The sequence below is a fragment of the Selaginella moellendorffii genome, unplaced genomic scaffold (genome assembly GCF_000143415.4).
Source record: "Selaginella moellendorffii unplaced genomic scaffold, v1.0 SELMOscaffold_1, whole genome shotgun sequence".
Taxonomy (NCBI): Eukaryota; Viridiplantae; Streptophyta; class Lycopodiopsida; order Selaginellales; family Selaginellaceae; genus Selaginella; species Selaginella moellendorffii.
This window is the reverse complement of record NW_003314262.1, coordinates 5,618,419-5,729,535: the sequence shown is the minus strand read 5'-3', so window position 1 is coordinate 5,729,535 and position 111,117 is coordinate 5,618,419. Positions and strand designations below refer to the sequence as shown.

Genomic DNA, 111,117 nt, shown 5'->3' with positions numbered 1-111,117 from the left:
ATAAGACGGGACACGCTCCAAGTATCCCGAGGGTGATTGAAGAACCTGTAAGGCGACCAAATAAAAATGTGAAAATAAAGAGCAACCGAACAGCTTACCACTTCTTCTGCAGCTTCGATAGTCCGAGTGGGATCTTCATCTTCTTCTATGTCAATATCTGCTTCTTCTGCTTCGTTAGGCCGAGTGGCATCTTCCACTTCTGCTTCGATCGCGGTAGTCCGACTGGGATCTTCATTCCTTGCAAGACAATCATCTGCAATAAGAGGCAGGACTTAGAAGTCTACAGAAAAAGAAGAGCGCACGCACAACTAATCTTTCGAAATGCTGCGAATGGAAACGTGGGGCTCCTCTCTAGCCACGGCCTGGAGTGTGTAACACAGAAGTAGACCGCGATGGGAGAGGAAGATGGAATGAGGTGGCCGACGCGTCACCAGGTGGAGCAGGAGCTTACTTTCCTGCAAAGTGGAGAGAAGCTCCTTGAATTCGGTGTTTGTGACATGACGCCACTGCCATGCGCTAGGCTCTCGCTCCGCGTCCGCTTCCAAATCCTCGGGTCCAGTCTATTTCACCGACCCCGGTATAGACAATGACGGCGCCGAGGCTGCTCCGGTAATCCTTTTCCCAATCCGCTGCCTCAACTGGAACGTAGCCTTCTTTGTAGAGTTTGGTCGCCTCGCATTCCACAGCCTCTAGATGATCGGCCTCCTTGATCCTGCTCCGGAGGGTGGCCAGCGAGGTGGCACAGCTCGGCCCATCCGCATAACGTTTCGGTGGTGAGAGAAAATAAGTGCTTCGAATGACTTTGTCGATGATGGTGCGAGGCTTGCGACAAAACAAGGTAGATTTAGTAGAATCCTCGCAGTACCTTTGCCTGGTGGCGATGCTTTATCTGTCATCGGTGCTCAAGGACAACGCTGCCGAACTCAGTGCCTGCGCATCCTCGGCAAGCAGGAAAGAACTTTCAGCTGGAATGGCTTTGGTGGTCTCGGTGGTCACGAGTTCACGCAAGAGAAGGCTAGCATGAAACTCTTCTGGTATGACGAGGAGCGGCGGCTATTCCATATCCTCTGCCCGTATCTGCGATCGCAAGGCGAGCTCTACATCATGGAGCACTTCGAGAAGTTATAAAGCGGGCTGGAGTTTCCAGATATCCAGAAATGGGCCGGAGCTGTCCGGCTCGACTGCAAGCGTGACCGGGGGCCGATAAGCCGATCGGATGGAACGTAGAGGAGCTGGTCATAAGCATGGTACGCTTCCACAAGCGGCTTCTCGGCTACGATCTCAAGCATTGCCGCACACGGGCATGAGAGGATGTGGTTGCGAGTCTCAACGCTCAGCAGCTCTTCGAGGGCGTTCTTCTCGGCCCTGCGTCTTTGAGTGAAGGCAGCACTGGATCTTGTCCTGCTCAAGCTCGAGGAAGATGGCACGCTGAGGATTCTGGCGGTGGAGAACGCAGTCGCTGGCTGGAAGAGAAAACGGAGAATTGGAAGAATGAAGTACTTTCAAAATGGATTCTTTATGCTTTCATAGTGGCAAATATGCCTTTTTCAGGAAACTCAGGGACATACACAGTTAGATTATGTGATGCAATGGGATCACTCAACAGTACAAAACGTGATACAATTGGAGGGAATCAACCATGAGATCGGGAATCAACTGTGCAAAATCAAATCTAGAAAGTACTAACCCACCATGGAGATTTGATCGTTGAAGTGAGATTCGAAACGTTTTTCTAGGATTGAGCAGCAGACTATGAAAAAGTGAAGATAGGTAAATTACACATAAAACATGGAATACTAAATCTTGATCTTTGACGTTCCACTTGCTCGTTACTGATCAACTTCAAAGGTTTGGAGCAGCAGAGAAAGTCTCCACGAACCTCTTGGTGGCCACTGATAAGTATGGTTCTTGATCTTGGAGGTTCCAAGTCCTGATCGTTGACGCCTTTACTCTTGCAAGGACTTCTTCACGCGAAAAGCCCAACTGGAACGTCAAAGATTAAGACTCTTGTACGCATCGCTCTTCTGCAAGAACAATCGTAAAACTCGTCTCAAAACTCTAGAGCTCGTATACCTGACGAATCGAAAAGCTTGTGATCTTGGCCAGCGTGTTGTCTATCACTCGCAGCGTGCTACTCAGCTCGCAAAATGACATCGTCACGTAGTAGTAGCTCAGACCATCGTACTGCGCAGACTCCACCAGGTGAGACGTAAACTTGCAACACGGCATGACATAGACGAGGATCTTGAGCTCCTTGCCTGCAGCTCGAAACAATGCTTCCGCCTTCTCAAGCGTACCATGGTGACGTGACTCTCCATTCCGAGCAACCAAGACCTGGAACGCTACGATCGCGGTACGTACACGCCTGGTTGCAAACGGGCCGAGATCTCTCCCCGGAAAAGCTAAAACGAAGGCACCCCGGCCCTCACGCTGAGACCACTCCCATAGCGGATGTCGAGTTTTTTAAACTTGAGCGCTAGAAGCACGGCCACCTCCGCATTCCAGCCGATTCGTATCGTGTTGTGATCCTCGGCCACCTCCTCGAAAAGGTCGTGTGCTCGACCAACGTCGTGCTCCTCTATCACAGCCGCCATCTGTTTGGAGCAGAACGACCGCAGCTCGTCCGTGATGCATTCCAGCGTTACCATCCTCACCGACATACAAATACTTGCTGTCCACAACATGGTTAAATGGTAGGAGCTTTCTCACCCCTGCTAGATCTTCCACTAGACTGTCGTTTCCGGTGCTCGTGTTTGAGAGGTTTCTAGCAAAAAACTTGGTAACCTCGGCCTCCAACGTTGTACAAGAGTAGCAACTTCGGATTTGTCCCAGGCCTGGATAAGTCCCCCTTTGTCAAGTCGATCTTGAATAATTTACAAAACGTATTCATTCTAGAAAGAGAGCTCGATCATACCTTGCATGAGAACTCAATCACACACATACCTTGAGACCCTACGATCATGAAGTTGTGAATTTTATGATGCCGGATTACGTTCATCCAGTCGCTAGACAAGGAAGCGCAGTAAACAAGCGCGCATGTAGGCACCAAACTGGCCAGGAAATACGCAGTGTCGCTTGAAGCGGAGATGTTCTCGCCATCGTCCACCACATAGTATACCGCAGACGAGACTCTCGTAGAAACGAGTCCAAGACTTGAGAAGAGCCAGCTCCTCGGAATCCCCATCGCGATCACAGGCTGCTTGGATAGCCGCGGCTACAGCCCTCTACGGGTTTGCCATCGCTCGACACAAACGCAATGCGCCTTGTCACTGGCTTCTCGGCCGCGTACGTAGCAACTGGACAAGAACTTGGCGGCCACGAACACGCTTGTAGATTTTCCCGGGAGGCCCGACTATGAAGCGAATACCGTGAAATCCCACTTCATCCAAGAGTGTAGTTCCCTCTGGGGGATCGCCGAAAATACATTCCACCAGGATTGGCACTTTGACGTCTATGAAATCCACGATCTTGGCGGTGAGGGATCGTCCAATGTGAAGCACTCCCTAGACAAACTTTCATCAGCCTCCATAAACCCTAAACCCTTGGTATACTTTTAAAATCTCTTTAAACCCTTTACGTGAGGTTTTTCCACTGGCGCGCTTCTTGCGGAAGAACCTCTTGGTTCTCGAGAACCACGGCCTGGGCGACTTTGCTTCCCAGCCACGCGTGGTATACCAGGCCCCTGGAACCAAGCCCTCCAAAAATCCACAAGCGAGGAGGCCGGCATTTGCCATTCCTTGCTGGTGACTCCAAAGTTCTCACATCACCATCCAGGCTTCCAACCAAAGGGATCGCTCCCAGATCACCATATCGCGGTGGCAACGCTCGGATGCCTTCTCGCAAGCCAGTTACTTCCCACTGTGAGATGCCGGGATAAAGCTGCCTGGCTTTCTGGTAAAGCTCTTCCAGGGCTGACAAATCTTGTGCTCTTGGCGATGGGGAGATGAAGGCCTCTTTCGTGGCTCCAAGCAGCAGCCTTCTCTTTCCCTGGAATGCCAACCATGATCGGGACAAAACACTAGGTGCCGTGCCATTGAACTGTTCACTGACAAAGCAAAGGTGTTCTTCAGTATGGTCGACGAGAAAAAAGTGCTTTTTTTTTCACCTCCTTTTCTCTGGCAGCTCCATTTGTGCTACGACTCCTCGGCACGGCGTAAGTGGTAACTTTCCCTGGAGTTCTGGTAGCAATGGAGCTTGAGCGCCCAGGCAAAGTACCACAGCGTCGTAATCTTCGAGAAAAAAGAGATGTTCCTGTTAGAATCGACCGAAGCTACTGTTACTTCCTACCTGAGAGATCGCAGATACTGGCGATGCGACGCTTGTGAAGTGATGCTTTCGTTCCAGGGCAGCCTGACATTCGCGCGGAGTTTGCGAACGAGAGGCATGCTTTCCACAGTGCCTGTGAGATTCGAAACTTTGCTCTGTAGTTCTAAGGAGAAACGAAGGTAACTTACTTCCAGGTAGCGCTTTGGATCGATGTTTATTCCCGCGCGGATGTGCAACGCAAGGAGATCGTCTTGCATGAAAAGCCCTGGAAGTAGTTCTTTGGCCTCTCTTGCGGTGAGAATTCTTGGCGCTCCAGCGCTACCATTGCTGCAATCCACATTCTAGTGAAAACAAATCGACCAAGTGATAGAAAAAAAATAAAAATTCTTGAGGAACTTTAGCCAACCTTTCGGAAGTTCCGGGTGTGCTTCTCGCAAAGAGCAGGTCTTAAGATCCCCCTATAGACGCGCAAACTTTCAGAGAAGTTTCATACGAACAAAGAAATAATTGTTCTAACCTTTTCCATGAGATTGGCTCATCGTCTTCTGGGACCATCGACTCGGCAACAGCCACCAAATCCAGCGATGCTCGAAATCCTTCGGCACCTTTCCAGAGTAATTTTCCTGGCAAGAGAGCAGCAAATCTTCAGGACAAAACACGAAAGAAACTCTCAAACCTGTTGGAGAAAATGGATGGAGCAATCCTCCGGACGCACCGGACGCTCCAGCGGCAATGCCTCTCTCATCAAAGAGCTCAACACTGACTGACACGGATGGATTCGTGAACTGCGCGAAAGTAAAAACCAAAAAGAAAACCTCTACGGAAACGCGTGATCGATCAACGATCATTGCCGAGAAAAAGAACCTGTAAGAGATGCCAGGCCACGGAAACACCAGCAAATCCTGCTCCAGCCACAGCATACCTGAAAAAAAAAGTTTTAAAAATCGCATCTTTTCGCCGAGCATTTGCCTCACCTGCGCATTCTCGGCTGCGCATTGATGGATTTCGTCTCCGCCATAGCCTCCATCAATCCATCAATCCGCTAGGATTTTCACTCGTTACTTAGCGAATTAAGCATTCTTAATTCCACAGCTTAGCGCCTGTAGCTCAGCGGATAGAGCGTCTGTTTCCTAAGCAGAAAGTCGCAGGTCCGATCCCTGCCTGGCGCGCATGTCCTTCCTTTTGTTTTTCCTTTTGGTAGTTTCTATCATTAACTAATAATTTAAATTTACGCCTGTTATCTTAAACTTTTTAAATTTTGACACTTTAAAAGATAATAATAGCTTTTTCCTTTTCGTATATTACTAATTAATAATATAAAATCAAATGGAAATCCTGAGCAGAGCGTACATTGATCTTGGATCAGATGGACTACTGACTTCGAGATCAGACCAAAGTTGTTTCTTTTTTACCGCTGGGGGCGTAATTTTATAAGAGATTCACTTCATTTAGGCTTGCACCCACCTTGCATTTGCCATGTGGTTTAAAGTCAACTTTTGTGCCAAGAACATGAGGTCTGATTTGATGCCCCTGCATGTGCACACTTTGATTCTCCTTCAGGCCTCAGGTTAGAAAACTCACCTGCCTTTTGTAAATTGCAAGCAAGTAGATATTGCAGAGTTTAGTAGACCAAATTGCAGGATCAGAGCAACCCCTCCCCCCAACTTATCAAATCCTAATCCTTGTGGTGTCAATGAGTGACTTGCAGTTCTCTCTTGTACGGAATGATCGTTCTTCACACAACATCGGCCACCTTTTCTTAAATTTCTTTTGTTTCCTACCATGCTTGTTTCTACTGCCCCCCCTATGCTATGTGGTGTGGTATGCAAATGCAGCGACTCTCATAAAGTTTTTTTGCTCCTCTCTGGCAGTACTGAGCATTGCTGAACAAACTTTGGCAATCTTTGGCATTGTAAAGAAATAAAACTAGGAATTCACCTATAGTTGTGTCAGCGTATGAGCAAAGCTTTGAAACTTAGCGGCTGGTAAACATTAGAAAAGATTTTAAAGCTCCGCAAAGCATCAAAACGTGTTAAGTTGTCACAACCCAAGAGTTGTTACCCACCGTGCCATGTCGTTTGTGTTGAGTTTGTGGTTTCTTTTCTAAGACCAGTGGAAGTTCGAGAGATTCGATTGATATATACCGAGAGAGAGGGTTTCGAAGTGTTTTCAAGGGTTGGCCACCGTTGGAACGTCAAAATTATCACGCAACAATACGCTCAAGGTCTCAAGTACGTATGAGAGAGAGAGAGAGAGAGAGAGAGATTCTGGAAATTTGGCGGTGGGAAGTCGCAAGTCGAGACTTTGGAAAGTTGTGTTCTTCGACCAAACGCTCTGAAATGTCTCCTCCAGTGGTTTCTCCACTGAAAAGGAGGAGGTTCCGGGAATTTTAAGGCATCCCTGGCGGCATCTTTTATTTTTACTAAGCCAGACCCGCCCGCCAGCCAGCCAGCAAATGGATGGAGCAACGCTACTTGTCATGGGATGGCTGTCGAGCACCTAACTTCTTATAGTAAAATGTTAGAAAAAAACACACACATAAAAAAAAAAAACAAGTAAAAGCCACACTCCCGGACATTCTGATGCCCGGCCACATTCCGCCCCGGAATGTCCACCGCGAGGTGCGGCGGCGGTGTGCGGTGGTGGTCAGTCACGTTCGCGGCACGTTGGGGCGGCTGTCCGACCGGCCGACACGGCGGTGAAGGCATCCCCACCGTCGGATTGTCCACGTGTCGGGGATCCGGCGACGCGGGAATCTCCGTCGGCTGGAAGCGAGAAAGTGGCTGGCACTGCGCGCCAGACCACGTTAGCTCTAAAAGAAACAAAAAGAAAAAATTTAGAAAAGGGGGAAAATAAAGCCAGGAAAATAGAAAAGAAAGAGGATAAAAAAAAGGTGGAGGTGGAGGAGGAATTCCTTTAATTTTTGCGCTAACATAACAAGATCTCTGTTCCCACCTGTCATGCCTTAAAAGGAAGAATTGTTGGGCTGTTATGCTAAACAGTTACAGGATCACCGCGGAGAAATGGACGAAAAAATCAAGCAAAGAAAGAATTTTTGGAGAGAAGGCGAGAGGTTCTTAGCGGCGAATGATCGATCAAGCTAGCGTTAAGTAGTTTAAAAATCTCACCAAAAAAATTCCAAAAAAAAGCTTTAGTGCTTTTTTTTTCTCGCTCTCCAGGCTAGAGTGTAGCTAATAAGCGTAACAGCTTCTTTGTGTCAGTGGTGGTAGTGTAGTAGTAGTGCCCAAAGCCTTTTTTTTCCCTAAAATCACACAAGGGAGAGAATGGAGGAGGAGAGGCGAGAGTAGAAAGAGCTTTCTTTCTTTCCTTTGTTTCTATCATCTTTGTGGAGGAAGCGTGAGCTTTAAGCTCACAGAAAGGAGGAATCGATCAATCGAGAGGAGCAAGAGAACCAACAAAGCGTAGAGAAGAAAGAAGAAGAAGAAGAAGAAGAAAGAAGAAGAAGTGGTTTTTGGGGGTTTTGGGAGGAGATTAGCGTTGTCCGGGAGCTACTTGTCAGCTTGCTGCTCGAGCTCGCTTCATTGGGTCTCTCCCTTCTTATATTCTTTTCCTCGCTCGCTATACTTGCCAATCGATTCCATCGATTTGCGAGGAGCCACTGTTGTGGGCGGCTCCAATTCGGGCGCCTCGCCTTGTGGGCGGCTCTCGATTCGGCGCCTCTTGGATTGGATGAGCTGCATTCCTGTGCCCAGCTGCGAATTCCAGCCGCAGGCCATCGCCCACCAATCGATCGAGGAGATATTCCCCTTCGTCCTTCTCTTCTCTCTCTTCTCTCATCGTCACCACCACCACCACCACCACGCGCTGGGACGCGCGACTTCGTCAAAGCCAGTCGCTGAAAATTTCTATGCCGTGGTGGAGTGACTCTTCGCCTCGATCGTCTCCCATCGCCGTGTCCCCTTGATCGAAACAAATCGAGCGTGAGTGAGCGTGTGCGTGTGTGTGTGAGAGACAGAGAGAGCTCTAGCGAGAACTTCTTCTTCCTTACCTAACAAGGTTTCTTCCGTGTGAGCGAATTCCATCGCCCAATTCCTTGCCGAATTGGGCGCCTGGGAATTCGAGAGAGGAAAGGAGCGCTAGCGGTGGGGGAGAGCGCGCGGCGCTCGGGTTTTGCGGGGTTTATCGCGGTCGCCATAGCGAAGCTTTGGAGGTAAATGGAGGTACTGAGCAGCAGGCACGCCAATTTCATCGATCTCGACTGTAGCTTCAAGCTCGGGGTGGAGGTTTTCCGCGTGGACGATCTCCTCGACTTCACCAACGAGGAGATTTCCGGCCCCATTGCCAACTTTAGCAGCAGCAAGAACGCTTCCACTGTTACCGCTTCCTCGGCCGCCATCGCCAAAAGCTCCACCACCATCGCCAAGGTGGAAGAAGGCGATGAAGAAGAGGATGGTCTGGTCAATGCCGCGGCGGCGGCGGCGGAGGAAGGAGGCGATCGGCAGCACAAGGAGGAGGAGGAGGAGGAGGAGCTCGATCCGGGGGAATTAGAAATCGCGGACTTGGACGTCGGGAGCAAGGAGGAGCTGGAGCTCATCGGCATGCATGTAAGTCTCTCCTTTTTTTTCTCTTGCTTTTCTTCCTCTTTTCTCTCTCGCCCAGCTCCATCTCCATCGCTCGCTCCTTTTCATTCATTCGCTCGCTCGTTGCGCGCTCCCCATTCATTCAATTCCCGGGTCATTCACTCATTCACTCACTCACTCACTCACTCACACCACTCGCTCGTTTGGTTTCGCGTTGGTTTGTTTGTGAATCGTGGTCTTCTCTTCTTCGTTTCTGGTGGTGTTCTTGGTGGTGGCGTTTCGTTTCATTCGTTTTGCTCCTATCCGGATTGGTTCTCTGGACCGGCAGTGGAAAAAGAGAGCGAGAGAGAAATGGTGTGCTTGCTTGACTGTTTGTGTGCGATATAACAAGAGAGTGGTGTGAGTAGTGTGTGAGTTTGTGTGTGAGTGTGAGAGAGTGGTGTAACATACATGACATCTTTCGTTACTGGAGCCATTTAAAGCCACCTCTCCTGGCCGAAAATTTATTGCTCTTGTTGAAGCCATGCCATGCCTTCACTCTTTCCACTTTTCTTCTTTCTTTTTTCTCCTGGAGTTTTTCTTTTTAAGCATTTTTTTTTTCCCATTCTTTTTTCTGCTGCTATGATAAAATACGAAAGCTAACTTAATTTCTTGTTCTTCCAGTGTGACGAGATCCCGGAGCTTGGATGGCTCACGAACTTTGTGGACGACTCGTCGTCGATCGAGGACGCGGTCCACGCCGCCGCCGCGGAGGAGGCCAAGTTCTCGCCATCGCCGGCGTCCACTTATCCGTTCAAGAGCTCGCTGCGCGACCACCACCACCACAGTTCTTACGTGATCCCGGCCTCGTCCGAGCCGGCGCAGCTCGAGTCGAGCTCCACCACCGCGTCTTGGATCACCGATGATCACAACAAAGCTTCTTATAACGCCGGGATTGCGCACCACCGCCGCCACCTTGAGCAGCAGCAGGATCGTCAGCCTCGCTCCAAGCGATCGAGGACTAAGGCTTGGGCGACGACCACGTCCTCGGTGCCTCCTCGAGCTCCAAGCAGCTCGAATTGTACCACGGCGAGCGAGGATGAGGAGGAGGAGGAGGAAGAGGAGGAAGAAGAGGAGGAGGAGGAGGAGGAGGACGATGACAACAACTCAAACTTCTCCACCGACGATGAGCTCGACGGCTCGTCGTCGCTGCTGGACGACGAGACGACGACGAGCAACAACCGGAAGAAGATCCACTGCTGCTCCTCGTCCTTCTCGGCGGACAGCGGCCGCTTCTACAGCCTCCACGACGACGACTACGAGCTGGAGCTCAAGAACTCGCGCCGCCCGCCAAAGAAGAAGTCCAAGACCAACAACAGCAACAGCGCCGCCACCACCTCGGGCAAGAACAGTGGCATTACCGGGACTTCCAAGAACTTTGGAGGGGGTGGCGGCGGGAGCGCGGCGGCCAAGAGGGGCCTTCCGGATCCAAACCAGCCACTCCAAAAGTGCCTCCACTGTGGGAGCCAGAAGACCCCGCAGTGGAGGACGGGGCCACTGGGACCAAAGACGCTGTGCAATGCGTGTGGCGTGAGGTTTAAGTCCGGGAGATTGTTCCCGGAGTATAGGCCGGCGGCGAGCCCGAGCTTCGTGCCGCAAAAGCACTCCAATTCTCACAAGAAGGTGCTGGAGATGCGCCGCCAAAGGGAGCCAACCGCGACCGCTACCACGACTGGTACCGCGACTGTTACCGCGACTGCTACCACGACTACGGATGATGACGAAGAGGAAGAAGGCCGACGATTTTGAGAGCGAGCGAGTTTGCTTCTTTGCAAGGTATCTCTTTGTTTCTTTGTTTCTTTAGAGCTGGAGAGATCTTAGTAGTTTTCTAGAGTTCATTGGAGCTTTTAGTTCTCTTATTGGAGGGAGGAGAGAGTGAGAGGGTGTTAGGCCAGTTTTGGGATCTTTTGTGTCATTCGTTTTCATTCATTCATTCGTTTCTTGGTGGGAAGTCTCTTGTACGGAATGATTATGCCGCAAGATATTCCCGCGATTTAAAATGTCGGAATCGGAGATTTTGTGGACAGGAGAACGAACAGTTGGGTAGGCCAGCACTGTATAATTTCATCTCTCACATTTTTCGAAGTGTTTTTTTTATCACCACTGGTTGCGCGTACGAGCACAGCATAGTTTGGTAGAGATTGATCTTCACAAACATTTTTTTAGATTTGTTGCAACACATCTTTCCGGCACACAGGAATCAACATCTGATTTGATTCCACAAAGAAAGGTGGCTCATCAGTCCCTGACCAAGAAGGAAAAAAAGGAAGAAAACGTTCAAAGCTTTCACACTCTTAAACATACTTTGCGTTCTCTCTTGTGGCTGGCTGCTGGGACGCAATTCAATCGCCTTGACTTGGAAGCCTTTTGGAAAAAAAAGCTAGGAAAGATTAAAAATGTATCATATCACAAGAGACAACAGCGCGAGCTACTTGCACGAAAAGGAAAGAAAAACTGGAAACAAAAGCCACAAACCTCCAACCCAGGCTGAATCACATGTTGGATTTGGACTGAAGTTGAGCCGCGATTCGCTGGCCGAGGGACTTATCGCACTGCACGCGTTAAGCAGAAAGACAATTAGCATGCCGTCCACTATCGAGACGGTCGAAGGATAAAAAAGAAAGGATAAGAAAACAAGCTACGTACCTGGGACCAATACGAAATCCACACACTGCGTATTTCATGAGTAACGCGTGAATCGGATAGAGCGTCCACCCAATTCTCAATGAACCTCTCTTGCCTGCCAAGCAAAGACAGTCAGTGTAACACAAAAGTTAGGAAACTTTGCTTTGCACGACCACCAGATCCTCAAGCGAGTGAGAGAGAGAAAGAGAGAGAAAGAGCGAGAGAAGGAAGGAAAAAAAAAAGAAAAATGGAAGAAAAACATGGGCAGAAGTTTTTGCACGACATTGCTCGCTCACCTGTCAGCTGGCCATGATCTGTACCTCACGCCAGGTTGTGCGAAATTGTTCTCTTTTTCCAGCATCACCTGTGCACGCACCGGTCAAGACTTTGAAGCTGGCATCCAGGCTTAAACAAGCCAAAGCTTTTCTCTACCTTTTCTCGGCGGCCACTCACAGGACGTGAGGGAATCGGGACTTGCTCGGCGTGGCGAACTGCGTCGAATCGTGATGGAAAATAGTTCACCTGTGTTTGACAGTTCACGACGAGTGGTTAGAAAAATCAAAAGACAGAACGAGTACAAATCATTAAAAAAAGCTCAAACAAAGAAAAAACTGGAGAACATTCCACCACCATACCTCCTCATCCCTGTGCATGAAGTTCATAAAGCCTTCGTGATGATTATTGTGATGTGCGCACTTGGGTGCATTTGCAGGCAGCATGAGATAGTTCGGTCCAAGTCGGTGCCGCTGCGTGTCGGCGTATGAGAAGATTCTAGTCTGGAGCATCTTGTCGTCGGTATAGTAGACGCCAGGGACGATGAGCGCCGGACAAAACGCAAGCTGCTCGTTCTCCGCGAAGAAGTTGTCAATGTTTTTGTTGAGCACCATGCGGCCAACCGGTTGGAGCGGGAACATTTCCTCCGGCCAAGTCTTCGTAACGTCGAGCGGATCAAAGTCGAACATCTCCTCGTTGGAGGGGTTCATAGTCTGAATGAACAGCTTCCACTCTGGATAGTTTCCGGCCGCGATGGAGTCGTAGAGATCCTTGGTTGCATGGCTGTGATTAGAGCCGCCGACGACCACAGCCTCTTGCTTGCTCAGATACTTTAGTCCGCAAGTTGGCTTCCAGTGGAACTTGACATACGTACACTTGCCGGCGCGATTGACCAGAGTGAACGTGTGTACCCCGAAGCCTTCCATGTGACGGTAATTGAGAGGAATTCCGTGGTCGTCGAAGAGAAAAGTAAACATGTGACAGCTCTCCGGATGATGCGAGAAGTGGTCCATAATGCGCCAAGGCTCTTGAACATGCGTCTTTGGGTTTGGCTTGAGAGCGTGGATCATGTCAGGGAACTTGATGCCATCACGTACGAAGAACACGGGAATGTTGTTTCCAACCAGATCGAAGTTTCCCTGCTCGCAAACAAAGCGAAAAAAGTCAAAGATGGAATTTCGTGTCCAACTTAGCAACATCACCAGATAGTTTACTCACCTCCCGCGTGTAGAATTTGACGGCAAAGCCTCTGGGATCACGGAGTGTCTCGGGGCTTCCACGTTCGTGAATGACGGTGGAGAACCTCACAATCAGCGGTGTCTGGACTCCAGGTGCACGCAGGAAATCCGCGCAGGTGAGGTTTGAGATGTCGTGGGTGACTTCAAAGTAACCCTTTGCACTTGCTCCACGCGCATGGACGACGCGCTCGGGAATGCGTTCCCTGTCAAACTGAGCAAGCTTCTCGATCAAGTGATAATCTTCCAGCAGAATAGGCCCTGATAAAACACCATGTGAGAGATCGTTGAGAAAAAAAAAATTAAACGCTTACAAGAAAGAAAGAACACTATCATAACGTACCTCGTGACCCAACTGTCAAAGAGGAATTGTTGTTCCAGACGGGAGTGCCAGAGTTTGTGGTGAAAAAAGAAGAATTGAAAGCGCTTGATGGAGTGTGCTGGAAAGACGAAGAAGATTAGAGCACTAAACGTGGGGGGAAAAAAAAAGAAAAAAAAAGGAGAACTAATACCTTGTAAGGATCCATAGCTTTGCTATCAAGAAAATAAAGAAGGAATCATCAAGAACAGCTAAACGGACATGTACCTCAAGGAAAGAAAGCGAAGCCTCCACACTGCCAAGCCAAGGAACCCTCAAAAAATTATACTTATGTCCCGGCTCTCCACGTGTTGCCTCCGGAGTCGAGTTTTCCCATTTGGGACCCTGCCATCCTTCTCCTTATCTGATTAAGTTGGCTGAGCGAGAAAAAATGTAAAAAAAGGAGTCAGTGTTGATTGAACACGATTAACTTCTCCACAGAAAGATTTTGCCACCGGCAGTGCCACCGGCCAGAACTCCAGGTAAAAGAGGATGCCGTGCCAGTCTCGAAGGTATGGAAGTCATTTCCTCGCTTCGAAGCGATGCAACCAGTTTGTTCTCGCGAGTGGATATCACATCGATGGCTCTGCTCATGTTTGCAATGTAGACGTAGTTGTCACTCCAGCTCCAAATTGCCCTGCAACGCAATTTAAATCCGCATTTCGAGATTTTTACTCAAAAGGTTTCCCACCTGAACGTCGCAATCCAGCGGTTTGTCTGATTGTTGTGGCTGATCATGACGGGATCGTCATTGTGCTTTCCACTCCAGAGGCCTACGTGATCGTCATAACTGCGGGGATCGAGTAACTCAGCCATAAAGGCAACTTTAAAACGTTTTGAGTATTTACCTGGTCGAAGCCAGTTGATCTCCCGATGGTGAGAAGTATGCCGAGTGCACGGCTTTTCCGTGGGTCATGGTTGCCAGGTTCCTCTTTGTGACGCGGACGTCCCACAGGGAGACTGTTCCATCTCCGGAACTTGTAGCAACCTGGTGAGGCCGCTGCGGCGTAGAGTCTATGGAGTGAATGCGTCTCTCGTGCAGCTTCCAGTGTGACGCTACCGTGGAGCTTCTTGCATCCACTAGTTTCATATCTCCTTCGTAGTCACCAATGGAAATAACGTGCGTGCTCTCTGCGAGATAGCTCATGGCACTTAAGGACTCGTCAGATAAAAACACTCTGCTGAAAGCCGCTTTGTCAATGTCCATGAGGAGGACAGAACCATCACAGCTGCAAGTCGCAATCTACAAAGGCAAAGGCGCTGTTAGAAAAAAAAAGGGGGGGGGGGGGGGGGGGGGGGGGGGGGAGGGGGGAGTAAAATAATGTATTCCATAACTCACCTGTGTAAAGCTCGCAGGTGCGCTTGCTATTGCTGTAACAGGTATCCTGTGAGGCCGATAAATGTGGACAACACTTTCGTCACTCTCCTCGTTGTAATCAGCATCCCAGAGGCCGATATTTCCCGCTCTGTCCCCGGCAGCCACCACCAGCTTTGAACTCAGAGGAAGGAGAATCAGGCTGAGAATTTTCTCCGGCACAATCCTCACGACGTCCTTCTCAGCGAGTTTCAAAGATAGCGGCTCAAAGTCGTCCTTTGGTCGCTGGTCCTCCGAGTTTACCAAACACTCGCCTTTTACTGCCTCGCCAATGCGAGCACGCACTGAATCATCTGAGAGCTCGTCGTTGACACGAACGTCAGAGAAGGAAACAGGCTTCTCCCAGTTAAGTTTGTCAAGCTTCTCTGGCTCTGGCACCACTTTGGCATCGGAAAGTTCGTCCTTGAGAGGCCCGACCTCTGGAGAGATTCCTCGAGTACGCAGTGACCTCCGAATTACAAGCGGCTGTTCATCTCTGGGCCTCTTCTTCTCAGATTTATACCCTTTGGGTTTTCTCTTTTGCTGCTCCCTGGAAACAGCATGCGTCGAGTGAATATAGAATCAAACAAGAAAAAAAATCCTGTCTTTTGGAAGAAAATCTTAAACAAACAACACAAATGCGGCAGACAAGCAAGAAAATGCTCGTGGAGTGAATATGGAATCAAAAAAGAAGAAATCCTCTTTTTTACTTTAGCTATCTTTTGGAAACAAAAAATGAAATCTCAAACGAACAACACAAATGCGGCAGAAGAGATCAAAGCACAAGGATTCAAGAAAATGCTCCCCATGCGTCGCGTGAATATAGAATCCAAAAAGAAAATATCCTTTTTTTTGCTTTCGCTATCTTTTGGAAACAAAAGAATGAAACTCTCAAACAAACAACACAAATGCCGCAGAAAAGACCAAAGCACAAGGATTCAAGAAAACCACGCGACAGCATTGCGATCGCTGAAGGAAAATTTCTAAATCTCCACTCATCGGCTAGAGAACTAGGGTAAGACGAAAGAACCTGATTGGAATCTGGAGAAACTTGGCCGCCTCATGGATCCCCAGCTCCGCGAGCTTCTCGGCGTTCCTCGCCATGTTCTCGGCCCTCTTGCGCGCATAGTCGGACATTCTTGGATCAGCCATAGCCACCGCCGCTAGGGCTCAAGAAGCAATTTAAACTTGGCGCCAAACTTCCCGCCAATGAAAACGCTCCATTTGTGTGGCCCTAAATGATGGCTCACCCGCTATCGTCAGCGATGTGCTTGCAATCATATCTTCCTTTCCAGAAGGAGCTCGACAATGGATCGCCATTTCCACTGGTTCTAACGCCGGCGAATGGATCGCCCAAGGGCGCTGGAGCTCTCGCCAGCGCCCTGCGAATCCAGGAGCAGCGATCGCAGCTGGAGGAGTGGCTGATCAGGAGCGGCGCGATTTTGCTGCGAGGATTCGACGTAGGGACGGGGCAGGAGTTTGATTCGATCATCGATGCCCTGGGATGGGAGGAGTACAACTACTTGGAGCTCGGTGGACTGGCCAATCGAAAGAGGGTCCATGGAAAGGTTCTCACCGCCAATGATCTTCCCCTGGATTGGTACGTTGGTTACCACAACGAGGCAGCCTACGTAAGCTAGTTCATCTCTTTGTTTGTTCTTGGATCTCAAATAGCGCTTTGTTTGTGTTCTTAGCTCACGAAATTCCCTTCAAAGCTTGCATTTTTCGCTGCGAAGCCTCCGGAGCCTGGGACTGGAGGAGCCACTCCGATCGTTCCAGGGTACGTCGTGTACAAGCGAGTTCTTGAGAGAAAACACTTGGCCGAGCAACTTCTCGACAAAGGCCCTGTTGTAACTCGCTCCTATCTCAGCGACAAAGCTTTGAGAACCCAGGGCAGGCAAACCGTCGAGACCAGGCAAGCAAATTCTTTCTCAACTTTCCACAAGATTGCGATACTTTAATGCCCTGCGAGGTCTGACTTTCTTGTTCTAGAGCCATGAAGCAGAACATGACTCTAACTTGGCTCCCCGAAGGCGGCGCGATTCTCGAGAGCAAGCCCTTGCAGCCATTGTTTAAAAAAGATAGTGCTGGAAGGATGGCGATCTTCACCAGCATCGGATCGTACGTAGAGTTCCGCAAGATGAAGGAGGACTTTCCGAAGATGACGATCAGGTTTGAGGATGGAACGGTGCTCCCTGATGAAACCGCCGACGAACTGGTGGAGATAATGCTCGAGGAAGAGGTGGCGTTTCCATGGGAGAAAGGTGACATTCTTCTGGTGGACAACTCTGCTGTTCTACACTCGAGGCAGAAATGCACGTCTGAGGAGCGAGAAATTCTTGTTGCTCTTGTTCAATAAGTGGCATAAGTCGTTTGAAAAGAATTTAAGAAAATCAAGAGCAGTGCACCATACCTTACATTTTGTTTGCACGTCTTTTCAGAAAAGTTAAAACCTTTCGACTCAAACGAGTAAGATTATTGAGCAAGAGAAACAAGAATTTCTCGCTCCTTAGACGTGCTTTTCTGCCTCGAGTGTAACACAGCAGAATTGTCCACCAGAAGAATGTCACCTTTCTCCCATGGAAACGCCACCTCTTCCTCCAGCATTATCTCCGCGAGTTCTTCGCCAGCTTGATCTTCGAGCAGCGTTCCATCTTCAAACTCAAGCGCTGTTCTTGGCGAATCCTTATGCGTCTTGCGAAACTCCACGAAAAACCCAAGGCTCGAGAAATATGCCATCCTTCCAGCAGTATCCTTTCGGAACAAGGGACCCAGTAGTTTGCTGTCGAGAATCATTCCTCCGTCGGGAAGCCAGGTTAAAACCAATTGCTTTTTCACGGCGCTGGATCATCGAGAGAAGAGTTTTGAGCCCAAAAAACTCGAAGAAAGGAAGTTTCTTACTTGGTCTCGGCGGATTGCTTGTCCTCGGCTGAAAGTCGCGACTTCCAGGCGTTCTCGTCTAGAAACGCGCGGTAAACAACACGGCCTTTGTCGAGAAGTTGCTTTGCTAGATGGGTTTTCTCAAGAACTCGCTTGTAAACGACGTGACCTGGGACAATTGGAGTGGCACCCCCAGTTCCAGGCTCTGGAGCTTTCTCCGCAAAAAATGCGATCTTTGCCGGTGGTTTCTCGAGCTAGAACACGAAGAGGAAACAAAGAAATAGAAAGCGAATCGCTCTAGAAAAAAGAGAAAAGAACGAGTAAAACTTACATAAGCTGCCTCGTTGTGGTAGCCAATGTTATATTGACGTGGTAAGTCATTGGAGGTGAAAACTTTCCCAAACATTTGCTTTCGATTGGTCGATCCACCCATCTCCAAGTAAGGGTACTCCTCCCATCCCAGCGCATCGATAATGGAGTCAAGCTCCTGCGCTGTCCATACCTCGAATCCTCGCAGCAAAATCGCGCCACTCTTGGTTAGCCACTCCTCCAGCCGCAATCGCTGCTCCTCAATTCGCAGCGCGCTGGCGAGCGCTCCCGAGTCCTTGAGAGAACCGTTGGCCGGAACAAGGACCAGCGGGAATGGAGATCCATCCTCGAGCTTCTTCTGGAAAGAGAGGGATATTTGTGAGAAGGAAGCCATGATCGAGCGTTTCTTAAAACGCACGAGATCACAACCACTATACCACTATTGATTCAAAAAATTCATTATCAGAGGGAGTGCATGATTCTGGCCATGGATGGCCACAGATCTGATGAGAAAGGAACGCACCAACAACAGCATACCTAACAATATCTTTAACATTGATTTTAAACACGTGCAGAATAAACTGTTGTCCAAATGTAATTCTTCTAGAAAAGTTATTCTTTCTTCGTGCAAGGAGCTGTAGGGATTGCCGCAGAAAGTTGGATTGTCAGTCAGCATAACATTCAATCTGCATCAGGAAAGATTAAAAACTTTAGCTAATTTGAAATTTAAATATTATATAAGTCATACTACGATATATTGGTTTCCAGAAGTGAGACTGAATGTTACACTAAATAATTTTGTCATTTGTGATTAATATCCTCTTGGTTGTGATGTAACACCACCACCACTACAATTTGGTTCGACTCCTCACCAGTGCCACTGCATCATTCAACTGATTCGTACGACCGTAGAGATTAACCATGCACGAGTAGTGCTAAATGCATGGAGAAACACTGAAGAAATGCTTCCCTTTGTCTATCAGTCCAGCATGGCTGCAAGCGCTCACGATCGATGAAGATGGAACGCTGCTCGAAGATCAAGCTGCGGACGAACTCGTGGAGATAATGCTCACGGAAGAGGTGGCGTTTTCATGGGAGAAAGGTGTGGTGGACAACTCTGCTGTGTTCTCGTCCAGGCACTTCATGATATGAATCCTCCATGTATGGTGAAAAAAGCTTTTAGTTAGACAAAGCTTTCTTGTAGTTAGTAAAAGGAAATTAACTCGTTTCTAACTATACATAAATCACATAAAACTACTAACTAGTGGGACAAAAGGACAGGGCACTTATCCTGGCCATCAAAACCGATATTCGTTGCAGTAGTGTCACCAAACTGTGGAAGAACCATAGTCAATCCACACAAAACCCTGGCATCCATTGTACCCTGACTAATCCCCCACGATAACCAGTGAGCACGGGCGTGGATTGCCGCAGAGAGTGGCACACTCCCAGATCCAATGTCTGCCCTCAGCTGCTCCAAGTGTTCCATTGGAAGACTCGTCTCATTCACCATGACGCTCCGCTTCACAGGCACAACACCGTTCTTTGGGAGCACAAAGCTATGAAAGTCAAACTGCTGGCCTGTAAGATCCACCCCGCGGTAACTAACGCCCACGTCGAATTCTGTGAACTTGACCTTTATCACGTTCTCGAAGTTGCGGTGCTTGGAGTTCAGGCACTGGAACTGGAAGTCGAGCTTGGATAAGAGACCCGACGTGGTGTTCGAAGGGAGCTTGATGTACGAGACCTTCACGTCCTGGAACTCGCACCATGGCTCGTGGAGATGGACGCGCCATGCGAGCCATGAGATCACGAAGACACCCGCTACAAACAATAACACAACGCCCAAGGCGAGACAAGCCCCTATCGTTTCCGCCAGCGGACCCAGCCAGGCCCTCTTCCATCGATTCATCTACCTTGATTAGGGTTTTGGACGAAGTTTAGACTTATATAGAAGTGTTTACAGTCTGAGATAGACAGGCTGACCAATCACTTGCATGGCTATTCCCATACTGTGGGAGAACCATGCTCAAGTCGCAAACAAGCTTGGCCTCCGTCGTACCCTGATTGTAACCATTCGACATCCAGTGAGCACGAACGTGAATCGCTGCCGAGAGTGGGACTTTTCCCGATCCGACATCCGCCTCGAATTCTCCCACTGGAAGATTAGTCGTGTTCACCTGAATGCTCTGCTTCACAACGCCGTTCTTGGGAAGCACAAAAGTGTGGAAGAAGAACTCTTCGCCGGCGAGATGCACTTGGAATTCAGGCACTGGAACTGGAAGTCGAGCTTGGACATCAGTCCCTGACTGGAGTTTGAAGGGAGCCTGATGTACAACACCTTCACGGCACCATGGCTCTTGCAAACTCGTGTACCAACTCACCCCAAGGCAAGCCCACTGCACAACGCCCAAGAAGACACATGTACCATCTATGATAGAAGATTAGCAAAGTTGACGAAGAGCTAAAAATTTTGATATTTAGACTTGTGATGCTCCCCCGCCATTTTGCACGCGATGACGATCGTCGTCCACACGAACTTGTCTGCTTTCCCGCAAGGCAAGCTCCACGCAAGCGCAATGGTGTGATCCAGCTCGTACGCGTGGCACAGGAGATCCACAAGGCAAGTCCAGTGCTCAATCTGTGGAGACACCTCATACTTGGTTTGCATTGTCTAGAGTTTGAGCGTTTGGACGAAGAGCTTCCACCGTTCTCATCCACGAGAACTCCTCCAGAGCTTGCCCAGCCTCGCCGTTCTCTGCGTACCCAAAGATGAGGGCCATCCATGACACCACCAATCACTGCTGCTGAAGATCTCGCAGGAGTTCTCCATGCTTCCACACTTTGCATACATGTCCACCAGCGTGCTCGCGACATAGCTCTTTGACTCGTGGCCAAGTTCCACAGCCTTGATGTGAATTGGCTTCCCGATCTTCACTGATAATTAAGTCTCTAAGATATCATTGTCTATAACTTTGATAATATCCATCTATTGATCTTTGACTTTGGGCCAGTATAGGCAGACTAGCTTCGGCACTTCATGTGCATGGTGAAATCTCCAGTCATGGGGTAGCTACTGTCGACTGGTCACATCACCTACCTCTCTGTCGATGTTCCTTATTCTGTTGAAAGGGCATGACTGTGTAAATAACTCTAACTACCTATTTATAGTAGTCTATGTAAACTTTACTGACGGGTTTGGTTTCTTTGCTCATGAGGGTTGGGGCCTCTAGCTTTTCTCTCTATGTCCTTGCGGGTAAGGGCATATCACACTTTTGTAAGTTGAATGATACCCAGAGCAGCAAGGGTGGCTAACGTTTCCTTGTCAGCGACGGCCAGAAGGTGTCTGAGCTAGTAGCGCATCCGCGTTAGACAAAGAGGTTGCCTCCTAACTCATTTAAGTCCATGCATTTCTCACATAGTGTGATCACTATGAACTTTTTCTGGAGTTGTTTCCTTGGCAGTGGTTTAGACTCGAGTATGCATCGACGGGACGTTGATTTTCCCTAGGGGGAGAGTGTCGTGAATGTGACTTCGGGTATTAAAAGATACTTGTCGGCCATTCCTTACAGACACTCTTTTCTTACTGCCATGACGGCAGGAGGTTGGTACTGCTGGTTTCCATCATTAGCCCCTCTTGTCCAAGTGTTAGTAAACTGGGCTTAGCATCTGTACTTAGCCAGATGGACATAAGGTAGGAACTCCTATGTGTTTCTAGTTAAGCATTCTTAGCCTAGCTTTTAGTTCTTTTTTGCTCTGTTTTGCATTGGTTTAGCAAGAACCCTCACATATTGAGACTAATCCCTCAATATCGCCGGATGATAGCTTACTATGTCTACCAAACACCTTTGTTATTATGCCCTTTGTGCTAGTTTCATTTCGGTCCCAAATGTTATTTATGGAAAGTGTCTAGATTTTCTCATTTGGCATATCTAAAGATCGGCTTGAACATAATGGTGTTCATCCCATGTCCAAATTTGCAATCTAAGGCCATTCCATATTTAGTAAGTTTTGAGTTTGTCCCAGAGACTAACTCTTGATACTATGGGAGGTTTACTATGGGATAGTCTAGCTCCCGCTTGCGTGCCTGTCCTTGTTTTGCATTCGGCTTGGGTCTAAGCCCAAGTTCCATTCCATGCTAGCTAGTGGAGTACCCATATCCTCGCGTTAAGCCATTCCATTCCATGCTAGCTAGTGGAGTACCCATATCTTCACGTTAAGCCACTGGTATGCCGAAATAATGTCTGACTCTATTTGGCTCCATTTTGCATGTTAGTCCTAGCATTAGGATGTTGGTTGCTCTAGCACTGTTCTAAGTCGCTCCGGGCTCCTGTCCCTTCGTTCCTTGGGCTGTATGCTCAGGAGTCGTTTCGTGCTCCATTGCCATTGCTCTTTGGGCTCCATGCTTGGGAGTTTGGCACTGTTCCTTCATTCAGTGACCCAAGGCCTTGAACCTCGTTCCACACTATAAGCTCCTAAGTTTGGACTTCCCGGGAGGTCACCCAGCCCAGTACTATTCAAACCCAAGGACGCTTAACCCCAAATATCCCAAGACCCACCACGCTTTCCTGCAAGTTCACACCCTCATGAACGGAAGCTGAGAGCCGCAGCTCTCCCGAGAGCCCCGCTCTCTTGACACCCTACCCCTCGGGTCGAGCCCAGCGAGAGCAAACTGGACCAGCCAGATGTCAATCAACATGTGGTGCGATTCCCTTAGCCAACCAACAGAGTCGGACCCGAGACCTCTTTGATACCAAATATAAGCTCCTAAGTTTGGACTTCCCAGGAGGTCACCCAACCCAGTACTATTCAAACCCAAGGACGCTTAACCCCAAATATCCTAAGACCCTTAACCGATTGGAAAAGGAAGTGCACTCTTATTCATGGGCCCTTTCCCTCTATATTTGAACCCCTATGGATCATCTCTTAAGTCGTTCCCTTTGGTTGCTTACACACACCATTGTCCTTTGGACACGTGGCATATGACACGTGGCATGTGTCACATGGCATAAAGAGGGTTTAGGTTCCGCTTCATGGTGTTATTCTATGGTAAATCATTATAGGATAAAGGGTCAAAACCACGTGCGCTACAATTAAGTGTCATTGGGTTTGAATAGTACTGGGTTGGATGACCTCTTAGGAAGTCCAAATTTAGGAGTTTACAGTAGAATTTAAATGCTCTTATATAAATAAAAAAGACAAAAAAAAAAAAACCAAGAGAAAAAAAAATTCACAACTCCAAGTCTAAAGAAAAAAGTTTGGATACCTACAAAGTATGTATGAGAATTTAATAAAATAAATGACTTTGAGCATTCCCTTTTGGAGCTGGGATTGGGCAATGCTTGTGCTAGCGGTGAGTTCTTCCTTCGATGGTCGTTTCAAAGATCCAACTTTTATTGGTAAAGACCCCATTATAGCGTCTCTGGCAATATTGAAATTGGTGGAACTTTTATCGAAACTCTATAATGCTCACTTGAAAAATTACTAGGCTCTCTTTTACTAGATCTTGCTACGGATCAACAAGAAAAGTGGAGAAAATTCAATTGCAAGCTCTATGAGTATGTTAACACAGGAAAAAATCTAGGCTTTTGCAAACAAATGGGCAATGGTAGTGCTACTCTTCTAGTTTGGACAATATTTGCTTATTTCTTCTTCGAGACTTGGAACTTTCATTACCAACCTCCAAAATATTTAAAACAAGGACTTAAAGCTTGCATGGAAGTGAAATATACTCCTAATCCATGGAAGTAGATCAAGTTCAATACTTTTTGCAAGCTTCACTTAGTCTTTCTTTTCATTTTGCAAATGCATTCCATATCTAAACATCAATCTAGAGATGAACTACTGGCTAGTTGAAGTTTGATGGTTGGTTGATTTGTGATGATTCACATTATATTTAACTTTCTAGGTTGCTGGATCCAGCCAATGGCAGTCGTCTGATAGGGGGTAACTGTAAAAGGGTTATTTCTTTAACCATATCTTAGCAAATATTTGTGTTAATGTTTGCTTTCAGCCAATGGGAGGCGGCCAATTGCCTATTGCAACACATGTCACATACAAAGTGCTTACTGGCATTGACACTCAACTTTTTGCTATGGAAACCCTCTAAAATCAAGAGGGTAAGTTTTAAGGTTTAGTGGAGAGTGTTTGCAATGATAGTAGGTTTAACTATTGACAGCTTCATATTGTGATTCAAGATCATATTTGATCTCTTTCCCTCGATTTCAAGTTTTGTGAGTGATGGCACATGATCTTGCCAATCCCTAGCAATGGTGCCTCACATTCATTGCAAATGCACAACTTCCTGCACAACACCCTTTTTTTCTCGTTGTGGCTGTTGATCTATTGCCTATTTTGGGAATTTGTGACGCCACTAGAGCCGCTGTTGTAAATGAATTTTCTTGTAGTGAGATTGCATTTTCTCAAACTTCTTATCAGGTCACTAATGATGGAAAGATTTTGAGAGAGTCACTGAGATGGTAGATATGTTTTTTTTTCTCTCTTCTTCATTTTTATTCCATTTTGTTTTGTTTATTTGGATTCAAGGCAAAGCTGTTTCGATAATATAGTGGTGTGATGCCTCTAGCAACATATCTAAACCACAACAAGCAATCAATAAAGTAAGCTATTCTCCTTTCAATGGAAGTTTGAGAGTTTTTATATGTTCTTTAGGTGGTGGCACAAGCTCTAGAGAATGCAAAAGTGAATAAGTCAAAATTTGCAATAGTAACTATGACAATTAGTCTTAGCTTGAGTTTATGCTTGGATAATAACATTCTTTGTGATATTTCTTAGGCTTATTGTTGTGCCCAATGCTGGGAGGATTATGTTAGGCATCACATTGAAGAATTGCTTGGCATGGCATGTAGTTTCTTGGCACCAGAGGAGGGGCCAGCTCACATACTTCTCATTGTGGCAGATCTGCATAGTCATCAGGATGGTAAGATTTTTACTTTCTTTACCAAGTGAATTCATGGATGTAGAGAAGGATATTGGGTAGTGGCCAAACTCTAATAGTAGGTTTTATCTCTTGCTAATTGTGTTGCCATAGTGATGGAAGTGTGGTATTAAAAGATTTTGGGTTATAATACACAATGCTCTTGCTAATTTAACCAATGACAAGTTGTACCTATGAGGTGATAGATTATGTATGTCTTTGGTGGCATCACCATATCAAAATCCAAAACTGGCAAAAATTTGAATTCTGTTTAATGGGTTACCTCAAAAGAGTGATTTTTTTATGTGAATAACTTTATTTTTAATGATTTATAAATAAAATAATCCTTATTCTGTTTTATAAATTATTATAATCTTTGAATATTTTAGGTCAAAATTAACTTTTATAATTTAGTTTAACAGTATTTACAAAAATAATAAGAAATTTATATTTTGTAGAGATAGCCTGTCTAAATATCACTAAAACATATAAAACCTAAAACCATGTGATGGTATATCAAATGTGAGTTGACTTAGTTTTATCAATGTGTAACAAAGTTTCAAGTGTTAATAGAAAAATATGATAATAAATTTAACAATAAGAGTATATATTATATTTTTATATGTAGCCTTAGCTATTTACAATCTAACTCATTATCCAAAAAACTAAAATAATATATGCCAGTATTTTATTAAAAATTAATATTTTAAATTCTTTTTCCTAACTGCAATATAGTTTATTAGTACATAATACTATGGAATATAAGATTTGAATTTATAGTTTTTATAACATATATATTTAAAAAAGTATTATCTTCTTGACTGGATCTAGGTAGTAATACTTAAAAACTTATTGTTTTATATTCTAAGTAATTAAATTTACATATAACATATTATTAATAATAGAAAATTCATTTTTAATTTTTTCTGGGTTAGATATTTTTAAAATATATTCGTATTTCCAAATAATAATTTTTATGTAATAATTTTATTAATGAATATTTATTCTTATTTAAGGAATATATTTTGTTCTAAATATTTATATTATCAATATTATTTTGGTACTATTCCAATTTAGTTTTTAATATATGCTAACTGTGCAGCATATGCTAGGTAATATCTAGTACCATGAGCAAGTGAGTACCACTACATATCACATGATTTGGTTCGAATAGCATGTTCCTCACCAGTGCCACTGCATCATTCAACTGATTCGTACGACCGTATGCACGAGTAGTGCTAAACCTCGAGTATAACACAGCAGAATTACCCACCAGAAGAATGTCACCTTTCTCCCATGGAAACGCCACCTTTTCCTCCTGCATAGAGAAACACTGAAGAAATGCTTCCCTTTGTCGATCAGTCCAGCATGGCTGCAAGCGCTCAGGATCAATGAAGATGGAACGCTGCTCGAAGATCAAGCTGCGGATGAACTCGTGGAGATAATGCTCACGGAAGAGGTGGCGTTTTCATGGGAGAGACAACTCTGCTGTGTTACACTCGAGGCAGAAATGCTCGTCCAGGCAATCCTCCATGTATAAATATTTCTTCGTGTGATTTACAAAAAAAGCTTATAGTTAGACAAAGCGTTCTTGTAGTTAGTAAAAGGAAATTAACTCGTTTCTAGCTATACTGGATAAATCACATAAAACTAATAACTAGTAAGACAAAAGGACAGGGCACTTATCCTGGCCATCAAAACCGATATTTGTTGCGGTAGTGTCACCAAACTGTGGAAGAACCATAGTCAATCCACACAAAACCCTGGCATCCATGGTACCCTGACTAATCCCCCAGGAAGCACGGGCATGGATTGCCGCAGAGAGTGGCACACTCCCAGATCCAATGTCTGCCCTCAGCTGCTCCAAGTGTTCCATTGGAAGACTCGTCTCATTCACCATGACGCTCCGCTTCACAGGCACAACACCGTTCTTTGGGAGCACAAAGCTATGAAAGTCAAACTGCTGGCCTGTAAGATCCACCCCGCGGTAACTAACGCCCACGTCGAATTCTGTGAACTTGACCTTTATCACGTTCTCGAAGTTGCGGTGCTTGGAGTTCAGGCACTGGAACTGGAAGTCGAGCTTGGATAAGAGACCCGACGTGGTGTTCGAAGGGAGCTTGATGTACGAGACCTTCACGTCCTGGAACTCGCACCATGGCTCGTGGAGATGGACGCGCCATGCAAGCCATGAGATCACGAAGACACCTACTACAAACAATAGCACAACGCCCAAGGTGACACAAGCCCTTATCGTTTCCGCCAGCGGACCCTTCCGTCGATTCATCTACCTTGATTAGGGTTTTGGACGAAGTTAGCCTTATATTGTTTACAGTCCACTTAAGGAACCTCCTGGAAAGATAGACAGGCTAGAAGATTAGGGTTCTTGGACAAAGTTGACGAAGAGCTAAAAATTTTGATATTTAGACTTGTGATGCTTCCCCGCCATTTTGCACGCGTTAACGATCGTCGTCCACACGAACTCGTCTGCTTTCCCGCAAGGCAAGCTCCGCGCGAGCGCAATGGCGTGATCCAGCTCGTACGCGCGGCACAGGAGATCCACAAGGCAAGTCCAGTGCTCGATCTGTGGAGACACCCCATACTTGGTTTGCATTGCCTGGAAGAACTCCATTCCCTTGGCGACGAGCCCGGCGTGGCTGCAAGCCGTGAGGAGGCACACAAACGTAGCGCCGACGGGTGGAATCCCGCGGCCCAGCATCTCCCCAAAGAGATCAAACGCCATCTTCCAATCGCCCACTCGGCTAAACCCCGCGATGACCGTGTTCCATGCCACCGAGTCGGGAAACTCGGTCGAGTCGAGCACACGCTGCGCCGCCGCGAGATCTCCACACTTGGAGTACATGTCCATGAGGCAGTTCGCGAGGATGCTCTCGCAATCGTGTCCAAATCGGCAGGCTTCGGCGTGGACGGCTCGTCCCAGCTCCAGAGCCACAGCGCTACTGCACGCGCTGAGCGCGGTCGCTAGAGTTTGAGCGTTTGGACGAAGAGCTTCCACCGTTCTCATCCGCGAGAACTCCTCCAGAGCTTGCGCGGCCTCGCCGTTCTCCGCGTACCCAAAGATGAGGGCCGTCCATGACACCACCGATCGCTGCTGCTGCTGACTCCGGTAGAAGATCTCGTGGGAGTTCTCCATGCTTCCACACTTTGCGTACATGTCCACCAGCGTGCTCGCGACGTAGCTGTTTGATTCGTGGCCGAGTTCCACAGCCTTGATGTGAATCGCCTTCCCGATCTCCAGAGACTTAGTCTTGACGAGCTTGCCTTCCAAAACTCGGCCTTCTTCTCTTGCTGCCAGGCCAGTGCAAGCCTTGAGCGCTGCTACGATGGCTTGCGCGTCGGGAACACAGCACTGCTCCATCGAGAAGAACAAATCCAGCGCAAACTCTGCGTCCCCGTTTTCGGTGGATCCTAGTATCATACTCGTCCAAGTCACTGCTGTTGAGGATCCCATCGCCTGGAAGACGAGCCATGCACGTACCGGAGTGCCGCACTTCATGTAAAAATCTATCAGCGTGTTCCCGACTAGAGTTCCACTCTCGAATCCACGCTGCGTAGCTTGCGAGTGGACAGACTTTCCTTTCGAAAGTGACGATGCTTTGATCTTCCTTCCTTCTGGACATACCTCCTTCAGAGCCAGATTTATGCAAGCTTTCAGCACCGCGACAAACGTAAGTTCTTCTGTAGTGCTGTGTTCGTTGTCTCGAAGCAAGCCAGCGAATAAGTTTAGAGCCCGTTCTTCGTCATCGTTCTCTGCGTAGCCGAGAAGAAGTACGTTCCAAGTCACTAGAGTTTGAGTCCCCGGAAACCTGTCGAAAACTCTCTTGGCATCAACCATGCTGCCACATCTCGCAAAAGCATTCACCAGCGCGCTCGAGATGTAAACATCTCGATCGAATCCCTGTTTTTCACATTCGCAGTCGATGGCCCTGGCCTTTTCGAGTGACAAAACTTTACCGAGCTTGTCATCGACGTCGTCTCTGGTTGCCAAGTTCGCACAAGCTTTCAGAGCTGCCAAGAAAGTCACAGCGTCGGGTGGCGGTATCATGCGTTCGAAGAGTTCCAGAGCCTGTTCTTCCAGTCCATTTTCTACGTAGGCTCGTACCATAGCGTTCCAAACACCTGTGTGACTTGATCCCCCCCGAAAAACTTCCTTCGCATCCTCGACGCTCCCACACCTAGCGTAGAAACTCACCAACGCGCTCGCAACGTAAGTGTCCGATCCAAAACCGGAGTTCGCTGCTCGTTCGTGGATAGCCTTCCCCTGTGCCAAAGCCACCACCTTAACAATCCTTCCATCGACCAGCAAATCTCCTTGTTCCTTCGCAGCTAGACTCGTCCAAGCTTTCAGAGCAGCGCAAAACGTCACCCCGTTTGGTTCACAGTCCATGCGGCCGAAAAGCTCCAGTGCCACCTCTGGTTGATTCTCCGCGTATCCATTCATCAAAACATTCCAGCAAACCAGCAGCCGAGTACTAGTCTCCATCCTGTCAAAAATCCGCCGAGCATCAAGCAAACTTCCACACTGTGCGTACATACTCACCAAGTTGGAAGCCACGAGAATGTTTGTGTCGAGACCGCTGCTAGCAGCTTGCGAGTGGACAGCCCTCCCTTTGATCAACCCCAGCTTCGATCGAGCACCAGCATTCCTTCGAGACTTTCCCAGCTTGGCGCAGGCCTTCAATCCGGCAACAAAGGTGAAAGCGTCGGGAAGCAGCCCCTCAAGCCTCATTCCTACAAAGAGCTCCAGCGCGAGTTCTTCCTCTCCGTTGGTAGCATAGCCCAGTAGCAACACATTCCACGAAACCACCGTGTGATAAGCCATCGCTTCGAAGAGCCTGCTCGCGTTGGCCATGGCGCCACACTGCGCGTACATGTTGATGAGCGTATTCGCGACGTATACGTCCGATTCCTGGCCCCTCTCGATCGCATCCGCGTGGAGCTTCTTCCCCTTGCCAAGATTCTTGGAGCTCCCACACGATTTCAGCCCCGCAAGAAGAGCCGATTTGAAGGAGCTCCTTTCTTCCTTGGAAATCTCGGGACTGCGAAGAACAGCAGCCTGTTTAGAAGAGCTATCCATGCCCGATGCCAGAGCTAGATCCAAGATTCTAAGCAGCTAGATCGCAATGCGGCGATGGCGCGGTAGCCATCGCCGCTCCTTCCCTCCAAGAACCCTAAAATATTGGAGAAGAAAATACCAAGGAAATGTTAATATGGATCGCAGCCTCTCTTTGGAGCTTCTCCAGTCATGCAAAAGTCTGTTGATCGCAAGGAGAATCGATGCAAACATCCGGGAATCTCTTCGTCCGGACGACACCTTCTTACAAAACAAGCTCGTGGAGATGTACGGAAGGTGTGCGAGCGTGAGCGACGCCGTACGGGCTTTCGAGTCCGTGAATCCAAAGAACACATTCACCTGGGTGACTATGATCTCGGTATATTCCCGCAATGGGAATCTAGCGGATGCCAAGCGCCTGTTTGATTCCATGCCGGAAGAGCATCGAGGGATTCTCTCCTGGAATGCGATGCTTTCGGCATATACCAAGGACGGGAATCACGTCAAGGCCAGAGAGATCTTTGACAGGATGCCGGAGTGGGATCTGGTCTCGCAAACTTCCATGCTAACGGCATATGCCCAATGCGGGCATATTGACAAGGCAAAGGACCTCTTTGAGAATATGCTCTTCAAGAACCAGGTGGCGTGGTGCGCCATGTTGACTACGTGCCTCCGTGCAAGTGATTATAAACTAGCAGAATATTTTTTTGAGAATATGCCAAGGTGGGATTCGGTCTGCTGCACGGCAATGCTGACGGCATATGCCCAAACAGGGCATATGTGCGAATCTCTACGAGTGTTTAACGGGATGCTTGAGAGGGATTTGGTGACGTGGAATGTGCTGTTGTCGTCGTATGCCCACGTAGGAAACGTGGAAGCGTCGGAGCATCTCTTCTATCACATTCCGCAGAGGAGCCACGTGACGTGGAATTCTATGCTAGCAGCATATGCCTGCTCTGGGCACTTGGAGGAGGCCAAGAGAGTCTTTGAAAGCATGCCAGAGTGGGAGCTAATGACGTGGAATTCTATGCTGGCGGCGTTGCTCCGTGGAGGTCTTTCCACACAAGCGTGGAGGCTTTTTAGAAGCATGCCTCAACGAAACCAAGTTTCTTGGAACACAATGCTGGCTGCCGAGGCCCAGAAGCTAGATCACTTGGAAGAATGTCGAGCTCTCTTCAATTCCATGCCAGAGCACGACACAATCTCTTGGAACTCCGTGTTGTCAGCGTGTGTTTTAAACGGGTGTTTAGAGCTTGTCAAGAGTCTCTTCGCAAACATGCCATGTAGAGATCAAATGTCATGGAACATAGTTTTAGAGGCAGTTTCTCAAAGCGGGAGATTGAGTGAATTAGAGACGCTTTTCAGCAATATGCCGCAGTGGGATAGTGTGTCATGGAACACACGACTTGCAGCAAACGCCGTAAGTGGGCATCCTGAGGAAACGAAGAGCATCTTTGACAACATGCCTTGTCAAGACCAAATTTCTTGGAACAGCCTCTTGACCGCCTATGCCAAGTTTGGAGACATTGAAAGTGCGGAGAAACTTTTCTTTAAACTTATGAAGGAACGGGATGTTATCTCCTGTAACATTATGATCTATGCATATGCTCAAAATGGTTTGTTTGAGAAAGCCAAGCAGATAAATCGATGTATGCTCCAAGGGAATCAGATTTCTTTTAACTCTATAATTTCTGTGTATGCTTTGGAATGCAATGTTGATGGAGCAAGGAGCGTTTTTGATACGATGCCCGAAAAAGACTTGGTATCCTGGACAGCCATGCTTGTCGCATATGCCCACAATGGGCATGTGGAGGAAGCCGAGAGGATATTTTGGAATATGAATACCCAGCGGAACCAGGTTTTGTGGAATGCCTTTCTATCAGCATACGCTCAGAATGGTCAAGTCTCGAAAGCAAAGAAAGTTTTTGACACAATGCCAACCCAAAACATGGTTTCTTGGTCAGCAATTCTGAGTGCTTATGCCTGTAGTGCTAGATTCAGGGAAACATTCCATGTATTTGAGATGTTTCCACTGTATTACAATGCAGATGGTACATGCTTTGTGCCTGCTCTTGTTGCTTGCAATCATGTTTCTTCCTTAGATAGAGTCAGATGCTATTTCTTGTCTATGGGTGTTGATTATGGGCTGGTTCCAACAAAGCAACACTTTTGCTGTGTGATTTATACCTTGGGAAGAACAGGCCACATCAGAGCTGCTGAAGAACTTCTGGAGACCATGCCATACGTACCAGAAAGTGTTGATTTCAAGTGTTTTATCTCTTCATGTGTTTATTACCAAAAGAAACAAGGAAACTTTTGTAACATTAAGCTCATGGATGCATCAAGCTATATCTTGGCATCAAAGAGCTCATGTCTTTCCAATTCGATGGTAGACATCGAAACTTTTATCTGATAGAGGAGATTGACATTGACTTTGTGAATCCTCAAACTGAGCTCACCCCTGTCTTCAGACCGGCGGAGCTCGCTTGCCACGTTCGGCTCGCTTACTTCCTGCTGCTCCAAGTCCACACCCGGCCTCAGCTTGTACGAAAGATGGCGTAGCTTTTCCGGCATTTGCCGCTTGGGCTGCCAGCACTCTTTGTCCCGTTTGGAATGTGGAACGGAGACAATCATGCTGGTGGAATAAGCGGCGCCGCTGTCCATTAGGTTTAATCATGGTGACCTCTTGCTTGTCAAGGAGTAAGTCTCACCAGCAATTGGATCCTCATCTTGGTTTTCCAATACTAGTGTAGCGATCTTCCCAACGTTGCACTCGCTGGCAAGCTCATGCTGCAAGAGAGAATCTATGGATTGAGTTTCCATTTTGCGGCGTACGCAGAGAGTAGTGCGTTCCATGAGACTTGATCGTGCTCGGGCAAGGAATCAACAATTAGCTTGGCCTCTTCCACATGCCTGTTTTGGGCATGTCAAACATATTCCAGGTTTCCCCGCAGAGAAAATGCGGCAATCATGGCCGTCCACAAGACGTGATTCTGGCAAGGCCGTATGCCCGTACTGGCTTTATCCCGAAAGCACGAGCTTTCGTCGCGTATGCCCGTTTGAAGCTTTGACCGGATGGGCAATGAGTGGCTTGAAGCTGGCTGTTCGCCTCACCATGTCCTGAGGAGCAGAGGAAAGTAGCACTGCGAATTGCGAGCGAGTTGAGGCCGGGTGTGAACTTGGAGCATCTGCTGCTGAGCGAGCCGAACGTAACAAGCGAGTTCCGCCTGCTTGAGAACAGAGGTTGCGAGGACTCAAAAGTCAATAATGCTATAATACAACTAGAAAGTCGTGGCACAATCATGGCTTCCTTCTCGCAAGTATCCCTCCCTTTCCAGAAGAAGCTCGAGGATGGATCGCCATTCCCGCTGGTCCTCGCTCCCGCCCATGAATCTCCCAAGGACGCTGGAGCGCTCGCTGGCGCGCTGCGAATTGAGGAGCAGCGATCGCGGCTGGAGGAATGGCTAGTCAAGAGTGGCGCGGTTTTGCTGCGAGGATTTGAGGTATGGACAGCGCAGGAGCTTGACTCCATAATCGATGCGCTGGGGTGGGAGGAGTACCCTTACTTGGAGATGGGGGGAGGGGCTTATCGAAAGAAAGTCTTTGGAAAGGTTTTCACTGCCAATGATTTCCCGCTGGATTGGTACCTTGGCTACCACAACGAGGCAGCTTATGTAAGATCTTTCTTTCTTTTTTTCTACCATCTCCACTTTTTCTTCGTGTTCCAGCTTGAGAAACCACCGGCAAAGGTCATATTTTTTGCGGAGAAACCTCCAGACGCTGGAACTGGAGGAGCCACTCCGATTGTTCCAGGTCACGTCGTTTACAAGCGAATTCTTGAGAGAGATCACTTAGCAAAGCAACTTCTCGACAAAGGACGCATTGTTCACTGCTCTTTCTTAAGCGAGAACGCCTGGAAGTCACGACTTTCAGCCGGTGACAAGCAATCTGCCGAGATCAAGTAAGAAACGTCCTCTGTTCAAGTTTAATCCGTGGGGCTCACTCATCAAAGCTTTCTTTCGATGATACAGGGCCGCGGAAAAGAACATTGGTCTGACTTGGCTTCCGGACGGAGGAGTGTTTCTCGAGAGAAAACCAGTGGCTCCCTTGTTTAGAAAGGACACGGCTGGAAGGATGGCATTCTTCTCGGCCCTTGGTTTCTTCGTGGAGGTCCGCAAGAAGCACAAAGATTTGCCAGCAACAACGCTCAAATTTGAAGATGGAACGCTGCTCGAAGATCAAGCTGCCAATGAACTCGTGGAGATAATGCTTGAGGAAGAGGTGGCGTTTCCATGGGAGAAAGGTGACATCCTTTTAGTGGACAACTCTGCTGTTCTACACTCAAGGGAGAAATGCTTGTCCAGGGAGCGACAAATTCTTATTTCTCTTGCTTCATGAGTATCAATATTTCTTGGTGTAATTGGTCCTCTTGCTTCATGAATATAAATATTTATTGGTGTAATTGGTCTTTGAGTTGTTGATTCTTTCATAAAATGGTTAAACAATTCTAATTATTGTATCTATATAGGAATTTTTTATGACAAACTAATGGATTAAATCATGGGATAAAAGGAAAAATGTTTATTAAAAGATTTTTTAAAATATTTAATATTTAATTATGTAACCTTAAATAAATTTTTAATAATCTAGATAATTTCTTTTGGTTTTTATGTTTAAATCAAGTACCAAAATATAACATAAAGTAATTTAGTGATTTGGGATTTATTCCATACCTGAAGTCGAGCAGAAAATCAAAGAAATATCCTGAATTATTGAAAACATTTTTGAAGTCACATTCTTTTAACATTAAAATAAAATAATGTTAATATTAATATTTTTTAAAAAACCTTGTGCTTAAAAAAAAATATTAATTGTGAAATTTAAATTTAATAAATTATATATATAGCATTATATTTATTTGCAATTAAATATTTTGCAATATAAAACTATGATTTATTAGCTCCCTTTTGCATATCAGATTGCACGTTTTCTGCATTCTCATGGACATTTATTAATAGAAAAGTGTCAAATAACAAAGAAGCATGGAAATTCTTCATTATTTATTGAACTATTAGATCTTGTCTCAAGCAATGACTGACAGAGGGGAATTGAAGTGCTTGTCTTCCTAGCACTAGTTGTTCTCAAGCGCACAAGAGGGAATTCGTACCTTGCTCATGATTGACACATTGCTTCTCACTCTCCAGCCAGCACCTTCCAATGCTTGTGCTACCTTGTACTTTGTTACGTTGAAGTATTGCTTTGCAAAAGCATTGCTGCACTCGCATGGCTGCAGAGAAACAGTTCTAGGGTACTAATTCTGCACGCTTGCGACCTTGAAACAGCTGCTTTTTGGAGCAGCTGTTGTAGTAGTGGCGATGATTTTGCAGTTGTAATTGTTCGTGGTGGTGTTCCAGGCCAAGAAGCAAGCAAGTGAGACGCTCCATTTTGGCCTGGTTGATCACTACCCCGTCGAAGAAGCTGAAATTGGAAAAGGTTTATGGAGGAGTCTTATAGAAGAATGTACTCTGACTATAGCTTGGAGTAAATATTAGCTAGCTGCACAAATGCAGCTCCATGCTTTGGATTCTGGCCAACAACAAACCTAGTTGCATCAATGGCTTGCTTGAGCTCGTTCTTCCCGGGCCTCAAGCAACTCCTTAGAAAACAGATCCATTCATACTCATCAGGCACAAAAGGCATGTTTGTAATGAGGTCCTCACCATCTAAGAGTCTCCCAGACCTGCAAAGAACATCGATCAAGCAACAGTAGTGCTGCTTTGTAGCAGCAACCTTATAGTCCTGTCTCATGGACACGAAGCAATCCTTGGCGCTTGAAACATTCCCGTCGTGTGCGCAAGCGAGCAAGAAGGCCACGAAACAAGTCGAATCCGGAACCTCCACCACCCTCATCACATCAAACACATCAAACGCCTCCTTGGAATGCCCGTTCCGGGCATAAGTGGAGAGCATAGCCGCCCAAGTCATGGTGTTCCTCTTGGGCATTGTGTCAAAGACATGCCTGGCTTTGGAGATGTTTCCATTTTGCGCGTACGCAGACAGTAGCGCGTTCCATGACACTTGATCTTGCTCGGGCAAGGAATCAAACATCACCTTGGCCTCTTCCACATGCCCGTTTTGGGCATACGCTCCCAGCATGGCGGTCCAAAGCACGAGATCCAGCCGTTGAATCTGATCAAACATACATTTCGCCTCTTCCAGGTTTCCCCGCAGGGAAAACGCGGCAATCATGGCCGTCCACGAGACGTGATTCTGACACGGAATCGTGTCGAAGATCTCCCGAGCGGAGGCCGTATGCCCGTACTGGGCATATCCCGAAAGCATCAGCGTGCACGACACCATGTCGTGCTCTCTCATGCCATTCAGCACCATCCTGGCGTCTACTAGGCGGCCAGCGTGGACGAATCCAACCAGCATGGCGTTACACGACACTATATTCCGCTGTGGCATGTCATCAAACACGCGCTTTGCCTCGGTGACGTGTCCGGCGTGCGCGAAGGCCGACAGCATGGAGTTCCACGTCAGCATGTCTCTCTCGGGCATCCCGTGGAAGACACACTCGGCTTTCTCCAGATGCCCTGACGTGGCATACGCTGCCAGCATGGAGTTCCACGTCACTTGGTCGTGAAGAGGCATCGTGTCGAACATACGCTTGGCGTCGTCGCGTTGGCCGTTTTGCGAATACGCAGCTAGCATGGTATTCCAAGTTACATCGTTCCTTTCCGGTATCAAGTTGAAAGTCTTCTTGGCGTCGTGAAGATGCCCGTTTTGGGCATATGCCGCAAGCATTGCGTTCCAAGAAATCTGGTTTTGCAATGGCATCGATTCAAACACTCTCCTCGCTCCAAACACATCCCCGTTTTGTGCAAATGCCGAAAGCATTGCATTCCAAGAGATTAAATCCCGCTCTGGCATCGTTTCAAAGATCTCGCAAGCTTCATCCAGATGCCCAACTTGGGCATATGCAGAGAGGATGCAGTTCCAGGAGGCCTGGTTTTGCTGCGGCATCTGGTCGAAGATGGCTCGCGCGTCTCTGACTCGCCCGCCGTGCACAAACGCCGCCAGCATCGAGAACCACGAGACGAGATCCTTCCCCGGCAGCCGATCAAACACGAGCTTGGCCTCTCTTAATTGCCCCCGCTGGCCGAACGCCGAGAGGAGGAGGTTCCACGAGAAGCCATCGCGCTCGGGCATGGCGTCGAACACCTGCCGGGCATCGTCCAGGCGCCCGTTGGAGGCGTAGGCGCAGAGCATGGCGCCCCAGGAGAAGGTGTTCTTGGCGGGCATGGCGTCGAAGAGCCATCGCGCGCGCTGGGGGCTGCCGCACTTGCCATACGCCTCGATGAGCTTGTTGGCGAGGAAGACATCGCCCTGGAGCTCGCGGCGCGCGCGCTCGTGGATCTGGATCGCGTGAGAGAGGCTCGCGCAGCGCTGGATCGACTCGAGGCACCCGTTGCGGTCCGCAAACCCTGGTCCCATTCATCACTTCGTGTTGACTGGTGGATTTGACTGGGAGTTGACTCTTTCCGGCGGCAATGCGAATTGATGGTTGACTATCTTACGACCGTTGACTAAGATCCAGTCAAACGAAGCACTGCTCTGTTTTCCACGTGGGGGATTTCTGTAGACATTGCGGCCCACTGGGCCAATAATTTCCACCAAATTTCTATTTGGGATTCATCAAATTTTTCTGTGTCTGGACAGAAGTGATCGATCGAATCTGTTCTATCCAGATGTTATTCCGCTACTGTAGTGGCCAGAGCCGCCACTCTCTTGACGAGCTGTTCTCGATTCGCGCCCACAATCCGGCCGATCGCCTCCTCGTCCTTGATGAACACGAATGTGGGCATTGCCTTGACCTCCAATCGAGTGGCAATTTCCTGTGGATTTGATGTTTTTGGTCAGATAGAGCGAGTGTTAGGAGCAACCAACTGGATCATGAGATCATGAATGGTAGAGATGGAGATAGAGAGAGGTCATGAATGGAGATGGAGATAGAGAGAGGAGTGGTAAAAGATCTGGGGGGAAAAAATATCTAGGCTGGGGAGCTTTTCTGGTCTTCACTTACCTTGAGCTCATCCACGTCCACAGTGAGGAAGATGAGCTTGAGGAATCGCGTGGACGCCTCGCGGAATGTGGAGGCCATGTACTTGCAAGGGGCGCACCAATCCGCGGAAAAGTGCGCCACAATCTAAGATACGATCAAACAGAGAAGACGACGAACAGTTAAAACCTCTCGCAAGAGAGAAAGGAAAGGAGCAAAAAGAAAAAAAAGAAAAAAAAGAGGGAGAATCTCAATCTCTATATTCACGAGTGCTAGACAAGGTATTCGCTGGGAAGATCAAAAACAGGGGGAGATCAATCAAAGCGAGGGGGAGAGAAGCCATTTTTGCTTACGATCGCGTCTTGTGACTTGGCTTGCTTGAGAATTCCGTCCCAATCCGAGATAGATTCCACCATCACTACCCGCGACGCCATGGAAACAATGTGAGCAAATGCGCGAGTGGTTGGCTCGTTGAAAACCAGTACTCTTAGGCGCCGTCCCACATGGACCACGGAGGACTTTATAAAAGCACACAAAGTGGATCATTTTGGATGAGACATTCCGTATGAAGAAACGCATCGTCCGTCAATCTCTGGAGCATATTCTGTTTGTGAGGCACATTCCGGCTGCCGTATATTCCTGGCATATTGCCGGGTGGGAGCTTTAGGGTTCTTCGCGAGATGGAGTGTATCTTCGGCTTCGTGGGCGATGGCTTCGTCATTCTTGGCGCCGACACCTCCGTCGTGCAGAGCATCGTCGTGCAGAAGACGACCGAGGACAAGATCTTGCAGCTCGACTCGCACAAGCTCATGGCGACGAGCGGGGAAGCCGGTGATAGGTGAGCTCGATCACTCCATAGATCTAGGGTTAGTGAGAAATTCTTCTACAGGGTCATCTTCTCGGAGTACATCCAGAAGAACATCAACCTGTACAACTTCCGGAACGGGATTCCGCTGTCCACGGCCGCGGCCGCGAGCTTCACTCGGAACGAATTGGCTGTGGCGCTTCGAAAGGTATTTCTTGTGCTAGTTCTTTCCCTGGAGCCTTGAAGATCTTTGTTTCAGAACCCATACTATGTGAACTTGATGCTCGGAGGATTTGACAAGGGCAAGGGGCCATCGCTTTACTTCATGGATTACATCGCCACTCTCCATCAGCTGGAGAAGGGAGCCGTCGGCTATGGTACGTAGAACTCCTTTCTCGTTTTCTTGCTTTCTTCGTTATGATCATGGTTTGTTCTCGCATTTTCTTCGACGCGATCATAGAGTTCTCTTGTTCGTTCTTAGTGGTTTTCACTTTCGTTTGTTCTCGCATTTTCTTCTACGTGATCATAGTTCGTTTGTTCTCTCGACGTGATCATAGAGTTCTCTTGTTCGGTTTTCACTTAAGTTTGTTCTCGCATTTTTTTTCTACGTAGTGGTTTTTTTGCTTGTTTATCTGATTCTATTTCTTGTCCTGGTCAGGAGAATTTTGTATCGCTGCTTTGGTTCTTCCCATCGCTTTTGCTGATGCTCGCTCGTTTCAATCGCAGGAAGTTACTTCGTGTTGTCGGTCATGGACAAGTACTTCCGCAAGGGGATGTCGGTGGAAGAAGGGATGGCTCTCGCTGACAAGTGCATCGCAGAGATCCGCAAGCGATTGATCGCCTCGCCTCACAGCTTCGTGCTCAAGATCGTGGACAAGGACGGCGCTCGAGATCTTGCGTGGAGGAGCCTGGAGCCAGCTCCTTCAGCGGGACCTCCTCCGGTTATCAATCCGGGAGAGGCATCCACATCCATGCAAGTCCAAGGCTGATCCTCCGTTCACTTTGTTCCTCCAAAACACGGTAAGAAAGCGAGCTTCTAAGTTGCTTTGAGTGACTCGTCCTTGATTTTTCTGTAGATTGCGCAGAGCCGCGAAGGTTTGAATACCTGGAGCACACAAAAAAAAAAGTTCTTTTTTTTTCTCCGAGGCCGGGAATTCTCATACCTTGGCTTTAAACATGAAGTTTGGAGGTACATTGATGATCACGTAGTTCTCCTTGTCGTGATGATACTTCTCGAATTCCTAGCCACAAAGAACAAGCTTAGCTATGGCGATATCTCATGCTAGTGAAAGAAATGGTTACCTGGGGCATGCCGTGTGTGGTGCTCGGACTCCATGGCACCGGCTGGAAGAGCTCTCCGAGAAATTCCACGCCGCTGGTCTCCGAAATCCCTGCTTCTTTCGCGACCTGGTCGATGAGGATGAATCCATGAGGCGATCGATCGAGAATTTCGTGCCAGGATCACCTGTTTGCAAAATGCTTCCGAGCTCAAGAGGCTTCGCAGCGCGCTATCCCGCTGGAATCGCACCAATCTCGCGGATTTAGCTTCTCCTAGAGCGAAGGAACCATACCTCGGCGTCGAGCTCCACGGCGCTATCGTAGGATTCGTTGATCTTGAACCCCATCGCCAGGATTCTCGCTCGCCTTGCGTGGATGCACGATTTCTTCCAGGCCGCGCATCGTTGCGAGGACGATGTTGACCTGGCGCTAGCGTCATGGCGATAGAATCGCAGCGTGGATGAGGGAGGAGGGAGAAAGAGAGACGCCATAGCCGCTCGTTAGCCACGAAATATTTCTTTTCAAAGCTCTGGGGGGGCCTTGTCCTCGAGTGGAACGTTTTAGGTCCCACAGAGTAAATGGTATCCACAATCCAGCTCCTGGACCGCATCGCCCCCCATGGCGCGCTGCCGCAGTCCACAATCCTCGTGAGGTTTGGCGCTCCTCGTCCGCGATCGATCGATCGATCCAGGCCGTTTTTAGGGTTCCTGGCGCTGTGAATCGTCGTCCCGATCGCGCTCCAGCGGCGCATTGCTGCTGATCATGCGATTGCCGCGCGCGCGGAGCCAGCTATGGGCGTGCTGTCGAGATTTGTGAAGAGCGGCGAGCGGAATCACGAGGTGTTTGCGACGTGGGTAGCGCTAGGGATTCTCTTCCTCTACTGGTGCCTGGGATTCATTGTTGCGAGCGTCAAGAGGATCTTTGGAAGGAAGGACAGGGCATCCAAAGCGCGATCGTGGTAAATTTATAGCGCTTGTCTCGTTGGTGGTTTTCATTTCTCTTTTCTTTGGCAGTGTTGAAACAAGCGGTTGTCCCGCGACAGCGTTGGAAAGCTTGATAAAGGAATCGGAGCTGCGAAAGCTCCTAGAGGAGCTAGACGAAGTCGATCAAAGCAGTGGTAACTGGAGCGTTGTTCTTGACAAACGCAACGATGGTGTCTCATATTTTGCAAAGCGTCGTGAACCAAAGGTGACAATTCAATCTCTGACACTTCCAACGTTCTAAGTTTTCGATTTTCTTTCATCTTCTCTTTGGTGGGCAGGACGGAGGGCCGACCGAGTATCTCAGCACTACAACCTTTGAGAATTGCACGGCCGAGTTGCTTCGCGATTTTTACATGGACAACGAGTTTCGTTTGCAGTGGGATAGCACGGTTTTGAAGCACGAGCAGCTGACGTTGTGTCTCAAATCCGGAACGGAGGTCGGCCGGACTGTGAAAAAGTTTCCGCTGATGATGGCGAGAGAATACGTTCTCGCGTGGAGGCTTTGGAAAGCTGCGGAAAACACATACTTCTGTGTCATCAAGGTATCCTCTCCGGTTGGGTTTTTGTTTTTGTATCTATGAGCTTTTCTCTCAGGCTTGCGAACATCCTGCTGCTCCAAGGCGACAGGAATTTAAGCGGGTCAAAGAGTACCTATCGGGCTGGAGAATTCAAGCAGGTTAGAGTACTCTGGCTCTCCAGATTTCTCACGTTTTATGGTATGCCTTTTCTCTAGTTCCTGGCAGCAATGCTTGCGAGGTGAAAATGCTTCACAGGGAAGACATTGGCGTCGGGAAAGAGATGGCAAAGATGGCCTTCTCTCGCGGCATCTGGAGCTACGTCAACAAGATGGAACACAACTTACGAGCATACAAGAGCTCCGGCTTGGACAAAAGGCGCAAAGCAAAGCCCGACGCGGTGACTCTTTGCAACGAGGTATGAGACGCAGTGTGTATCTTCCATTGCTTGATTCGTGGTTTTCACAGATACCTTTGGAGCTCCAAAGAAAGGACTTCTCCGCTAGCTCACGCTCGCATAGCCAAAGCTATGGTGGCGGCAGCTTAGATCGAGCAAGCCAGAATCGCAGCGATCGTCACAAACCAGTGAGTTTCCTGATGCAAAGTGTATTTCTTCTAGGCTGGGCGGTGGTGCTCGGCCATGGTTCTAGTTCTATAGGTTCCAAGGTCGCGGCTGCCGTGTTTATGAACAAGGCTGTGCGGCGAAGAAGGCAGCCACCGCGAGGAGGCGGCCAGCAACCATGTCGCTACATTTCCAAGAGCTTTTCGATCCATCGCTAGTGTTTGATCCGACGCTCAAAATCCTGCCACGACTGCGGCTGCTTACGTGGCCCTAATACCAACTAGGCCCTTTTCTTTTACCTTTACATTTCCCACGCTTTCCCTTTAAATTTTATTTAGGGCTCTTAGGCTATGGCGAGGGCTTTGAGGAAGATTGGGTAAACGTCAGCTCCAGCGTTTCTGTTCACTGGAAAAGAAGGAGCCAAGGTACGTTTCTGATCGCGATTCATCCGATTAGAGCCGATGTTCCGGATCATTGAACTCGTCCTCGATCTGCGTGACGAGGATCGACTGAAGATCCTCTGGCGGAGATAGTCCCGGGGGGCAGCTTTGTACGCTACTCCGAGAGAGCTTCCAGAGCCGCCGGGAGTACTTTCAGGATGGAAGGCTGGAGTTCCACAGGAAAGATTGTTCCCGGCACTATGGCTGCCAGCGCTCGAAACAGAGAGGAGATGTTCCGGTCGAGGATGTTTCTATGGATCCCATTTCTGGATCGCCTCTCGAGGAGGCACTTCTCAAGCACGGATTCTAGGTGCCGGCTTTCGGATCCTCCAGAAGAAAAGCTCTTGCAAGAGTTCCCGGAATTGCAGTCGAGAGCAAGCTTGGAGTTCTTGGAAACAATCCAGTTTGTGCGATGATCTCCTATCCTGGTACGTGTGTTTCCTTTCTTTGTTCTTGATTCGTGATTGTTTTGTCTTGCAGTTGTATCGTCGCTAAAGTCGGCTCTTGACAGGAGTGATGCGGATCCCGAAGAGGCAGAGAAACGCTACAAAGATGTGCTCGTGGCTTACGAGTATGTTTTCGAGGAGGAGATCAGCCGTGAAGTGCGAGAGAAAGCAGCCTTGGAAGACGTGACCGGGTCTGCGCTGCGAACCAGCCATGGATTTGCGTATTGGCGTGACGAGAAGAACCAGAACTATGCGAAGAAGATCGTGGCGGCTTTCGGGATTTCAGTGACAGTGATTTCATCTGCAGCGTCGGCAGGGTCGTGGCCTCCAACAACACCATGATAATGATTGCAACTTCACTGTCTTCGCTGCCTGGATCCCGCTAGTAAGTTTCGCAGTTCTTATTTCTTGCACTAGAGACCGATTTTCTTCCTGGCGCGCAGTTTCTTCCGGAGTTCACGGAGTTGACGTTCGTCGGTGTTTGGTCTGGAACGCCGGCTTGTGTCGATGGACATTACAGTCTAGCGACGTCTATAGACCATCCAGGTTTCATGCTCTCGAGTACTTCAGGTATTGACATTGTCATCTGATCGTCTCGCTCATGGGTGCTTTCATGCGCAGGGATGTGATCAACGAGATTCCACTGCCTGATTCGAGCTACTGGCACGATCGCGAGTGTGCTCCTTTCCGGCGCTGGCTTGGACACCATCTTCGCTTGATCGTGTCGAAGTTCCCGGAGGAAACTTGGAGCAAAGCCCGGCGCGCATGGATTGAAGAAGCAAGGGAAGGAAGCTCGATCCATTTTACCACTCGCGGTAAGTTCTTCTTTTTGTTTGACTAGCGAAGAAAATGCGAGAAGTTTATCTGTAGATAGAACTAATTCTAATGCGTTGTTAGCTTATCTAGTTCTCCCTAGGGCGACCGCCTTTTAAGTATCGCGGCAAACAAATGTGACTCGCTCTTTTCTCCTCCCACGCTCGCGATTCTTTTGCCCTGATCGTCCTTATTTCGTTGCCGCCACGCCTAGGTCGGCGATCGCGTCGCCCGGGCGATTCCTTTCCTGCATTGCCGCGACTCGTCGGCTGATCGCGGCGCCCGATCGGTGAGCTTCACGATCACGCAAGCGCCGAGCTTTCTTTCTTTCTCGTTTCTTTCTTGCCTCCTCTCAACAATGGCTGCGCGGTCGCGATATTTGCCCTGATCGGCCGGACCGCTTCCCTCGATCGCGGCCCGATGCAGATTGTATGGGGGAAGAGCATGAGCAAGAGGGAGGATTCCGGGGAGCTCGAGCGGGAGTACGAGTCCGTTCTTCTGGACAGGCAGGAGATTTGCCTCTACGATTTCATCCATCTCAGGTCCCGTGACCCGGAGCTCCCGTTTGTGGGCCTCGTCGTGCGGCTGTGGGAGAATCGCATCACGAAGAAGGGAAATGTGGTCGTTCGGTGGCTCTATCGGCGCGAAGATCTCGACATTGAGGTGGATGCCGGCGACCAGGAGCTCTTCCTGGCGCTCGGCAGTGGGAATGGCGCCGAGGACTCCAACGATCTGGTATGTATGAAAACATTAGTTTTTTTTGCTTCGCCGTTCACGATTCTTGTCCTGCCACCCAGAATGTCGTGGAGGAAAAGTGTGCGGTTAAAGTCTTGTACTGCCCAGAAGGAGTTGCGAACTGGGCGCCCACGAAGGAGGAAATTAGTGGAGCTCGCTACTACGTCTCGAGGTGCTACGATTTCCTTCTCGGAGAAGTTCATTGCAATCTCAGAGAAGCGCTAGAGCGAATTGGAGGTGAGTCGGATAGACAAAGAGTTTATGTATGTTGTTTATAGTTTAAAGCTGCTTTGTGTTGAACGGTGTTTCTTACAACGCAGCTGTGAAGAAATGCCCACGGAGGCCGGCGGATGATCGTCTGGAACGTCCAGTGAAGAAAAAACTGGTTGTGACCCACGAAGCCGCTCCACAGGTGATTTTCAAGTTTTGCTTTCTCATTGACCTTGCAGCAGAAGCCTGTGCCGGTTTCAACGCAGGAAACACGACCAGAGAAGGAGAAGCGTCCGGCGCTCAAGAACGCGTTTAAGAAGCTGGGATGGAACGATAAGCTGGACGAAGCATTCGACAAAGGCAATGTCATCATGCTGATGGGATTTGGCACTGGTTACACCTCTGAAGAGCTGAAGGTACTCTCAGAAATCACGGATGTCTTCTTGCTGAAGTTCTATGCAGGAAGCCTTGGTGTTCCTTTTCAAAGACATTCGAGCGGATGTGGAAGTTGCTGTTGTTCCGCCAAAGTGTTGCAAGTTCGAATCAAAAAGAGGTAAGCGATCCGCAAATAGCTTACTACTACTGATGCAACCGGTGATTCGACCAGGAGAAGCGGTGCTAGCCTTCCGAGATGCCGACAAAGGCAACCGCGTTTTGAAGACTATCCAGGAAAATTGTGTGATCTTATCAGAAGAGGAGGGGTATATTGTTCTCTTTCTTGCTTTCACGCTTTGAATCTACTTTGTGTTGTGTATGCAGGCCTTGTATTGCAACTGCGGTGGAACGACCAAGAGCAAAAAAGTTTCCTGGACATCTTCCTGTTGAGAAGTACTGGCGGGTGCAGACGGAAAAATTTGTAAGCCTTCTTTTAACTCCTCAAGTAAACCAGGCACTTAATCGCGTTTTGCAGAAAGAGGCAGTCTCCACAGCACACTGTTCCCAGCCGAACACCATCGAATACGAGATGGCACTCGAGTGGCGCCTCATGGATGAAGAGCACAAGTTGCAGATACAAACATTGAGGAAGGTAACGCCCGTAGTAGATTTTTGTTTTTTCGCCGATATTTATGTGAAAAACAATGCGCAGCAACAAGAACAAGAGGTGGCGGATCTCAAGGCAAAGCTTAGAATCACCAAAATATCGTAACGAGCGTCACTGAAGGTAAAATCACTTTCCAAAGCTCTTCAATCGTTTCTCATTTTCTCAATGTAGGTGATCGTCCCAATAGCTAGACTTGACTGAGATATAAGTAAATGAGGTTGTAAGTAGTGCAGGGATCTCCAAATGGCCCTCCATTTTTGTTGATAGTGCCGGTAAGAGTTACGCTAAAGGTTTTAACAAATTTTTGCTTATCTCCAGCGCAAGAGAAAACTATGGGAATTTTCATTAAGTATCCGTATTATAAACGTGGCACTACAGCAAACTGCCACACGGCTATAACGCGGTGTCAATCGCGTCCGATGGGATTCCCAGCTGGACGACTGTGAGTTTGCCACGAAAGGGCAAGTATAAAGCGAGGCGCAGTTGGATCAATTTGGTCTGTTAGCGGGTTTTCTTCGCGGGAGGTAAAATTCAGGTATGTCTCTCATGATCCGTGTGGATTCCTATTTCTTGCTGGTGGGTTTGAGAATCCGTGTCCTTGCTATGATGGGCGAATGGGTTCTCTGGACTTGTTTCTCGAAAGGGTTCTAACAAGTCGTTCTTGTGTTCCAGGGCTAGAGCTTTCGGGAGCTGCTACTGTTGAGTCGGTGAGAATTCCAGCTAGGTACACAAGAATGCAGTGGTTCAAAGGGCGTTCGTCGTTCATTATTGGATCGGATAAATGGATGGGAGGTCAGAAGAGTGATAGCATCGCCGCTTTCGAGCGCTCTAACAGTCTGCCTTCTCCGGCACCACCGGAGGGTGTTACAAGAGAAGTGAACGGTATCCCGTCATCAGCAAAAGACGAGGTCGCTCAGTATGATCCGACAACGGGTCTGAAGGTGAGGTCTCCAACGCGTGACGAGAACTTAGACAAAGTTGCGGGAGCGACTTCGAAGCTCTATCCAGATATATATCAGCCTCCTTCTTCCAAGGGTGCAGAGACTAGTGATGCCAAAGAGCCTCCTGTGGTGGAAGCATCTGAGGAAGTGCTGGTAAAGATCCCGGGGTGTCTGGCGCATCTCATCGACGAGCAGGAAAGTGTTATTCTGGCATCTGGCGAGTTCGTCCTGGTGAAGCTGCTGCAAAACGGTACAGACGTGGCGCTGTTCGCCAGAGTCGGTGATGAACTCCAGTGGCCCGTTGTGAACGACTTGCCTGCTACAAAGCTCGATCCATCGCACTACGTGTTCTCGCTGCGTGTGGAAGCCGACGACGACGAGAAGCCGCCCAAGGATTCGAAGGCAACTGAGACTCTCAACTATGGAGTTACGTTCCAAGTTGACGGCAACAAGGAGCTTCTCAGAGAGCTTGACAAGATCTTGGAACAGTACAGCTATTTCTCCGCTCCAACCATGCTCCAGGGCTCGGAGGAAGATGTAAAGAAGGTGGATGGAGGCAAGGTACCTGAGGCGTCTTCGCGAGAGGTGGTGAGCTCGGACCTCCCTGGCAAGCCGGTTCCAACGGACGCTATCACCGAGAAGAAGCCATCCGACGAGGTTTCTACAGCTTACTGGACGACCATTGCTCCCAACGTAGACGACTATAACAGCAGCCTGGCTCGAGCGATTGCCGGCGGAACCGGGCACATAATCAGGGGGATTTTCTGGTGCAGTGAGACGACAGTCGCGAATTTGGAGAGGACTGGACGGCTTGTAAGGCGTGTTTCAGGAGCCTGCGGCAAGCCATCTGAGGTGAGCCCGCGGACAATGAGGAACATTCGCAGGTATGTCTCGTGTTTTTTCTTTCCAAGGTTTTGTTCTTTAGAAAAGCTAACGTTTCTTTGATGATCCATCAGAGCCAAGAGGGTGACTAAGATGTCGGAGAAAGTAGCGAAGGGAGTCCTCACGGGTGTCGTGTCAGTGACTGGATTCTTTACAACCTCGATTGTAAACTCGAGGGCGGGGAAGAAATTCTTCAAGATGTTACCCGGCGAGATTGCTCTCGCGTCTTTGGACGGTTTCGGTACGTGCTTAGTTGACACTGATGTACTTCGTCTAACTGGATGTTCCTTCTGCTTCGCAGGAAAAATCTTCGACGCTGTTGAGGTCGCTGGAACAAACGTTCTTAACACAAGCTCTGTGGTGACAACCGGGGCAATCTCTCACAGGTATGTTTCCTCTCTTCGTGAAATAAGGATGCATTTTCAAGTTGGGCCTGGAAAATGACGAACATCTTCCTCGCAGATTTGGAGACAAGGCTGGCGAGTTTGCGCACGAAGGCCTGGCCACCGCCGGCCATTTAGTCTCCACGGCATGGACCATTTCCAAGCTGCGCAACGCCATCAATCCCAAGAGCGTGATGAAGCCAACGTCTGTGCTCAAGACCGCCGCCAAGGCGGCCTCTCAGGGGATCGAACCCAAGCGCTAGAAAAAAAACCTATGTGGCTTGTGTGCATAATAACAGGACACGATCAAATAGAGAATAGAAATTCAATGGTTAGGAGTTCCATGGTTTGCGCCCAAATATATTCTTTTAATACTACACACAGTTTCTTTTAACACTACACCTAGCCTCCACATGACAAGAGAATGACACTGTACGCTCTTCTTATCCTTGGCTTGTGGGGTCGAATCAAAGAAAAATCGCTTGGCGGGTCCACATGGCACGCGGGCATTGGGTGGGAAGAGACTATCCATGCCAGGAAGGGGCAACAAACACTAATTTTTTCTAAGAAGCAAACTGGATCGCATGGCAGTTTTGAGAGGGATTTGCGGGAGTGGCTTGCTGCTGAGGGATCCAGCGCGTGGGAGCTCCGCTTTCTTGGGGGTCCCGGTTCTAGCGGCTAGATCTCCGCGAGTTTCCAAGGTCCGGGGAGGGGGGATTCGAGCTGTCAAGACCGAGAAGGTGGGAGTAGACTATGTCGAGATTCTGCCGTCGGGTGAGTGGCCCGAGAATTTCTCCATGCTCAACTTTGAGGATCTCTCGCTCCACTTCGCGCCCACGCTCTTCAAGGCCGAGGTATAATTTGCAGAGAGCTTTGTTGGAGCTTTGGAGTTGATGGAGTTTGATCTTGTTCCAGGCTCAACCATCAACTCTCCTCGCGGATGTGATGTCCGGGCTTCGCTTCTCGGCGGCGCAGGACGATCTTCTCGAGGCGATCGAGCACTGCTTTGACGAGGTTTCTGGAGTTCCTGTGCTGGACGAGGAGCGCAAGTGTATTGGAGTGGTGTCTAGAAAGGACCGAGACAAGGCCACCAACGGGGTAATATAAAAACTCTCAAACAGTCTCATCTAAGAAATGTGTGCATCTTTCCAGCTGAAATCGCCAGTCTCTGAGGTGATGAGCTCACCAGCAATCACATTATCTGCCGACAAAACTGTTTCAGGTGAATCAAAAGCTTCATTGAATTTTTTTTTCTTTTTATTGAAGTTCTTTTTCTTTTTTTTCTAAGATGCTGCTGTTATCATGCTTAAGAAGAAGATCCATAGGATCCCTATAGTAAACGATTCCAACGCAGTCATTGGTGAGTAGTAGTTTAGCTTGAAACTTCTTACCGTCTTTGTCTATTGTGCAGGCATGGTCACCAGGACGGACATTTTCACAGCACTGGAGGGAAAACATGAATGATATCTTAGATGTAATTACAGACCTAACTTCTTTAATGAACGTGCATTGGTCAGTCAAGCACAAACTTTCATCTTGGAGGCATTATCTTGGGAGTATTAATATGTGTCAATAAACATGGATTGAGCAGATTATAATCTTTTACAATATTTATGAATCATATTGGGAAAATCACTTTACGCAATTTCGATAATTCCAGACATTGATCATTCATCCTAAAACCATAAAACCAGGGGAACCTCAACAAAAATAAGATATACATTCTGAAAACTATCTAAATATTTTCTCCATAGCCCAGTGTTGTGGATAGCCTCAAGGATCTAGAGCTTCTACAAGTTGTGAACAAGTGATATAATGCCTTAATATTTACTCATAAACCTAAAACTTCATACATTGACTCATCCGAAACTCAAAAGAAAATTGAAGCTTACATTTTGAACGACTTTTGATTTCTCCGTGTGAAAGGCTTGTTGGAGCCCGGATCCAATTCCTTGAGATGCATTCAGCCTTGATACAAGCATCTTGTAAACATTTCCAAAAACCAAAAAGAGAATCAACATGGGTAAGTCAAGCATCTAGAGCTTTAACAGCACTTTTGTCAACCCCTTCCATATCATAGCTTTGATATGGAAGGGGTTGACAAAATGTTGTCATCTAGATCAGGTTGCATTGTTGACTTACTTGATTACAACCCAAAAGAATGCCCATCAGATTTACTAGCCAAATTTATCTGCATGAGATGTGTGTGCACTTATTTATTCTTTTAAAAACTTTGTCCTTGTGCTTCAAAGCTTATCAATATAATTAAAGTCTTTATTACAGTTTTACTGAAAGAAATTCTTCCATGGGAGCAATTGAGTGCCACCACTAGGCATGGATTTCATTATAGTTCGACTCTGTAGACCTAAGATGGTGATAGCTATGGTGCTCAGTGTTACGAACACGGCCGGGATCCCGGCCGTGTTCACCGTGTTTCACGAACACGGCCATGGGTCGTGTTCCCACGGCCGTGTTCGTGAACAGTGGTCCGTGTTACCAACACGGACCACTGTTCAGAATATTCTCGTGCGGAATATTCTGGTTTTAGGGCGCACGGCATCACACGACAATCCAGCCAGGGCGCACCATTTCAGGGCACAGCAGCAGCAATCCAAGGCAAACAAGAGGAAGATGGAGATGATGTCGAAGATCGTGAGGTCGAAGATCATGAGGTTGAAGATGACGATGAGATGCAGGATATTTGAGTAGTTTAAAAGTGTGAAGTAGTTTATGTGATAAAATATAGCATATTCCTATAATAATATAATAAGAAATAGAATATAATTTTTAAATAACATATTCTTAGAATATTCAGTAGAATATTCGTGAGCCATCGTGGCCGTGATCGTGTTCCGTGTTCGGGTTCCTGAAATCTGAGGCTCGTGTTCGTGTTCCGTGTTCGTGTTCGTAACTATGATGGTGCTGGTTTACATCCCACAACATGCATTGACTTTATTAGGTAATATAATACTTGAATTGATGACATAAAAGTTTTGAGATCCAAGTGCTTAGAAAGTAGCCATAGTGACTCCAATAGATATATTCCTTTTTCTTCTAGAAGGAAAAACAGCACTTTTACTTTTGCATCAACAATTTTAAGCTTCCAAGGGTTCAAAATATCTTAGACTTTCATTCTTCTACAGTTTAAGAAACACTTTACTAAATTAATAATTAACACTCAAATTGTATTCAAAAATAAAATAAAATAATTTACCTTAATCTTATTTTGTACATGAAGGATGGTTAAATGTATTTGATGTCCATAAAACATTATTAGGAAATTGAGTTAAATAAATTACTAAGTTACAATCATTTTGAACTGTTAAAAGTACAGATAACATACATAATGGTTGATGTAAACAATATTTATTACTAGCCCATACTACTACCTTTTGAAAATAAAAAACTAAATTTCCATCATTTTGTAACATAAGTTTACAATTTATAGCATCCTTTATAGATGTTTTAGCTTCCCAAATTTTTTTTAATGATGAATATAGAACTATCTTACAGTTAGATTCTATTAGTAAAACATTTTTTTTATTAGGAGAAGTTAAAAATTGACCTTCATAAAGTATTGAGGGATTAATAAGTGTACTTGATAATAAATGGCAATAATAAGAATCATCAAGCTTATTCAATTGGTTTATTAGAAACCATTCTTCCCATTCTTGTACTAATTTATATTCTATAAAATAATTAATGCTTTCATTTTGAAAGTAATCTGAATTATGTTCTAATATATTATTACGATTTTGATTTATAAGATTCTGAAATCCTGCAATTAAAGCTCTTCCAAAAACATTATTTGAAGTACTCTCTATGGAGCATTGATCCTTTCTTTTAAACTTAAGACTAATTAATCCTTTTGAAACTTCAATAATCTCTCCATCCCCATAATTAGCTACATATGGATCATCTCTACTTATTTTGCTGATTAAATTAGTAAATGCACCTAGTATTTTTGCAATATCATTTGGACTTAAGAAATTAAGCTTTCCAAATTTGGGTCTATATAAAGGGGATACTGATCTGGCTACAAGTATGCAAAATAATAAAATACATAAATTCAATTTGATTAAATTCATCATTTCTTATGTAGCTATTATAAATTTTGATGAAAATATGTTGACAGCCTTTTTATATTCCTAAATAGTTGAATACATATTATACAATATATACACTACTCTAAGAGCTTTTAATATATTTAAACTTTCTATAATATTTTTAATATATATATTTTAATATTTTTACTCAGAAAAACATAACAATAGTCTAGTATTTAAAATAAATAAGAGAAAATGATTTAAATATTTCTTTTTTATTAAAAAAACATTTTACTGATAAATTAAAATAGTTATATCCAGCTGGAAAATTGTCTTCATGCTAATAACTAAATCAAATATATAGCTATTTAAAACTTTTAAATTTAAAAAAAAACTATTATCATATTATAGAAATAATTTGAAATATTATGCTGACTTTCTATTCAAGTATTATTGTTAGGAATTATATTATGATATTTGTAAAAAAATTAGTATTTATTTGATTCTTTATCAATCTCCACTCATACTAATTAAAACTTTAATTATGATATATGCATTTAAAAATATGGATTGTTTAAAAAGGAATTTGATTATATACACAGATTATGTATTTTAGTGATGATAAATTTATACACTTACCAATGTTGGAAGCTTTGTATTAAACAATAAATATCACTATATAAATAATAACTGTGAGTGCATGGAATATGGAAAGGGACTACAGAAATGTGCATCCCAATTAACCCAAAAACCCTAGCTTATATACAGGAGCGAGTGGTCCAGATTGAAACCAATCCGACGGCTACCAAAATCCACTACGCTAATATTAGTATACGGCATCGTAGCCGTACACTTGGCCCTCACATCATCCCCTCCTCTCGGAATAATGGAAGGTTGTCAGGGTTCGCTTGTAGATGGGCCGGGATCTGGAGGAACGTCAGGAGGAGGCATCGGTGGATCTGTAGACGGTATTAACTGCTCCTGATCCCTCTGTATGAAGCGTTTTAACCGCTGCACATGCACAATCTCCGGAGGATCAGCCTGCTGAACGTCATGCCGAACCTCATAAACTTGTGGTCCAACTTGCCGCAACACCCGATACGGTCCTTTCCACTGCGCAAGGAGCCCCTTAGATAAACCACGTACCGTAAGATGGGGAAAACGGACTAACACCAAATCATCCACTTTGTACTCCGCTGGTGGACGATGATGGGAATTGTAGCGCCGTTGTTGTCCCACTTGTATGCGGCCTAAGTGTTCAGCAGACTCTGCTCGGACAAGTGGAAGAATGCTTGTCAAATATTGATCCCATGACCTAGCATCAGGAGCTCGTGGCAATCGCGAAGGTAAACCTAGCTCTGTTGGTAATATTGGATCATGACCATATAGAAGTTTATATGGTGAAGCACCAACAGAACTCTGCACCCCTGTGACATAAGCATACCGAAGAGACGGCAAATAACCATCCCAATCCGAATGTTGAAAGTTCACATACTTCGCAATCATCCCTTTGAATGTCCGAACGAGCCGTTCCACCAGACCGTCTGATTGTGGATGATAAGCACTCGTAAAAGTGTGGCGTATCTGGAAAAGGGAGAAAAAGACAAGCTCGAGGATTCAAGCTTAGGAAAGTAAACTTGAGAGGTTCAAGGTTAGGACTGTATTCCTAACCTTGACGTGAGAAGTAGCGACTATAAAAGTAGGACTTAGAATGTTTTTAGACTTATCCCTAATACAAAATACATTGCAATACATCGTCTTTCTGCCTATCTCTTCAGCTCTTCACAGCTATGTCTTACTTACCCACCGCCTTCAAGGGATCAAAGGCGTGGGACTAGCACCTTCAAGCACTTGTTCACAGTCTCAACTTGGCTCGGCACAAGCAGGTAAGTGCATTCTTCTTGTAGTGTAGTTATAGATTTAGGGACTAGATTAGATTTGAAACTCCTAGGAAAATCTCGTGTGGACGTTTCCTCCCAGTCCAGAGATTCCAGGTGTTTTCACTGGCGACCACGGTGGGATGATGGTGACGTGAAGAGCTCATGGAATAGAGCAGACCAAGACACTCATTTCCCCCAAAACTTCAAGGAAAACGGACCAAAGACGCTCAAGAAAATGGCATAGGAAGAAAAAAAAAAAAGCCCCAAAAATCAAGAAAAACAAGACCGTAAAACAAAAACGGTGGAAGAGCATGAAGGAATGAAGAAACAAATGGAGCGTAAGACCAAAAGATGAAGAACACATAAAGATTGAAGCCACCCAAGTCGTGGAAAACTTGGAGCATACGCATAACTGTTTTTGGCGAGATGTTGAAGAAAGTGAATATTCCAAGGATCTGCAAAAAGGAAACGACTAAGGGAAAATTCTAGCGGCTGGAGATGGAGGAAGAATGAAAAAGCACGACTGCCCATTTGGAGACACAAGCTGTACAAGATACGAAGACTGCTTTTTGTGTGGTTTCAGAAATTGTGCAAAACCGTACAAGCAATGCTATCCAAAATGGCGATGTGACACTTGCAAGAAAGCAAAAGCTAGACTCCGAATCAAGGATGAAAATGCCATAGCGGAGGAGAGAAGAAAACGAGAAGAAATAGCCCAAGAAAACGACACTAAAAAGAGAGACGATAGTTTAGAACAAGCAGCGAAACAAAGCTTTAGTTGCTTACAAAAACTTCAAGAAACGATTCTGCGACTCTTCTACAAATTGTCTAGCAGATAGGAAGGATGCAAAAATGAGGAAATGTTGAAAGACAAATATGTTTACTTCGATTTCTTTGCAACTCGAAGAATCCTGACTTGGGTGTATCGCGGACACCTCTTTCAACAAACAATTGTCGAATTCCTAGGCATACACAAACATGAAACGTTTCAACCATTAACGCTTGCTTTCAACACTGATTTGACGAGAGTCATAGCAGCAACAGAGTGTGGTACCTTTGAACCACAAGTTCGTTGGTTTGTGGACACTCTTAGATTTAGAGATTTCGAAGAGAACGCGGAATTACTTTACCGACTTCTTCAAAGTCCTCTTCGTGTAACGCTACCAACAAGCACTCTTATCGAACTATATACTATAGCATATTGGCACCGTTTAGGACGGACGAGAATAGCTAGAGAATTAAGAAATCAAGGACAAGGCTATCAACAAAATCAAATTCGGAATTCGAGATTAAGAAACCGACGGGACCCTGAACTTGAGACAAGTTCAAGTGAACGACTTGGAAACTCGAGGATAACAAGTCGAAGGAGGAGAAATTTAAGACAGGATCACAATAGGCCAAGATTAAATACAGTACCGAACTTCAACTTTGACACTGAGGTTCAATGCCGAAACCCCAGCCTAGAGCAACATATCACTCGCAACCAACAAGGAAGAGTGCGTCCAAGCAGTCTCAACATTTTGAGGAGTATTTTAGGAGATCCTGCATCAAGGATTCAAACTTATAATGCAAGAGTATTAATTGAGACTATCCCTTGGGAAGTTCGTGAAGCGATTGACTCTGATCGTGAAAGAGAACGTGCTATACGACTGAGGGAAGTAGAACACCACCGGCAAGAACAACATCAGGGAAATGCACCATCACAAAATTGATCATAGAGAAAAATTGCGCTGGATAAACCCGCGCACACATAGGCTAAAAGCAGCAAGAATCTGTTGGAAACTATATTGTGACGTGTGAACGTCATTAGAGACTAGAAACATACGAGAATTAGGACATTAAAATACAACTACTGCTGTATTCAGCATTTTCAAATACTACCAATGACTGGGAAACACAAACACTCATAGTGAGAGCTCGCATTCCAGTACGACCAAGATATTGTAAGAGACCAAAACAATTGTTCAAGAATTTAGATAAGATTGGACTCCTAAAGAGAGTTGCAATCGTTTGCATACCTGCTCGATCCCAAACTTGGAGAGCAGCACCAAATATCACTAGCAAACAGCTATATCGATCAATTTATGACACAACCGACCTCCTTCCACAAACAAAATCGTACTTACATACACCACCAGATTTTTCAAATACAAGACCTTTTCTGAGCTAGATACAGGAAAGTGACCTCGAAAAGAAACTCGGGAAGAATCGAGAAAGAAAAACTCGATTGAAGACTCAAGACACAAGAGCTTGACTTCGTATTTATACAACAAAATCACACTTGCAGAAGACTCAAGACACAAGAGCTTGACTTCGTATTTATACAACAAAACCAAACTTGCAACAAAACCAAACTTGCAACTTTTCCCATACACACTTAAGGGAAAAGCACTCGATTGGCATAATACACTCGATGATGCTTTGACCCATGATGAAAAGGTCACACAATTCAAGGAGCAATTCCAGACCGGTGGAACTCCAGAAGAACACTATGAGATCATCAAAAACTTTAAGCAAAAATCACGTGAAGGAATTCAAGATTACACTCGACGATTTAAGTTTCATGCAAAGCGCTGCAAGGATTTGATAACAGATAAAGGAAAGAGCTTATCCTATATCCAAGGACTAAAAGAAATCTATAGAAACATGGTAGCAATTGCTGCTGCAACAGAGAATCCAAATGATGAAAGTGTTGATACACTCTCCAAAGAAATCCTCACATTGGAAAAGAGATTCAAGCAATTTACAAAAGCTATACCTTCACAAACCGATGACAGTTCAGATGATGAAGAAGAGGAAGAAATACGCATTAAGACAAAGAAGAAAACACCAAAAGACCAAGACTTGAAGGATATAATCAGGAAAATCTCACAAACCGAACTCAAAGCAGGAGTGTGGTGTACAAAGTGTAAAAATGAGGGACATACATATTCGAAATGCAAGTTACAACTTCCAAAGTGTCAAATTTGTGAAAGAGAAGGCCATACAGCCAAGAAATGCCGATACAGGAATACAATGGAAGTTTCAAGAATCGAGAATGTTCCTCGACAAGAGCCCAATCCTCAATATCAAGGAAACTGGAATCAAAACGTGCGACCACCACGAAATCAACCTCCAAGATATAACAATTATTATCAACGTGATGATAATTTGTATAATCAAAGACAAAACTATTACCAGCGAGACAATAGCAACTACAATAGAATGCCCCCTCAAGATCAAAGACCAAACAACTATACTGGAAATTATGGAAGAAACTACAATACATATCAGCAACGTGATGGACCTCAGGACAACTATCAACGTCCTCCCCCACGAAATTACAATTATGATCAAGAACCATATCGGAATTATAATCAAAGACCACCCCAAGCTCAAGGTTACAATTACAACCAGCAACCTGCACCGCAGCAAGATAATCGTCCCCGACAACCTTACCAAAATGCAAATCGCGAAAATAACCAAGGAGTAAACAATCAGGCTCCGAGGCCAAGACCACCAGCAGCACGAAATGTTGAGGTGGAAATTGACGACCCACAAACTTTTGAAGAACCAGCAATACGAACTATCACGAGACAACAATCCAAGTATCAGCAACCAGAAAATCTGGAAGAACAAGATTACAATGATGAAGTTGAAGTTATCCCAGAAACCGAATGGAAGAAAAGAAAGAAAATACTTCAAGCAATTCAGGCTGAATTGCAGGAACACGAACCACAGGTCATTGAAGACCATGACAAACCATCCAACGATCAACAAACAACAGGTTTCTCTGAAGAAGAGCACACCTCACTTGCAGAACAAATACTGCAACACGGAATCACATTAACCTTACAACAAATACTTCAAATAGCACCATATCTTAAGAGCCAAATACTTAAGATTTGTTGTCCACAAATTCCTGCTGCTCGCACTCAAGAAAAGCAATTTTCATCTAAAACTGAGAAAGAGGATAACGTAAAAATCCAACCTGGAGATTACGATGATAATGTACCTTGTATTGACCTCAACATAGGCAAGAATCAAATCACTGGAGCAATACTCGATGGAGGCTCGGGTGTGAATATAATCGAGCATGGTATATGTAAAGCAATGGGACTTGGACCCATACAACCTGCTCCCTTCAATGTCCGCATGGCAGACCAACATGTTGTAAGACCAGCTGGCATAATAAGAGATATCACCATTGGAATCAAAGGACACAAGTTCAAGATCAACTTCATGGTATTAAAAATGCCAATTGAAGAATCCTCTTACGAACTCTTGCTTGGAAGACCATGGCTAAACAAAGCAGTTTATGCTCAATATTGGATGGACCATGAAATTTGTATACAATCAGACAAAGGACAAACGAAAATAGCTACAACTACAACCAGGAAAATTCCGAAAAGATTTCAACCAATTCAAGCCCAAGAATACAATTGGCAAGAAGGCTTGGACGACCTTGAAGAAGCCAAACTCCTTGAAGCTTACCCAGAGCTACGAGCTTTTCAAGAAATCGATTTACACCATGTACTACCAGTAGTGGCTCAAGACCAGCACCACAACTTAAACTCGATGGACCAACCACTCTATTCTACAAAGCTACATGCTCAAAATCAACAAAGATTAAAGATCAAACAACAAAACGAGAAGCCAACTCTCAAGCCTGAACAATTACAATCTAAAGAATACAACATTCAGATTGATGATAATCCAGTCCTACAATCTCAAAATAACGACTTTACACTCCGAATTAACCTCAATGAAGAAACTGAAGAACTCAATCTCGGACTTCAAGAAGATCCACACAATATACTTATCGCTGCAAATCTTGACCAAAACTTCAAGATAAAAGCTCAACAATTACTCATCACCTACAAGGACGTTTTCGCATGGTCATACAAAGATCTCAAGGGAATACCCCCTGAACTATGTACACATCGCATAGAGTTACTACCAGGAACTCGACCAATTAAGCAAACAGCTTATCGCATGAATCCAAACTTCGCTGATAAAGTCAAAACAGAACTCAACAAACTACAAGATGCTGGATTCATTTACCCCATCAAGAATGCACAATGGTTGTCACCATTGGTTATCGTCCCGAAAAAGAATGGCAAATTGCGAATTTGTGTCAATTACAAAAAGTTGAACGATGTGACGGAAAAAGACTCTTTTCCTATACCATTCTCAGATGAGATACTCGATGCAGTTGCAGGACATGAGATGTACTCATTCCTCGACGGGTTTTCAGGATATAATCAAGTTCACATAGCACCAGAAGATCAATACAAGACTGCCTTCATAAGTCCATGGGGCGCATATGCATACTCCAGAATGCCATTCGGATTAACGAATGCACCATTTACTTTTCAAAGGATAATTACCGACACATTTCAGGAATACTTGACTGATTTTATGCGCGTCTTCATGGATGACTTCAGCGTTTTTGGAGCAAAAGAAAAACATCTTGAACACTTAGAAAAGTGTTTCATTAAATGTCGACAAAACCAAGTTGCACTTAATCCAGAAAAGTGTATTTTCTTTGTCAAATCAGGAATACTCCTTGGCCATGTCGTTTGTAAAGACGGAATTCTCATTGACAAAGCAAAAACAGAGGTCATTGTCAAAATGACTCCACCCATGGATTTAACGAGTTTGAGAAGATTTCTCGGAAAAATGGGTTACCATAGACGTTTTATTCAAGACTATGCAACGATTGCTAAACCGCTCACGGAGCTACTTAAGAAATCTCAAGTTTACGCATGGACACAAGATTGCCAACTAGCTTTTGACACACTTAAGGATAAGCTTACAAAAGCCCCCATACTGGTTCAACCCGACTGGACACAGGAATTCATTGTACAAGTAGATGCATCTGATTATGCACTTGGAGCTATACTTTGCCAGAGAAAAACTGATAATAGAGACCATCCCATATACTACGCAAGCCGCAGACTCTCCCCACCAGAGATGAACTATACAACCACGGAAAAAGAGGCATTAGGAATGGTCTATGCACTCACCAAATTTCGACATTACCTCCTTTCAAACAAAGTCAAGATCATGGTTGATCACCAAGCACTCTTACACTTACTCAACAAGACAATACTCACTGGAAGAATTGCACGATGGTTTCTTTTACTTCAAGAATTCAACTTTGAGATTATTCACAAGCCAGGCAAACAACATACGCAAGCTGATCATCTTAGTCGACTTATCACGGGAGAACAAGTCACAAAACCCAACGATGACTTACCTGATTCACACCTTTTTAAGGTCACAACTCAAGGAATGCTCCAGGATATTTACAAATTCTTGACGACAACCAAGATCCCAAATCACTACTTCACAAACGATCAAAGGAAACAATTCGTCTTGAGGACACGACGATATTCAGTCGTGGGAGGCAAACTATATAAGCTTGGACATGACAACATTTTGAGAAGATGCATAGAATCACAAGAAGAGATTAAGGATCTACTCGATGAAGCTCATGTAGGAAGATCGGGAGGTCATTTTGCAGAAGAAATTACGGCCAGGAAAGTGTTACAAGCTGGATTATGGTGGCCGACACTCTGGAAAGATGCCACTCAGCATTGTCAAGAATGTGATATATGTCAAAGAACGAAGTTTCCACCGAGGAAACAAACTCAGGAACTCAATCCAACAACAGCATTGGAACCCTTCCAGCGTTGGGGACTTGATTTTGTTGGACCTATAGCAAAAAGTAGCAAAGGAAATCAATACATTTTGGTTGCTACCGACTATATGACAAAATGGGCGGAAGCTCTTCCACTAAAGAAAGCCACAGCGAAAAATACAGCCAAGTTTCTCTATGAAACAATTATAACACGATATGGATTACCACGAGAAATTGTTACAGATCGAGGAACACATTTTCTGAATGAGACCATCGACATTCTCGTTAAAGAATTTATCATCAACCATAAGAAGTCAACACCATATTAAATGGACAAGCAGAATCAACAAACAAAACGCTTAAAAACATACTCAAGAAAATCGTCAAGACAAACCTTAAGGATTGGGATGAAAGGATTTACGATGCTCTTTGGGCTTATAGAACAGCCTACAAAGTTTCAACAAATTCTACACCTTTTAAGCTTGCTTATGGCCTTGAAGCGTTAACACCACTAGAGTACACAGTACCATCCTTGAGAATGGCCATTGAACTTGAAATTAATCAAGAAGAATCGATCAAGAAAAGACTCGCGATGCTTGAGAAACTTGATGAAGAAAGACTAAGTGCAATATGGACAATTGAAGCAATACAAGCTAGAAGAAAAGCTTATCACGATCGCAAACAAGTCAAGAAAAACAAAGCACATTACAAAGTAGGAGATCTTGTATTATGGTATCGTGGCAATGTGGATAAACTTGGAGGAAAACTCGTTCATCAATGGGAAGGACCATTCAAGATTACGAGTATGCAAAACCCAGGAACAACAAAACTTGCAACTTTAGATGATGAAGAATTGCAAGTAGTTAACTTGAACAAATTGAAGATTTACAAGTAACCACAAGTGCTCCACACTATGGTGGAAAGCCAGAAATTTCAAGAGAAAACGTTCAGAGAAATCAACAAAAACACATACCAATGCATGCACGCACTTAGAGAAAATTTGTCTCAACAAGAATGGGACCTAACCCTAATCTTGGCGGCTGTGAGAAGAAAAGAGTTCCGGGATCAGGAAAAAGGGAGCCCACAAGGGGCAAACAGTGATCAAGACTGTAGGGATTCTGGGTCTGGTGAAAGCGCCGTTTCAATGAGGACTAGAGTTGGGTCAAGGGCTTCATGCCGTCCACGGGAGGAGGAAGAACCGATAGAACTCTCCGACGAGGAGAACAAGGTATGCACGGTTTTCCAAGTGGGCAATCCGGTATGGTCTCGCGATGAGACTCTTGATGCATGGCTGCGAAAGCATCAACTCTATGGCTTTTCGGTTTTGATGACAGCTTTGACAAGCACCGACCAGCAGGGAATCGAGAGGAAGATTATCGATTTTGCGCGGGGAAAAATCACGATTGAAGAAGAAGACTTCGCCAAAGCTCTTCAGCTACCAAACAGGGGAAAACGAGTGACAGCTCCGCGAGACAGAGCCATTGATTCGGAGATCATGAAGCGTGCAGCAAATTACAAGACAGCAGCGTCTTTGCAGCTCTCCAACGTGAAGGAAAAATTCCGAGGGATTTTTAAGTTCCTTCTCGCGACATTGGAATTCCGACGCACGGCGACATCAGTGAGCAAGAATGTTGCCTTCATCTACGAGGACCTGAACAATGGAGTCCAGGTCGATTTGGGAGCATACGTTTACACCAAGTTCCATAGGGAACTCTCACAGGTTTACAATGCGCTGGAGAGTAAGAAGAAAATTACAACAACGTTGTTCCCGTATATTGAGGCTTTGTCAGTCAACAATGACAGAGGCAAGCTGGTTTCATCCTTTGTAGCTCTGTAGGAGTAGAGGAAGTAAGTAGTAAAGCAGCAAAACTGAAAGCTGTCCAGGAGAAGTTGTGGCTGTTTCAAGTCGGATGTTTGAAGTTTCGAGAAGAGGCATTTGTGCAACTGATCTCGGGAAGAAGCTGGTCAAATTCAGATCACAAGACTTTGAGGAAGCAGCTCAGACTTATGAAGAGGAGGAAGAGGAGGAGGAGCCACATGAGGGAGCAGCTACCCACGATGCAGCAATGGAGCAGTGACTGCGGGACGCAGCACAAAGCAGTCGTGGGAGAGTGGAAAAGGGAGAAAAAGACAAGCTCGAGGATTCAAGCTTAGGAAAGTAAACTTGAGAGGTTCAAGGTTAGGACTGTATTCCTAACCTTGACGTGAGAAGTAGCGACTATAAAAGTAGGACTTAGAATGTTTTTAGACTTATCCCTAATACAAAATACATTGCAATACATCGTCTTTCTGCCTATCTCTTCAGCTCTTCACAGCTATGTCTTACTTACCCACCGCCTTCAAGGGATCAAAGGCGTGGGACTAGCACCTTCAAGCACTTGTTCACAGTCTCAACTTGGCTCGGCACAAGCAGGTAAGTGCATTCTTCTTGTAGTGTAGTTATAGATTTAGGGACTAGATTAGATTTGAAACTCCTAGGAAAATCTCGTGTGGACGTTTCCTCCCAGTCCAGAGATTCCAAGTGTTTTCACAGGAAAAAGAGGATGAGGAGCAAGACGAACAAGAAGAGGCGCAGGAAAATCAAGTAGAAGATGCGGACGACCAGGAGGAGGTGCAGGAAAAACGTATGGAAGTTCAGGACGAACAAGGAGAATTCCAGAAGGAAACTCCAAAGGAGTAGGGACTTGTGGAGCGTGAGAACACACAGGAGGAACCACTCCATGTCGAAGGAAACCCAGAGGATCACACGCAGGAAATTCCAGCGCCAGAGATACACAATCAAGACGAAAGCACTCAAATTGACAAAGTTGATCCGAAGCAGCTCCCGGCAGCTCAAGTTTGCAGTCTTGAGTCAGCAACACAGGACTGTAACCTTGAGCCCGAAACGGTTGTGATAACCGCAACGGCCAAGGACAACGACAAGGGTTTCGACAAAGCAAGTCACGGGCTCTCACCAAACGACGAAGCTGACGAGATGGACACCCGTGGACAGCAGGATGGAGCAGAGCGACATCTCCACAACCGCCCTCCACGCCGTTACACACCGGAGAAACGAGGTCGTGAGGAGCAGGATCGCAGCAGTCATGGCAACAAGCTCCCCCACAACTTCCTGCAGCAGTATCACGACTCAAAGCTTGCTGTGTACACTCGCGAAGGCATCGAAAGTTTCTACGAAAAGACGTTCATCAAGCTGATGGAGCAGTGCCTTTCCAAGCTTGAGGATGGATTCAAGCAGCTGAACGCCGCCATCAAGAGCATTCGCAGTCATGGAATCCCGACTCCGAAATCATGTAAGGAATCTTTTGATCTTGCGCAGCAGTACGAGCAGGAAAATGCAAGGCTCAACAAGGAGCTGCTCGCAGCAAAAGAAAGAATTCGCGCACTCGAGGAAGCAGCTCAGACTTATGACGAGGAGGAAGAGGAGGAGGAACCGCATGAGGGAGCAGCTACCCACGATGCAGCAATGGAGCAGTGACTGCGGGACGCAGCACAAGGCAGTCGTGGGAGAGTGGAAAAGGGAGAAAAAGACAAGCTCGAGGATTCAAGCTTAGGAAAGTAAACTTGAGAGGTTCAAGGTTAGGACTGTATTCCTAACCTTGACGTGAGAAGTAGCGACTATAAAAGTAGGACTTAGAATGTTTTTAGACTTATCCCTAATACAAAATACATTGCAATACATCGTCTTTCTGCCTATCTCTTCAGCTCTTCACAGCAATGTCTTACTTACCCACCGCCTTCAAGGGATCAAAGGCGTGGGACTAGCACCTTCAAGCACTTGTTCACAGACTCAACTTGGCTCGGCACAAGCAGGTAAGTGCATTCATTTTGTAGTGTTTTTTTTAGATTTAGGGACTAGATTAGATTTGAATCTCCTAGGAAGATCTCGTGTGGACGTTTTCCTCCCAGTCCAGAGAATCCAGGAGTTTTCAGTATCCCCAACCGAGATGTCAAAACATGAAAAACCTCAGCCATAAATGCAGGACCATTATCCGAAAGAATCCGTTCTGGACAAGAATGCTGGAACACCACCCGATTGAGGAGGAAGTATCCAACAGCAGTTGCAGAGGCACTAGCAAGAGCACCAACTTCCACCCAACGAGTCAAGTAGTCAGAAGCAATAATAACATACTCATTGCCAGCAGTCGATCGCGGAAAAGGTCCCATAAGATCAAACGCCACCAACTCAAACGGACGAGAAACTGCAATTGACTCCAACCGTCCTTCCGCAGCACAAGGGGGAGTATTACGAGCTTGGCACCAAACGCAGCTACGCACATACCGGATAATATCACGTCACATCTCTGGCCAATAGAAAGATCTGCGCAACTTCTCGGTGACACGACGGTGTCCCATATGCCCACCTAGAATAGGAGAATCATGGTAGGCATGGAGAAACCGCGGAATAAACAACGAAGGCACCACCAGCTGTAAATGAGCATCAGGATCCGTCCCCACAAAATAAAGAAGGCCATCTTCAAGGCGATATTGAGAATGTAAATGCCGAAAAGGCAAGTCATCAGCAAGTGATGCAGGATTCTCAAACCCATCTCGAAGCCTTCGAATCCACGGCTCAATCTTTTGAGCCTCGCGAACCTCATCCAGAGAAGGTAGATCTTGCTCTACGCCCTGTGGACACTGAACGTCAAGGACAGCAACCGCCGACGGCACAGAATCCTCATCTAGAAAATCCACAGATGCTGGAACAACAGGTTCATCAGAAACATGAGAAGTGAGTGGAGAAGGAAGAGGAGCTCGAGAAAGGGCATCAGCATCAGCCATAGAACTCCCTGGGTGATGAACAACATCGAAATCATATATCTGAAGCTTCAAAGCCCATCGAGCCGTACGACCAACCAGGTTCTTCCGCTTCAATAATGAAGTAACAGCAGCATGGTCACCTTCAAGTAACGTCCGAGAACCATGTAGATAGGCATGAAGTTTCTCGAAACCCCAGACTGCTGCTAAACACTCCTTCTCCGTCGTGGAGTAGTTCATCTCCGCTGGTTGTAATGTACGGTTTATGTATGCAATGGGATGGCGCTGACCAGGCACACTCGAGCTCTCTTGCATCAACACACCTCCAAGACCAATGTCAGAAGCATCCACGCGCAAAATAAAAGGTCGAGTGTAGTCAGGATATGCCAAAACCGGAGGAGTCGTCAATAGCTCTTTGAGATTCACGAACGCCCGCTCACAATCGGGAGACCAGATGAAAGATGACGTTGATGACTTCAGCAACGCTCGCAATGGTAAAGTGCGATCGGAAAGATGATCCACAAAACGACCGAGATACTGCACCTTACCCAAAAAGCGCTGCACATCATTCACACACTTCGGAGTAGGGAACTTTAGAACAGCCACAAGTTTGTCAGGATCAACTTGCAAACCCTCACGAGAAATACGGTACCCAAGATAAGTTGTGTCCTTGGACCCAAACACGCACTTCGACCGCTTCAGCTTTAAACCAACGTCGCGTAGCCGATCCAACACTTTACAAACATCACGAACATGCTCCTCCCACGTCCCCTCCGAGTGGATCAAGACATCATCAATGAAGTCAGCCGTCACCTCTGGCATATCGCAAAGAACCTCGTCCATCATTCGCTGAAAAGTTGCTGGAGCATTGTTCAAACCAAACGGCATCACCAAAAACTCGTACAAACCAAATGGTGTACGAAAAGCAGTCTTAGGAATATCGTCTTCAGCCATCGGTACTTGCCAATACCCAGAAGCAAGATCTAGCTTGGTGAACCAACGACTTCGCCCCAGACGATCCAAGAGATCAGCAGTGTGAGGAAGAGGGTACACGTCCGGGATCGTCACTTCATTTAACGGACGATAGTCGATGCAGAAACGAATACTCCCATCAGGCTTCGTCACAAGATGAGGTTCACATGCCCAAGGACTCCGCGACTTCCGAATAACACCCTTCTCCAACATCTCCTTAACGTTTGCACGTAAAATCTTGATCTCCTTGGGTGACCGACGACGAACAGGAACCTTGATTGGACGAGCATACCCGGTTGGAATGGGATGACGTGTGGCAATCTTGGCCCCAGACGATAGGTCAAATTCAAAGAGATCAGAATACTCCTTCATGAGCTGATCAACAGCTGCAACACAAAGATCATCGGAGGGATCGGAAAAGGGAAGAGCAGAACAAGATGGAAACACAAGAGGAAATAATGGGGGAACAAAAGTAATGGAAGCAGAGGTAGAAGTAGAGGGACGAAGAGGTACAGAAGTGAGAGGAATGGATGAAACATAAGGAAGTATGAGACAAGGGGGAAAAGCCTCAAAGTCACACTTGGCATGATTGTGCTGCAACCAATCCATACCAAGAATGAGGTCAAAAGCTTGACTCGGCACCACCCGCAACGACTGCAACTCAAGCTCGAGATCGCCCACACGCACAACCAGGTCCGCCTCATCTCGTGCACATGCATGTGTACGGCCGTTGCCATAAAGAATGAGAACTGGATCCGCCGCACGACGCAAGTGTAGACGACAACGTGTGGCAACAGGTCGAGCAATAGAAGATAAACTCGAACCTGTATCAACCAACACGGAGAGAAGAATAGGAGACCTCTTGTTATAAAAACGAGCTTGGAAAGTAAACACTGGATGAACCGGTGCCGAGTGAACCCCTTGATGATACTCCCGAAAGAAAGATGGAGGGGTCACTAACTTATTCGCGCAAGGTCCCTCCATTACTCGCGCAACTCCTCGTTTCCCGAATGCACCTCGGTATCCAAACCTTCCACCGCAGCAGCACCAACGGGACGTTGCTGACGCCAAGGTCTCCACCCAGGAAATGGAGGTCGCCAATCCGGAAAGCGCCGACAACGCCGATAAGTATGACCAACTTCATCACACGCCCAGCAACGAATGTCACGGCCACGACCACGTCCTCGCCCTTGTCCTTGGACTCGAGTAGCAGCAGCATCAACCTCCATGGGAACAGGACCATCACTCATAGGAAGTGGAGCTGAAGGACGTGTAGCAAGAAGTGGAAGAGGCGACGTCTCATAACGTTGTGCCAAGCGAAGAGCATCGTCAAGAGTGGCAGGAGCAAGTGCATGCACAAGTCCGACAAGATCTTGACGAAGTGCTGGCCACAGCATTCCTAGCTTGATCCGCTCCAACATATTTGGCTCCGCACGAAGCAAAAGACTTCGGAAACGAACGCCAAATTGCATCACCGACTCAGATGGCCCTTGGCGAAGACGATGCAATTGTTGGAAGGCATCATCACAATTGTCGGCGTGTCCGAAGGCGCGTTTGAAGACGTCCGGAAGAACACTCCAATCGCCACAAGTAGCTGCGCTGAATCCATTGTACCACTGCAATGTCGTCCCTTGAAGACATGTGGGGAACTCACGCAAATGCCGAGCATCATCCCAAGAATGATATGTGGCAATCACCGTGAAGTGATCGAACCAATGGTACACATCATCCCCAGGATTCCCATGAAAGAACTCCGGCCGAACGCGAGGATTGGCACCAAAAGCAGGAGGAGTTGTACCATATGCCGTGAATGCCGCCATCAACTGAGTTTGGTTGTTCAATTGCAGGCGCATAGCATCAAGCAATTGAACCAACTGCTGCTCTAGAGTCAAAGGAAGAGATTGCGGATCGGCCATGAAAATGAATGAGAAAGAAAGAGCAAAAGAAGAGAAATGACAAAAAGCTAGAAAGAAATGGTAGATCTAGACAATGCAAAAAGCTAGATCTAAACCAAAATCCTGAAAGGAAAGAACAAAAGAAAGGAAATGGAAAAAGCTAGATCTAGACAATGCAAAAGCTAGATCTAAACCGAAATCCCAAATCCAAGCACTCCCCAGGGACAATCAAAGGTGCCCCTCACCTCCACCAATGTGAGTGCATGGAATATGGAAAGGGACTACAGAAATGTGCATCCCAATTAACCCAAAAACCCTAGCTTATATACAGGAGCAAGTGGTCCGGATTGAAACCAATCCGACGGCTACCAAAATCCACTACGCTAATATTAGTATACGGCATCGTAGCCGTACACTTGGCCCTCACATAACTATATTTTCTATATTCACACTTATGTATAAGTGTATAATAACTTTATACTTATTTTTATATAGAAATTATTTAAAGTTATTTTTTAAATAGCTTTATATTTATTATTGTAAAGTTCCATAAATATATTTAGCTAAAGTTAATTGGAAATTTATATAGAAATTAAAAAGTGTCATGAACATTGTAATGGTGTTCTTTGTAAGCGGCTAAATTTTCTATTATACTTTAATCATTTAATTACACCTTTATATAATTTAAGGAGTCTTGTTCAAAACCTCTATAAGTCCTCATTTTGATCTTTAGTACTTATTAAATTTTGATAGGTGATTAGAAAACTTCACATTTGGTTTAAGGATTACCCCATAGATCCTTACTATTTGGCTGCTTATACCAGTTTCATAGGTGCATTTGACACATTAGCATGCACATTATTATTATATGCAATCTACTTCCCAATCCTCTCCTTGAGTTTTTCTTCCTTGAGGACATAATTATCCTCTCCTTTATTCTATACCAAATTAGGCACTAAATTTCACATATCATATAATAAAATTTTTTAAAAAGCTTTCTACTTTAGATTTATCCATATCCAACTCTATCATTTTTGTGTAAGCAACCAGTGCAATACTAATTGATAATTGGCATAAGAAATGATTATTATTGTTTTGGCAAGACTTAAACAAAGAGAATCACTTAAGAAATGATCTTATAGGTTTAACTATAGAAGAAAAAGGTTTATGAATAAAAATGTACTCTTTTTTTCAATTAATTAATGGCTTTAGTATATTTGGGTTAAACGTCTTTGGGTTTAAGTAGTACTAGGCTAAATGACCTTTTGGAAAATCCAAATTTAAAACCTTATACTTTAGTGTTCTTACATCTATTTTTCAAAACTAGTTTCATCTACTTAAAATATAACTAATATTCTATAATATTTACTATAATCTTTAGAATTTCTGTACTTAGGGTATTTTTTTATTCTATAGTAAAGACTTTACTTTGGTAAGTTTAGAGGGCATTCACCCCTTAATAAGTCTTATTAACACATACCACCATAGTCCCTATTCACAGCATAATCTCCTAACCCTTTCATAAATATTTTGTGAAGCACAAATCCCTAAACCCCAAAGTAAAGATTGGACTCCGGTGGAATCAGTTTGGACAAAAAAGGCTAGTGTAACCTAAGAAGGTTACATCCATGTGGTGGGTGATGACATAACCACTAGGCTAAAGTGAATATGAACAAACAAATAGGGTAACTTGGTAAATAAAGCATTCATGAAAGTTTTAATTTCACCACTCAAACTAATCTTTTGTCTATGACATTTTTGGATACTTGGCATGGCTTATCAGAATCTCGCTTTAGCCACATAGCTAGGGCACCCAAAGGCAAAAGGTGGGGAGAGTACCTATGAGGCTTGTGTAGAGCCGTAGTGTTTTGAAATATCATCCAAAATCTCGGATTGTGGAAAGAAAAAGGAGCAATCCTTTTGTGTAGTGACTAAGAATATAATCATGTGGTGTGGAAGTGCCAAAGGTCAATAGCATTTGTTATCAGGCTTTCGGGCCTTAACCCAATGGTAGTGTTAGCGAGCACTGCCATGGACGGGGATGGACTTGATGGGGATTGAATTCTCTATGTCTTCAAGCATTCTGTAAGTGATTAATTTTTCTACTCTACTTTAATCACTTAGCCACACCTCCGACCATTTGGAGGAGTTTCACTCACAACCTCCATAAGTCTTATTCTGGACTTAAGGACTTGTTAGCCCCGAGAATGGCATCCATGCCACTCAACCTTTACACTTAGTCCAAGTGCTCCACGTGTCCGATCTTATGACTGACACTCTAAGGTACCACTGACAAATCAGCCCATTACACTAATGCTATGCCCCTTCACCTTGGGTTTGTAGATACGGGTTCTTTTTTGTTCTTTGTTGATTTCGGTTTTAATCAAGTTGCAGCAATGCAATTGCTACCAGAAGTTGTTATCCATCATTCGCTAGGGATTTAGTCCCTTAAGCCTTATCTATTGCCCTCGCAACATTAAACACCACCTCTTGGTGCTCTAGAGTGTTTGGGTGTCCCAATGATGCTGCATCATAGTCTTGTCTTTCAAAGATTGGGCTATCCATCCATGAATGATCATCCTAGATCCACTCTTTAGCATCCATAGGATGCCCACAGAAATGGGGAATAGCTTTCCCCAATATCCTTTTTCTGGTCCCCACCAAGTCCCTTTTTGTCCATGGCCGTGTTCACTAACACTGCCACTGGATCAAGGCCCACAAGCTTGACCATTAAGTCCCACAGTCCTCTAGGACTTCCTCTCTATACGGCTGTATCCTTGATCACTACACCAAAGGATTGCTCCTCTTCCTTTTTATAGTCTAGAACATTAGGACAACATTTTGGAATACTGTGGCCCTATGCGAGCCTCGTGGGTACTCTCCTTGCCTTCCGCCTTTGGGTGCTCTAGCCATGGGCTTAGAGTGAGGTTTCGTTGAGCCACACCAGGTATCCAAGTAGGTAGTGCCGCCCAAACTTGGACTAGGAGCATCGACCATTCAATCTCCCTGGGGAACTAGAGTCGGCTTTTGAACACTTCACTAAGCTACCTCACTTATTAGTCTATATTCACTCTAGTCTTGAACTTCCCAGTGATCAGCTCATCACCCAACACCTAGGTACAACCTTCCTAGGCCAAACTGGCCTTTCCTAGCTAAACTGGCTCCATTGGGCTCCAACCCCCACACTCTCCCTACTATACTTTTTGGAACCCTCTGCAACCCCCCCCCCCCCCCCCCCCCTCCTTGAGGGACGATCGCTTTGGGCTTTCACCCAACAGCCTGTATTAGTATTTGGACTCGGACTTAGTCTAGGTCTCGGTCTCGGTCTCAGATTCGGACTCGGTCTTGGTCTTGGTCTCAGTCTCGGTCTCGGTTCTATCTTGGACTCCATCTCGGGCCCATCTCAGACTCCATCTCGGGCCCATCTCGGACTCCATCTCGGACTCCATCTCGGGTCCATCTTGGACTCCATCTCAGGTCCATCTTGGACTCCATCTCGGACTCCATCTCAGGCTCATCTCGGACTCCATCTCAGGTCCATCTTGGACTCTATCTCGGGTCCATCTTGGACACTTCCACGTGTCATGTGTTGGTCCTCTTGTGTTCCTTTTCTAAAGACTCACTTATTGCTCACTTCGTGCTTCTTTCTCGAGCACTTTATTAAGAGTTCCACTACTATTCTCAATCTTTTAAGTTGGAGTTTTTAGTCCAAATATGTTATGCTCGTTTGGCTTTTGCTTTGGCCACCACCATATGGTGCCCTTTCGACTCCACTTTGGGGCTTGGGATTTGTGTTTCACACATCCTAAGGATGCTAAAGGGTGGTCATTAAATGACCACTTATGAATAGATGGCCAAGTTTTTGGGAGACTAGACTATGGTACAAGTGGTTTTGGACTATCAATGAGGCAAAGGTGAATGAAGATGGCCTTAGCATAATGGGTGGATATGTTAATGGTACTTTTGGGTATTTGTAGTGGGATCAGATATGTGGAGCACTTAGACTAAATGTAAAGGCAGAGTGGTATAGGGGCCATTCATGGGGCTAGCAAGTCTTTAAGTTAAGAATAGAACTTATAAAGGTTGTGAGTAAGACTCTTCCAAATGGTTGAAGGTTGAAAAAGTTGTTGTCGTGCTAAATATCGCCAACTTCAAGTTTTCTTTTTGACTTAGAGCATTTACCACGATGTTGCTCTTCCCAAGTTTATACAGAATTTTGCAATTAAACTCAGCCAAAGCATTGGCCCATCACTGAGCCTTGTCCAACTTCTTCGAGAAGAACGCCACTGGATGGTTGTCTTGCTTCAAAACTACACCCAATACAAAGTCCGAAGCATCCGTTTCTGTTATGAGCTATTCTTGGCTCATAACTAGTACAGATGCGGGACGACGGGGGATCCATACGAGACATATATGGTCCGACTGGCGCAAAGGGGGAGGCTAGGTTTTTGTTATTCTCTTCTTCTTCTTCCAGGCTTTGAGCCTTTCCTCTTCTCTTGTTTCTCATGTGAATCACTCATTAATGGATCACAACCTTTTTGATTGGATTCACATCCTAACATTTGGTATCGGAGCATTGATTAGGACCTTGGCAAAGATCATTCGGGATATCACATCGTGGGAGAGAGGATTGGTCCACGTCCTTAGCTCCACGGCATTCGCCCGATCTAGGGTACAGCTGTCTCAGCAGGGCATCCGACGGGAGGTGTTTGCGGCGGCGATCATTTACCCTAGGCTGCCATGGGCGATCTGGGCTTGGGCGAGAGCGAGGCGCCGGAAAGAAGCAATGCCACCATGGAACAAAGGAAAAAAAGAGGTGAAATCTTCCCCTTCAGCAGATGGAGAATCCAGCAATGTAGAGGTGGTCGATCCAGTGAATTCTCCACAGGTAGTGCCTGAGCCGGTTGGTGAGTTGAGGGAGGTGTTGCAGTCTTTCATGCAGCGCTATGTGACGAATCATCAGCAGGACTTGGAGAGGTTCCAACAATTGCAGCGTACCTTGGCCATCATCGAGCACAATCAGGCCACTATGAGTGGCAAGATAGAGGAGCTGGGGGAGCAGCAGCGGGTTTTGACAGAGAAGCAAGAACAGATGGGGTCTAGGGTCAAGGATCGAGGAGACCCTGATCTGAAAGACATCGTGCACCATTTTTCTGATGAAGATTGGTTCCAAGATTCGAGTCCTGAATTACCCCCAACAGGTGATCGACCTTGGTATGATGACTTGCTGGAGAAGATGAAGTCACCAGTTCCAGAAGGAGGGGCCAAGGCGATACTCGAGAGGGGTCCAGGGATGGGGTCACGGTGGCAGGATCGGGAGAAGCTCAATATACCGGAGTACGATGGCTCAAATGATCGACTAAGACTTCAAGATTGGCTCCGCAAGCTGGAGTGGTGTTTTGTGTGGTGAGATACCAAGGGAGTGGATAAGGTTCCCTTTGCATCAATCTTCTTGAAGGATCTGGCTTCTGAGTGGTTTCATAACTTGGAACGAGCTCGCATATTCCCGGACTGGGAACAGTTCAAAGTCTTGATCACAGACACTTTCATCCTGACCCCAGTTTTGGAGCTGCCCTTCAACAAGTTGTGCGACCTTCGCTATGACTGGCAACATCAAACTCTCCAAGCATTCAATACAGGATGGTTACGGGCCAGATATGAGGTAGTGGGAGTTTCAGATGAGATTTTGGCCCAGCGTTACGTAGCAGCGCTGCCCTCATCAATGGCAGGTGATGTTGCTCAAACCAAACCAGTTTCTGTGCGTCAGGCAATGGTGGCAGCATTGAATGCAGACCAGCGGTTTCGTGAATGGGAGTCTTGATTGCGTCGTCCTGATATAAGTAGGCTTCATCGTCAGGATTTCCCAGCTGCATCACCGACCCCTACGCCGACAGTGAACAGTGATAAGGAACGCAAGCCTTGGCGAGATCTATCCACTCAGGAACGGGCCAAACGCTCAGAGGATTTAAAGCTAGGCAAATGCTTTGATTGCGGGCAGAAATGGACTCGAGGCCACCATTTGGTTTGCCCATCTCGGAAGGGTGCTACTGTTCCCAAGGCAAAGGTGGCGATGCTTCATTTTCGCGAGGCTGCTTCTGGGGAATTTGTTCCAGTCGACATGGACACGGTTGATGAGAGTGAGGAGATCTTCGTTTGGGAGTCAGGGAACAACAGCCCGGGCTTGGAGGACCCTGACAGCTCAGGTGGCAAGGCATTTATCTCCTGCTCAGCATATTTTGGAAAGACTGGTCCGCAGTGTTTCCGGGTGCGGGGAACAATTAATGGCAGGGTGGCTTTCGGCCTGGTAGACTCTGGTGCCTCACACACATTTGTGAATCAGCGGAGTTTATCACAGCTGAAGCTCCTTCCGTTGCACACCAACAGTCTCTTGAATGTCGAGATTGCGGATGGAGGGATGGTGGAATCATCTCAAGTGGTGGATTGTGCATTTGTGGTTGGGGAGTACACAGTGAAGGGTTGGTTCCATGTGCTGGATATGGGTGCAGTGGATGTAGTCATCGGGGTGGAGACTCTCCAGCAGCTTGGGGATATCATGGTGAACTTCCAGGAGCAACGTCTCAGCTTCAATAACAATGGCAAGAGGGTCACTTGGGCTGGTATCGAGGTTCCCTAGGACTGCTCAACGATGTCTTACGCCCAGTGTGCTCGGATGTGTGGGAAGGGCGCAATCGCCGTACCAGTTGAAGCTGGAGACCAAACAGAAGGGTTGCAAAAGGCTGAGAGAGATGAGGTGATGCAGTGCAGAGTGGCTGATAGCAAGAATTCAGTCGCTCAGCAGGAGGAGTTTCAGGAGCTTCGACAAGATATTCTCAGGTTGACGATTCCAGGAGATTTGCGTGAGGTTCTCCTCCGTCATCTACCAGTTTTCAGCCACCAAGTTTCTTTGTTGGTGTCATCTAGAACAGGTGTGGAACATTCCATTGTTCTAGAGGGCAACTCCATTCCAGTTACTCGTCCATTTTTGAGATTATCACGAGAGGAACGTCAAGAGGTTGACAGGATGACAGATGAGCTTCTTCAGCAGGGACTGATAGAGCCGAGTTCTAGTCCATTTGCTGCTCCCATTTTGCTGGTTCTGAAAAAAGACGGTGGTTGGCGACTGTGTGTGGACTACAGAGCACTGAACAGAATCACAGTCAAAAACAGGTATCCTATTCCGAGGGTGGAGGAATTGATGGATGAGCTTGGGGGAGCCTGTTTCTTCACAAAGCTGGATTTGAGATCGGGGTATTATCAAATTAATGTGGTGGAACGTGATCGTCACAAAACTGCATTCAGGACACACAGGGGTCTTTTCCAATTTAAGGTGATGCCATTTGGGCTCACTAATGCACCAGCCACATTTCAAGCCGCCATGAACAAGGTGTTGGGACGGTTCTTGTTCAACTTTGTGGTGGTGTTCTTCGATGACATCTTGATCTTCAGCCGAACTTGGAAGCTGCACCTCAATCACGTGGAACAGGTACTGCAAGCGTTGGAGGAAGCAGGAATGGTGTGCAAGCTCGCAAAGTGTTCTTTTGGTGCTGTGGAAGTGGACTACCTGGGATTTAAGGTGGCTGAGGGACAGGTGATGGCGGATCCAAACAAGTTAGAGGCTGTTGCCGACTGGCCAATACCACAAACCATGAAACAGCTTCGGGCCTTCTTGGGATTTGCCAACTACTTGCGGAAGTTTGTTAAGCACTTTGCGTCAGTAGCTGCTCCTCTCACAGATCTCCTCAGGTCGACACAATTCTGTTGGAATGCTAGGGCCCAGCAGGCGTTCATGAACCTCAAGCAACGAATTGTGGAGGCTCCGGTTCTGGTTTTGCCAGATTTTTCAAAGGAATTCACAGTAGAGACTGATGCATCAGACCAAGGAGTGGGAGGAGTTTTACTCCAGCAGCATGGCATTGTTGCTTTTGAGAGCCGCCGGTTTACGGAGATTGAATCCAGAGCTCCAGTATACGAACAGGAAATGGCAGGTGTTATGCATGCTGTTCGTCGATGGAAGCATTATTTGGCTTTCCGTCATTTTCGGCTTCGCACTGATCATGTGAGCATTCGGTTTTTGCTCACTCAACCCCACCTCAACAAGAAGCAGATGCGTTGGGTGGAAGAACTTCAAGCCTTTGACTTCACTATCGAGTATCGACCAGGTGCTTCCAATGTACTTCCAGATGCTCTTTCACGGAAGTTTGCACGCACCGAGGAGTCAGCTCTCTATGGGATTTCTCGCCTGCAGCCGAAGTACGTAGAGCAGATTCAGGAGGGGTACGCACAAGATGTGGCCCTTCAACAGATTCTAGAGCGGCTTCAGAATGGGGAGCAACATCCCAAGCTGGTCCTCATTGATGGCATTCTCTGGTCAAAGGGACGGGTGTTTCTCAACAACAAGCATCCATTGCGGCAAGAAATTTTCCGTGAGTGTCATCAGGGAATTCTTGCTGGACATCCCGGGGTGGCAGCAACATTGGCGGCCATCAAGCTTCGCTTTGTTTGGAAAGGCATGCAGCGAGAAGTGAAGGCGTGGATTCAAGAATGTCCGGTATGTCAGGTGGTAAAGACAGAGACAGTGGCTTCTCCAGGTCTTCTCCAGCCATTACCAGTTGCAGATGGTCCCTTTACTAGCATTTCCATGGACTTTGTGGGTGGTCTGCCTCGTTGCCAAGGGAAAGACATGATAATGGTGGTGGTTGACCGTTTCAGCAAGACAGCTCGGTTTCTGCCTATGACAAGTTCAGTGTCTGCAGCAGGGATAGCCGAGTTGTTTTCTTGAGAAGTGATTTGCCTCCATGGTCTGCCTCGGGAGATTGTTTCTGACCGGGATCCGAAGTTCCTCAGCTCATTCTGGCGTCACCTTTTTTCAGCTCTTGGGACCAAGCTCAGTTTCAGTTCAGCATATCATCCCCAATCGGATGGGCAGACAGAACGAACCAATCAGACAATGGAGGTATTTCTCAGGGGTTACACACTGGATCGTCCTACATCATGGCTGCACTGGCTTCCATATGCAGAATTCGCATATAATTCGGCCTGTCATTCTGCTACAGGGTTTGCTCCTTTGGAGATTCTATATGGGCGTCGAATCCTACGTTGGCCAGCTCCTGCTCTTCCGGTCCCAGAGGTGACAGTTTCTGGACATCTAGAGACCATTCGGGAGTTGCATCAACAAGTTCATAGCAGGTTGGAGGCAGCTCGTGCAACCATGAAACTTCAAGCTGACAAGCATCGGAGTTTTCGAACATTCGCTATTGGCGACCTGGTGTACATCAAGTTCCACCCCCATCGTCACACTCTAGGCCGTCGAGCAGGTTCTCGATCCAAGCTGACTCAACGCTACTTCAGTCCTTTTCAGGTGATTGAAAGGATCAATGAGGTGGCATTTCGGCTGGCTCTTCCTCAAGGGTGCAAGCTCCATGATGTGTTCCACGTTTCTGAGCTCAAGTTGCATTATGGTCCTACTCCCATGCCGACAGTGGAAGTTCCAGTCCGATCGTTGGGGGACCAGCATCTAGTTGTGCCAGATAAGGTGATCGATGTGGAGATTCGTCAGCTGCGTCGACGTACGATTAAGCGTTATCTGGTTCACTGGATGAACACTGGGGGGGATGCAGATACCTGGCTTTCTCAACAGGAGTTTGATCATCTGGTGCACCTGTTTCAGTGGGATCCTGTGTTACCAGCCAGCTCTGAGGACAGAGCTTTTCAAAGTGGGGGGTAATGTTATGAGCTATTCTTGGCTCATAACTAGTACAGATGCGGGACGACGGGGGATCCGTACGAGACATATATGGTCCGACTAGCGCAAAGGGGGAGGCTAGGTTTTTGTTGTTCTCTTCTTCTTCTTCCAGGCTTTGAGCCTTTCCTCTTCTCTTGTTTCTCATGTGAATCACTCATTAATGGATCACAACCTTTTTGATTGGATTCACATCCTAACAGTTTCTATCTCAAAGTCCTTACCAAAGTCGGGTAACGCCAACACGGGGGTCTTCCTCAACTTCCCTTTGAGGTGGACAAATGCCACCTCACATTCCGCTGTCTATACCATCTTCCCTTTACCCGTTTGGTCCATTAAGGGTAGAGCTACTTTCGAATAGTGTTTGATAAACTTTCGGTAGTAGTTGTATAGCCCCAAAAATGCCCTTAACTCATGTACATTCAATGGTCACTCCTATTCTTGGATTGCTTGAACTTTCTCAGGGTCCACCTTAAGCCTATCCTTGCCCACCACATGCTTAAAAAACTTTAACTTTTGTTAAGCAAAGTTATATTTGCTCTCTTTAGCATACAACTTGTGTTCCCTTAGTTTCTCAAACACTTTCGTCAAGTGTTCGGTATGCTCTTCTAGCGTCTCGCTATAGATCAAGATGTCATCAATATAGACAACCACAAAGTGAGATAGGGTACAAAGATGTGGTTCATCAGTGCCAAAAATGTTACCAGTGTATTGCATAGCCCAAAGGGCATCACTAGAAACTCATAACTTGAAGCTCCCATACCTTGTTTGATAAATTGTCTTCTCGACATCTTCCTCTGCTACCCTGATTTGTTAGTATCCTGACCTTAGGTCAATCCTCGAGAAGTATTTTGCGTTTCCCAACCTATTGAACAAGTACAGCGATTTGCTCAACCTAACATACCCTTTATCCACCAACTCTTTTAGTTGGCACTTGAGCTCCTCGAGTTCCTTTTCGTTCAAACGATAGGGGGGACGAACCACCGCCTTATCACCCTCAACTAGCTCAATCTTGTGTTCTATCGGTCATGCAGGGGGCAACCCCGCCAGTAGCTCCTCTAGCATGGTATCCTGGAATTGGTCCAACACCCACTGGATCACTAAATTGTGAGACACAAATCCCTAAGCCCCAAAGTGGAGCCGAAAGGGTGCCACGTGGTAGTGGCCGAAGCAAAAGCCAAACGAGAAAGGTTGAGAGCGGGAGCGGAACTCCCAACGGAGTGCTCAAGGAACGAGCATGAAGCGAGCAATAAGCGAGGCTCCAAAAAGGGACCCAAAAGGACCAACACATGATACGTGGAAGTGTCCGAGATGGAGTCCGAGATGGACTCGGGATGGAGTCCGAGATGGACCTGAGTTAGAGTCCGAGGTGGAGTCCGAGATGGACCAAGATGGAGTCCGAGATGGAGTCCGAGATGGACCCGAGATGGAGTCCGAGATGGAGTCCAAGACGGAGTCTGAGATGGACCCGAGATGGAATCCGAGATGGAGTCCGAGATGGAGTCCGAGAAGGACCCGAGATGGAGTCCGAGGTCGAGACCAAGACCGAGACCGAGACCAGGACCGAGACCGAGACCGGGACCGGGACCGAGACCGGGACCGGGACCAAGACCGAGCCCGAGTCTGAGTCCGAGTCCGAGTCCGAGTCCGAGTCCGAGTCCGAGTCCGAGTCTGAGTCCGAGTTCGAGTCTGAGAGGGTGAAAGCCCAAAGTGTTCATCTCCCAGACCCTGAGGGGTTTGGTTAGCTCCAAAAGTATAGTAGGGGGAGGACTACAGTGGAGCCAGTTTGGCCAGGAAAGGCTAGTTTGGCTCAGGAAGGCCTGTACCCAGTGTTGGGTGATGAGCTGCCCACTGGGAAGTCCAAGACTAGAGTGAACACGAACCGACAAGCGGGGTAGCTTGGTGAAGTGTTCAAGAGCCGGCTCTAGTTCCCCCGGGAGATCGACTGGCCGATGCTCCCAGTCCAAGTGTGGGTGGCACTACCTACTTGGATACCTGGTGTGGCTCAACGAAACCTCGCTCTAAGCCCATGGTTAGAGCACCCAAAGGTAGAAGGCGATGAGAGTACCCACGAGGCTCGCGTAGGGCCACGGTGTTCCGAAACGTTGCCCCAAAGTCCCAGACTATGGAAAGGAAGAGGAGCAGCCCTCTAGTGTGGTGACAAGGGACACCGTCACACAGTGAGGAAGTCCCAGAGGATAGTTGGACATAGTGGTCGGGCCTGTGGGCCTTGATCCAGTGGCAGTGTTGGTGAACACGACCATGGACAAGAAGGGACTTGGTGGGGACTGGAAAGGAGACATTGGGGAAGGCTATTCCCCATGTTTGCAGGCATCCTAAGGATGTTATGGAGTGGATCTAGGATAGCCACTCATGGATGCATGGCTTAGTCTTTGAGAGACGGGATTGTAATACAGGTGGTGTTGGACCACCAATGTGACCAAGGTGGATGGGCATGGCCTAGCGTAACGGGCTGGTATGTCGGTGGTACCTTGGGGTGTCGGTCATGGGATCGGACACGTGGAGCACTTGGACCAAGTGCACAGGTTGAGTGGCGTGGATGCCATTTGCGGGGCTATTAAGCCCCAAGTTCTGAATGGGACTTATGGAGGTTGCGAATGAGACTCCTCCAAGTGGTCGGAGGTGCGATTAAGTGACTAAAGTAAAATGGAAAATTTAGTTGCCTACAACTTGGTATCGGAGCTGTTCCTTAGTCCGACTTTTATTGGTGCTCAAGTATATCACCACTGGTGTTGGCATCAGAAGGTCCGAGGAGTGGGCCTATCCTTGAGGAGTAGCAGGTCGGGAAGACATGGCTCTCCATTACAGTTCATGTGTGAACTTGTAGATAGCGTGGTAGATAGAAAAGGGCCAATAATGGAACGACTTTGGGATTTTGGGAACAGTGTAAGGGTTTCCTCAGAGAGTTGAGGATGTGATCTAGATGAGCGTTTGATGCAGCAAACGGGCTAATGTAGTTGTAGTAAACAACTATCGTTGGGATTATGAGCAAGATGCAGACTCCAAAACAATAAAGGAGTCACAAGATTACCCTCATATAATGGGGCTGGTGCTCATAAATTTAAGACCAGAATTGATGACCGTGGGAGGTCAAATACGAAAGAGGACACAAGTCCTTGAAATGGTAGCCGGGGCTACCTCTAATAAATGCTAGAACAACCCAAGGAGTTGGGGGTGTATTTAGAGGATGAGTTGGTATTCTCATCACATGGACAAGTGGTCCTAAGGGGCAAAAGGTTGCCCCTAGGGAACAAATCAAGTGTCAGAGTAACACTTGCAAAAGATGGTGTTTGTAAGTAGGACAAGAATATAAAGAGTTGTATTCCAATGAGTTAGCACCTCAAAAGTAGAACCTCATAGGTCGTTGGATTAACAAAGTCCAAAAGGTTGAATGACTTCAATAGAGTCAAGGAATAATCCTAAGGGCTTGAGGAAAACATTTGGACTGAGGTGTGTGGCGCCCCACGAAGGATGGGGAGGATCTTGAGATCCAAGCATGAGAGCAGTATGTATCTCATTGATGGCAGAAGGTGCTATGCTAAAGTCGTGGGAAAGAGTTTCCCAGAAGAAAACAACTTTGACACAAAGTTGTGCATGAACTCTATGGTGCAGTGCTAATGGATAATTGGCCTAAGAGACAACCATATTGGTCTTGGCAAAAAGACCTGGACACAAATAAGTGTCTTAAAGGTAGGTTCGTGGAGCCGATGGTGTGAGACACCAAAGGTGCCAAGGCATGCTGCCTTGAGGTCAAGTTGGTGGGTTTGTGAGAACCCCTTCCAAAGGAATCCCAATGGAAATGGGAATAGTATAGCCTAAGCTGGAAGGCATGCGGTTAAAGTGTGGTGACCCAAATAATGATGGAGGTGTGGAAGCACCAGCAATGAATTGTAGGACTTGACAACTATAAGGCAACTAAGCAAAAGGTGCAAAACAATTCATAAACTAGTAGAAGGCAACTACCTAAGACTTCTTATTGGGATAAGGAAGTTCAATATACCCTTATAAGGGATAAATTGCTTATGGTGCGACATAGTAAGTCAATGTCGAAAAGGGAATACTCATTGTCAGAGAGGCTATCATTGGGACACCCAAACACTCTAGAACACCAGAAGGGGGTATTTGGTGTTATGAGGGCAATGGATAATGCCCAAGGGACAAAGTCCCTAGCAAATGAAGGATAGGAGGTGCTATCCAAATGTCCAAGGTTGTGGAGACAGGAGAAGTCCATCTACCTGAATTGGACAAAGCCAAAGAGGGATTTTGGCAAGGCTAGTGATGGGTATATAAAGGCCCATAAGTAGCAACGGTGATCCTAATATGTGGGATTACAAGGTGAGCAAACCCGGATTGAGGAACCACTCCCTAGGCTGTCAGGTAGGTTCATCCCTATGAATATTTGCCAAGGCATGGTAGAAAGTGCAAAGCTATCTTTCTAGTCTGGAGGAGAATAACCGAAGGAAATGTATAAGGCTAAAAGGCAAATAGTATAAGGATAGAACCGAACCATAGGAATTGACAGGCATGACCAACGATGGTTATGCAAGTTGGGAGTGGAGAATCAAGTGGGTGCTCAAGCATGTTGTTACTAGCGACCAGGATGCCATAGAGAGTCTAAAGCATGGGATTGTCCATGTTAGACTATATGGTAATTGGCAAGCTTGCGAAAGGAGAGGCTTTAGCAAGCCAAGGAACAGAGTTCCTTAAACGTTCCCCTAGGTAGATAAGTACCTAGCCAGCAAAGTGTAAATGGTTCATAGAACGCGTGAAATCAAAGTGGCGCAGCAGAAGCGTGGTCTTGAAGCTTGCCATGAGGCGAGGTTATCAAGATTGGGGAAGTAGTTCCCGAGTGTTCAAAGAGAGGGCTTTGAGTGAAAGTCGATGGTTAAGGACTTTCACGCTTATATATGAACCATATTACGGTGGCTAACTGACTTGCTAAGTGAGATTGGCAAGTCGGGGGGAACAAATCTCCTAGTTGAAGGTGCTAACTTCAAAAGGGGTGGCCTATGGGGCCGAGCATGGAGGAGTCCATGCATGATCACAGACTTGTCAAGCGAGAAGACTTGGTAGTGCGGAGGAACTAGGTTCCTAAGCTGTGATCTATAGCGCATTTTAAGTACATGTTGGTGCACCGGCGTGGGGAGTCACGCCAGGCATCCTGTGTGATGCCATCCGTAGATGCATATACGGAGGTTGGGTTCGAGTCCCAAATCATTAGGGCGTGGTGATGGTTTGGAATATGAGGACACTCATATTTCGGTGGTTATGGACTCTCAGTGAGGAGACTAGTTTGGGCACACCACCAAGCGAGGGATGCCTCGAAGTCGTGATGCACGGTTAGATTGCTTAAAGTGAAAGCTCGACATATCTAACTTGAACACTTTGGTGCAAAAGGCACCAAGGATGTGGTGAATGAGATGGGGACACCCAGTCTCAATTGCTATGGATCCTTGGCTGGAAGGGCTGGCTTGGGCGCATTGCCAAGTGTGGGGGATGCCCCCGGGGTCATAGTCAACAATTTAAAAGGGTCTGGAAGACCTAGTTCCTATTGGTAGACCTATTAAGGGGTCAAGATGAGATCACCAGGTGATCTTGTGGCTAGACAAAGACAAGGTCTTTGTTTGGGTTAAGGAATATGATTCCCAGTTCAAAGTGTTGATTTGAACTATTGATAATAGTGTGACTTGGTCGAGGTGACCAAGTGAGAAGGACACCTAAAGGGAAATCAATTGTGCTAATATGATGGTATAGTAAGTCCAAGAAAGTAGTCTCGAAGAGAGACCCATGGAAGGGTCGCAAAGTTAGGCCGTGGACAAAGCCCGTAGCAGAAATTGCTAAAGAGACCTACTAAGGGTGAGCACATGCTAGACTTAGCAAAGTAGAGCCTTTGCCATAGAACCAAAAGGATACTTCGAGAATGGAGGTAGTGATCCTATATTGCTCAGTGCAACAATCAATGGATAAAAGCAAAAGACTAGTGGCCAAGTGTGGGCCATGGAGTTCATTGGAAGGAATCCAAATGGCAAAGTTAGGCATAGAACACTAATGTGTTGGATACTAACGGATTGTGAGAAAGGAAGTGTGCTTTTCAAGGATGGATTCCCAAATGCTCCAAGTTGGCAAAGGTGAAAGCTCCAAGGGAGGGAACAGCGAAGTAGCCAAAGGATAGAGCCATGGATAGCTCTAGCACAACTTATGATGGCTGGAACTTGGTGCCAAAAGTGGCATAAAATAGAAAGGAGGATGATAGCGCCCTCAAGTGGGGAGCTTCCTAGGATGGGAAGTGAAGTTGCACAATATATGCAGTGAAAGGTGTCAAAGACATCAAAGAAATTGACTTCGAGAAGTCAACATTAAAAGTTCCAAGGTGAATTGGTTATGCCAATAGAAGTTGAGACTACTCGAGAATGAGTAGTGGAATTGAGTTAGAGGAGGTGTCTCTAACGGGTTTAGCAAGAACTGAACCAATAAAAGGGAGCAAACCACCCCAGGTGGCCGAATGAGTCTCTATGTTGGAGAGACTGTGCCCCTTAGAGGATGGATAAGGCATGGTGAGCCTTCGGGGTCAAACCATAGACAAATATTGGCTGGGTGCCAAGGATGGAAATGGTAATACCTGCGGGTGTTACTTTATAAAAGGGTTTACCATTCGATGAGGACATTGAACTTTGTCTATGGGTGGTGGAGTTGTGAAACACAAATCCCTAAGCCCCAAAGTGGAGCCGAAAGGGTGCCACGTGGTAGTGGCCGAAGCAAAAGCCAAACGAGAAAGGTTGAGAGCGGGAGCGGAACTCCCAACGGAGTGCTCAAGGAACGAGCATGAAGCGAGCAATAAGTGAGGCTCCAAAAAGGGACCCAAAAGGACCAACACATGACACTTGGAAGTGTCCGAGATGGACCCGGGATGGAGTCCGAGATGGACCCGAGTTGGAGTCCGAGGTGGAGTTCGAGATGGACCGAGATGGAGTCCGAGATGGACCCGAGATGGAGTCCGAGATGGAGTCCAAGACGGAGTCTGAGATGGAGTCCAAGATGGACCCGAGATGGAATCTGAGATGGAGTCCGAGATGGAGTCCGAGAAGGACCCGAGATGGAGTCCGAGGTCGAGACCGAGACCGAGACTGACACCGGGACCGAGACCGAGACCAGGACCGGGACCAAGACCAAGGCCGAGGTCGAGACCGAGCCTGAGTCCGAGTCTGAGTCCGAGTCCGAGTCCGAGCTCGAGTCCGAGCCCGAGTCCGAGTCCGAGTCCGAGTCCAAGTCCGAATTCAAGTCTGAGAGGGTGAAAGCCCAAAGCATTAGTCTCCCAAACCCTAGGGGGTTTGGTGAGCTCCAAAAGTATAGTAGGGGGAGGACTGTAGTGGAGCCAGTTTGGCCAGGAAAGGCCAGTTTGGCTTAGGAAGGTTGTACCTAGTGTTGGGTGATGAGCTGCCCACTAAGAAGTCCAAGACTAGAGTGAACATGGACCGACAAGCGGGGTAGCTTGGTGAAGTGTTCAAGAGCCAGCTCCAGTTCCCCCGGGAGATCGACTGGCCGATGCTCCCAGTCCAAGTGTGGGTGGCACTACCTACTTGGATACCTGGTGTGGCTCAACGGAACCTCACTCTAAACCCATGGCTAGAGCACCCAAAGGCAGAAGGCGACGAGAGTACCCACGAGGCCCACGTAGGGCCACGGTGTTTCGAAATGTTGCCCCAAAGTCCCAAACTATGGAAAGGAAGAGGAGCAGCCCTCTAGTGTGGTGACAAGGGACACCATCACACAGTGAGGAAGTCCCAGAGGATAGTTGGACTTAGTGGTCGGGCCTGTGGGCCTTGATCCAGTGGCAGTGTTGGTGAACACAACCATGGACAAGAAGGGACTTAGTGGGGACTGGAAAGGAGACATTGGGGAAGGTTATTCCCCATGTTTGCAGGCATCCTAAGGATGTTATGGAGTGGATCTGGGATAGCCACTTATGGATGCATGGCCTAGTCTTTGAGAGACGGGATTGTAATACAGATGGTGTTGGACCACCAATGTGACCAAGGTGGATGGGCATGGCCTAGCGTAACGGGCTGGTATGTCGGTGGTACCTTGGGGTGTCGGTCATGGGATCGGACACATGGAGCATTTGGACCAAGTGCACAGGTTGAGTGGCATGGATGCCATTCGAGGGGCTAGCAAGTCCTAAGTTCTGAATGGGACTTATGGAGGTTGCGAATGAGACTCCTCCAAGTGGTCGGAGGTGCGGTTAAGTGACTAAAGTAAAATGGAAAATTTAGTCGCTTACATAAATGTATTTCTTCCATTCCCGTCTTTTTGTTACTCTTCACTGAGAGTAAGCATAAAAATGCTGCATTGGTTCCCTTAGTGAGTTATCCTCTTGTGAACACCAAGTTTAAGTAGGAGTCTTTGGCTTTGCATTGCCCTACCTTTAGATCTTGGGCCTCCACTCTGGATCGTTCTCCCTAGGCATTCGCCAATATCACAAGGTTCCTCCCTTGTCCATGTAGGGCTACTACGAATCTATTGAACCAATCCATCCCGAAGATTACATCAAATCCCGCCATGTCTAACATAGTGAAATCTATGTCTACTTTCCATGTCCCTACTTTGACTCTCACTTGTCGAAGTGTCTTATCGATGCTTTGGCTACCTTGAACAAACTCTATCGTCCTTGGTTTACTTAGCCACTGCACCGTTAGTCTAGCTTGCCGTACTATGTCTACAACCACAAAATTATTCGAAGCACCTATGTCAATAAGGATCTTAACAAAGTTACCTTCGAGTTTCCTTTAGAGGGTTAGTAAATGTCGCGAACGATTCTCTACCAAAGTTACTCGTGTAATGAGTAATTTTGAGCTAGGGATTAGATCATGTGCCTCAATTTGGATTTCACCCGATTTAATGGTCATATTGGCTCTAGCCTTCTTCGGGCAGGGACATTCCCTCAAAAAGTTTCCCGCTTCACCACAATTGTAGCATATGTTGTTTCCCACGTTGCTAGCAGACTTGACCTTCTTATTCGTGAGTTTGTCTCTTTTTGCTTGATTCCCCTATATACTTGCTTGCTAGCCACCGGATTTGTCTTTCCAGAACCCCAAGGACTCATTCTTAGAGAAACTCTTCTTGAATTTCCCTTTGCTATATGTTCCCCTTGGTTTAACCCCTTTGCTAAATGTGGACCCCGACCCTGTTGTGTTCCCCTTTCGCAGGTTATCATTGAAATACACCTTGATAACTACATTCAACACTTCCTTGTAGTTGGTCGGGTTCCAATGCATTACCTTGCTGTGAGCCTGGGTTTGCAAGCCGAATATGAAGGCATGGAATGTATCCATATCACTCATATCCGTAACAAATATCCTCTTTGCCATAAACCCATTCACATACTCTTGAATAGTTTTGGTCTACTTCAGCCTACTTAACTTATCCCTTAGGTGCAGAGTAGCATTCAGAAGAATATAAGTCCAGTACTAGTTAAACCCAAGGACGCTTAACCCAGTACTATTTAAACCCAAAGACACTTAACCCCAAATATCCCAACATTCTTAATTGATTGGAAAAGGGGATGCACTCTTGTTCATGGGCCTTTTCCCTCTATATTTGAACCCCTATGGATCGTATCTCAAGTCGTTCCCTTTCATTGCTTATAATATAGTTAAATGACTAAAGTAGAATGAAAACTTTAGTCACTTATATACTTTTTTAAAGATTATTTTCTTGAACTCACAATATTATTATATTGTATCAAACAATTTTACTTTAAGGGTTTTTCCCACTTAATTTCCTTGACCAAATCACATCATTATTAATTGTTTAAATAATTATTTTTAATTAGGAACCATATTCCTTAACCCAATAAGGAGCTTGTCCATAACCAATTATAAGATTACCTAGGGATTTTGCATAGACACATCAACTTGGGTATTAGGTTCACCTAACCATGAGTTGTTGACCATAACTTTAAAGGCATCCCCCACATTTGACAATGCACCTAAATTAGCTCTTCCAACTAAGAGTTTATAGCAACTGATAGAGAATCTCAAGAATATTAATTATGGACTATAACTCTAGGGCATCCCTTAGTTAGTAGTGTGCTCACACTAACCTCCTTGCTAAGAGTTTATGACCATCAAAAAGTGAGTATCTTCATATTCCAAACCTTCATTATGCTCTAGTACCCTCATAATACTAACTTTAACCCAACCTCTATATATACATCTATAAGTGATATCTTGGAAAATGTCTGGCATGACTCCTAAGTCAGTGCACCAACTTATATCCATGCTAATTAGTTTCTCTTTTGTACATACATTACAAGTCACAAATTGAGAACTTCATTCTTCTCAACTTCCAAATGATCTCACTTCACAAACAAACTGATTAGCCTATAATAATGCATAGACCTCTCTATGTTTGGCATATGAAGCTTTCTGTTATGAAGTCAATAACTTTAATTAGGAACCTTGTTCCTTTGACTTGCTAATCACATTTGACAAGTTGCTTAACTAGTATACTATAGTTCTTAAGCACATAAGCAAATAAGTCCTCAAATCAATTCATCTGAATGATACCAACTTTTTTTCAAAGCATCTTTTTGAACATATAGGTCCCCCCAACTTGCTTTATATCAAACTTCAAGACTATACTTCTTTGTGCTACTCTAATTTATCATGTTTTTATGAACGATTTATATGCAACTTATTAAGTACTACCTTACTCAAAATCACCTTTGGAACATTGAGGGAATTTTGCCTTTTTGCTTGTTAAAACCTTTACTTTTACAAGCTTCTTAACCACTATCTCATCTATTATAAACACTTTCATGCTTTAAGCTTTCTATAGTACCATATTTGTAAGTAGCAAACCCTTGAGCTCATGCTTGATTCTTCATTTCTAACTAGGGATGGTCCAAAGTTGAGTTGAGATATAAGGTAATGCAAGTTAATGTAGTCAACTAAGAGTCTTATAAAGCAAATCTAAATTGAAGAAATGAAGGTTTTGATAGACTTTAAAATATTGAAATATGTAAGTACTTAAGTCAAAATTTTCTACTAAATTGAGTTGTTTAGAATTTTTTTTTATGAGAACCTATCTTTTTTAAAACTATATTATTTTATTATAACTACTTTTACAACTGTCATATTTTAAAGAATGGTTAAACTTTACTACCATGGAAAAGAATAAGCAAAAGGAATGTATGGAGCCAAAAGCAAATAGTAAAACTAAATTATAAGAATCGAAGGACAAATACAAATTATGGGTAACTTTGCACCATAATGACTTAAGGAGTGATTCCTCAATATGATCAACTTGTACTCTCACACATCAAGATTAACATCATTAATAGTGCGAAATTCTTTTTGACCTTATCCATTTTAGATAGGGACTTAGTTCTTTAGGCATTAGATAATGCCCTTATGATATTAAACACCACTTTCTTATTGTACTCAATATTATTCAAACCTAAGGATGCTTAACCCCAAATATCTCAACACTTTTAATCAATTAAAAAATGTGATACACTTTTATTCATGAGCTCTTTTCTATCAAGTGGTTCTTTTCCATTGCTTACAATCCACTATGTTTCTTTATAAATTTATGTCTTCGTGAATAAAAGGTAAAAGCTACAACTTTCCCAAAATCTTTTCACACTATAAGTTAAAAGTTGTAACTCTCCTAAAGCCCCACTCTCGACATCCTAGATTGAGACAAGTTAGAACAAATTAAATGCCAAATATTAATTTAATATATAGTGTGATTCCCCTAGCTAACCATTATAGTCGAACCCAAAACCGTTTTAATACCAAATGTAAGTTTTTGAATTTGAACTTTTTAGAAAGTCACTTAACCCAATTGTTTATCTCAATTTTAATGGCTTTTGTACCTCTCAAGATGTGTTTAAACTTTCATAGAATAACAACTATTGATTAAACCTTTCAAAAGAAATGTTATAATGAAAAATAAACTCTAAAAAAAAAAGTATTCAATGATATCAACTTTCAAAAGAAAGGCAATGTTATAAAAAAAATTAAGTTTTTTTTATAGGAGTTGAACTTTAGATTTATAAAAGTAATATAGAGTTAAAAATTCATTTTGGGGTCGACACAAAGTAGTGAGCAATTTTAAGATGGGAAGGCCTAAAAAGGACACTAAATAATCCATTTTAACTAATAAATCTTTTAGGGCATTTGATCAAGCCAAAGAGGATGGGGAAAATACTTTATAGTTCAAAAAAGATTGATAATTAGTTATCCTTGGTTTCTTAAAATTAGTATTTTTCCAACTAAAAGAATGAAGTGTTTCTATTGCATTGAGTTTAAGGTTATATGAAATAAAAAGCTTTCTTTTGAAACTCAATACATTTCTTAAACTTTCAAGATGAAAAATAGATCAAAAGTAAAGCTTTTAAAATTAAAAAGGGGGTGCCCTTCAAAATCAAGACATGCCCATTATTACTCAAACTCAATAACACTTAACCTCAAATATTTTAACACAGTTAACCAATTGGAAAAGGGATTGCACTTTTGTTTATGGGTCATTTCTCTATATAAACCTTTATAGATCGTTGTTTTTTTAAGTTGCTCACATATTGATGTTTTACACCATTACATATATTTTGTTAAAAGACTTTAATTCCATATTTTTGGGTTTAAGCTATGCCAATTTTATTTCTCTTGGCAAAGATTTCATGAACTAACCACCTTGAGCTATCTAAGGCACCTCCTAATGAGATACTTAGTGTCTCCATATTATCAACTTTATAAGCTTATCTTTACAATATGTACCACTTGCATTTATGTCTTTCACCAAGATCATATATTACTCTTTTTGTTATACCAAAATAATTGATATTAATTAACCCTTCACCATCATGCTTAAACACCTTTATAGAAGTTTATTTTTCTTTTGTGAACACCTTTTTATAACTTTTGGATAACACTCTTGATAGCCTCATGGCTACTCTTGAAATGCCACCTCACTTGAATATAATTACTTGTATTTTTATCTCATCCACAAATAGCATTTTTAAAAGTGTTACTCCAACTCTTAATTATCTTTGTTATTTCATGTGGGCTACTTTGCCCTTTAAAATTGTCCTTCCGTAATATATGAATATTATTTAAGTACACCCCAATTCCTTAGGTTGCTCTAGCATTTATGAAAGATAGCTAAAATTACTACACTAAGGACATATATTCTCAACCATATTTGACCACTTATGATTATCATTCATAACACTATCCTGAACTAAATAAGGATAATGTTATAACTCTTTTATTCTCTAGAAGTCCTTTTTCTTCAAGTGATCTAAACTTTAGTTGTATACTATAATTATATTAAAATTAGATTTGCAAAATTATGCTCTCACATTGATTATATCATCATCTTTTTAAGGAAAACCTTTTATGGTTCCTAAGATCCTAATTATTTTTTATCATAGTTATATAAATTTATATATGAACTAAAGTGAAGAGCTATACTCTTTTAACATCCTATTTTTTGAGTTTAGCCCCACTCTTGGGACCTTTGGATATTAATATCAAATGATGATATACTTGATTGCCAATAAAATTTAGACTAAGAAACAACTCAAATACTAACTAAATTTTTCATTCTACTTTAATCATTTAACTATACCTTTGATTATTTGAAGAACTCTCACTCATAACCTCCATAGGTCCTTATTCTAACCTACAGTACTTGTTAAACCCTCAAAGGTGATTTAAAGTTATATTAACTTTAAATTTGATATAAATATTACATGTGTTCAAGTCCCACTTCAAACACTTAAAGGTACTAGTGATGTTAAGGCTTTGTCTATTCTCACTATCTCATTAATAATTCAAAACCACCTATACCATAGCCTTATCCTTCTTAAATTAAATCATTTGTCTTTAAGTGGTCATTCTATGACCCCTCTTTAGCATTTTGAGGATGTTTCAAAACATGGGAGAATGTTATTTTTTATATCTTTTTTTGATCCTTATCAAATCCCTTTCCATTCAGGGATTCATTTTTATTCTTATTTTTTTTAATAAATTTTAATGCTAATTTTTAAAAATTTGTTATAAATTATATTTACAATCTAAAAAAAGAATGCCTTCTTTTGAATAAGGATGTATGTGAAATACTGCGCCCTAGAGCCCACCTAGTATAGTGATTGAACACTCTAATTAATATGGTTTAAGTAGTGATTGAAATTAGGCTCTCTTAAAACTAATAGTCATCTTAATAGTTATCTAGTATAGCTTAACTCGTGATAATCTCTTTAATTTAGATTGATCACTTATTTCTGTCTTACTCAAACTAAAACAAAGGATATTTAAATTGAAATATCCTAAACAATTAGAGAAAAAAATTAGAGCCCTTTCTCTCTATTTTTGAATATAATGAGTTGTTTCTAAATTTGTGGCTATAATCCCATCATTCTTAAGAACAAAAGTTAAAAGAGCCATAAGTTTCTTAAGAGTTCCACTATGTTGAGATGTTCCTCCTTAATATAAATAAAGTAGATCAAACGTTAATTTTAACATGTGATGTGATGAGAGTGTTTCTTTTTCACTTAAAGGTATTAAACTAGTAATAAACTATCAATTTAGTAAATTCATCATGAAAATAATTAGTTAATAAAAAATTGATGCCATAAACTTAGTAGGAATAATGGCTGTTTAGCTGTAGAAAAAATCTAGCCTCAAAGTAAAATTTTAAGAAATTAAAAAAAAGAAATAAGTAAATACAATGGCCAAGACTCTAACTGTTTATAGGATAATTACCTTTGACTAAACAAATAAATTGCTATGTGTTACATGTAGTAATGCTTGGTTTGTTTAATATTAGTGTTATTTTTACTTATTAATCTAATTGATCAAATAAAGTTTATGTTATAATTTAAGATTAATATTAATGCATATTAACCATTAGATAACAGAATTAAAAAAATACTAAAAAGGGTTTAAGAAATTTTATAAATTATAAATACAAAATTAATCTAAATGAATAACAACTGTTAGATGGTAAAATATCCTAGAATATTTAAGCATATTGTAAGTATATCCACTACCATCCCTTATAAGTTTGCTTAAGCAAACCAAAAATAAAGGATATATTATAAAAATAAGAATAAAATATAACTAAAATACAGGCTAGAAAACAAATGTAACCTTAAAACACTAGCCTTATAGTTTTTTTCTTTGCCATGCCACCTCTCCACGTACAAGAAGTCAATGTTGTCAATATCATAAGAAGTGGACAAAAAGTGAACACTTCCTTTGAACACTGACTGATCAAACGGCAGCATTTCGAATTTGAAATTTTCCCGCTCAATGACGTTGCAAAGAGTCTTAATCTTTGGATCTCTCGTTCCACAAACCCTGCTAAAAGCGCTGCTATACTTTAGGGCTCCTCATCAAGTGAGAAGAAGGAGCCAGGGTTTGAGTGCCCGGAGACGCTCGAGCTTCTTGGCGCAGATCTCTCTCTTTGTCGTCTCCAGGGAAAGGCTCGGCCGTCTTGTTCCAGATCTTGGTGAGGAGTGAGCCGAGATTTACCGTTTCCTTCCTGCACAGGGATTATTCTGTGATTTCACGCTTGACTTCTGGTGGCCTTGCCAGATTTGCTTGTTTTGTTCCTTGACGGGAAAAATGGCGGTCCAGAGGTGTGGGGACGACGCACCACAGCTTCTATGGTACGCTACAACGCTAGGCCATAAGAAGTTTTGGTGCTTAGACCAAGAGGATGACATTGCAATGGTCGCGGAGGTGTTCTAGTGCTTCAGAGTTTTTCGAGGCATTTGGAGCGGCTGTTCTTCGCAAAAGTGAGTTCCTGTGTATAGATTCGTTCTCGTTGCTTATCATCTCCTTTCACGCAGGATCTTGAGCGGAATGGGTCTGTGTGTGAGTAAGTCGAGCGCTCGCTCAACCCCTGGCTCCGAAAAGTCCGAGAAGTGTCGCTGGGACAAACACGGTAATGTGTTCTTCCCAGTGAGGCGGGCGTCTTACACGGAAGACGAAGATGGTTTTCGAAAACACCAAGCTAGAGCATTCATGAATCCGGTTTACACCGAGTGTGAGAGCCCGGGGCAGACGAAGAGAGGTTTTTCAAGTATTTCTAAGCTTCTCAGAGGTTCCAAGGTCCCCCCGCTGCAGCTTAGGCGACACCCTTTGTCTCCATCGAGAACAAGGTGCCGGGATTTGCTAGGAGCGAAGGCCATCACTAGTGGCATCCACGATTTACAAGGGGGAGAACAGCCTAAACGAACTTTGCTGAAGTTCATGGAAGCCGATAAGAGCGGGGTTCTCTCGCTGAGCAGATCTTCAAGTGCTAAAGAAGGCAGCCTTACAAGATCTTCTAGCGCGAAAGAGGCGGCACTCTCTCGGTGCTCCAGTCAAAAGGAAGGCAAGCGAGATTTGGCGGGGGACTCCGTAAGGCCGAGTCCGGATCACTTGGCTACCATCGCTTGTTTGAAGGTTGCCAACTTCAAGTTTAACGACGGTCACGCTGCAGACAGAAAGGACGACGAAGAGACTCAGCAAGCAACCGAGATCTCTGGTGAGAAGGTTGAAGCCGCTGCCACGAAATCTTTGGCCGAAGCTGCTCCACTGACCAGAGGACTTGGTTTACCGTGCTACCAGACTCTGGTCTTTCGCGCTGTCTCTCCAGATAAGTCAAGGGGACGGTGTACATCGTCGCATTCATCTTTAAGCAGCGAGGAACTAGCCGCTGTTACGAATCGTCAGCGCCGACGGTCCCCCAGCAGGAAGTCTCCGGGGCGAAGATCGCCTCGGAAAGGTTCTCCTAACAAAAGGACCGGGAGCAGTAACTTTGTCTTGAATGCTTCGGCAGCACGGTTTCAAAAATCCCTGCCGGGTGCAAGGACTGAGACTGCAAAGCCTCCTCAAGTGCCGAAAGATGTTACGGTAAGATGAACAAAGTGAATTATCAAATGTCAGTGAATGTCTAACCCTTCGGTAGTACAGGCCAAAGCTCAAGGAAGGTCAGCTCTGCGGGAACTACCGTTAAACAGTTTGAAGCCTCAACACTGTCGCAGGCATTCCTCACCAGTCAAGACTTTTACATCTGGTAACTTTCACCATCCAACAGCGCCAGCCATGAAGCTTGTTCCTGTGTCGACGAACAGCGTCTTAAAATCGGAAAAGTTTTCGGTTTTCAGTGATGCGATCCATCTCGACATTCAGTCGAGCTCTTCAGTCACGACCGAAGACTCAGCCGGAGTAAATCCATCCTGCCTCAGCAAAGAACCTCGTTCGGGATCAAAACGGCTTAGATCACCAAAGAGGTTTACAGCTGCGCAGGAGAACCTCAACTTCCGGCTGTCGGTCCCAGGAGCTTTAGAAGACAAGTTCCTTGGGGCGACGGACGAACACACCAAAGATAAGCACGTAGATATTGCAAGCACCGATACGAACGTGGAGGACAAGCAGGTTCTGCATGAGCAGGAGGGACAGGACGCTGGAAGTTGCTCGCCTGATCCAGAACTCTTGGAGCTGCTCGAAAGAACTCCGAAGAAACTTAAAAAGATGGCGTTGAAGCTAGCTCTGATGATTGAGCTGGATCAGTCCAGCGGTGAGGAGGACGACGAAGTTAAGCAGGATGTAGATCTCGAGCTCAAGTTGGGAATGGCAGCCGACAAGAGCAAGAGGTCAAACAGGGATGGTATCAAGCTGGATCTGAGCGTGGCACTTGACTCCCCTACGAGAACAGGCTCCACTTCCGTCCCGGCCACTCCACGACAGTCAATAAGCTCAACATGCAATGGTCTTTCCGTCGAAGCGAGGATAGGTTCGTCCAAGCACTCGGAGTTCTCCTTTCACATAATGAAGAACCCGGATGAGCTATTTGGTAAGGTTCCTCGGTTTCACATTTCAAGGACACAGCAGAGAGAAGAATCAACGTCATCATTCCATCTGGACACATCTTCGAATAAGGTTGCTGTGGATTTGACAGCTTCACAAGAACAAAACTGTGACCGGTGCACGCATTCTTCGAATGAGGTAAAGTTGCACCGTGTATGACACCTCCACTATTTGTTTTCTTCCTTTTCTTTTAACTCCACAGCTTTTTCTATCGCAGGACAGGGGAAGTTCCAAAAACGCTGCAGCTCCGGTTCAGAGGTGTTCATCGTTTGGCTTTGAGAATGACGATCACGAAAAAGCAGCAGCGGAGAGCGTCATTATTGAAGAGGACAAAGAGAGGACTCCTGGCAAAAGACGCGACTTCAAGGACCTGGACCTCAACAGAGATGCCTGGCTGGAGGATGATCATCCATCGCCTGGCTTCGAGTTTCAAGTTAAGTCTGCTGGACTCAAGTCCCTGCCAGCCACACCCGTTATGCCTACAGCTCCAAAGGTGCCTGAGACAGACGCCTTGTCCCTCTCAGCTGACGAGATTGCCGAGATCTGGGGCGCCTTCGAGGCTGGCCAGGAGGAGATTTCCACTTAAGAAAAAGAACTCAGCGGTCATCGTGGCTCCTGGTACGCTATTCCATCCTTTTAGTAGTTGCGTTAGCTCAGGCAACTTACGGTAGCTCATCTAGATCAATCTCATTACCTCATGGAGCTTGAGTCCTGGTACGCTACTTCTTTCTTTTAGTAGTTACGTTAGCTCAGGCAACTTACGGTAGCTCATCTAGATCAATCTCATTATCTCCCGGAGCTTGAGTTGAGGGAAGTTCCAGCTGCCGCATTTAGATCCATCGTATGAAAACTCCAAGCTAACCGATGCGATTTGGACCTACTAACTCTTACCGCTCTTCATTGCTGCAGTACTCCCCCTAGCGCGAAACAAGAATCTAGCAATCGCTTCCAGAGCACTGCTTTTGTGTGGAACCGACCACCAGCTTTCTTTTTAATTTCCCGCAAGTCGTAGCTATCAAATGTGTTCTTTCGGTGAAGTGATGGCTCGCTGTTTGGAGGGAGGCCTTGATGGTTCGCCCACTTCCAAAGTCCTCACACAAGAAAGAAGGAAGAAAGAAAGATCAAAGCCCGTGATCTCAATGTGGGGGCCCTCTTCCCTCACACTCTTTTGTTCCCGTGTCAAAAATTCATGGTTCGCGTTTCTTTTTGTCCGCTAACTACACACAGAAGGGCCATCGCTCTCGCACGTCACCGGCTCGACTCCCAGTACGACCTCTTTAACCAGCGCCGCCGGTCCAGCGGGATGGAATACCTGCAGCAGGCGGTTAACTTACATTCCGTGTCATGGGCCATGGCCCACTAGAGAAATGGTCTGTTTGTCCGGATCCAGACTGGCACACAAACAGTGCCAAACGTGTTTGCGACCTCCCTGCCCATATCTACCGGGTGGCTGTACGAAGCAACCATTTGTTCGTAGTTTCGAGATTAATAGCTAGTTAAGATTGGGGCTGAGGCTCCTGCGAGAGCTCCAGGGCATCGGCATTTAGTTCTTGCTTGCACGGTAGGGTAGCGAGAGCTGCGCGACGAGCCCGGCGATTGGCCAGGGTAGCCGTGGAATGAAGCGCACAGCGATCGAAATCCCGTCATCGCGAGGCGCCGCTACCAGGTGAATCTCTAGAGCGCCGATTCCTCGCAATGCTGTTGCGTGGCTTAGGCATTTAGATCCGGCGCCTTCCATTTCTCTCGAAATTTCTCCTCTAGCTGCATCCGGCTCAGTCAGTTCGGATTTCTCTTGAGCGAATCGGTGTGATTGATCTCTTCTTTTTGCCTTGGCAGACACCACGATGGCTCGGTCTGCTCTCTTTCGTCTGGCGCTCCTCATGCAAGTGGCCTGGACAGTTCGTGCGATCACAGAGATTGGCGATGGTAAGTCGTGTTGTGCAAATATGCCAGTCTTGGGATATGAGGAAAGCATTGACACATTGTTTTCGCAGTTAATGGGCTTAAGATCCTCTATGGAAGCTGGAATTCTCCGCGGCTATCTGGGTGGAACTCTGGGCCCGGTGGTGATCCATGCGGCGAATCATGGCAAGGAGTGCTATGTACGGGTCCTCGGGTTACCTCAATGTACGTTCTAAACTTAGATCGCAAGATGATTTGATGCGCTATAATTTATGTGTTCTTCAGTAAGCTTCCCGGTCAGAATTTGGGAGGGTCCTTGGGATACGCGTTGGATCAGCTCCGGAACCTCAAGATACTGTATGTTTCATCGATTGTTTTCGGGAACGAAATTTATTTTTCGTTGTAGGGATTTGAGCAACAATCAACTCAGTCAAGCGATCCCGTACCAGCTTCCGCCACAACTACAAGAGATGTACGTTCTTCCTAGCCTTGCCTTGTTTATTTTCCTAAAACTTTCTATGATAGGTACTTGTCTAATAACCAGTTGACTGGTCTTCCATACTCTCTGAAAGATTTGTGGTCTCTAACGAAAATGTAAGTTTTCTTCTGACACCAAACATCACTTTAATCGTGGCACTTTTGTGTAGAGACGTGAGCCATAACCAGTTAATTGGTACAATTCCTGATGTCTTTCAAAACTTCTCCAACTTGAATCTTCTGTAAGTATGTAAACGCACTCGGAAGTATGACACTTGACTGTTTTCGAAATTTTCAGAGACGTGTCCTTTAATCAACTTACTGGCTCGCTTCCTTCCTCATTTGCGGGTTTGATTAGCATATCCGTTATGTAAGCCTTTCTTCCCCAAATATCATCCTTGAAACTCAGCTTTTACACAGGCACGTCCAGAACAATAAACTCAGCGGGGATATTAACGTACTGTCTGATTTGCCTCTTGCTGACTTGTAAGATATCTAATTGTTTTTTTTTTTTTTTCTATCGTAAGCTTTCTTTTTCAGAAACGTTGAAAATAATCAGTTTAATGGATGGGTTCCAAGCTCACTTCGATCTATTCCCAACTTAAGGTAAGAAGGGAACCTCACACGTACTAAATACTAACGTTGCTTTTACAGGGACGGTGGGAACAATTTTAGTACTTCGCCGGCTCCCCCTCCACCTCCTTTCACGCCTCCTCCACCTCCACCACGAGCACAAGCTGGAGGAAAAAGTCCTGGGGCCAAGTCTTCACCAAGGCAGTCTAAAGACGCTGAAAGTGGCGGTTTGTCACAAGGAACAATGGCTGGTATAATTGTTGCATTGGTATTGGCTGCTGTTATCGCTGGCCTTGTCGCTGTATGCTACATGCGTAAGAGAAAAGGAAAACCGGACCTGGAAAAGAAAATGGAGAGCTCATGGCTAACTCCTCATAATGCTCCTGCTAAAGGTATGCTCTTCTATTGAGTTGTGCATTCTAGCTAACGGTCTTCTTGCAAAATCAGTGAAAGAGCTTAAAATGGAACAGAAAACAAGACTTTCTCCTCCCGAAAAAGTCTTAAAGCCACCACCGCTAAAGACTCCAGCTGCTGAGCGTAGTCCTATAAAACACAAAAATTCGAAGGCGTCGGTTGCTGCAACTTCTTACTCCGTCGCCGATCTTCAGGCTGCCACGAACAGCTTTGCGCAAGAAAATCTTTTGGGTGAAGGTTCTTTGGGAAGAGTCTATCGTGCAGAGCTTCAAAATGGCACGGTAAGCACAATGCGTAATTGGCACCAGACTGACAAATCCGATGGTGCAGCCGTTAGCTGTCAAGAAGCTCGACGCATCAGGATCCACGGTACAAACAAATGAAGAGTTTCTTGCATTTGTTTCTACCATTGCTCGTCTGCGGCACACAAATGTTACAGAGCTTGTCGGATACTGTGCAGAGCATGGACAACGGCTGCTCGTGTATGAGTATTTCAACAGAGGAACACTTCATGAGATGTTGCACGTTCTTGATGAGACGAGTAAACGGCTATCATGGAATCAACGAGTCAAAATTGCGTTAGGAGCTGCGCGAGCACTTGAGTAAGTGCTGATATCTATTTCATAAGAACTTGGCTAATTACAACTATGCTGACAGGTATTTGCACGAGGTATGTTCGCCAGCGGTTGTACATCGCAATTTTAAGTCCGCCAACATTCTACTCGACGATGATATGAGTCCACATTTAACTGACTGTGGGCTTGCAGCTTTGAGTTCCACGTCGTCCGATCGACAGGTCTGAAGAACTAGCGCTTTTGAATTCTCTTTTATTCCTTTGCTGATAGGAAAAAACTGGCAGGTTGCGGCACAAATGCTGGGTTCCTTTGGCTACAGTGCTCCTGAGTTTGCAATGTCTGGTGTTTATACCGTTAAAAGCGATGTGTACAGTTTTGGAGTGGTGATGCTGGAGCTACTGACAGGGCGTAAGCCTCTGGACAGGTAAGGTTTCCTAGTTTTCAAGGTTATATGTTCCATTAGCTAAAGAGGTGTTCTATTCAGTTCAAGAGCACGCTCGGAGCAGTCGCTGGTGAGATGGGCCACACCTCAACTCCACGATATTGATGCGCTGTCTAAAATGGTGGACCCTGCGTTGAAAGGCATCTATCCAGCCAAGTCTTTGTCTCGCTTCGCAGACGTTATCTCGTCGTGTGTTCAGGTAAATAAGTGTTTGCTGATTCACTCGGTCGACATTCTGTTACTTTCTATGCAGCCTGAGCCCGAGTTTAGGCCTCCAATGTCCGAGGTTGTCCAGTCTCTAGTCCGGTTGATGCAACGGGCCAGCCTCAGCAAGCGGAGCTCGGGCGATGAGCTTGGTGGTTCTCAAAGAAGCATGCACGACCCGCCTTCAGACTACTGATAAAAGGTTCAAGCCGACGGCCTGTTTTGCTAGAGCTAACCAGCGTTTTGGACAGAGCCTCAGGATGAAACTCTATAAGAATAACACTGTGAGGCTCGAGAATTTTGGAGACAGTAGTGTAAGAATGCGGCCTCCTCTAGTTACGATTTGTATATATAAGGTAATGTGGATCAATTTGAAGTATGTTTCTGGTACTACCTAATGTTTTTTTTTTCTGAGCACTGTTGATTCTGTCTCTGTATGTTTTGTGCTCGATGACGAAGCCGTATCCGTTAAAGTGGAGAATAAAGTTGCGCAGAAGAAGGGGAAGGAGAACCTCTCTTTAATCCTTCACTGTCTCGGAGGCGTGACGCGATGATGAAGGAAAGAATTTGGGTCCGGTACTCTGGCACAGTGCAACGCTTTGCTCTTGCTCCAGGAAGGAAGCTGGATGTGCAGAAGATTGCTAGTTTCTGGAAGCTGGATGTTTCGACTCTGTGTGTTGGTACAGATGTTCTTCAGGTGGACGGAGAAGGCAAGGGTCTGGATGATATTGAGGAGGTCCGAGAGTGGGGTTTTGGTGATGGAAAGTCCGAAGCAACGGCTCTTGAAGCTCGAGGCTGTCCAGGTATGCAGTTTCGAAATTCTTAGTTGTCTTTCTTCTCACATCTTTTCTATGTATTCAGTTGTTGCTGATAATGGATTATCTTATGGTAAATTTCAATACTTTTCAGAAGAAACGTTTTTTACCGTGCTTTTGTTCTTCTTTCAGGTGGCTCACAGTATCAAGCCTTTGCAAACGAAGTCTTTGAAATGGTAAAGTCGATGTCCCCGGACGAGAACATATTCAAGCCCCGTAATGTCATCCACTTTCCCGGCAGAATTCCATTTCTTGCGGACAGCATGGAATACAAATCTCTCTGGGTGCACGAGGCCTATCATGACATCGCAGCGGAAATAAAGAACTTAACTGGAAAGGTGAAAAACATCCACCTTGTAGGAACGCCAGGCATTGGAAAGAGTGTTTTTGGGATACTGTGGCTCGTCTCTCTAGCTCTGGAGAAGAAGGCCGTGGTATATCGATGCAAAGACTGCCAGACATGGATTCTGTACAACTTTTCGGGAACTTGTCCGAGCACCAGAGTTTTTAGAAGCTACACCGAGGCTGGACAGTTCGTGAACTCGACCGTATGGCTCATTCTGGATGGTCCTTCCAAGCCCGTCCTGCATCCAGGTCCTTTGCTCCAGTGCGTGGCACTCGATCGAGAAGATGGTCCTTTCGATTTTTCGAGGTGGTCAGGAGGAAAGGTTATCTATATGGAAGACTGGAGCTTGGAACAGTGCGAGCTCTGCCTCGAGGATCTCGGGCTAGACGTTGTCGACTTGGAACTCCGCTTCTTCTACGTTGGTGGCGTTCCCCGCTGCCTTTACAACTCGGGTTCTTATACTTTGGGGGACTTGAAGAGCTCGGTCGACAACGCGGCCGTGCTGGTTAACTGGAAATCGTTTCCCGAGAGCTACTTAAACAGGCGAGATATGGAAAAGCTAGTACGGAACAGGTACTCGAGAAAGACTTCGGATTCTTTCGAGGAAAACAGCTCAACTACAAAGTTGTACGTCCCTGCCTCGACGTACGCCAAAGACGTCATACTAGCAGGTCTCGTGGAAACTAGTTTGACGGAACGAATCAAGCTCATCAACACTCCAGTGTCGGCTTTGGCTGGTTTACGAGAAGTCCCATTCGAAAGAATAGTGCACGAGGAACTAGGCCGGGGTGGTGCGTTCGTCATGCGGAGCTTAGACGACGGGAAGAAAGAATTCCGGAAAACGATACGACCACAGCGAGCCGTTTGCCAGTACTTTGACAAGAGCTCGGGAAAGACTTATTTATATGCTGAGCTCTTCACGAGTCGTGGTCAGTTGCATCACAAGGATAAACTTCCTCTACATTTTCTGGGATGGGAGCACTACGTGAAGCCTGTGATGAAGCCAGAGGGGACCGTTGATTCCTTTTTGACGCCTGGGAGGACTGTCACTGGACTGATTTTTCGAGTGGCAGTGACGCTGGAGAGCTCGATCAAGTGGAAGTACGTTGGCAAAGTAATCGAGTTTTTGGACGATTGGTGTGAGAAGCAAGGCCGAGCTCCACCGCCGAAATATTGGTTCGTGCTGGTGGTACCAGAGAGATTCTTCCCTCTGTTTACCAAGCAAGTGGCCGTGGAGGAGATTTTTGCTCAGCGATTGGAGCAGTTTGTTCTCTCGGTGAAGATATAATCTTCCGACTTAGAAGGTATGAGTCTCTCTTCATCTAATGCTCTTACGCGTTCGTTTGACAGGAGAAAGGAGGAAAAGAAAACATAAAGAAGACAGAAACTTTGGATCCTGCTCTGCTGCTGCTGCCAACGAACTTGGGTCTTCTCCGAGGCAAATTGCTAGAGCTGTACGTGAACGTCTAAATGCAAACACATGACTTCAAGGGCTTTGGCAGCGGCAGGATATCTCAGACCTGTGAGGTGCGAGACATTTTTTTAAATGTTTCTTAACATGGTTTTTCTTATTCATTTATTTCTGTTTTTTCTCCTTTGTTCTCACATGCAGTGATGCAGCTGGAGCCGTGACGACAAGCAGTTGGCGATGGAGATGATGGAGATACGAGCTCCATGGCGGACAAGAATGCCAGAGCAACCAAGCAAGGAGCATCACAAACGTACGAACAATCGCCCGCGCTGGTGGAGAGGTATGGCTGTTTTTCCTCAGATTAGTTTCAAGCCTTTGGAACCGTCTTAGCTTAGCCATGCTGAGCTAATCCAGCATTGGATCCTTATTAGTTATACATACTGCAGGAGGATATCGGTGTCAGGCGGAGTCAAAAATCGAGACGAGAAGATAGGCATGTAAGAAAAGCTGCCGTGCCAAAACAAAGGAGAGAGATAGCATCAACCGATTCAATGCAAAGCTCCTGTACACCAGGAATAATAAGGTACTGCTGCTTTCTCTCTTGCTAGTAAGAGATATATTGTAAGAATTTTTATGCAAGGCGCGGGAAGAACAGGACTCGGAGAGAAAGAGAACCAAAGTCCACTGTTGCTGCTGCTGCTGCTGCTGCTACTGCTACTGCTACTGCTGCTTTCACAGTTGTGTTACAGGCAGGATTGACAGCAAACCACAAAGGACTTGGATACACCTCCAAACAAGAAACAACGCTGCTGCTGGCTGGAGTGCTAGAGCTGTTCTTGAGTCTCTTTCTTGGCTTCCTTTCTTTATTAACTCTTTTGCTCATCTCTTTTTTCTCTATTTTTTCTTTTCTCTTTCTCTTTTTCTTGCAGGAATGCTCAAAGCAAATCTAGAAAGCAGGCAGCCAATGCTAAGACCTTTCCAAACCACCAAAGCAAAGAGAGCTGCCTATCTATCTACCTACACTCTTTTTTTTGTGTGTGTCCATAAGTTGGCCTCCAGCTGCATTGTGCACACCAAAGCTGACATCTCTCTTTCAACCAGAAAAACATTAAATTATGGCTTAAAATTTTCTATAGCTGATATTTCCAGAGATTATTTTAACGTAATAGTGCCAAAAGGATGAGAAAATTCCAAATCAAACAACTATTGAAACCACCCAACTAACCATTAGCTTTCCAGCTGGCTGTAGAATTCTACGGAGTATGTATCTTACCCGTGACGTGGCAGAGACGTGGAAAGGAGGCCCATGAGCTGGCAGGAAAGACCAGTGCTCTCTCTCTCTCTCCATTCCATTCTCTTTTTGCCTATCAGGTTAGTTTTCTTGGAGATCAAGGCTCCACGTTTGAGAAGAGGCTTAGGGTTCTTATGTTCGCTCAAGCGTCTCCTCAGCATTTGGTATCGGTCGTGCGCGGTCGCATTCCTCCATCGATCCAGCGCGGCGCTAGGTTGCGCCGGTGGTTTCGTCGATCGATCGCCTCGCCACACTCTTGCTCGGTGGATGTTTGGGAGCAGCATGCGACAAGGCGACGCATACGAATGCGGCCACAGGGATCGCAGCTGGAGGACCGCCAAGAACAGGGAGCACGGATAGCAGGAGGCGTCGCTGGGATTCTAAGCTGAGATCGCGATCCACTCCACCGCCGAAATATTTCCGTCCAGGACAGATCTTTTTCTCTCCTTCTCCTCTCGCGCTTTGATCCATGGCGATCAGCAAGCCGTCCCTGATAACGATTCCAGCGCTCGTTCCCAGCACAGCGCTCACCGCCTTACTCCTCTCTCCCAAGAAGCGGCCCACGAAGCGATTCTTTAGCCGGGCAACCTACATTGTGAGCCTTTGGGGGATTCTCATCGCAGGCTTTGGCGTCTTGAGCATGTTCGTGTTCTTGAGCCGATGGCATCCCGGCGACGAGAATTGCAACAACAAAGCCACCTCCACCTCCAGCTTCTTCGACAACGGCGGCAAGGATGCCTTGGATCGCCATCGCGATGATCTAGCGCCATCTACATCGAAGAATTTCGTGCTTGGGAATCTCACGAACGAAGAGAGGGACTTTTGGCAGCAGCCAGACGATCAGGGCTACAAGCCGTGCTTGAAATTCAGCGATCGCTACGGACTGGATTCGTCCCGCATCCTTTCGGACAGGAGGAACTATCTGGTTGTCGTCGTCTCGGGAGGATTGAACCAGCAACGCAACCAGATAGTTGATGCCGTGGTCATCGCGCGTATCCTCGGCGCTGCTCTCGTGGTTCCGATCATGCAAGTCAATGTTATATGGGGCGATGATAGGTGGGCATTCGTCTCTTCTTTTCTCTTTGGATCCCGTGTGGCTTATCATTGTTTTATCTCCTCGCGATCAGTGAATTTTCTGACATCTTCGATTTCGAGCATTTCAAGACGAGCTTGCAAGCCGACGTGAGGATCGTAACTTCGCTGCCCTCGACTCATATCGGAACGCGACCAGCCGAGGAGAAGCGGACGCCTTTGAACGCTAGCCCGGAATGGTTCAAGCAACACTACTCAAAACGAGTAAGCACAGCTTAGCCAGAGCTAGATTTTCTGACCCTTTCTTTTTTGTTCTTGCCTTTCCAGCTTAGGAGAGATGGCATTCTCTTACTACGAGGCCTCGACTCGCGGTTGTCCAAAGATCTACCAGCAGACCTCCAGAAGCTTCGTTGCAAAGTAAGCGCAGATAGTCTTAGTTTTATCTTCCACTTTACAACTCGCTTGTTTTTTATTGGTGAGCAGGTAGCGTTCCACGCCCTTCGATTTGCAGCTCCGATACAGGCACTTGGCGATCAAATCACTCAACGAATGTGGAGTCAAGGTCCTTACTTGGCCCTCCACTTGCGTCTAGAAAAAGACGTGTGGGTTAGAACAGGCTGTCTTCCAGGCCTGGGGCCCGAGCATGACGAAGAAATTCGGACCGAGCGACGCCTCAATCCGAAACTCCTCACTGGACGAACCAACATGACCCAAGAAGAACGTCAACTTGCTGGACTTTGTCCGCTCACGGCAAAAGAAGTAGCAAGGTAAGCGTTTCTTAACCATATCTTTGGTCATGGATCGTTCGTGCTGCCTTTTCTTTTGGTTGCTATTGAGCCGGCATTATGTTATTGCACGCTGCTTTCTTTCCGGATCATCGCAACTTCTTTGTAGTTTTGTGCATGGATACTTTATGCAGAGCTTCTAGCAGCTTGGTTGTATGCTTTGCGATCGATCTTGTGTGTCGCTGTCCTAGCGCAATTCTTTTCAACCGTCGTTGTCGTAGAGAGGGATGCAATTATTCAGCTGACCATCATGCTTTGCATGATCTTTTTGCTCGCCTGATCCCAGCCAGCTCATTTTTCTGATTGGCGACATTTACAACTACTGCTTCTCGTGCTGCCTTCTAGTGTTGTGACTGGGGTGTACTTATTGTCTTTCTAGTACTGCTTGCTCCACTATCGCACCACTAAATGCCCTGCATATTATTGCGGCTGAGATTCGTGAGGCCAGCAAGAAAACGGAGTAAGCCGTTCCCGGGTCCCGTAAGAGACAGACTGTTTCTTTGAAGTCATGAAATCGTAATCCTTGGGAGTTGCACTTTGCATTCAAGAAGTCGTCGGTCGTGCTCGTCATGGGCTTTTTGTTGTTTTAATTTTCGCTATTGTGCTTCTTTGTTTTTGAAAGCTCCATTCCAGATCGTGATGATGCTTATTGTGTTGTATCTGTGCAGGTTGCTTCGAGGACTTGGAGCCACGTCCTGGACCCGGATTTACTGGGCTGGGGGGGAACCATTTGGAGGATCACGAGCTTTGCAGCAACTCAAGCAGGAATTCCCAAACTTGGTCAACAAGCACGACATTGCAACTCCTCAAGAGCTGGAGGCCTTTCGCAGCAAGGCGTCCAGGCTCGCAGCAATTGACTACGTCGTCTCTTTAAACAGCGACGTGTTCATGCCATCTCATGGAGGAAACATGGGTCACGCTCTCAAGGTAAGATGCAGTTTTGAATTTCTTTTAAATCTAATAGAACATTTTGATCTTGCCGCAACAGGGACATAGAGCTTACACAGGCCATCGGAAGCATATAACCCCTAACAAGAGAGAAATGCTACCTTTCTTCCTCAATTCGAGCCTTCCCCAGAGAGACTTCAACGCTGCCATCCGGGAATTACACCGAGAATCGGTTGGCCAGCCTGCCATGTGGATGGAGAAAAAAGGGCGGGACGTATTGGGCTACCCAGTGGCTGAATGTATGTGCAAAACTAATCATCCCAGTTGATTGATAGCTGCATCATAGGTTGTAGAATTTGATCATTCTTTCAGAACGTTTGTTCTGTTATACTAATGATATGGTTAAATACAATTTTATATCTGACTAGCCTGGTTGGCAAAGTTTTTTTTGTTCACATATTATCAATAATCTCTTGCTGGATCTCTAAGGCAGCATCACATCCAACAGCAAGTATTAAGCCTGGAGGAAATGCCTTTGAAACTATAAAACACTTCACAATATCCTCACAACCTAGATTATCCTTACCATTCTCAGCACCTCGCCATTGTCCATACAAGTGGCTTGCATATACTTTGCTAATATCCTTCCAGATTAAACCTGTAAGATGACTATGAACGATTTGATAGACTCTTATAATCAATTTATGTTCGCATCCGAGAAACTGTAAATTGGACACTAACTTCGAGTTGGAGAAACTAAAATAATGTTGTAAGCACGGGTACACAAACATTGCTCTTTCTCTTGCTCTAGGCTCTTTCTCCCACCATGAAGTGCTGATGTGAAGCTTAAGAACCTGCTTGACTCGAGGCAGCAAGCAGAAAACACAGTGTGGTTATTCATGAAGGCAATTGGCAAAAGCAAGCGCTGCCCTAGCTCACTTAAGACTAGACATTCTTTTGGCTGAGCCAGCAATCTTGTTTATTGTCCCACTACCAAGAAATTCCCAGTTCAAGCAGTAACCTTAAGTTCTTATGGAGATTAACATGTGCATTTGGAATCTAATCACCAACTTTGTTTAGCATTCTTTTCAGAGGCCAACACCTCAATGAGTATCTGTATGGTTGAAATTAAGCTTTCAACCCATAACTTTGTTTGCAAATCTATAGAGCACCTTCCCCATGCCTAACCTTTGCTCCATATAGCTTGCTGCATGCTGTTAAGAGATTCAGAGGGATTGAGATTGAGGGAGCAGATAGTGCCATTTTGATTCTTGCCCAAACATGCATGATGCAAACAATTATTAGCCAAAGACAAAATCTTATTAAAATATTTCAGTAACATATGGTTAAGGAAATAACCTTTTGACAGATCTAACAGCCAAAAAAGTTCAGTAACTCCTCCTTATTATCTCAATAGACATTGTCCAGCAAATGCTGGATGAGTACAAAAATCAATAGTTTTATACAATTTTTTCCTTTTGATATCTATATGTGTGTGTATATATATATATATATATATATATATATATATATACACATACAATACTATACAACATATACCATGTACTTAGAATATCCTGAAGTGAAAAAAAAATAATTAGTAAGTAAATATTATTGATAAAGATAATATATGAAAATTATTACTTGGGAATATAAATATATTTAAAACACTAAAATTTAAGGAAACTTAAATATCCAACCCAGAGAAAAGTAAAAAATAAATTACTAAGAATAATTTTTTTATAGTTATTAGAATATAAATATATTTAGTACACTCCAAGACTAAATAAAGTAAATGAAGAATTACTAAAAAATAATTTTATTAATCAGATGTTACATGCAAAGTATGTTTTTACTAGGATGAGATTTAGATATACTATCACCGTTGATCTTTGGAACCTTGGGGGATAAATGGGGATAAAATAGCCATTAAAGGCTCTCTTATAAGGTAATTTCCTTTTTTCCAGTTGGCTTAAGGGGAGAGAGATAAGATGTGCTACAGTTGGTATCGGAGCCACTAATCCACATTGATTAGTGGCTACTTAAAAATATAATATACCATTGAGTAAGGTATATTCCTACCCCTAAATTTGAAATCGTACATATTAGGCATCCATGCATACGTTCTTCCTCTTGTGTGGAGTATCCACGGACGAAGGTATCCACCGTGAGACACACACATGGAATAGTTAATCTACATAATAGAAGGATTGGTAAATTCAGTGCGAAAATGGAAGGAGTACGAATGGATGACTAATTGCCTCACATGGAATAACTAGTCTACACAATGGAAGGATTGATAGATTCAGTGCGGAAATGAATAGCTAGTCTACACAATAGAAGGATTGATAAATTCAATGCGGAAATAGAGGCGGTACAGATGGATGACTATTTGCCTCACATGGAATAACTAGTTTACACAATGGAAGGATTGGTAGATTCAGTGCGGAAATGGAATAACTAGTCTACACAATAGAAGGATTGGTAGATTCAGTGCGGAAATGGAGGCGGTATAGGTGGATGACTAGTTGCCTCACATGGAATAACTAGTTTACACAATGGAAAGATTGGTAGATTCAGTGTGGAAATGGAATAGCTAATCTACACAATAGAAGGATTGGAAGGATTGGTAGATTCAGTGTGGAAATGGAATAGCTAGTTTACACAATAGAAGGATTGGTAGATTCAGTGTGAAAATGGAGGCGGTACGGATGGATGATTAGTTGCCTCACATGGAATAGCTAGTCTACACAATGGAAGGATTGGTAGATTCAGTGCGGAAATGGAATAGCTAGTATACAAAATAGAAGGATTGGTAGATTTAGTGCGGAAATGGAGGCGGTACGGGTGGATGACTAGTTGCCTCACATGGAATAGCTAGTCTACACAATGGAAGGATTGGTAGATTTAGTGCGGAAATGGAATAACTAGTCTACACAATAGAAGAATTGATAGGATTGGTAGATTCAGTGCGAAAATGGAGGTGGTACGGGTGGATGATTAGTTGACTTACATGGAATAGTTAATCTACACAATAGAAGGATTGGTAGATTCAGTGCGGAAATGGAGGTGTTGGTTCCCCTTGGCTCAGTAAGGGTTGTTAGTCAATAGTCAATGTCCTATAGAAGGATTAATAGATTCAATGCGGAAATAAAGGCGGCTCAATAGGGGTTGTTAGTCAATAGTCAATGAGGACATTGACATCTCTGAAGGGGGGGTGAGTGTAGCACATGTGATCATGGGATGAGATTTGGATATACTATTACCGTGGATCCTTGGAACCTTGGGGGATAAATGGGGATAAAATAGCCATTAAGGACTCTCTCATCAAGCAATTGCCTCTTTTCCAATTGGTTTAAAGGGAGAGAGATAAGGTGCACTACACAAACAAAGTTTAGCCTAGAAATAAAAAATTGTATATACCCTTAAACTCAAACACATAAATTAATTAATTTAACAAATAATTACTTTGCCATGTGCTTTACTTAGAATATAGAACAATAAATTTTAAGAATGCTAATACTACTACTCAGACCCAGGTAAAACTAAGAAAAGAATTACAAAATATAATTGTTTCTAATATATGTTAGATACAAACTATAAATTCAAAACCTAATTAACTATATTTGTTGTTAGTCAAAAGATTTATAAAGGTGTTTAATTTTTTTGTATTAAGACTAACCTCATGTTTGAAATGTAAGTCTCATGCCTAGAGAGAGGCAATCCATATGAATTGCTTGATTAATATATTGTCAATATATTAGTATAGACAAATAATTGCCTTATCCATTGGTGAGGCTTAGCTGCTCTAGTGGCAAGCACATATATCACTTGTATAGGTGTTACCCGATTAACAATTTAGATGTAAAGGGGTTTTCACACCCACCATTAACTTTGTAAATTTAATGGTAATTTGTTCACACCATTACATTATTATATTAAATTTGTAAACTTTAATTTAACTATTAAATTTAATGGTAACTTGTTCACACCAGAAATTAACATTAAAATAAGCTAATGTTTCCATTAGCATTTCTTATGCATTTTTCGTTAAAATCCTAATGCTACACTTTTGTAGCATTAGGATTAAAATATTCACGAATATTCTATAGGGCTTTCACTTGCTTTCATTTTGGCGTGGCATGCGGTGCACAGTGTTGTTGGCTACAAGTAGTGG

At 45.5% G+C, this 111,117-nt stretch overlaps 21 protein-coding genes and 1 non-coding gene across 28 annotated transcripts; 14 read left to right on the top strand and 8 right to left on the bottom strand.

Annotated features, from left to right (window-relative positions):
* Nucleotides 1-2,889: 2,889 nt before the first annotated feature.
* LOC9646940 lies at nt 2,890-5,292 on the bottom strand. Of its 2 annotated transcripts, XM_024687783.1 has the most exons (9): nt 5,241-5,292; nt 5,131-5,188; nt 4,943-5,051; nt 4,784-4,889; nt 4,673-4,724; nt 4,455-4,607; nt 4,288-4,399; nt 4,106-4,229; nt 2,890-4,045 (listed from the first exon to the last, which is right to left on the bottom strand). In XM_024687783.1, exons 1-9 carry the CDS (start codon nt 5,282-5,284, stop codon nt 3,574-3,576), a joined length of 1,230 nt encoding a protein of 409 aa, XP_024543551.1. In that variant the 5' UTR covers nt 5,285-5,292; the 3' UTR covers nt 2,890-3,573. The 2 variants fall into 2 exon arrangements, with proteins under 2 accessions (XP_024543551.1, XP_002961780.2); XM_002961734.2 differs by having other exon boundaries at nt 4,943-5,188.
* Nucleotides 5,293-5,362: 70 nt separating this feature from the next.
* On the top strand, nt 5,363-5,435 carry TRNAR-CCU. Its single transcript has one exon. It is a non-coding gene; the product is annotated as a tRNA-Arg (tRNA).
* A 2,192-nt stretch (nt 5,436-7,627) lies between these two features.
* Nucleotides 7,628-10,854, top strand: LOC112347839 (GATA transcription factor 21-like). Its single transcript, XM_024679354.1, has 2 exons — nt 7,628-8,831; nt 9,471-10,854. The coding sequence occupies exons 1-2, from the start codon at nt 8,442-8,444 to the stop codon at nt 10,593-10,595; spliced, it is 1,515 nt and encodes a 504-aa protein (XP_024535122.1). The 5' UTR covers nt 7,628-8,441; the 3' UTR covers nt 10,596-10,854.
* A 133-nt stretch (nt 10,855-10,987) lies between these two features.
* LOC9629109 (catalase-3) lies at nt 10,988-13,639 on the bottom strand. 4 transcript variants are annotated; one of them, XR_002992876.1, is made up of 10 exons: nt 13,492-13,639; nt 13,323-13,419; nt 12,963-13,240; nt 12,107-12,883; nt 11,904-11,993; nt 11,768-11,835; nt 11,493-11,586; nt 11,322-11,398; nt 11,151-11,210; nt 10,988-11,091 (listed from the first exon to the last, which is right to left on the bottom strand). XR_002992876.1 is itself a non-coding variant. In XM_024679373.1 (9 exons), exons 1-8 carry the CDS (start codon nt 13,504-13,506, stop codon nt 11,339-11,341), a joined length of 1,479 nt encoding a protein of 492 aa, XP_024535141.1. In that variant the 5' UTR covers nt 13,507-13,639; the 3' UTR covers nt 10,994-11,210; nt 11,322-11,338. The 4 variants fall into 4 exon arrangements, 3 of the variants coding, with proteins under 3 accessions (XP_024535141.1, XP_024535129.1, XP_024535135.1); XM_024679373.1 differs by having other exon boundaries at nt 10,994-11,210; XM_024679361.1 differs by lacking the exons at nt 10,988-11,091; nt 11,151-11,210 and having other exon boundaries at nt 11,217-11,398; nt 13,492-13,513; nt 13,566-13,639.
* A 92-nt stretch (nt 13,640-13,731) lies between these two features.
* LOC9629108 (WD repeat-containing protein 76) lies at nt 13,732-15,904 on the bottom strand. The gene is made up of 5 exons (XM_002961732.2): nt 15,722-15,904; nt 14,677-15,241; nt 14,186-14,580; nt 14,029-14,127; nt 13,732-13,974 (listed from the first exon to the last, which is right to left on the bottom strand). Exons 1-5 carry the CDS (start codon nt 15,841-15,843, stop codon nt 13,764-13,766), a joined length of 1,392 nt encoding a protein of 463 aa, XP_002961778.2. The 5' UTR covers nt 15,844-15,904; the 3' UTR covers nt 13,732-13,763.
* LOC112347847 (clavaminate synthase-like protein At3g21360) lies at nt 15,901-17,110 on the top strand. Its single transcript, XM_024679394.1, has 3 exons — nt 15,901-16,322; nt 16,386-16,606; nt 16,684-17,110. The coding sequence occupies exons 1-3, from the start codon at nt 15,930-15,932 to the stop codon at nt 17,048-17,050; spliced, it is 981 nt and encodes a 326-aa protein (XP_024535162.1). The 5' UTR covers nt 15,901-15,929; the 3' UTR covers nt 17,051-17,110.
* A 15-nt stretch (nt 17,111-17,125) lies between these two features.
* LOC112347849 (clavaminate synthase-like protein At3g21360) lies at nt 17,126-18,389 on the bottom strand. The gene is made up of 3 exons (XM_024679399.1): nt 17,903-18,389; nt 17,593-17,825; nt 17,126-17,533 (listed from the first exon to the last, which is right to left on the bottom strand). The coding sequence occupies exons 1-3, from the start codon at nt 18,272-18,274 to the stop codon at nt 17,167-17,169; spliced, it is 972 nt and encodes a 323-aa protein (XP_024535167.1). The 5' UTR covers nt 18,275-18,389; the 3' UTR covers nt 17,126-17,166.
* Nucleotides 18,390-27,224: 8,835 nt separating this feature from the next.
* Nucleotides 27,225-29,915, bottom strand: LOC112348635 (pentatricopeptide repeat-containing protein At3g09040, mitochondrial-like). The gene has a single exon (XM_024681529.1). It carries the CDS (start codon nt 29,913-29,915, stop codon nt 27,225-27,227), a length of 2,691 nt encoding a protein of 896 aa, XP_024537297.1.
* A 133-nt stretch (nt 29,916-30,048) lies between these two features.
* Nucleotides 30,049-33,015, top strand: LOC112348631 (pentatricopeptide repeat-containing protein At4g02750-like). The gene is made up of 4 exons (XM_024681522.1): nt 30,049-31,942; nt 32,093-32,148; nt 32,363-32,569; nt 32,731-33,015. Exons 1-4 carry the CDS (start codon nt 30,049-30,051, stop codon nt 33,013-33,015), a joined length of 2,442 nt encoding a protein of 813 aa, XP_024537290.1.
* LOC112350782 (clavaminate synthase-like protein At3g21360) lies at nt 32,947-34,353 on the top strand. The gene is made up of 3 exons (XM_024687594.1): nt 32,947-33,565; nt 33,620-33,852; nt 33,923-34,353. The coding sequence occupies exons 1-3, from the start codon at nt 33,194-33,196 to the stop codon at nt 34,287-34,289; spliced, it is 972 nt and encodes a 323-aa protein (XP_024543362.1). The 5' UTR covers nt 32,947-33,193; the 3' UTR covers nt 34,290-34,353.
* Nucleotides 34,354-35,420: 1,067 nt separating this feature from the next.
* On the bottom strand, nt 35,421-37,388 carry LOC112348629 (pentatricopeptide repeat-containing protein At4g02750-like). Its single transcript, XM_024681515.1, has one exon. The coding sequence runs from the start codon at nt 37,386-37,388 to the stop codon at nt 35,421-35,423; it is 1,968 nt and encodes a 655-aa protein (XP_024537283.1).
* Nucleotides 37,389-37,539: 151 nt separating this feature from the next.
* LOC9646939 (thioredoxin-like protein CXXS1) lies at nt 37,540-38,478 on the bottom strand. Its single transcript, XM_002961731.2, has 3 exons — nt 38,307-38,478; nt 37,978-38,100; nt 37,540-37,789 (listed from the first exon to the last, which is right to left on the bottom strand). Exons 1-3 carry the CDS (start codon nt 38,385-38,387, stop codon nt 37,646-37,648), a joined length of 348 nt encoding a protein of 115 aa, XP_002961777.1. The 5' UTR covers nt 38,388-38,478; the 3' UTR covers nt 37,540-37,645.
* A 130-nt stretch (nt 38,479-38,608) lies between these two features.
* LOC9646938 (proteasome subunit beta type-2-B) lies at nt 38,609-40,033 on the top strand. Its single transcript, XM_002962237.2, has 5 exons — nt 38,609-38,791; nt 38,843-38,966; nt 39,018-39,135; nt 39,485-39,778; nt 39,835-40,033. The coding sequence occupies exons 1-4, from the start codon at nt 38,634-38,636 to the stop codon at nt 39,745-39,747; spliced, it is 663 nt and encodes a 220-aa protein (XP_002962283.1). The 5' UTR covers nt 38,609-38,633; the 3' UTR covers nt 39,748-39,778; nt 39,835-40,033.
* Nucleotides 39,727-40,630, bottom strand: LOC112349190. Its single transcript, XM_024683141.1, has 5 exons — nt 40,330-40,630; nt 40,224-40,274; nt 40,061-40,165; nt 39,922-39,999; nt 39,727-39,863 (listed from the first exon to the last, which is right to left on the bottom strand). The coding sequence occupies exons 1-5, from the start codon at nt 40,525-40,527 to the stop codon at nt 39,795-39,797; spliced, it is 501 nt and encodes a 166-aa protein (XP_024538909.1). The 5' UTR covers nt 40,528-40,630; the 3' UTR covers nt 39,727-39,794.
* Nucleotides 40,631-40,736: 106 nt separating this feature from the next.
* LOC9646937 lies at nt 40,737-42,400 on the top strand. Its single transcript, XM_024683127.1, has 6 exons — nt 40,737-40,994; nt 41,050-41,224; nt 41,298-41,561; nt 41,614-41,695; nt 41,753-41,952; nt 42,003-42,400. Exons 1-6 carry the CDS (start codon nt 40,828-40,830, stop codon nt 42,312-42,314), a joined length of 1,200 nt encoding a protein of 399 aa, XP_024538895.1. The 5' UTR covers nt 40,737-40,827; the 3' UTR covers nt 42,315-42,400.
* Nucleotides 42,401-42,935: 535 nt separating this feature from the next.
* Nucleotides 42,936-43,613, top strand: LOC112349962. The gene is made up of 3 exons (XM_024685270.1): nt 42,936-42,964; nt 43,017-43,367; nt 43,426-43,613. Exons 1-2 carry the CDS (start codon nt 42,949-42,951, stop codon nt 43,322-43,324), a joined length of 324 nt encoding a protein of 107 aa, XP_024541038.1. The 5' UTR covers nt 42,936-42,948; the 3' UTR covers nt 43,325-43,367; nt 43,426-43,613.
* Nucleotides 43,614-46,225: 2,612 nt separating this feature from the next.
* Nucleotides 46,226-48,382, top strand: LOC9646936 (senescence/dehydration-associated protein At4g35985, chloroplastic). 2 transcript variants are annotated; one of them, XM_024684199.1, is made up of 5 exons: nt 46,226-46,317; nt 46,455-47,607; nt 47,680-47,846; nt 47,907-47,991; nt 48,068-48,382. In XM_024684199.1, the coding sequence occupies exons 2-5, from the start codon at nt 46,517-46,519 to the stop codon at nt 48,249-48,251; spliced, it is 1,527 nt and encodes a 508-aa protein (XP_024539967.1). In that variant the 5' UTR covers nt 46,226-46,317; nt 46,455-46,516; the 3' UTR covers nt 48,252-48,382. The 2 variants fall into 2 exon arrangements, with proteins under 2 accessions (XP_024539967.1, XP_002962281.2); XM_002962235.2 differs by lacking the exon at nt 46,226-46,317 and having other exon boundaries at nt 46,349-47,607.
* Nucleotides 48,383-48,557: 175 nt separating this feature from the next.
* LOC9646935 lies at nt 48,558-49,527 on the top strand. The gene is made up of 5 exons (XM_002962234.2): nt 48,558-48,842; nt 48,904-49,086; nt 49,141-49,210; nt 49,277-49,348; nt 49,400-49,527. Exons 1-5 carry the CDS (start codon nt 48,573-48,575, stop codon nt 49,450-49,452), a joined length of 648 nt encoding a protein of 215 aa, XP_002962280.2. The 5' UTR covers nt 48,558-48,572; the 3' UTR covers nt 49,453-49,527.
* Nucleotides 49,528-93,303: 43,776 nt separating this feature from the next.
* Nucleotides 93,304-96,986, top strand: LOC9646934. 2 transcript variants are annotated; one of them, XM_024678592.1, is made up of 6 exons: nt 93,304-93,437; nt 93,524-93,726; nt 93,781-94,828; nt 94,889-95,923; nt 96,003-96,403; nt 96,695-96,986. In XM_024678592.1, exons 3-5 carry the CDS (start codon nt 93,794-93,796, stop codon nt 96,369-96,371), a joined length of 2,439 nt encoding a protein of 812 aa, XP_024534360.1. In that variant the 5' UTR covers nt 93,304-93,437; nt 93,524-93,726; nt 93,781-93,793; the 3' UTR covers nt 96,372-96,403; nt 96,695-96,986. The 2 variants fall into 2 exon arrangements, with proteins under 2 accessions (XP_024534360.1, XP_024534355.1); XM_024678587.1 differs by having other exon boundaries at nt 93,304-93,726.
* Nucleotides 96,987-97,260: 274 nt separating this feature from the next.
* Nucleotides 97,261-100,762, top strand: LOC9646933 (protein STRUBBELIG-RECEPTOR FAMILY 8). The gene is made up of 18 exons (XM_024678602.1): nt 97,261-97,451; nt 97,622-97,711; nt 97,780-97,912; nt 97,973-98,044; nt 98,094-98,159; nt 98,213-98,281; nt 98,335-98,406; nt 98,463-98,534; nt 98,585-98,650; nt 98,705-98,770; nt 98,819-99,129; nt 99,185-99,432; nt 99,482-99,753; nt 99,809-99,947; nt 100,011-100,150; nt 100,211-100,367; nt 100,422-100,574; nt 100,624-100,762. The coding sequence occupies exons 2-17, from the start codon at nt 97,630-97,632 to the stop codon at nt 100,566-100,568; spliced, it is 2,112 nt and encodes a 703-aa protein (XP_024534370.1). The 5' UTR covers nt 97,261-97,451; nt 97,622-97,629; the 3' UTR covers nt 100,569-100,574; nt 100,624-100,762.
* Nucleotides 100,763-100,871: 109 nt separating this feature from the next.
* On the top strand, nt 100,872-104,092 carry LOC112347550. Its single transcript, XM_024678609.1, has 7 exons — nt 100,872-101,175; nt 101,234-101,260; nt 101,320-102,837; nt 102,884-103,060; nt 103,146-103,284; nt 103,391-103,527; nt 103,585-104,092. Exons 1-3 carry the CDS (start codon nt 100,923-100,925, stop codon nt 102,819-102,821), a joined length of 1,782 nt encoding a protein of 593 aa, XP_024534377.1. The 5' UTR covers nt 100,872-100,922; the 3' UTR covers nt 102,822-102,837; nt 102,884-103,060; nt 103,146-103,284; nt 103,391-103,527; nt 103,585-104,092.
* A 212-nt stretch (nt 104,093-104,304) lies between these two features.
* Nucleotides 104,305-107,368, top strand: LOC9646932 (O-fucosyltransferase 20). The gene is made up of 6 exons (XM_002962231.2): nt 104,305-105,291; nt 105,363-105,531; nt 105,595-105,684; nt 105,751-106,034; nt 106,721-106,979; nt 107,041-107,368. Exons 1-6 carry the CDS (start codon nt 104,705-104,707, stop codon nt 107,266-107,268), a joined length of 1,617 nt encoding a protein of 538 aa, XP_002962277.2. The 5' UTR covers nt 104,305-104,704; the 3' UTR covers nt 107,269-107,368.
* Nucleotides 107,369-111,117: the final 3,749 nt, after the last annotated feature.

What these genes read in the sequence shown, in the direction of transcription:
- LOC9629109 (XM_024679373.1), bottom strand. An exon ending in TCATGCACAGGGATGAGGAG is followed by an intron (nt 11,994 to 12,106) that starts GTATGGTGGTGG and finishes TGTCAAACACAG; the next exon opens with GTGAACTATTTTCCATCACG. An exon ending in TGAGTGGCCGCCGAGAAAAG is followed by an intron (nt 11,836 to 11,903) that starts GTAGAGAAAAGC and finishes GTGCGTGCACAG; the next exon opens with GTGATGCTGGAAAAAGAGAA.
- LOC9646932 (XM_002962231.2), top strand. Translation starts at nt 104,705, where the DNA reads ATGGCGATCAGCAAGCCGTCCCTGATAACGATTCCAGCGCTCGTTCCC. An exon ending in GTTATATGGGGCGATGATAG is followed by an intron (nt 105,292 to 105,362) that starts GTGGGCATTCGT and finishes CCTCGCGATCAG; the next exon opens with TGAATTTTCTGACATCTTCG. An exon ending in AGCAACACTACTCAAAACGA is followed by an intron (nt 105,532 to 105,594) that starts GTAAGCACAGCT and finishes TTGCCTTTCCAG; the next exon opens with CTTAGGAGAGATGGCATTCT.
- LOC112347847 (XM_024679394.1), top strand. Translation starts at nt 15,930, where the DNA reads ATGATGGCTCACCCGCTATCGTCAGCGATGTGCTTGCAATCATATCTT. An exon ending in ACCACAACGAGGCAGCCTAC is followed by an intron (nt 16,323 to 16,385) that starts GTAAGCTAGTTC and finishes TTGTGTTCTTAG; the next exon opens with CTCACGAAATTCCCTTCAAA. An exon ending in AGGCAAACCGTCGAGACCAG is followed by an intron (nt 16,607 to 16,683) that starts GCAAGCAAATTC and finishes TTCTTGTTCTAG; the next exon opens with AGCCATGAAGCAGAACATGA.
- LOC112348635 (XM_024681529.1), bottom strand. Translation starts at nt 29,915, where the DNA reads ATGGATAGCTCTTCTAAACAGGCTGCTGTTCTTCGCAGTCCCGAGATT.
- LOC112347839 (XM_024679354.1), top strand. Translation starts at nt 8,442, where the DNA reads ATGGAGGTACTGAGCAGCAGGCACGCCAATTTCATCGATCTCGACTGT. An exon ending in TGGAGCTCATCGGCATGCAT is followed by an intron (nt 8,832 to 9,470) that starts GTAAGTCTCTCC and finishes TTGTTCTTCCAG; the next exon opens with TGTGACGAGATCCCGGAGCT.
- LOC9646939 (XM_002961731.2), bottom strand. Translation starts at nt 38,387, where the DNA reads ATGGCGTCGCGGGTAGTGATGGTGGAATCTATCTCGGATTGGGACGGA. An exon ending in CCAAGTCACAAGACGCGATC is followed by an intron (nt 38,101 to 38,306) that starts GTAAGCAAAAAT and finishes ATCGTATCTTAG; the next exon opens with ATTGTGGCGCACTTTTCCGC. An exon ending in TGGACGTGGATGAGCTCAAG is followed by an intron (nt 37,790 to 37,977) that starts GTAAGTGAAGAC and finishes TCAAATCCACAG; the next exon opens with GAAATTGCCACTCGATTGGA.
- LOC112348629 (XM_024681515.1), bottom strand. Translation starts at nt 37,388, where the DNA reads ATGGGACCAGGGTTTGCGGACCGCAACGGGTGCCTCGAGTCGATCCAG.
- LOC112350782 (XM_024687594.1), top strand. Translation starts at nt 33,194, where the DNA reads ATGGCTTCCTTCTCGCAAGTATCCCTCCCTTTCCAGAAGAAGCTCGAG. An exon ending in ACCACAACGAGGCAGCTTAT is followed by an intron (nt 33,566 to 33,619) that starts GTAAGATCTTTC and finishes TTCGTGTTCCAG; the next exon opens with CTTGAGAAACCACCGGCAAA. An exon ending in AAGCAATCTGCCGAGATCAA is followed by an intron (nt 33,853 to 33,922) that starts GTAAGAAACGTC and finishes TCGATGATACAG; the next exon opens with GGCCGCGGAAAAGAACATTG.
- LOC112349190 (XM_024683141.1), bottom strand. Translation starts at nt 40,527, where the DNA reads ATGGCGTCTCTCTTTCTCCCTCCTCCCTCATCCACGCTGCGATTCTAT. An exon ending in CCGTGGAGCTCGACGCCGAG is followed by an intron (nt 40,275 to 40,329) that starts GTATGGTTCCTT and finishes GTGCGATTCCAG; the next exon opens with CGGGATAGCGCGCTGCGAAG. An exon ending in CCACACACGGCATGCCCCAG is followed by an intron (nt 40,000 to 40,060) that starts GTAACCATTTCT and finishes CTTTGTGGCTAG; the next exon opens with GAATTCGAGAAGTATCATCA.
- LOC9646934 (XM_024678592.1), top strand. Translation starts at nt 93,794, where the DNA reads ATGGGTCTGTGTGTGAGTAAGTCGAGCGCTCGCTCAACCCCTGGCTCC. An exon ending in AAGTGCCGAAAGATGTTACG is followed by an intron (nt 94,829 to 94,888) that starts GTAAGATGAACA and finishes TCGGTAGTACAG; the next exon opens with GCCAAAGCTCAAGGAAGGTC. An exon ending in GCACGCATTCTTCGAATGAG is followed by an intron (nt 95,924 to 96,002) that starts GTAAAGTTGCAC and finishes TTTCTATCGCAG; the next exon opens with GACAGGGGAAGTTCCAAAAA.
- LOC112347550 (XM_024678609.1), top strand. Translation starts at nt 100,923, where the DNA reads ATGATGAAGGAAAGAATTTGGGTCCGGTACTCTGGCACAGTGCAACGC. An exon ending in TGAAGCTCGAGGCTGTCCAG is followed by an intron (nt 101,176 to 101,233) that starts GTATGCAGTTTC and finishes CTATGTATTCAG; the next exon opens with TTGTTGCTGATAATGGATTA. An exon ending in TGATAATGGATTATCTTATG is followed by an intron (nt 101,261 to 101,319) that starts GTAAATTTCAAT and finishes TTCTTCTTTCAG; the next exon opens with GTGGCTCACAGTATCAAGCC.
- LOC9646938 (XM_002962237.2), top strand. Translation starts at nt 38,634, where the DNA reads ATGGAGTGTATCTTCGGCTTCGTGGGCGATGGCTTCGTCATTCTTGGC. An exon ending in TGGCTGTGGCGCTTCGAAAG is followed by an intron (nt 38,967 to 39,017) that starts GTATTTCTTGTG and finishes TCTTTGTTTCAG; the next exon opens with AACCCATACTATGTGAACTT. An exon ending in GAAGGGAGCCGTCGGCTATG is followed by an intron (nt 39,136 to 39,484) that starts GTACGTAGAACT and finishes TTTCAATCGCAG; the next exon opens with GAAGTTACTTCGTGTTGTCG.
- LOC9646937 (XM_024683127.1), top strand. Translation starts at nt 40,828, where the DNA reads ATGGGCGTGCTGTCGAGATTTGTGAAGAGCGGCGAGCGGAATCACGAG. An exon ending in CAAAGCGTCGTGAACCAAAG is followed by an intron (nt 41,225 to 41,297) that starts GTGACAATTCAA and finishes TTTGGTGGGCAG; the next exon opens with GACGGAGGGCCGACCGAGTA. An exon ending in GGGCTGGAGAATTCAAGCAG is followed by an intron (nt 41,696 to 41,752) that starts GTTAGAGTACTC and finishes CCTTTTCTCTAG; the next exon opens with TTCCTGGCAGCAATGCTTGC.
- LOC9629108 (XM_002961732.2), bottom strand. Translation starts at nt 15,843, where the DNA reads ATGGCTGATCCAAGAATGTCCGACTATGCGCGCAAGAGGGCCGAGAAC. An exon ending in TTTCTCCAGATTCCAATCAG is followed by an intron (nt 15,242 to 15,721) that starts GTTCTTTCGTCT and finishes TGCTGTTTCCAG; the next exon opens with GGAGCAGCAAAAGAGAAAAC. An exon ending in CGCTGGATTGCGACGTTCAG is followed by an intron (nt 13,975 to 14,028) that starts GTGGGAAACCTT and finishes ATTGCGTTGCAG; the next exon opens with GGCAATTTGGAGCTGGAGTG.
- LOC112347849 (XM_024679399.1), bottom strand. Translation starts at nt 18,274, where the DNA reads ATGGCTTCCTTCTCACAAATATCCCTCTCTTTCCAGAAGAAGCTCGAG. An exon ending in ACCACAACGAGGCAGCTTAT is followed by an intron (nt 17,826 to 17,902) that starts GTAAGTTTTACT and finishes TTCGTGTTCTAG; the next exon opens with CTCGAGAAACCACCGGCAAA. An exon ending in AAGCAATCCGCCGAGACCAA is followed by an intron (nt 17,534 to 17,592) that starts GTAAGAAACTTC and finishes TCGATGATCCAG; the next exon opens with CGCCGTGAAAAAGCAATTGG.
- LOC112348631 (XM_024681522.1), top strand. Translation starts at nt 30,049, where the DNA reads ATGGATCGCAGCCTCTCTTTGGAGCTTCTCCAGTCATGCAAAAGTCTG. An exon ending in TGCCATACGTACCAGAAAGT is followed by an intron (nt 32,149 to 32,362) that starts GTTGATTTCAAG and finishes CCCTGTCTTCAG; the next exon opens with ACCGGCGGAGCTCGCTTGCC. An exon ending in GTCCATTAGGTTTAATCATG is followed by an intron (nt 32,570 to 32,730) that starts GTGACCTCTTGC and finishes CGGCGTACGCAG; the next exon opens with AGAGTAGTGCGTTCCATGAG.
- LOC9646935 (XM_002962234.2), top strand. Translation starts at nt 48,573, where the DNA reads ATGGCAGTTTTGAGAGGGATTTGCGGGAGTGGCTTGCTGCTGAGGGAT. An exon ending in CCACGCTCTTCAAGGCCGAG is followed by an intron (nt 48,843 to 48,903) that starts GTATAATTTGCA and finishes ATCTTGTTCCAG; the next exon opens with GCTCAACCATCAACTCTCCT. An exon ending in GAGACAAGGCCACCAACGGG is followed by an intron (nt 49,087 to 49,140) that starts GTAATATAAAAA and finishes GCATCTTTCCAG; the next exon opens with CTGAAATCGCCAGTCTCTGA.
- LOC9646936 (XM_002962235.2), top strand. Translation starts at nt 46,397, where the DNA reads ATGGGTTCTCTGGACTTGTTTCTCGAAAGGGTTCTAACAAGTCGTTCT. An exon ending in ACAATGAGGAACATTCGCAG is followed by an intron (nt 47,608 to 47,679) that starts GTATGTCTCGTG and finishes ATGATCCATCAG; the next exon opens with AGCCAAGAGGGTGACTAAGA. An exon ending in ACCGGGGCAATCTCTCACAG is followed by an intron (nt 47,992 to 48,067) that starts GTATGTTTCCTC and finishes TCTTCCTCGCAG; the next exon opens with ATTTGGAGACAAGGCTGGCG.
- LOC9646940 (XM_002961734.2), bottom strand. Translation starts at nt 5,262, where the DNA reads ATGCGCAGCCGAGAATGCGCAG. An exon ending in CCATCCATTTTCTCCAACAG is followed by an intron (nt 4,890 to 4,942) that starts GTTTGAGAGTTT and finishes CTCTCTTGCCAG; the next exon opens with GAAAATTACTCTGGAAAGGT. An exon ending in ATCCAAAGCGCTACCTGGAA is followed by an intron (nt 4,400 to 4,454) that starts GTAAGTTACCTT and finishes CGAATCTCACAG; the next exon opens with GCACTGTGGAAAGCATGCCT.
- LOC9646933 (XM_024678602.1), top strand. Translation starts at nt 97,630, where the DNA reads ATGGCTCGGTCTGCTCTCTTTCGTCTGGCGCTCCTCATGCAAGTGGCC. An exon ending in TTCTCCAACTTGAATCTTCT is followed by an intron (nt 98,407 to 98,462) that starts GTAAGTATGTAA and finishes CGAAATTTTCAG; the next exon opens with AGACGTGTCCTTTAATCAAC. An exon ending in TCATAATGCTCCTGCTAAAG is followed by an intron (nt 99,130 to 99,184) that starts GTATGCTCTTCT and finishes TTGCAAAATCAG; the next exon opens with TGAAAGAGCTTAAAATGGAA.